This window comes from Vombatus ursinus, unplaced genomic scaffold (assembly GCF_900497805.2).
Source record: "Vombatus ursinus unplaced genomic scaffold, bare-nosed wombat genome assembly UNPS02014772.1, whole genome shotgun sequence".
NCBI lineage: Eukaryota > Metazoa > Chordata > Mammalia > Diprotodontia > Vombatidae > Vombatus > Vombatus ursinus.
Window position 1 is genome coordinate 20,000,234 of NW_020954550.1, and position 144,179 is coordinate 20,144,412.

Below are 144,179 nucleotides of genomic sequence, written 5' to 3' on the forward strand. Positions count from 1 at the left end.
AGGTCATGAAGAATTAGACACAAGTGAAACGACTGAACAACAATGTGCCAGGCACTGTGCTAAGCTCTGGGGATATAAAGAATGGTAAAAGACAATCCCTACCCTAAAGGAATTCACAGTCTATTGGAGGAGACAACAGGCAAACAACTGTATAAAATCAAGTTATAAAATGCAGCATAAATTGGGGGTAGTCTCAGAGGGAAGGCACTTTAGGATTATCTCCTTTGATCTTCACAACAACCCTGAAAGGTAGGCGCTATTATTATCCCCATTTTACAGATGAGAAAACTGAGATAAACAGAGGTTAAGTGACCTCCCCAGGGTCACACAGCTAGGAAGTGAGCTGAAAAGTACCTTAGAGATCATCTAATGCACTGCCACCCCCATTACATTAAACAGATGAGAAAACTATGGCCCAGAAGAGTGAGGCAGTTTGTCTTAAATCATAAAGAGATATAACTTGGACTAGAACCCCATGTCTCCCAACTATCAGCTAAATGCTCTTCCACTTCACTAAATGTCCTCCTTTTGTTATCTTTTTATTGATAAAGCAAGCACATACTAAGGTTTTAACCCACAGAATCCTCTCAGTGACTCTGGGCAAGTTTTAAAAGTTCCTTTCCTTTTTTAGACCAGAGGGGATCTTCTTGGTTTTCTGGAAATAAATTCTAGAGATCTTTGGCAATGAAGAATCAGATGATGTGTCTATTACAAAATTTTGCTAGGAACACAAAATGCTTTCAACAGCTTTCTCTATGGAGATTTTCCTTTTTTCAGGATTTCAATTATTTTGATTGTATGGGAGTGGTAGGAATAAAATCTTCAGTCAATCAGTCACTTAGCATTTATTAAGTGCCTCCTATGTGCCATGCACTGTGTTAAAGGCACAAAATTAAAACAAAATACAGTCCCTGCTTTCAAGGAACTCACAATCTAATGGAGGAGATAATTAACAGAGGGACAGGACGAGCATTAAGGAGGATTTGGGTGAGGCTTGTTGCAGCAGGTGGATTTTAGGGGAACCTTGGAGGAAGCCAGGAGGTGGGAATGAGGCGGGAGAGTTCCCTGACTCCTAAATGTGAGGCCAGTTTTTCCTTAAAAGGTATTGAGACCATGCTCAAGCTCTGATTGGCTCAGGGGGCCAGGCTGTTGACATCACTTCCTGGTCTCCCGAGTATAAAGCAGCCACAAGTTGCTGTGGCAGCATCACTGATGCTTAGAGGCGCATCAGGATGGGTGACTCTGGCAAAGGGATCTCTATCAGCCAAGTCAGCTCCTCGGAGCATCCTTGAACATCCATCTTTCTCCTGCCATGGCCAAGTAAATTTTCTTTTTTAAACTGCTGAATGACTTAGAAGTATCACATTTTGGTCCGACATTGAACCCAAACTACCAGGGGCTTAGAACAGTGGAAGAAAGCTTGTATGGTCCTGGCTCTAGCACCCTGTAATTGTTATTTCTCTAACGAAGGGTATGGGGACAGGACTCCCAAGCTTAGAGTCACAAGCCAAGATAAAGGGCAAAAGTGAGGTTACACAGGAGAGCATGAAGAAGGTGAATCCGCGATTGCTCAGTCAGGGGCACTGCAAATATTCAAAACCTCAGATTCTGAACTGACAGGTCATGTGTATTTTTTTCTCACCTTCAGCCTTTACAAACAGGATTTCATGAATATTAAGTTTTCTAAGCTTCTATTTTCAAACCCTAGTAAGAAATAGCTTCCAGCTCTTTCTACTCCTTCTCTAAATAACCTCTCACCCACACCACCTCCACAAAGTCAGGGTCCCTCTCCCACTCTTTGCAGCATCTTCTGTTCCCAATCGACCAGTCTGGGAAATCCCCAGTTAGGTCATTGTCAGACACTGCACTAAACCAAAGGCATCTATAAAGTCACTCACTGATCACAGCTGATAGATGATATGGCTGCTTCTGGGGTTTTGATGTCTTCAAACCCAAAGAAAGCATTAGATTCCTGCTTCCTTATGAGCAGTCTTTAAGATTTCACTTTGCCAACTTGAGAAAAACCTGGAAAGACTTGTATGGATTGATACTGAGTGAAGTGAGTAGAACCAGAATGTGTACACAGTTACAGCCACGTTGTTCAACGACTAACTTTGATAGACTTGGCTCTTCTCAGCAATGCAAGGATCTAAGACATCTCCAAAAGACTCAGGATGGAAAATGCTATCCACATCCAGAGAAAGAACTATGGAGTCTAAATGAAGATCGAAGCATACTATTTGTTCTTTTTTTTTCTTCTTCTGTTTTGTTTTGTTTCTTCTTTCTTCTGGTTCCTTCTATTGGTTCTAATTCTTCTTTACAACATGACTAATGTGAAAATATGTTTAAAGGAATATATATGTAGAGCCTATATTAGATTGAACGCCATCTTGGGGAGAGAGGCAGGGAGGGAGGGGGAGAAAATTTAAAACTCAAAAGCTTAAGGAAGAGAATGTTGCAAACCAAAAATAAATTAATTAATTAAAAAAAAAAAGATTTCACTTTGTCTGCTCATTCTTCCAGCCTACTTTCTGTCTTCAGGCTTGAAGGCAGTGCCAGGCTCTGTGCACTTCTGGTCCTGTTGCTGCTTTCTTGGAGTATTATCACAGGCTCTCAAGGATACCTCAGCTTCGGGACCTGCAGGTTTTCAGGACTCTCACAGTGATCTGATACAGGTCAAGGTCTGATTATTGCCCCTCTGGTCTGAGGTCTGCAAAGTCCTGATCTGGGTTTATGTCTGAGAAACAATAGGTTGTTGCTGGACTCTGCCACTGACAGCCCTCTGGGAAGTTCTACTGGTTCAGAGTTTTAGAATTGCAGGCTCCCTCATCTGGCATTCCTGCCCTGGTTATTTCTCTGCTTGGCTTTAGACAGGGATGGAGACAGGAACTGATACCCCACTCTGTTCCTGGGGTCTGAGCAAGCTGAGGCTTACTTCTGAACTTACTCCTTTCTTGATATACAGTCTGAAGGCTGAGATCGCTAGGGGGTGGGAAGGGTGAGGCTGGGAGAAAAGGTAACAGAGGCAGGTCCTCTCATCAATCTCCTCTGGATCTGTGACCCAGAACTGGGTAGTGGGCAACAAAGCTGCTGATTCATACCTGTCACTGTAGAGGTGCCTCACTGTATGTAGGTCTGGAGGTACGGATATGGGCCACCTTGCTCTGCTTCACATCTTCTCTCTGAGCATGGTGTGCTCCACACCAGGCCCCTTCTCCGATGTCTACAGATGTCTCTGTCTCTGTCTCTGTCTCTGTCTCTGCCTGTCTCTTTCTATACTGACCTGGGTTGGAAAAATGACTAACTGTGACTTCTTCTTGGATTTCCCAGTTAGGATTTGGTCTAATGCATTTTCTTTTTGGAGGATTTTTTTGGGGGGGAAGGGGGAAGCTCCTCACTGTACTGCTTCCTGCTACTTTGCCATCTTGGTTTCTCAGTCCAGATTAAACTTAAAAATGTGTTGTGAGTGTATATATTTTTTTTCTCTCCTGAGTCTTTACAAACAGGGTTTCATGAGCATTCTGATCTTTCTAAGCTTCTGCCTCCCTTTTTTTATTTTGGAGACCTGTTTGTTAAACAGCATGTTCCATCATTTCACATAACATGGCAATAATCCATTGCATTCAAATATCATAATTTGTTTAGTATTTTCAAGTTCATGAGGATAAGGAACATTATATAGAGAGAATTAACAAGGCTTAGTAATAGATTAGATATGAGAGGTGAGGGAGGCAGAGGAGTCCAAGATATCAACAAACTTTTGAACATAGAAGACTGGGTGAATGGTGATGATAATAATCTAAACAGGTCAAGAGAATAACACAGATTTTAGAAGGAAGATAATAAGCTTGGGTTTGAATATAATGGGCTAGAAGTATCACTGAGACATACAAGTAGAGACTAGAAAAACCCAATCATATCAATCATGACATCCTCACATCATAAATAAAGCCAAAAGACAAAAGGGAGTTGTAGTCATAAATGGGAGGATTTTCCTTGGAGAGGCAAATAAAGAAATGGGTAGAGTTGGTTTGGTCAAGAATCCAGAGGCAACAAGAAACGTCAACACATGAGACATTTGGACATCTTGTCCTCCTGAAATGGTCATGACAAGTATTTGCAAGACCACCATGAAAAAGCTGCAACTGATGCCTCAACCTCTGTTTCAAGGAAGAAAGAGTATGGGCACAACTCTGCATAAGTCAACAGAGGCATTAGTAATAAAACAATGCTCAGTCACTTCAATGCAAAAGTGAGCTTAAAGGAGAATAGAGAAAAACATGGTGAAAAATATGTTTCAGAAGTTAGAAATGAGAGCATAGATTTATGGACTCTATAGTATCCTTGTACCTACCTAAGATGAACATTTCTTCAAGAAGAGAATCAATAGGTGCTAAACATGGTGAACACCAAATAATGTTACCAAAAATACAATTGTTTGTATTTTAACAAATAGTAGATAACAGCTGTTTACTGTTGTGGAAGTCATTTTCCAATCATCTGCCCATTTACATTCAGAACACTGGCTTGTTAGAGCAAACATTAAAGTACATACCAAATTAGAAGAAAGAATAAAAATGAGAAGATACTATAAACAATTGAAGCAATTACAACCATACCTGTTTTTAAAGCTGTTAATGCTATGAAATGGAAAAAAAAATACTGAGATAACATCACTTTCATAGCTTGTCAAAAACTAGGAGGTTTGTTGTCTGTCACACATACAAATAAATCAGAATGTGATCCAGGAGGAGCACAATGACTTTGTCCTCCTAGGTTAACTTTTGTGCTTACTTGGATTTCTTTTCATGGCATGACCTAAACTCCCTAAGGGCAGGACCTATTTTTGCCTTTCTTTGTATGCCTAGCAGTTAATACAAAGTCTGGCATATAGTAAGTGCTTAGTAAATGTTTTTTGACTTTACTTGACTTGACTATGTAGCAAAGTAGAAAACATTCCTCAGATCTGGATAGCCCTTTGTGGTTTATTAGAAAACAGCACCTGAAATAATTTGAGTGAGGTGCAGGAATTGATAGTAATTATAGGGGACTTTCTAACTCTAAGTTAGATAGAGGCCTAAGACAGAGATGTTATCCCAACCAGCAAGAAATTTAAAGAAACGTTAAATGTATAGGGGCTCTTATTAGCTGGCTCACTGCTCTGTCTTCAAAAAGGGCATGGTTCTGGAAGCTAAGCCTTTAGGAGCTGATAGACCTCTCTCACTTATGAAAGAAAGACACTTATGTCAGAAAGAAGGAACAACAAAGACAGTGAGACATAGTGGCAGCAGGGAGTAAGCTTCACAGAATAAAACCCAGTAAGAAGAAGGCACATAAAGAGTAGCACAACGGTCTCATCCAAAGATGTTTTTTTAGTAGGAAAGCTAGGAGTTGCTGTATCATGCATGTACCCTAACCACATATCTTCCCTTCTATGCATATTCCCTAGGTATATCCATTCTATCCAGTCTACATTCTGATGATGTATGTAGATGTGAAAGAATGTACTCCAGGCTTATGGGGCTTTCAGTGGTAGCTTTTTCTGGGAGGCCCACAGACTACACTAAGAATATTTAAGCAGTGAAAATCAATTGTCACAATGGTAAGATACAAAGAACCTAAAAATCTCATAGGCCAACAAACACTTAAGATCCTTGCCAAGAAGAAAAATATGGCAGCCAAGCACAGTAGTGATTTAGAATATAAACTTATTTTTAATATCTAACAAAGTGAGCTAGTGGAACATTATTAGGCTTATAAAAACCATGATAAGTAAAGGAAGGTTAAAAACAAGATTAAAGAAAGATTGGAGGCCAACTAAGACCCAGCTAAACCAGATCATCCCCAGGGCATTTAGAGATAATAATAGCTTACATTTACATTGCTCTCTACAATTTGCAAAATGCTTTGCAAACGTTGCCTAATTTGAGCCTGGGAGATAGGTGCTAATATTATTTAACAGATTTTACATTTTATAAATGGGAAATCTACTCAGAGATGGAAAATGACCCGTGAACCCAAGTCTTCCTGACTCCAAGTCCAACTCTATATCTACTCTGCTTCTCTGGAAGGAGAAAAATGAGCAGACAAAAAATGGAAAAGATCTGTAAAGATTTCTATAACAGCTGTTGTTTCTACACTAATGAGCCTCCATATTTGTATTACAATCAAAACAGCCCCCAAAGGGCTACACAACGAAATTGAAATGGCACTGAAAAAACAAAGTTTGGAAAAGTAATTGAATTCAGCTAAGTTATGTATAGAAGAAATCCACTCAAGAGGTAACACAATTTTAAGGGTCTTTCCCATTAGGCTGTGATCTCCTTTAAAGCAGGAGCTGTCTTTTGCCTTTCTTTGTAACTTCAGTGTTTAGCATAGTACCTGACACGTGTGGTAGGTGCTTAATATTTATTCAACTGACTGACTATAAGGGTATGATTCTCAAAATATCTCAAAGATTTTCTTGCAAATGCTTGGGGGAAAAAAACCAAAGGGTCTTACTACCCCAAAAATGAAATTGAGAAACTATTGATTGCTACTGACACATATGCCTCCTTTCCCATCTCTACACAATGTTTATGGGAATAATCTACACATTATAACAACTATCCATGATTCCAAGGAACTGATGATGATGGATGCTACCCACTTCCTGACAGAAAGGTGATGGATTTAAGATTCAGAATGAGAAATACACATGGCCCATGTGGAAGTTTGTTTTGCTTGACTATTCATATTTATTACAAGGGTTTGGTTTTTTTTTTCTTTTTCAGTTAGGGAGGCAGTGGGAAGGAGAGAAAATAAATGTTCATTGATTTTAAAAATGAGATTTTAAAAAGTGAATGATCTGCAATGGGGACACTCTTGATGAAATGACGAAACAGGCTTTTGTCAATTATACTAGGTGTTCTGAAAGTCTTCATGCAGTTCTCAGCTGTAAGTTTTCAGCTGTAAGCTTAAAACTGCATGAAGATTTTTGAAACACCCTGTATTCAACAGAAGACTGCAACTTTACAATAACACAATTGGCTAAAAGGCATAGAAAATGTAAGAACCCACTATTCATACTGTTTTCTGGCTATAGAAAAGTATTTGATTCAGCAGAGCAAAACACAGTTCTTTCTGAAAACTGTGTCTCCTCTGTATGTATCAAAACCATACAAGAGTCCTTGAAAGATGTAACTACAGATAACTTTGTTCAATGACTCTCTCTCTGCTATGTTGGTATGGAGGAATAGACAATAAAAAGTATCTGTGCCTGCTTTACAGCTGTTGCCACCATGTGCTGTCCTGGTAACAGGGTTGACAAGGTAGAGAAGGAATCCAGAAGCTTGTCCTTGATGTAACCCCCACTGCATGCTCCCTAGGTACTTTGGGTGGACAGGGACAGAGTGGGAGCTTGAGCTCCATGCTGCTTTCATGTGCTTTACAGAGACCACAACAGAAAACAGTCAGCCTGATACTTGCTTCTGAGAGGGATAATTAAACAGGTTGATTGACAGAGCCAGGGTCCAAAAAGATCTGATCTGGCTAGAATATGGGGATGAATCTGGTAAGATGAAATGCAATAGGGATAAATACAATGTTTTATACTTGGGTTTTTTAAAAAAAAAAAGTGAGTACTAAATAGGAGAGGCATGGCCACCCAGTGAGTTGTCTGAAAAGATCTGGGCATTTTAATGAACTTTAAGCTCCATATGAATCAGTGGTGTGAGATGTAGCTGTCCAAAGAGCATATGCAGTCTTGGACAACATGTCAGGTGCTAAGTTTACTAAGTGCCGGGGATAGAAAGACAAAGATGAAACAGTCCCTGGCCTCAATGAGCATACGTTCTGTGGGAGTTGGAGGTGGGGGTGGGAGAGACAACATGTACCTAGAAAATTAAATACAAAACATATGCCAAGTAACCTCTAAGGAAAGGGTACTAACAACAGGAGTGGAGTACTAGCAATGGGGAACAGGATGTAAGTAAAACTTGAAGGAAGCTTCACTTTGAAGGAAGCTATGGACTCTATTAGGCAGAGATAAAGGGGGAATGCATTCTGGGAATGGGGGACAGCCTGTGCAAAGATATGGGGATAGAAGCTGGGATGCCATGGATAGGCAACAACATCAAAACGATTTAGCTAGAATGTATAATGTGTAAAAGAAGAAAAATATTCAATGACCCTGGAAATAGCAATCAGTCTGGAGGCAGACCATGAAGGCTTTTAAAAGCCAGACAAAGATGTTTGTAGTTTATTCTAGAAGCAAGAGAATGCCAGTGGACTATACTAAGCAGGGAAATGGTATGACTGGGCATGTACTTTAGGAATTAAACCCATTTGGTAGCTGTGTCTAGGATGAATTGGAGAAGGGAAAGATGAGGCAGGAAGACCAATTAGGAAGTTATTGCAATAGTTCAGGTAAGAAGTGAGGAGGGTATGAACTACGTCAGTGGCCAGGTGAGTGAAAAGAGAGGAAAAGACTTAAGATATATTCTGGAGGTAGAATCTCCAAGAATTGGCATTTGATTAGATGCGAGGGAAAAGGAGACAGTGGAGGATGGTGCTAATGTTGCAAACCTAGCTAACTGGAAAGAGACTGCTGTTCTTAATAGAGAAACCCTGTTTGGGCAAAGAGGGGGTGGATAGAGGGGAGAAATAATGAGCTCTATCTTGGGCACATTGAATTTGGGAGATGTCTAGTAGGCACTTAGGGATTCAGGAGAGAGGCTGGGGCTGGGTGTAGAGATTTGAGAGCCAACTGTAGAAAGGAGATAGTTGAACCCATAGGAGCTGATGAGATCACCAAGAAAATGAAAAATGAGAAAGAGGAGGTCCCAGGTGAGAGCCCAGGGATATATCCACATATAGGGGATAGACAAGGATGATAATCCTGCAAAAGGGCCCATGAAGGTGATAGTTCCATCTTCCTCTCCCTTCGTCAGACCACACCTGGAATATTGTGTTCATTTCTGGAACCACATTTTAGGAAGTACATTGATCATCTAGAGGTTGTCTGAAGAAAGGCAGCTAGGATAGTGTAGGTCCACATTAGGATTTATTGAAGGAATTGGGACTATTTAGCCTGGAGAAGAAAGGAGTAAGGAGCACATGATAAACACTTTTTTTTAGCATTTGAATAACTATCATATGCAAAAACGATTAGTCTTTTTCTGACTCTGCCCACTGAGCAGATTAAGAGCTATTGGTAGAAATTGCAAAGAAGCAAATTTATGCTTGTTTTAAGTCAAGTAAAGGCAATTCAAGCATTTATTGAGTGCCTGCTATGTGCCAGGCTCTGTGCTAAGCTGAGAATACAAAGAAAGAAAGAAAAAACAGTACCTACTCTCAAGGGGTTCACCAAGGGGGAGACAACATGCAAACAATATGTAGAAAACAAGCTATAGACAAGATAAATTAGAGACAATCTTAGCAGGAAGGCACTAGTATTAAGCAGGACAAAGAAAGGCTTCTTGAAGAAGGGGGGATTTGAGCTGGGACTTGAAGGAAGCCAGGAGATGAAGATGAGGAGGGAGAGCATTCCAGGCATGGAAGACAAATAAAAACCAAAAATATGTCCAAAGATGGAGTGTTTTGTACAAGGAACAGCAAGGAGGCTAATGTCACAGAATCAGAGTATGTGAAGGGAATTAACTAGAAAGAGGTTAAGTTACAAAGAGCTTTAAGAGTCAAACAAAGGATTTTATAGTTGATCCTGGATGTAATAGGGAGCCACTGGAGTTTGCTGAAATAGAGAGGTGGCATGGTCAGACTAGTCAGCTGTACGAAGATCATTTTGACAGTTCTATGGAGGATGGACTAAAGTGGGGAAACACCTGGGAGGGAGATTAACCAAAGGGCTACTACAGCAAGGTGATGACAAGTATTATGTAGGTAGCATTGATAGGACTCAGCAATTGATTGAATGGAATGGGGAGGGGTACATAGCGAGGAAGGTAAATAAAAATGTCTTAACCATTATAGCAGAATGGTCTGGTAATCGGTTTCCCCTGATTGGAAGTCTTCAAGCAAATCTGTATATTACTCATGCATATGTCGTAGAGGGAATTCTCATTCAAAGTATCATAGATTTAGAGTTGAAAGGCGGCTTCAAAGTCATCTTGTCCAATTCCTTTATTTTACAGATGAGGAATTTGAGGCTTAGAGAGGTGGTTTGATTTGCCCAATATCAGACAGGTCATAGAGCTGCCTGGCATCTATATAGAAGAGAGACAACTTGGTGTAATGAATAGAGAGCTGACCTCAGAACCAGGAAGATCTCGGTCCAAGCCCTGACTCATACTAGTTGTGTGATCCTGGACAAGTCACTAAATCAGGGTTCTAGGTACTGTTCTAAGACTATAAGTTTCAGATAAGGTGCTAACCTACATCAGCAAGAGGGAGTTTCCCCACCCAGGAAGGAATCACAAAACCATGTTGACTGGGTCCACTAAAAATTTATGTAATGTAATCTCAATTGGGCACTCAATGAAGCAAGGCAATCCTTTCACATTTCCCTAATTAATTCATTATCAGTTTCACCACGTAGGCTTTTCATACATCCAGAAAACTTTCATGGTATCCCATTTCCCTCAGCTCAGAACTCTGCTTCCTATTTCATTGAAAAAATGGGGCCATTCACCAAGAGTCCTCTATTACCCCCTCCTCATTTTGCATCACTCAGATGCCTTTCCCCACTATTTCCTCCTTCAACGCTGTCTCAAATAAGAAGTGTTCATTCTCCTTGTCAAGGCAAACCCCTTTACATATCCAAATAACCCCATTCCATTGCATCTTCCCCAGCAGATTCTTCCCTCCATCATCCCTACTTTCTCATTAATTTTCAGTCTCCCTAGCTACTAGCTGCTTTCCTACTGACTACAAACACACTCATGTCTTTCCCATCCTCAAAAAAAAAATCCTCATTTGCACTGTCCATCCCTGCCAGCTATCACCCGATATCCCTCCTCTAATTTGTGGCTAAACTCCTTAAGAAAGTTATCTATATTCAGGTTTCCGCTTTTGCTCTCAGTCTCTTTTTAACTCTATGCAATCTGCTTTCTGACCTCATTATTTAATGGAAATTGCTCTCTCCAAAGTTACCAATAATAATCCCTTAACAGCTGGGTCTAATGGCTTATTCTCAATCCTCAGCCTTCTTGACCTCTCTGCAGCCTTTAATCCTGTTGACCATTCTCTTCTCCTTGATCCTCTCTTCTGTCTGGGTCAGCCCCCTGCCTGCACCTGTGATGACTTTGTCTCTTGCTTCTCCTCCTACCTGTCTGACTGCTTCTTCTCAGTCCCCTCTGCTAGAGTTTCTTCCAGATCACTCCTGCTAGTTGTGAGTTTCTTCCAAGGCTCTCTTGGGTCCTCTTCTCTCTGTGTAATGAGATCATTTGGTGATCTCATCAACTCCCATGGATTTAAGTATCATCTCCATACATACAATTCTCAGATCTATTTATCCAGCCCTAACTTTGCTCCTGACCTCCAGTCCTACATCTCCAACTGCCTACTGCACATCTTTTTTTTGGGGGGGGGGTAAGGCAGTTGGGGTTAAGTGACTTGCCCAAGGTCACACAGCTAGTATGTGTCAAGTGTTTGGTCTGAGGTCAGATTTGAACTCAGGTCCTCCTGACTTCAGGGCTGATGCTGTATCCACTGCACCACCTAGCTGCCCCCCTACTGCACATCTTGAGCAAGATATCCCATATGTATCTTAAACTCAACATATCTAAAACTGAATTCATCTTTCCTCACCAAGCTTTCCCCTTTTCCTAACTTTCTTATTATTGTCAAGGGTACCATTATCCTCCCAGTCACCCAGGCTCCCAACCTAGGTGTTATCCTTGACTCCTCATTCTCACCCTTAATATCCAACCAGTTGCCAAATTGACTTTCATAACATCTCTGGTATATACCCCCTTCTCTCTTCTGACACTGCCACTACCTTGGTGGAGGCTGCTGTCGCCTCAGGTCTAGACTATGTAATATCCTGATGATTGGTCTGCTTGACACAAGTCTCTCCCCCTTCTAACCCATCCTCCACCCAGCTCTCAAAATGATCTTCCTGAAAAGTAGGTCTGACTATATCACTCCTTTATTCAATAAATTACAGTGGTTCCCTATTTACCTCTGGGATCAAATATAAAATCCTTTGTTGGACTCTTAATACTCTTCATAACCTGGTTCCTTCCTATCTTTGCAGCCTTCTTATATCTTGTACCCCTTCACTTACTCTGTGATTCTGTGATGCTGGCCTCCTTGCTGTTCCTTGCACAAAACACTGCATTTTCACTGACTGTTCCCCATGGCTGAAATGCTCTCTTCATCTCCTGGCTTCCTTCAAGTCCCAGCTCAAGCCCCACCTTCTGCAAGAAGCCTTTCCTGGTCCTGCTTAATGCTGGTGCCATTCCTCTAGTGATTACTCCCAATTTATCCTGTGTATACATTGATTATACGTAGTTGTTTGCATGTTTTCTGCCTCAATAGATTGTGAGCTCCTTAAGGACAGAGACTGTTGGTTTTATTGGTTTTTGCCTTTCTTTGTATTCCCAGTTTAGCACAATACCTGGAAAATAGTAAGTGCTTAATAAATTCTTGTTGACTTGACTTGTTTTGAATGACATTAGGGGCCTAGTTCCTATCCCTATTTACATAGCTTTAAAGTTTGTGAAGTACTTTATGTAGATTATCTCATTTGACTATGGCCATGCCTGTAGAGGAGTGGTCAGATAGAAGGTGGACCAAATGCCCTTTGGAATCTTGTCCAATACAGATTCTATGATTCTGAGAGATAAGACATGTACACACATACATTTGATGCCAATTAAAATATTGCAAGTACATATGAAAGGTACAAAGTACTTTAAGAGATATGAAGAGGGAGTGACCACTTCTAGAAATAAGAATCAGCAAAAGCTTCATGGAGGAAGTGACACCTGAGCTAGAAAGATTTCTACGGTATAGATGGAAGACATGAGATGGAAGTCATTCCAGGTGTGAAGCTCCTTTCCCAAGACTACCTGTGGGACAAGCTCTTTGGGTTTCAGTTTCCTCATATATAAAAGAGGGAGTAGGGGGTTGGACCAGATAACCTTCAAAATCCTTTCTAGCTCTAATTCTATAGCCCTATGATAGCTCAATGAGGTATCAGGGCCAAAGGTCAGTTGTTCTGTTTTTCTTTTAAGACAGGAGAGCATGTCTGTAGTAGAGAAAGAGCCAACAGAGATACAAAAGATATCAGAGATGCATAAAAGTGGTGGAGGGTTTCAGAGGGGATGAATCAAAGGTATATGGAGAGCATTTCTTAATAGTATTTTTTTCCCAATTACATGTCAAGATAATTTTTAGCATTCATTTTTGCAAGATTTTTAAAATATTTATTTTTGGTTTTCAACTTTTGCTTCCACAAGATTTTGAGTTCCAAATTTTCTCCCCCTCCCTCCCCTCCCCCCACCCCAAGATGGTTGTGCAATCTGATACAGGCGCTACATACACATTCATATTAAACATATTTTCACCATTTTTGCAAGATTTTGAGTTCCAAATTTTTCTTCTTCCTTCCCTTCTCTTCCCTCCCCTCCCCTCTTCCTAAAATGGTAGGCAGTTTGATGTAGTTTATGCATGTGCTATCATGTAAAACATATTTCCATATTAGTCACAGTTGTGAAAGAAGAAACAGATCAAAAGGGAAAAACTACAAAAAAGAATAAAGTGGAAAAAAGTATGCTTTGATCTATATTCTGAGTCCATTAGTTCTTTATCTGGATTGGACAGCATTTTCTTTTGTGAGTCCTTTGTACTTGTCTTAGATCAATGTGTTGATGAGAAGAGCTGAGTCATTAATAGTTGATCATCACACAATGTTGTTGATAATGTATACAATGCTTTCTCGGTTCTGCTAATTTCACTTTGCATCAATGCACCGAAGTCTTTCCAGGTTTCTCTGAAATCTGCCTGTTTATCATTTCTTATTGCACAATAGCATTGAATTCCATTCATATACCACAACTTGTTCAGCCATTCCCCAATTGATGGGCATCCCCTCAATTTCCAATATCTTGCCACCACAAAAAGGGCTGCTATAAATATTTTTGCACCTGTAGGTCTTTCCCCCTTTTTGTGCTCTCTTTGGGATACAGACTTAGTAGTAGTATTGCTGGATCAAAGAGTACAGTTTGGTTGCCCTTTGGGTATAGTTCCAAATTACTCTCCAGAGTGGTTGGATCAATTCACAACTCCACCAACACTGCATTAGTGTCAAAATTTTCCCACATCCTTTCCAACATTTATCATTTTCCTTTTTTTTAATCATATTAATCAATCTGTTAGGTATAAGGTAGTACCTCAGAGTTGTTCTAATTTGCATTTCTCTAATTAAAAGTGATTTAGAGTACTTCTATATATTCTTTTAATGTATTCTATATTAAAGCACTATCTTCTATAGGCTTATAGATAGCTTTGATTTCTTCATCTGAAAACTGCCTGTTCCTATCCTTTGACCATTTATCAATTGGAGAATGGCTTGTATTCTTATAAAATTGACTCAGTTCTCTATATATTTGAGAAATGAGACCTTTATCAGAGACACTTGCTGTAAAGATTGTTTCCCATCTTCCTTTTAATCTTGGTTGGATTAGTTTTGTTTCTGCAAAAGCTTTTTAATTTAATATAATCAAACTTATCTATTTTATATTTTGTAATGCTCTCTATCTCTTGTTTGGTCATGAAACTGTAACAGCTTTTTTTTTAAGAATTTGGATGCTATATCATTTGTTGCATATGTTTAGTATTAAGATGACTTCATTGTCTATGGTACCTTTTAGTAAGATGTAGTTTTCTTCTTTATCTCTTTTAATTAGGTATATTTTTGCTTTTGACTTGCCTGAGATCGGGATTGCTACCCCTGCTTTTTTTTTTTTTTTTTTACTTCAGCTGATGCATAATAGATTCTGCTTCAGCCCCTTACCTTTACTCTGTGTATGTCTCTCTGCTTCAAATGTGTTTCTTATAAACAACACATTGTAGGATTTTGGTTTTTGATTCACTCTGCTATCTGCTTCTTTTTATATGAGAGTTTTGATCCCATTAACATTCACAGTTATTACTGCTTCTGTATTTTTTTCCATCCTATTTTTCCTCCTGTTTGTCCTCTCTGTCCTTTCAGCCTTTCCCTCCTCACCAGGGTTTTGCTTCTGTTTACCATTTCCCCAGTCTGCCATCTCTTCTGTCAGTTCCCCTCCTCTCCTTCCCCCCACCTTTACTTAATCTCCTCCTTTCCTATTTTCCTTTTCAGTAAGATCAATTTCCATATTCAACTGATTGTTTATATTGTTCCCTCTTTGAGCCAATACTGATGAGAGTAAGGTTCAAGGTATGCCAATTGACCACCCTCCCATCTTCCTCTCCACTTTAATAGGCCTCTTCACATGAAATAATTTACCCCATTCTACTTCTCCCTTCCCTCTGCATTCAGTGTACTCTTTCTCATCCCTTATTATTTTTTAATGTTATTCCTTCAGATTTACCTTATACCTGTACCCTCTGTCTATATATATTCCTTCTAGCTGTACTATTAGTGGTACAATTTTTAAAAATTACAAGTATCATTTTCCCATGAAGGGATATAAACAGTTTAGCTCAATTGAATCCCATATGTTTTCTTTTCCCTTTTTACCTTCTTAGGCTTCTCTTGGGTCTTGATATTGGAGATAAAATTTTTGTTCAATTCTGGTCTTCTCCTTATGAAAGCTTGAAATCCTTCTATTTCATTGAATGACTATTTTTTTTCCCCTTGGAGTATTTTGCTGGGTGAGTGATTCTTGGTTGTAGTCCTAGCTCCTTTACCTTCCAGGATATCATGTTCCATGACCTCTGATTGTTTAATGTTGCAGCCGCCCAAGTCCTGTGTAATCTTGATTGTGGCTCCCTGATATTTGAATTGTTTCTTTCTGGCCACTTGCAGTATTTTTTCCTTGACCTGATAGTTCTGTAATTTGGTTATTATGCTCCTTAGAGTTTTTTGGGGGGACCTCTTTCCTGAGATTATTGGTGGATTCTTTCAATGCCTATTTTGCCCTCTGGTTCCAGGACATGAGGGCATTTTTTCCTTGATAATTTCTTGAAAGATGTCCAGGTTCTCCTTTTGATTATGGCTTTCAGGTAGTCCAATGATTCTGATATTGGCTCTCCTGGATCTATTTTCCAGGTCAATTTTTTTTCACATGAAGTATTTTACATTTTCTTCCATTTTTTCATTCTTTTGCATTTATTTGACTGATTCTTGATGTCTCATGGAGTCATTAGCTTCCATCTGCCCAATTTGGTGAGGCAATTAGGATCAAGTGATTTGCCCAGAGTCATACAGCTAGTGAGCGTGTTGTGTGTCCAAGGTCGAATTTGAACTCAGGTCCTCCTGACTCCAGGTCCAGGACTGGTGCTCTAACCACTGCACCACTAACTGCCCCATTTAGTCATTGTTGTTGTTTTGTTTTGGTTTGGTTTTTTGCTAGGCAATGGGGTTAAATGGGCCCAGGGTCACATAGCTAATAAGTGTCAAATGTCTGAGGCTGGACCTAAACTCATGTCCTCCTGACTCCGGAGCCAGTGCTGTATTTACTGCATCACCTAGCTGCCCCCCCAATTCTAACTTTTAAAAAGTTGCTTTCCCCAGTTAGCTTTTGTACTTCCTTTTCCATTTGGCCAATTGTACTTTTTGGGGAGTTGTTTACTTCAGTGGATTTTTGTATTGCCTTTTCCATTTAGCCAATTCTACTTTTTAAGCAGTTGTTTTCTTTTTCCAAGCTGTTGACTCTTTTTTCATAACTCCCTTACATCACTCATTTCTTTTCCCAATTTTACTTCTATCTCTCTTACAAGATTTTTAAAATTCCTTTTTGAGCTCTTCCATGAGTTCTTTCTGGGCTTGAGAACACTTCCCATTTTTTTTGTGGGGGGAGGGGTTGCCCATAGGTGTTTTGACATCATTGTGTTCTTCTGAGTTTGTATCTTGCCCTATCACTATAATGACTTTCTATGGTCATTTTCATTTTTTTTTGGTTTTTTTTTTGCTCATCTTTTTTTGGTCCTTTTTCCTTTCTTTTAAATTTGAGCTCTACTCTCAAGGTGGAAGGAGCACTGTCTTAGACTTCTGTGCCAGTTGCTGCAGGCTCTGGCTGTTTACCTGGTGTTGTGTTGATATTGCCCTGTGTCTTTTGAGGGGCCTCTTGTCTAGTGTTGTATTGGGGTGAGGGGTGGGGAGTGACTGGCACTGCTAGAAGCCATAGGGGTCTGGCAGCTTACCTGGTGCTGAGCTGGGATCCTACTTGTGGTGTCTGGCGTGTGCTGAGTCTGGCAGGATGTTTCTGTATTTACTCATGGCTACATTGAAGCACATAGAGGTTCTCAGAGCTGGAGTCTGCTGGTTCCCCTGGCTATACTGAGGCATGTGGCAGGTCCTGGTGTTGGCATTAGCCTACTCCACCACACAGGGACTGGTTTGCTGAGGTAGGGCTTGCTGCTGGCTTGTTGCGACACTTCCTGTCCTGGACTGCACTCTCCCTTTACCCAAGTGAGACAGACCTTTCTTGCCAGTCTTCCAAGTTTCTTGTGCTAATTGTTTCACCTTGTCTTTTTGCTGGTTCTGCTGTTCCAGGATTTGTTTTGGAGTGCTACTTTATGGTTGTTTGGAGATGAATATGGGAGAAGTACAGCAATTTACTGCTTACTCCACCATCTTGGCTCCTAGAAGTCTCTAAAGCATTTATTTTTGAAAAGGAGAATGGATCCCTCATAGTCTGAAACCACAAAGATGACTGATGTCCCAGAGAGGTTTTTAAATGTAGGATTCACATTAACATCTCATATTTACATAGTATTCTAAAGTTTGGGCAGTTAGGTGATGTAATGGATAGAGTGTCAGGCCTGGAGTCAGGTAGATGAATTTTCCCAAGTTCAAATGTGGCTTCAGATACTTACTAGCTGTGTGACCCTGGGTAAGTCACTTAACCATGTTTGCCTCAGTTTCCCCATCTGTCAAATGAGCTGGAGAAGGAAATGGCAAACCCCTTCAGTATCTTTGCCAAGAAAACCTCATATAGGGTCACAAGGAGTCAAACATGACTGAAAACAACTCAATAACAACAAAAATTATGAGATTTACAGAGCACTTCCCTCACATCAACTCTGCGAGGAAAAATGGTACAAGTGTTATTAACCTCATTTAAAGATGAAGAGACTGAGGCTCAGAGATATTTGCTCAAGGCCCCAGGGCTAGTTAAGTGTCTGAGCTAGGATTGAAACCCAGTCTCTTGAATCCAAGTCCAGTATCATTTTCACTTTACCAGCTGCCTCCTGTGTAGGGTAATTCATGTTCTGTGCCCTCCATCTTAATCAAATAAAAGACAAGGTTGCCTCCTGAGGGTGCAGGGATGGGGGTAGGGGGTTTGGAAGTAGATACAGTGACTTGAGGAGGCTACAAAAAGTTTTGGAACAGCTACTGTTGGGAATGTAATTATTAGTCAATACATAACGAATAAAATGATTGCAATTGTGAAGTCACTCCTGAAGTTAGCAAAGATTTAGAGTGGATCCAATAATTTCAGTTTTATGGCTTATTCCAGCAGTGTTCAATGGTTTGGTTATGAGTTAAGAAAGTAGATGGTGGGGATTACCCAGACTTTCAGGTTAGGAGACCAGTCTAGAGTGAAAAGAGATTCAAGGATAGAAGAGGTACATCATCAAAATGACTGAGCATAGGGTGAAGAGTAAGTATGGAGGGAAGTGAAACAGAACAAGGCAGGTAAAGGGGGGGTGGAAGAGGGGAAGGATTTCCCTAGACAGAATGATCCAAAGATCCAAGGGCTTGATATAAGCAGGCAATGACAGCTTCAGGGAGAGAGACTATGGGAAATAGAAGGTTGTGGTTGGAGACTGAAATTTCAGAATTAAGGTACATTAAGGTGCAGAATTAAGATAAGTTATTTTGGATGGTGGTTAGAGGTCTAAGGTATGATCAGTATCATGGAATATTTGAAATAATTTGTTCTTTCTCTCTACATTCCCAAATCCATTGTTTTCCCAACCATCCAATATATTATTGGAATGCCTACAGACAATTAAAAGAGATCATTCTTCACACCTGTATGTTATGTTAAAAAATTCCTGAATTCCTGGACAATAATCCCACTTGACTTGACTTCAGGATTTCCTGGAAAACTGAGTCATCCTATTATTTAAACCTTCTGTGGAAGGCACTAACTTCTCTTAGTAACCTGCTCCAGAATTAGTTACCGTCACATTTTTCTTTTCATTTTCCCTAAATCTCTCCTTGTGCTTTAAAAACTCAGTTCTACTTACCCTATCATCAGGAAATAGATGGTCACTATCCTCCATATTACAGTAAATTCTGCTTATTCAGTATGGTAGAATAGGGGACCTGCCAGAAGGATTTCCAGAAGACTTAATATAATGATACAGACACCATAGTAAAACCATACTGAACATAATTTAATTTTTCCTTGATGATAAATGTTTTCCTTATGTTCCTACTAGTGGAATATAAATTCCTTGAAGGCAGGAAAAGTCCATTTTGTCTTTTTATTCCAGGTACTTAGCACTGCTCCAGGCATAGAGTAAGTGCTTAATAAATGCTTATTAAATTCAATTGAATTCTCAGTTAACATCAATTATCTTGGTATAGAACTGTAGTCTTAGAAAGCACGGGGGGATTTGAACAAACCTATTCTAACTGTAACAAATTCTGAAAGTAGCCCTATTGAGGAAGCCATGTTATCAGTTTGTTTATCATTCCTATTTCGAACAAAAGCAGACAGCATTGCAGTGGATAAAGTGTCTTTGAATCTAGGTAACTGGTGGTCCAGTGGATAGAGTACTGGGCCAAGAGTCAGGAAGACCTGAATTCAAATCCTCCACCAGATACTTACTAGCTAAGTGACCCTGGGTAAATTACTTAAGCTCTGCCTCAATTTCTTCAACTGATGGGGATAATAACAGCACCTACCTCCCAGGGTTGATGTAAGGATCAAATGAGACAACGTTTGTAAAACACTTGGCGCTGTATCTGGCACATAGCAGGCATTATATCAATGCTAGCTATTATTATCTAGGACAATTCAGGTTCAAGTCTCACTTCGGACACATTTTGCTCCCAGTGCATTCTGCAGTTCTGTAAGTCCCAGAATAGGTGTTGAATTCTGTTGGTAAAAGGAGCTTGTTCTTGGGGGAATTCCCTATATGGATGAAATGACAGTTCCAGTCTCAATCTAGACTAAAGATCTAGAATAAGGTGGAAAAATCTAGTGATTTGAACTTCCTTCTGACTAAATGAAAGTGTACTATATACACTTCCATGTTTTGAACTGTCAATGTTTTGCCTCTTATTTAGGATAAGTAATTTTGCTTCCTTGATTATTTCTTCATAGATCCTATTTTCCATCTTTTTTTTAAAAAATTCTTTGTATTTACTCCTCTATAGTCAAAGTTTCCATAATTCTCTTTAAAAAATATGGACCCCAGGATTGTGGCCTGTATACTGCTAAAATGTATGCTGATATGACTAATGTGTCACAACTATGGGGAATCGAAAGTTGACATTCTTTTCATGGAAGCCCTGGACTGATGATTCATTTCTGGCTTACAGTCCACTGCAATCTCAATCAACAAATATTTACAAGCACCTGTTATATGCCAGATGCTGTATTAGATGCTGAGAACACAAAGACAAAAATGAACCAACCAGTCCGTGTTGACAGGAATTTACATTCTAGGGGTAGGGGAGGAGGGGCAGACAGAAAAAATCAAGGAAATTGCCTTTAAAATACAGGAGTGTTTGGTGGATCCCCGACCCAGGTTATTGTAAGGGTAAAGGACTTGTTTAGCTAGTGGAGGAGGGACCCTTCATCTAGAATATTTGAGTAGGGGGATAATACCCAGGAGCAGAAGTTATAATGACTAAACGATCCTTGTGGAAGTCTAAGGGCAAACAGGATGTGGTAGGAAAGATTACAAGGTGGCTACAGAAAGAACCCACGAAAAATGAAGGATGAAGGATGAGTTAAGAGAAGACATAGTAAAACTACAGAGAGAATGAAATATGAAAGATCTGAAACTGTACTTGAAGGAAAAGTAAGGTAGGAAGAGAAGGGATAAAACAATAAAAGCCACAGATATGGGAATAAAGGTGAGGATGGGGTGGGAGGCTGGAATCCAGAGTTTGGCTGTAAATGGAGAAATCTCCTACTTCCACCCTCATGTCCTAATTCATCATAAATCAACTTTGACTATTAGAAATACATATCTAACAAGGATGGCAGGCAAAACATTTTGCTAGGGCAAAAGTCACACCCTTTCTCATGCAGACACACACATCACCACTCACAGAGTCATAAACACACCTACACAAGTGCTCCAGGTGTATTAGCCAATTGAATGCAACAAACATGTATTAAGCACTGGGAAAACAAAGACAAAAACAAAAGAGTCTCTGCCCTCAAGTGGCTTACATTCTGAAAGGAGGATATGCCAGATATACAGATAAGTAAGATAATTAGAGGCAACATACACAAGTATGCAAGGTAATTTGAGGAAGTTGGGCGTAGAGACAACTATGGGATCAGGGAAAGCTTCAGAGGAGGTGGTGCCTATGATGAAACTAGGAGCTCAGGTGAGAAGGGAGTGCATACCTGGCATAGAGACCAGCCCATGTGAAGGCCTGGAGATTGGAAATAGGGTGTTAAGTTTGGATAACAAGCACTCTAGATTTTCTGGAATACAAAGTGCATGAAGGAGAGAATGTGAAATAAGTCTGAAAAGTAAGGTAAAAGCCAGCTGGTGGAAGGTTTTATTTGCCAGACTGAGAAATGAGTATTTTATCTTAATGGCAATAGGGAGCCAGCCACAGGCTGAAAAAGAATATGGACACAGGTTTGAGTAGATTGGAGAATTCATTATTTTCTATTGTTTCTGTTGTTTCTCTCTTATATGGCTGTGGTAACCATAAATCTGTTGAGCTGAATGTAGTGATCATTTTGAAACTCCCAGGAGTAAAGGACCTCAGTTGGTCTTTCTTAAGATGCAAGAATCACAACACAGTATTCCAAGTGCCAATGCACCACAGTTTTATATGAGGATACAATAATGTTTTCTATTCCATTTCTATCTAGTTCCAATCACTTCTACATTGCCCACTACATTCCCGAATACCCATCCATCAGCCCCTTCTGTGCCCATCTATTGTGCCCCCTGAGTCCCCTGTTCTATTGTGAGCAAATCCCATTTAGCCACAGGGTTTCCTTCCAGCCTGTTCTTTGTTATCCAAGTCACTATGAGATCATTCTGCTATCATCACTCAACATCTTTTTTAAGTCCATGGCATTTGCTGATACAATTCTTCTCATCTTGGTCATGTGATCTCCTGACCTCCCAGGCATGTTTTCATCTGGTTTACAGTCTTTTCCCTACCTTCTTCTTAAAAGATATGACATTCTTTAGTGACTCTCACATGCCACTTTAATGAACCATGTGACAACCTGGCCTTACAGTTCCTCAATCTCCCTAACTCTAATGACCCTTATCTACCCTCTTCAGCTACCCACTGGCATGACCCCAAGTGGATGTCATCATTGACCTGATCCTCATCCACTATAGGATATTAAACTCTGACCACAACCTCCTTACTACCTGCTTCTCCCATTTCCCCTGAACCTATTTTTGTCTTCACTATCACCTCTATGTTCTCGAAACCTCTCTATCCTCCTAGACTAGAGCATCAGCTCTATTCTGGATGCACTGGCCTTCCTACCTAAGCTATATCCAGAACTGTGGCTGAGAATAAGCAAGGTAGGGAGTTACTACAGGCACGCCACAGAGACATGGATACATTTTAACATTACTTTTTATAAATGAATAATTTTAATGCCAGAAAATTCTCTCAATGGCAAGTATGTTTTGTTTGTTTGTTAATCTAGTTATTCAGTTCATTAGTGTAGGGATTTCCCAGTGCATGAAAGGAAATTCCCTCTACTGGTGCTCATCACTTACTCCTGTGTAACTTAGTCTTAGAGAGTTTGAAGGTGCTTAGAGGTTAACTGACTTACCAGTGTTCATATAACTTAAGTGTAGCAGATGTATAATTTGAACCCAGGTGTTACTGACTCCAAAGTCAGTACTCATCCACTACACCACATTGCCTCTCTTTGTAGGTACACATTTATTTTGTGACAGATCAAGGCACACGTATAACAGTAAAGGTAGAACCTTCTGGTGGATGGTTATACACAAATATACACAAAGGGTACAATTTTTAAGCCTTTTCTGTGGTGCAGGGCTTTACCCTGACTATCTAGTGTCCATGGTCAGTTATTTCAACAATGGCTCTATTTATACCCCAGGATGTCTCCCCCTCATGTGTCTGCCATGTTAGCCATGCCAATCCCTAACCCTGTGTCATCCTACTGTCTACTCATGGGGTTCTGAGTTTTGCTAGAGAAAGCTGTTAAACCAAAGAATTGCAGACGATTAACAGACATATGAAAAATTGCTCAAGTCACTAACACTGAAAAAAAATCCAAAAAATCTCCTCACTTCTAGAAAAAGTAGCTGCAATGACAAAAAATTGAAATAATCAGTATTCAGAAGACTGTAGAAAGATAGTCACATCAATATACTTCTGCTGTAATTGTAAATTGGTCCACTTCTGGAAAGCAATTTATTTCCTCTGGAAAGGAATTATTAATAACAACAACAATAATAGCTAGTATTTATATAACTCCTTAAGGCTTGCAAAGTGCTTTATCAAAATCTCATTTTACCCTCATAACAACCACAGGAAGTAGGTGATAAATAATACCAAAAGATGTGTCTAAAACTACCCTTTGATCCCACTACAAGATATACCTCAGTGAGATAAAAAAGAAACAAACAAACAAAAGGTGCTACATATACTAAACCATTAACAGCAGCACTTTTTGTGGTCTCAAAGAACTGAAGAAAAAAAATGTTCATCAATTAAGTAATAGCTAAACAAATTGTGGTACAAGAAAGTAATGGAATATCACCATACAATAAGAAGTAATGAATAGGAAGAATTCAGAGAAGCAGGGAAGATGTGTCTGAACTGAGTAAAGTAAGGAGAACTAGGAAAATTACACACACAGTGGCTACTACAATGTGAATAGAAAGAACACCAATCTCAACAAAACTGAAACTGAATATTCTAGAATCATAATGTCTTAGCTTGAAATTGGAGAAGAGTTGAGAAAATTCTGTCCCTCTTTTCTATGCAGAGGTAGAGAACTAGGGGTAGTTAGATAGATAGATAGATAGATATACATACAGATATACATAGATAGATACATATATATATGCATATACATGTACACACACATATGATACTGTCAGGCAGGGTTTGTGTGTTAGTTGGTTTGGTCAAGTTGCTTTTTTTTCTTATTCTCTATAAATCTTTGTTACAAGGGAGGGCTCTCTGGGTAGTAGAGATGGGAGGGATCTATTCAGAAATGAAGGTGATATAAAAATAAAAGCTACCATAAAATTTTAGAAATAAAGTCATTAAACAGTGCTGATTGGATCCAGTACAGATTAATGCTAGCCAAGCCTAATCAGGCCTTCACTGCTGTCACACAATCCATTTAATGCATCTCTTAGTGGCTGCCTATCTTGCCTTATAATAGCAATTCCATATCAGTTTCATTCTCCTGAAGTCCTATTTCTCTCACTCTCAGAATACTAGCTTGCCAGAGAAATTGTGGGAAGATGGTGGAACAAGGCAGGAAATTACCTGGCTTTCCCAAATCCCCGCCTACCCCAATAACTTAAAATAACTTCCCAAAGTGAATTTAGAGGGGCAGAAATAATTAAAATTTGGGGGAAAGCAATTGCCCAGTCTAAGACAACTTGAGAGGATATTAGGTAAGATCTGCTGCTGTGGGGGTCAGGTGGCTGATCAGGGATGACTGGGGGGGGGAGAGGAATCTCTGCTGAACCAGGCCCAGGCACATTGACAAAATGAAGTCCCAGGCTGCTGCGGTGAGGAGGAAGAAGCACACATTAAGGGGTGGGGGCCATACTGATTGTGATCATTTGCAGGAGAAAGAGTCCCTAGTTTTGGTTTTAAGGCAGCTGCTGGAGGGACCACAGGGAGCAAGACCTTTTGCAGTGGCAGCAGTACTGGGGACTCTGGTCTTAGCTTAGGGGCAGAGAGAAGTACCTGAGATTACTCATAGACCAACATGTGAGCCAGAGGAGCACTAACCACACATGGCTTTGAATTATAGAACATTGGGAAAACCAAAAAGTCAAAGATCCCCAGACAGAGCTCAGAAAACAACAAAAGGAAAACCTGAAGTCTGAGACATTATCCTCCACATCTTAGGAGCAGAGCCCAACCCTAACATAGAGTTAATAGCCAAGAAATAGGCTGTTGAAAAAAAAGTAAACAAATAAGAAGGAACCCAATCGTAGATAGGTGCTTTGATGATAGAGAAGATCAGAGTTCAAACTCAGAAGAAGACAATGAAGTCAAAACAACTACTCATAAAGTTATATATATATATACACATACATACATACATACATACATACATATATATACACACACATACACATATACATATATACACACACATATATAAATATATATATGTATGTATATATGTCACAAGACCAAAAAGAATTCTTGGAAGAGCTTAAAGAGGACTTTAAAAATCAAATAAGAGAGGTTAAGAAAAAATTGGGAAAAGAAATGAGTAATGCAAGAAAATTTTTTAAAATTATGAAAGAAAGTCAACCAATTGGAAAAAGATCCAAAAACTTATGGAAGAAAATAACTCCTTAAAGATTGGAATTGAGCAAGGGGAAGCTAATGATTTCATAAGAATCAAGAAATTAAAAAAAAATCCAAAGAATAAAAAAAAGAAGAGAATGTGAAATATCTCATTAGAAAAATAACTGACCTGGAAAACAGATCAAGGGAAAATTACATAAAAATTGTAGGACTACCTGAAAGTTATGATCAAAAAATGAATTTAAACACTACACTTCAAGAAATTATTAAGGAAGATTGCCCTGAAGTTTTAGAATTAAAGGGTAAAATAGAAATTGAAAATAATCCACCAATCACTGCCTGAAAGAGATCCCAAAATGAAGACTCACAGGAACATTATAGTTAAATTTCAAAGCTCCCAGGTCAAAGAGAAAATATTTTAAGGACTAGAAACAAACATTTTAAATATTGTGGAGCTACAGTCAGGATAACACAAGATTTTGCAGCTTCCCCATTAAAAGACTGAAGGATATGGAATATGATATTCTGAAGAATGAAGGAGCTGAGTTTGCAACCATGAATAATCTACCCAGCAAAGCTGAATGTAATCCTGCTCAGAAAAAAAATGGATATTTAATGAATTAAAAGACTCTCAGGTATTCTTCAGGAAAAGACCTCTTTGACTTAAAAGAATCAGGAGAAACATAAGAAGGTAAATATGAAAGACTAAGTATAAGTGATTTAATAGGGTTAAACTGTTTACTTCTTATATGAAAGAATAATATTTGTAACTCTTAAGAATGTTATCATTATTAGAGTAGTTTGAAAGAGTATGAATAGATAAGATGTTTGGGGTTGAGTTGATTATGATGGGATGATCCTAAAAAAATAAAACTGGATAGAGAAAGGTAAAATTGAACAAATTATTTCATACAAAAAGGTGTAACTGGAAAAACTGTGACAGTGGAGGGGGAAATAGGGTGGTGAATGGGTAGTGTGAGAACTTTATTTTCATTAGAACTGGGTTGAAGAGAGAATAATATGTACACCTAGTAAGGTATAAAAGCCTTCTTAACTAAAGGGAAATAGGAGGGCAAGGGGATAGGATAACAGAGGGACTAATAGCAGGGTATGCAGGTTAGGGAGCAGTAGTCAGAAGTAAATTAGACTTCTGAGGAGAGGTAGAGTAAAAAGAGAGAGAGAAGGATAAATATTGAATAAAAGTAGGATGGAGGGAAATACACGACTATTACAACTTTGAATGTGAATAGGATGAACTCACCCATAAAATGGAAATGGATAGCCGAATGAATCAAAAACCAGAATCCAACAATATGTTGTTTATAAGAAACCCATTAAAATTAAAGACATACATAGAGTAAAAACAAAGAGCTGGAGTAGAATTTATTATGCTTCAACTGATGTAAAAAAGAGCAGGGGAAGCAATTAAAATCTCAGACAAAGTTAAAGCTAGAATAGGTTTAATTAAGAGAGATGAACAGGAGAACTATTTTATGTTAAAAGGATAATGAAGTAATATCAATAGTAAATATCAATACTAACCACATATGCACCAAATGCTGTAGCATCCAAATTTTTAAAGGAAAAGGTAAATGAATTACAGGTGGAAAGAGGTAGCAAAACTATAATAATGTGAGACTTCAACCTTTCTCTCTCACAACTAGATAAATCTAACAAAAAAATAAAAAAGAAGGCAAGGAGATGAATAGAATCTTAGATAAGCTATATATGACAGACATCTGGAGAGAACTGAGTGGAAATAGAAAGGATATACCTTTTTCTCAGTGGTACATGACACCTTTATAAAAATTAACCATATAATAGGACATAAAAAATTTAGAGTTAATGCAGAAAAGCAGAAATATTAAACAAATTTTTATATCATAATATAATAAAAATTGCATATAATAAAGGACCATGGAAACTGATTAAAAATTAATTACAGACTGGATAACCTAATCTTAAAGAATGAGTAAATTGAAGAACAAGACATAGGAACAATAAATAATTTCACTAAAGAGAGTGATAATAATGACACAACATGCCAAAACTTATAAGATGCTGCAAAAGCAGTAATCAGGGGAAAATTTATTTCTAAATGCTTGCATCAGTAAAATAAAGAGCAGATCAATGAATTGGCTGTGCATTTTAAAAAACTCGCAGAAGAACAAACTAAAAATCCCCAATTAAATACTAAATTGGAAATCCTAAAAATTAAAGATGAGATTGATAAATTGATTGTAATAAAACCATTGAATTAACAAATAAAATTAGGAGTTGGTTTCATGAAAAAAATAAAATGATAAAGCATTAGCTAATATAATTCTTAAGAAAAAGAGAAAAAACTGAAATCACTAGTATCAAAAATGCAAAGGGTGAATACACCACAAATGAAGATAAAATGAAAGCAATCATTAAGAGTCTAATCATGTGCCAATAAATTTAACAATTTAAGTGAAATAGAAGAACATTTACAAAAACATAAAATACCCAGATTAACAGAAAATAAAATAGAATATCTAAATAAACCTATTTTGGAAAAAGAAATTGAACAGGCCATAAATGAACTTCCTAAGGAAAAAGCATCAGGAACAGATGGATTTACAAGTGAATTCTACCAAATATTTAAAGATCAGCTAATTCCAATATTAAATAAAGCATTTGAAATAATACACAAAGAAGAAGTTCTATCCAACTCCTTCATGGAAACAAATATGGTACTGGTACCTAAACCAGGAAGAGCAAAAAAAGAGAAAGAAAATTATAGACCAATTTCATTAATATGGATGCAAAAATCTTCAATAAAATACTAGCGAGGATACTACAACATATCACATTGTAACCAAATGGGATTTATACCAGGAATGCAGAGATGATTTGACATAAGGAAAACTATTAACATAATTGATTATATAAATAACAAAAGTAACAAAAATCATATGATTGCATCAACAGATGTAGAAGAAGTTTTTGATCAAATACAATACTTATTCCTATTAAAAGACAGCTGAAAGCACAGGTATAAAAAGATTTTTTTCTTTAAAATAATAAAAGGTATCTATCTAAAAACATCAATAAGCATTATCTATAACGGGGATAAGGTAGAAGTCTTCCTAATAAGATCAGATGTGAACCATTATCACCAATATTATTCAATATTGTACTAGAAATACTAGTAGTAGCAATAAGGGAAGAAAAAGAAATAGAAGGAAACAGAATGGACAATGAGGTAATACAATTATCTCTTTTTTGCACACAATATGATGGTAAACTTGTAAAATCCTAGAGATTCAACTAAAAAGTTAATTGAAACAAGAATTTTAGCAAAGTAGCAGGATATAAAATAAACCCACATAAATCATCATCATTTCTATATCAACAACAAAACTTGCAACAAGAGGTTATATGAGATATTTTATTTAAAATAACTGTAGACAATATAAAATACTGGAGAGTATACCTGCCAAGATAAACCCAGGAACTATATGAACATAATTATAAAACACTTTTTATACAAATAAAGTGAGATTTAAATAATTGGAGAAATATTCATTGTTCATGGGTGGCCAGAGCCAATATAATAAAAATGACAATTCTACTTAAACTAATTTACTTATTCAGTGCCATCGTGATTATATTACATAAAAAAAATTATTGAGCTAGAAAAAATAACAAAATTCATTTGGAAGAACAAAAGGGCAAGAATATCAAAGAAATTAATGGAAAAAATGTAAAGGAAGAAAGTTGACTAGTATCAGATCTTAAACTTTATTATAAGGCAGTAATTATCAAAATTATCTGGTACTGGCTAAGAAATAGAATGATAGATCAGTGGAATACAGTAGATATACAATATACAGTATCAAATGAGCATAGTAAGCTTGTGTCTGATTAATGTAAAGATTTAAGCTTTGAGGATAAGAATTCACTATTGGGTTAAAGTTGTTGGGAAAACTGGAAAGCAGTCTGGCAGAAACTAGGTATAGACCAATGTCTTACACCATTTACCAGGATAAGGTCAAAATGGATACATGACCGTGACATAAAGAGAGATATCATAAGTAAATTAGAAGAACATGGAACATATTACTTATCAGATTTACGGACAGGAGAAGAATTTATGAATAAACAGGAAATACAGAGCATTGTGAGATATAAAATGAGTAATTTCAATTTCATTAAATTAAAAAAGTTTTGTACAGATAAAACTAATGTAGCCAAGATTAGAAGGAAAGCAGAAAATTGAGGGGGGTGAAATTTATAGCCAGTTTCTTAGATAAAGGTCTCATATCTCAAATATATAGAGAACTTTGTCAAATTTATAAGAATATGAGTCATTCCCCAGTTGATAAATGGTCAAAGAATATGAACAGGCAAGTTTTGGGTGAAGTAATTAAAACTATATATAGTCATATGAAAAAATGTTCTAAATCATTATTGATCAGAGAAATACAAATCTAAAAAACTTTGAGATACCACCTCACACCCATCACATTGGCTAAAATGATATAAGGGGAAAGTGACAAATGTTGGAGGGGATGTGGAAAAGTTGGGGCACTAATACACTGTTGGTGGAACTGTGAAATGATCAAACCATTCTGGAAAGCGATCTGGAATTATACCCAAAGAGTTATAAAACTGTGCATACCCTTTGACCCCGCAATATTACTATTAGGTCTGTTTCCCAACATGATCAGGGGAAAAAGGAGAAGAACCTACATAACCTAAAAATATTTATAACAGCTCTCTTTATGGTGGCAAAGAAGTAGAAACTGAAGAGATGCCCATCAATTGGGGAATTGTTGAATAAGTTGTGGTATATGAATGTGATGGAATACTACTGTGCTATAAGAAATAATGAGCAAGTTGACTTTAGAAAAATATGGAAAGACCTGCATGAAATAACAAGAAGTGCAATGAACAGAACCAAGAGAGCACTGTATACAGTAACAGCAATTGTTCAAAGAATAATAGTGAGTAACTAAACTATTCTGAGTAATATTAATATTCAAATCAACTATAGAGGACCTATGAAGGAAAAGGCTATCCACCTGCAGAGAAGAAACTCGCTTATGTAAGTACGCACTATATAGTTTCATATATATACATAAATATATACATACATATATATAATATATATGTATCTGTGTCACATGGTGGCCTTCTCTAATATGGGGTTGGGAGAGAGGGAGGGAGACAGCTCAGAACTCAAAATATAAGAAAAATAATAAATAAGTGAATGAATGAATAAACAAAGGAAAAGAAAAAAGAAAACTACCTTGTCTTCTAATGTACTGAGATTCTTTTCACATGAGATCTGTCAATTTCTCTCTTCCTCATCTCAAATCTTAAAATGTCAAATACTTCTGAGAGATCATTCTTTCTGCTTTCTGTGAAATGACACCATTCTAGTTCTCCTACAGACTCCCTGACTTCCTTTTCAATTTTTTTCACTAGCTTCCTGCCCCCAAAATGTAGGCATCCCCTTCCCCAAGGGTCTTCTCCCTCTCTTGCCTCATTGACCTCATATGCTTCCATGACTTCAATGACCATCTCTAAGTGGACAATTTTCATATCTATATTTCTATTCTCTAATTCTTTCCTGAGCTCAAGTACCACTTGGAATGGGTGGAAGTTTAAAGGGGACAAATTTGGACTGTGTCAGGAAAATTTTCCCAAAAATTAGAAAAAAAAAATCCCTAACAATTCTAGAAGGGCTGCCTCAAGAAATGATGGATTATCCATCTTTGGAGATCTTCAAGTGGAGGTTAGGTAAGTCAGGTATATTATAGTGGGGGTTACTTTAGTCAGCAATTCTGAAAATGTTTGAGGTTTTTAGTGATCTGCAAACTCAATATAACTTAGCAATGTAATATGGCAACTAGAGGTATGGGGGCAGGGGAAGAATGCCAGCTTGGGCTACACTGAGAGAGATGTAATAACACATAGTGTTCAAAATTGGCATCACATTTCAGAAAGGGCATTGATAAACCAGAGAGTGTCCAGCAAGACCTTGAGTACATGCTTCATGGGGATCAGTTGAAGGAATTAGGAAAGAACCTGGAAAGAAAAGGCTGAGGGGGTACATGAGAACTGTCTTCAAGTACTTAAAAAGGTGTCACATAGCCAAGAGATTAGACTTGTTTTGGTTGGTGGTAAACCACAGAGTTAGAAACAACGGATAGAAGCATCAGAGACAATTTTAGGTTTGCTACGAGGGGAGATTTCCTAACAACAGAGCTCTACAAAAGCAGAATGACCTGACTGAGGACATAATGGGTTTCTCCTCCTGGGAGACCTTCAAGAAAGGGCTAAATGACCACCAGTCTTGGATGTTGTTGAAATTCTGTTTGGGGCATAGATTGGACTGCTGAGGTTCCTTTTGACTCTGGCATTTTGTGATTCTTAAAGTGTGTCCAGGACTCAGGAGGTGAGTGTTGTCCTCTGCCCTGATGAGACTCTAAGTGCAATCCTGTGTTCAGTATTAGATGACACATTCTAGGAGAGATGGAAAATATCTGGAGGACAACCAGGATGGTGAAGGACCATGGCATATGAGGATCAAGTTCTTCAAAGTACAGTTCAAATGCCACCTCCTCCAAGAGGCTTTTCCTGATTTTCTCCATTTGATAGAACTCTTCTCTCCCTGTCTCTTTATGTTACTTCATATATACTTTGTATTTACTTATCTGTATATATGGGGTCTCTGGCCAATAGAATGCAAACCCCTTAACTGTTTTCATTTTTTTGTCTTCATATTCTCGGTGCCTAGCACAGTGTCTTGCACATAGTAGGCACATTCAACAGATGTTTATTGAAATTAATTGAATAGGTTGAATAATTGAAACTGGAGCTATTAGCTTGGTGAAGAGAAGAGATTGAGGGGGTGGGTCTTTAAGTATTTGAAAGACTGCCACATGAAAAATAGTGTAATAGTGCGCTAGGCAGTGGGGAACTGGTACACTTGGCATCCACCTGTGCGAGAGTCACTTCTGGTTTCTGAGGGGGAAAAAAATGGCAGCAGATTATGGAGGAGCAACTCAGTGGGGTTTTGAAGGGAATCCAGTAGCAGGCAGTTGTTGCCTTTTCCTTTGGGGAAGTCCTTTATTTTAGGCCTCAAAGATCGTTGTTGTTACACAGATATAGGGAGGGGATGGACACAAGGTGACAAAGTGGAGACTTGATTTCCAGAACCTTATGTGATGTTGTTTGACCTAGCTGCACCGCCTCCCTCCAGAGACTCCCTGAATGCTATGAGTTTCTTGCATTACATGATCAGCAATAACACACCTGTTTCAAAAGAGCAAGGATTTAAAACAAAAACAAAGAAAACTTGTTAGACTTAGTCTCCAGGGGGCAGAACTGAGCGCTTTGAGTAGAATTACGTGAAAACTTCCTAACAAGAAGAACGATCTAAAAGTGGAAGGATAACCACTTAGGTGTGTTGTATATAGGGTTCTCGGCTACCTATGGGTTGGACTAGATAGCCTCAGGGGTCCCTTCCAACACTGAGGCTCTGATATGCCTTGCCAGAACTAAAACTCAGAAAACTTAAAACTAAATCCATCATTTCCCTCTGAAAACTGAATTCTTCTGACTCTGTTACTTCTGTTTATGTATCATCATCTTTCTGGAACCCTGGCTAGAGGTCTCTCTATCATCTTTGACACCACCCTGTCTCTGGCCCCTTTCAAACCTATTAGTCAATTCATCCTAACATTTTTTCCTTTAAAACATGTCATATAAATCCTTTTCTCTTCATTCCCACTGTTGCTATGTTTGTTCAGGTACCTATTATCTTTTTGTTGTTGTTCAGTCATGTCTGACTCTTCATGACTTCATTTGAATTTTCTTGGCAAAGATACTGAAGTGGTTTGCCATTTCCTTCTCCAGATCATTTTACAGATGAGGAAACTGAGGCAAACAGGGTTAAGTGACTTGCCCAGGGTCATACAGCTAGTGTCTGGGGCAGGATTTGAATTTGGGTCTTCCTGACTCTGGGGCTGGCACTTTATCCACTGTGCCACCTAGCTGCCCTTTATTATATCCAGTCTGGACAATTGCAATAGCCTACAAATTGCTATCTCTGGCTACTGTATCTTACTTATCCAATCCTTCTTATTTACCAGATAAATTTTCCTAAAGCAAAATTTAGACCCTATTATTCTCCTACTGAAAAACTTTTATTGGCTTTCCCAATACATACTAAATATATCTCCTTATTTTAGCATTCAAAGTCCTTCATGATTGAGAGGATGGCCCAGAACTCTATTTCTGGCCGTATCCCCCACTATTATCCCACTCTGTACTCCCTCCAAAATGAGCTATTTAATGTTCTTCAAACATTCCTTCATTCTTTCCCTCGCTGCTGCAGAGCAATCCTCATATTTAAACTTTGTTTCACCTTGTACTAGTTCACTATCACATTTCCCACAGCTACTATTTCAAATCTTCTTCCCTCCTCTAAACCCCAAACCCATACAACAATGCACACTCAGCAGTTATTATAGGGTCTTGGACTCAAAGTCACCTTAGAGCCCATCTTGTCCAAATTCCTCCTTTTACAGACAATGAAATTGAGGCCCAGAGAGAGGAGAAAGGACTCTTCCGAAAACACAAAAGTGCAAAGTAGTAACAGGGCTGAGATTTGACATTGTTTGCTACTTTATCGAGACAAAGGAGCCAGGACACAATGCAGTACAGTGTCAAGACCACTAGATTAGAGTCAAAAGACCTGGGATTCACATCCCAGTTCAGCTACTTACTACCTTTGTGATGTGGCCCTCCATCACACTTCATCTGGTGATTTAGATGCTTCATCTATAACATGAGGGGATTAGACTAGGTGCCCTATAAGATCTCTTCCAGCTCTAAATCTTAGATCCCATGGAGCCTAGTTGCCAGTCTCTCCTTCATTTCTATATAACAAAACTTCTCTTTGTCTTTATTCATCCTTTCTTCTTCTTACCAAACTTCTTGAAAGGTTGCTGGTTTTAGAATGGGGAGCTGGAGCTGAATCTGAATCCTGATTCTACCATGTCACTTAACTTTCCCAGGACTCAATTTCCTCATCTGAAAAATGAGGGAATTGGAAGATAATGGCCTTCACATCCTGAATCTATGGATCCCATAATATACTAGTGATTCTGTCCTTGAGGCTCTTTTCTTTTCTATTTTCTCTCTCCCTTGCAGATCTCAATCCCTCCCATGGCTTCAGCTGCCACTTCTATGCAGATGATTCTTATCCCTAGCCCTGATCTCCATGCTAAGCACCAGGTGTCTAATCACCTATTTTTGTTAATCAAACAAGCATTTATTAAACACCTCTTAAGTGCTGGGGACACCGAGAAAGGCAAGACAGTCCCTGCTCTCAAGGAGTCTAATAGGGCAAACAACACGAAAACAACTTGGTACAAATAAGTTATATGCAGGATAAATTGGAGATAATTAATAGAGGGAAAGCATTAGCATTAAGAGGCATCAGGAAAGGCTTCTAGTAGAAGGTAGATTTCAGCTGGGACTTGAAGGGAGCCAGAGAAGCCAGCAGGCAGAGTTGAGGAGAGAGTTCCAGGCAAGGGGAGCAGCCAGTGAAAATGCCCCAAGCAGAGAGATGGAGTGCAAGGAGGCCAATGTCACCGGATCATGTAGGGTTGAGTAAGGGGTAAGAAGACTAGACAGGTAGGAGGGCCTCCACATGATTTCCCAACATAGGAACATAGGATCATAAATCATATATTTCAGACTTCAAGGGATTCTTTTATTTCGTAGATAAAGAATTTCAGGCCTAGAAATAAACAAAATTGTGTAAAGTCACACAGGTAGATGTGGCAGAGGAGGACTGAAGGAGAGAGAACAAATTCAGTGCTACAGACCACTCAAGGTATCTGTTTGCGCTCCCTCTTTGTAACTTCCACAAGGGTAGAGGCAGTGGTTTTTTCTAATCTTTATTTCCTTCCCCCCCCCTAGCAACTTTCACAGTGTTTTGTACACATTAAGTGCTGAATAAATGTTTGTTGAAAGAATTGCGGATTATGTGTGATAAATGACTGGTCCTGGGCAGGTTTTCTCTCTTGTTACAAAATCATAGAATCTCTGAGTTGGGAGGAACATGATTCACTATCATGTTATTTTCTTTTCCTTAAAACCTGTTCTCCTTATTTCTTTTAATAATATCACCATTTATTCAGTCACTCTGATTTAAACCTCAGACTCATCTCTGCCTCCTTCCTTTCCCTCACCCTCCCACATCCCATTAGCTTCCAGTTCCAGCCTGTTCTGCCTCTTCATTATCTCCTGAATCTGTCCCTCCTTTCCATTCTCACTGTAGCCTCTTCACCTCTCTCCTAGGCCACTGAAATATCTGCCTGACCATTCTCTGAGACTAGGGTTGAGGAACCTGTGGTGTGGCCTTTTGACTAAGTCTAAATTTTACAGAACAAATCCTTTTATTAAGGACCTAGACTCTAGAGGTTGGTGGGTTTACACATCATTTTCATTATAGAAGTCAATGTAATTCACTCAATATTTATTAAAAGCCTGCTATGTGCAAGAAACTAAGCTAGGCTTTGGAGATACAGATAACAAATAACCCCTGCCCTCAAACTGTTCATATTCTACTGCAAGGATATACCATACACACAGATAAGAACAAGGGAAATTAAGGAAATAAAAAGCATTAATAATCGAGAGGCTAAACAAATTGTGGTATATAAATGAAATGGACTACTATGTGCCATAAGAAATGATAAATGGTATGGTTTGAGAGAAACCTGGTTAGACATGCACATTGATACAGAGTGAACAGAACCAGGAAAACAACTTAGTAACAATAACAATGTAGACAAGCTTTGAAAGGTCTGAGAACTCTGATCAATGCAATGACCTACCACAATACCCGAGATCAGTGACAAAGCATGGTATGCATATCCTGACAGAAATGATGGATTCAGGGTACAGAATAAGACATATGTTTTTTGTACATGACCACTTTGGGAATTTGTTTTGTTTGACTGTGCAATCAATTACAAGGGTTTTGCTTTTATTTCTTTTTTCCTGTGTCCCCTCCCAAAAAAAAGGGAAGGGAAAGATGAAAGAGAAATTTTTTTTGTTTACTGAAAAATTAAATTTTAATTTAAAAAATGGTGAAGATTGGGAAGCCTTAGCTGAGGAGGTAACATCTAAGCAAAGTCTCAAAGGAAGATAACGATTCTGACAGGTGGAATTGAGGAGAGAGTACAGTCCAGAAATGGACAGGCTATACAAATACTTGAAGGTAAGAGATAAAATATCATCTTCAAGGAATAAGTGGTAGTCCAGTTTTTTGCTGAAAAGTATGTGCATAAAGAGGAATAGTGTGAGATTAGATAAATCAGAGTCAGATAGTGAAGAATCTTAAACATGAGGCTCAGGAGTTTGTATTTTGCCCTAGAATCAATTGAGGCTTAAAGTTTTTGAGCTAGAGAGTGACATGGTCTGACCTGTACCTTAAGAAAATTATTTTGGATGATCAGTTGGAGAGGAAAGAGACAAGAAGCTGAAAGACCAATGAGGAGTCTGTTACAATAGTTTTAAGCAAGATAGCATGAACTAGGGTGTTGGTAAGTTTCAATGAAGAGAAGGTGACAAATGTGAGAGATCAGAGGCAAAATCAACAAGACTTGGGAACTCACTGAATATACTGATTAAAGGAGAGTGAAAAGTCAAGAATGACTCAAAGGTTTTGAGCTTAGGGTGAGTTGGAGGGTGGTAGAACAATTAATAAAAATAGAGTCCTCTGGAGGATTAATAAGGAAATTTGATGAGGTTTTTTGTTTGTTTGTTTGCTTGTTTACATATTGAGCTTGAGATGCTGTCAGGACATCCAAGTGGAGATGTCCACTAAGAAATTGATGATGTGGGAATGGCATTAAGGAGAAAGGTGAAGGTTGCATTTATAGGTGTTGGGAAACATTACTTATCAAAATTGTGGATAGGTGAACAATTTACAAATAAACAAGAGATAGAGAGCAAAGTTAGGTATAAAACAGTGTTAGAGTCATGTTATAGAAATGATCATTGAACCTATGGGAACAAAGACATCACCAAAGGAGAGAGTACAAAGTGAGAAGAAAAGGAGGTCTAAGACAGAGCCTTGAGGGGTATTCATGCTGAAACACGGATAATAACACCTCAAAGGAGATTGAAAAAGAATGACCCTAGAAGAAGAGTCAAGAGAGACCAAGGACATGGAAGCCAAAAGAGGAGTTTCCAGGAGGAGGGATAGTCAACAGGGTCAAAAGTTGTAGAGAAGTCAAAGAGAAAAAGGGCTAAGGAGAGACCATTGGTTTCACCAGTTAAGAGATTTTTGGCAGCTTTGAGCCAATTCTGATGAGAGTGAGGTTCATTCACTCCCCCTTACCTCTCCCTTTCACTGTAAAAGCTTTTTATTGCCTCTTTTATGTGAGTTAATTTACCCCATTCTACCTCTCCTTTTCTCTTTCTTCCAGTACATTTCTCTCTCACCCCTTAATTTTATTTTTTAGATATCATCCCTTCATATTCAACTCACCCTGTGCCCTCTGTCTATATATACTCCTTCTAACTACTCTAATAATGATAAAGGTCTTATGAGTTACAAATATCATCTTTCCATGTAGCAATGTAAACAGTTTAATAAATCCTTTATTATTTCTCTTCCCTGTTTACCTTTTCATGCTTCTCTTGAGTCATATTTGAAAGTCAAATTTTCTGTTTAGTTCTGGTCTTTTCTCAAGACTGCTTGAAATTCCTCTATCTCATTGAATGTCTATTTTTCCTCTCATGGATTATACTCAGTTTTGTTGGGTAGGTGATTCTTGGTTGTAATACTAGCTCCTTTGCCTTCTAGAATATCATATTCCAAGCCCTCTGATCCTTTAATGTAGAAGCTGCTAAATCTTGTGTTTTTCTGACTGTGGCTCCACCATACTTGAATTGTTTCTTTCTGGATGCTGGCAATATTTTCTCCTTGACTGGGAACTCTGGAATTTGGCTATAATATTCCTGGAAGTTTTCATTTTTGGATCTCTTTCAGGAGGTGAGTGGTAGATTCTTTCAATTTCTTTTTTACCTTCTGGTTCCAGAATATCAGGGCAGATTTCCTTGACTGGCCTTTTTTTTTTTATCATGGCTTTCAGGTAGTCCAATAATTTTAAAATTATCTCTCCTGGATCTATTTTCCAGGTCAGTTGTTTTTCCAATGGGATATTTCACATTATCTTCTATTTTTTCATTCTTGTGGTTTTGTTTTAGAATGTCTTGATTTCTCATAAAGTCATTAGCCTCCATTTGCTTCACTCTAATTTTTAAGGAATTATTTTCTTCAGTGAGCTTTTGGACTTCCTTTTCCATTTGGCCAATTCTACTTTTTAAGGGATTCTTCTCCTCATTGGTTTTTTTGGATCTCTTTTACCATTTGACCTAGTCTGTTTTTTAAGGTGTTATTTTCTTTTTCTTTTCTTTTTTTTTGTGTTATGTCCTTGGAAATTAATTTATTTTGAATTATCAACAATCACTTCCATAAACCCTTGAGTTTTAAATTTCTCACCCCCTCCCTCCCCATGATGGTGCACAATCTGATATAGGCTATACATATACATTCCTACTAAACATATCTTCACATTAGTGATGTTGTATGCAGGAATCAGAACCAATAGGAGGAACCACCAGAAAGAGGAAACAAAACACAACAGAAGAAAAAAATAGCAAATAGTATACTTCTATCTGCATTCAAACTCCATAGTTCTTTCTTTGGATGTGGAAAGCATTTTCCATCATAAGGCCTTTGGAAACATCTTAGATCCTTGTATTGCTGAGAAGGGTTAAGTCTATCAATATTAGTCATTGCACAACATGGCTGTTACTGTGTACAACATTCTCCTGGTTCTGCTCACCTCACTCAGCATCAGACCATACAAGTCTTTCCAGGTTTTTCTGAAGTCTGCCTGCTCATCAAATCTTATAGCACAATAGTATTCCATTACATTCATATACCACAACTTGTTCAGTCATTCCCTGATTGATGGGCATCCTCTCAATTTTCAATTCTTTGCCAACACAAAAAGAGCTGCTATAAGTATTTTTGTACATGTGGGTCCTTTTCCCATTTGTATGATCTCTTTGGGGTATAGCCCTAGAAGTGCTATTGCTGGGTCAAAGGGTATGCACATTTTTATAGCCCTTTGGGCATAGTTCCAAATTGCTCTCCAAAATAGTTGGATCACCTCACAACTCCATAAGGTGTTATTTTCTTCAGCATTTTTTGTGTCTCCCTTACCAAGCTGTTGACTCATTTTTCATAATTTTCTTGCATCAGTCTCATTTCTCTTCTCAATTTTTCCTCTACGTCTCTTACTTAATTTTCAAAATCCTTTTTGAGCTCTTCCATGGCCTCAGATCAATTCATAGTTTTCTTAGAAGCTTTAGATGTAGGAGCTTTGACTTTGTTGTCTTCTTCTGAGTGTGTGTTTTGATCTTCCTTGTCATCAAAGTAAATTTCTATAGTCAGAGGTTTTTTTTTTTCTTTTGTTTGCTCATTTCCCCAGCCTATTACTTGACTTTTAACTTTTGTTAAAGAAGGGCTCTGCTTCCAGGGTGGAAAGCACACTGTCCCAAGCTTCAGGGTTTTATGCAGCTGTTTTCAGAGATACTTCTAGGGATTATAAGTTTTCAGTTCTTCCAAGGTGCTATGAGCTAAAGAGAGGGGTTTACTATTCTCCTAGCCTGTGCTCTTGTCTGTGAGCAACCACAGGGCACCATTTTCTGCCCTGGAACTATAAGGAGGGTCCCCTCTCCTCTGCTGCCACAAACTCTGCTATGCTAGTGTTCCTCACCCTGAGACTTCCACTTAGGGTTAACTAAATTGAATAGGGTGAACTAAATTGAACTTTTACTTTCTATGTATATACCTTATTCACCTAATGTTCTATAGTAATTTTTTTTTTCCATTGAGAAGTTAGTAACAGCAGCAATATTTCTGTTAAAGCCACTTAGGACTGTTAGGCTTTCTATCTCCACCTAACTCCAAGAAATTTTGCTCTTAAGAAGAGATGTAAAACTGTACTTTCTCCTCCCAGACTTTATGCACTTTAATCAGAAAAGGAATGTCATGTAAGACTAGATAGTAAAATGTTCCTGTCTTCAGTGATCCCATATAAACTACTTACTGCCACGTCATCCTGGATAAATCATTTAACCTCTTAGTCCCCCAGTTTCCTCATCTATAAAATGAGAGGAATGGACAAGGTGATTTCCAACGACTTCTCATTCTCCTATATGACCATGTGATTGCTGCAGGCGACAAGAAATCAAAAAGTATCTCCCCCTCCTCCCACCTTTATACCAACTAATATTGCTACATTTAGCTTCCTGTGAACTTTTATGCAACACCCAGCAAATATATATCATTAAGATATGCATAATAATGGACAGCAACATAAGCGGTCAAAATCATAAATAGGCATACTAATCCCTTCACAACCTAGTAGAAAGAATGAGCAGAGGTATACCAAGTACATCTTGCTGTGGAACTCTGGATAAGTCATTTAGCCCGAGTCTTAGAGAGGTTCATCTGTAAAATGGGGTTCATAGCACTTGCCTCACAGTATTGTTGTGAACAACCAATGAGATCTTGTACGGAAAGTCTTTTTCAAATCTGACAGTGCCCTATCAATGCCAACTATTCTTCATATAGCCAAGATTTTATGCATTTCCTCAAACATGGCTAAGGTGACTGATGTGAATTCTAAGGAATATTCAGATGTTGAGTTGACAAAGTATTGGTATGGAGGAAACATTTTTTCCTTGTGAAAATTATGAGCCAGACTGTTGAAGATATTTTTGTCGCTCCCTTTCAGCTCTAGAGCTACAAAACTGTGATCTTACTTTGAGCCTCAGGGTTCCCCCTGTGTGGTCATGCTTCCCCACGTACACTTTTAATGGCACTGTCCACGGTGCATGCCCAAGGCCACGTTTTCTAAAGCTAATCCCTTGCACTTAATTTCAAACCATTTTTTACTTTGAAAAGTCTGAATGTTTTCATTAAGGACTGCACATGTAGTACGTGCCAAGACTGGAGTTTCAAAGTTCAGCTGTTTTTGAGTTATTTGACCGGACAAAAGGTTGCAAGATATCTTTCACAGCAGGGAAAGTGTTTTTTTCCACGTTTATAGGGTTTTGAAATGGCCAAAGTAATTTTCCTTAAAATTTCCATTAAAAAATAACTTTCACCCATGGTATGAGTTGTAAAGATTAGCCAGCATAGTGCAGCAGAGAGAACACTGGATGTGGAGTCAGGAGGTCTGCGTGTGAGTCCAGGCTCTTGACAGTCGCTAGTTACATGACTTTGGGCAAGTCACATGGCCTCTAAGCCTCAGTTTCCTTATCTGTAAAAAGTAGTGCAACATATTTGTCTTACCTATCTCATGAAGTAGTTGGAAGAAAAACATTTTGTAACTCTTAAAGTGCCATGTAAATGTAGGTTATAAATTTCAGGCCCTCAAGTAAAACTTTTGTCACTGTCAAAGACATTTTCAATACATCCTGGGGTGAAAAGGTCCCCTTTTGTGAGGCTGCTAGTACTCTATTGTTAAGCCTATAAATTCCACCTTTGAACTAAAAGGAAGGTTTCACCTCTAGAGATTAATTTAGTGAGATTATGATGATAATCTCAGCTCTAACACCTAGAAGCTTGATCATTTTCCCCAAGGATTTAATGTATGAGCCCTTCTTCCTTAGGCCCCCAGAGTTTGCCTCTGCCTTCCCAGGAGGTTGCCTGTCTATATAAGCTATCTGATTGTTTCACCCTTTCGTGATGCCATCCTAATATGCCTTCTTTCTTGTACCCCTGTCTGAAAATAATAGTTTTCCCAAATCCTTTTCAGGATGACTGTCTCAGCTCTAGCAAAGTGCAACTGTGTGCAAGTCCCTTAACCTTCCTAAGCCTCAGTTTCCCCAACAGTAAAATGAAGAGGTTGTACTAGAGGGCCTCTGAAGTCTCCTGCAGCTCTAAGTCTGATACTAAGGTGGTTTGGAGCGTAGGATCTTTGCCTTGCCAGAACTACTATTCCTGAGGGGAGGAGAGGAGTGGCATGATAGAGGAGCTGGAAGAAGCCTCGGTGTATGTGACTTAGTGTAAGTCTCTTGGTATATGTGACTTTCCAAGTTGCTCGATTCATCCTCCGTGGCTAGGGCTAGACTGCCTCCACAAAGGACAGGGAAATTTCCATGGTATAAGGAGGACTAGGCAGTTTTCTGGATCAACAGGTCATCGTTGCTTCTCTCTTCTTTTTCCCACCTCTCCCTCCCCCTGTGCAAAATGTACAGGTTAAGCTTTAAAACTACCAGGAAAATGCACCATCCCTAGCACTGTGCCTCTGTCTGGATCCACAGGTATAATCTGCTCACCTTCTCAACAGGTCTTTTAGTTTGCCTCGTCTCACCCCCTACAGTTCTGATGCCTGGCTAGCCCTATCACGCCCAACCCCTGGTTTCATTCCTTCTGTTTTTAAAAACGGATGTCCAGCTTCACCCATATGACTAACCTTCCTCTCTTTCCCTGAAACTATGCCAGCATCGTTCTCCCCAAACTTGCATGTTGGCATAGGTCTGGTATGGGCATCCCTTCTCCCTGCTTCTCTGTTCATTCCTCTCCTTGGCACTGCCCCCTCCCTGCCCGCCTGTCTGGCATCAGCCCGTGTCCACTCTGCCCTGCAACATCCAGTGGCCATCCTGTCCTGCCCTTCCTGCTCTTCTAGGGCTCTCCAGCCCCCGGCCCGCCCCGGCCAAACCCACTTGTAACTGGCCCAGGTGTGCCCGTCCGTCTGTCAGTCCATCCTCGCACGCTCGGAAGCCTGGGCTCCCGAGGTCTCTCCCCTCCTCCCTCTCCCCCGGCTCAGGGGATCTGGGGGGTCTGTCAGCCCGCCCCACCTCTCCGCCCAGAGGGGTCTCTCCCTCCGCGGTCCTCTCCTCCCCCATCCCCCCACGCCCGGGGCCGCGCAGTCCCAAGTCTCCTCCCCCAGAGCAGGAACTGTCCCGCCCGCTCGGAGCCCGCAGACCCCTGCCACCGCCTGGAGGGATCTGGGTGGGGAGCCTCTGCCGTCCCGGCGCGGTCCTCCAGCGCCCCGGGGCTGCGGCGGCCTGGGAGAGCTTGCGTGCGCCCCGCGCCTCGACCCTAGGCTCCTGCGCCTCCGGGACCTCCCGGGACCGTCCGGTGGCCGCTCGCGTCCCCCCCCGAGAGGCTGCGGGAACTTTGCCGAAGCCCGAAGCCCGGGGGGTGAGTGGGGGGCCCGGGCAGGGCGGCGGGGGGCTGGGGGCTCCGCGGGGCAGGAGGGGGCGGCTGGGGCGGGGTGGGTGTGCTCGGCCGGGCTGGGGGTGTCGCCCTGCCCCGCTCCCTGCCCTATGGGGGCCGAGCCGCCTCCGCCGCCGGGCGGGTGCGCCGGGCCGACCGCGGCGGCGGCGGCTGCGATTGGCTCAGCGGCCCCATCCGGGGACTGGGCGCAGCGCTGCTCGTTCGCCCTAAAGGTACCAATATGGCGGAGGTGAGCAGGGAAACCGGGCAGGAGCGGCGGGGCTGGACCGGGCGCCTGCCGGGCTCGGGAAGCTGCCCGGCCGGCCCGGGGGACCCTGGCCTCCCTCTGCGGCCTTCACTTGGGCCGGGTGGTCGGCGCCGGGGCCCTCCGGGAGGCGACCGGGCCGGTGGAGGGGCTGGCTGGGGGGGCGGGAGTGGGCTCGGGCTCCTCCGGGACTAGGCCGCGGCGACGGCGGCGGCAGCGGCCGCTCCGGCTCGGCGCCGGCCCCAGCCCGGCCGGGGGATGGAGAGGGGACCGAGGCGCCCGGCCAGGGCCAGGCTCGGCCCGGCGATGGTCGCAGAGCCCGGCTCCAGGGATCCCGCCCGCCAGGGGTGACGCGGAGAACTGGCGGTACCCGCTCCGTGCTCTGGGCTGGAGGTAGGTGGGTGGAAACCGGCGGAGCCTCCTTCGACCACCCCCCCCCCCCAACCTCCCGGGGCCGGATTGCGAGGCGGGATGCTGGCTGCGCCACGGCCACCGCTCCGGGCCGGGGAGGCGGAGGGAGCGGAGGCTGCCCCTTCACCCCGCGGAGCAAGCGGGCGCTGGGGGACCTCCGGCCCAGAGCTGGGGCTGCGCAGCCCCGGGGCTTGGGACGGCACTTTCCTCTGAGCGGCGGGATGCGCCCTTTCTTCTGCGGGAGACGTGCGGGCGGAGCTGGGGGAGGCTGCGGTCGCAGGGCGCCCCAAGGGAGCAGGTTAGGACCCTCCCCCACTTTGTCCCGCACCCCGAGCTGCACCCCCAGCTCCCCGGCCCACTTTGAAGCGTTTGGACGCGGGGCTGGGGGGGGCGCTGCCCGGGTTCCCCCGGGATGATGGCCCGCGGCGAGGGGACGGAGCTGTCCCTGCGCGGAGTTGGCGATGGAGAGGGCAGCCCCCCCACCCCGGTCCGGAGCTCACCCGCAGGCCCGGGAGGGGGAGCGGACTTGTGCGGCGCCGGAGCGGGGGGAGCGGAGCGGGACGGGCCGACGGAGGGAGGGGCGGGCGGCGGGCGGGAGGGCTCGCAGGCCGGGAAGGAGTCGCGGTGGGAGCCGCGCTCCGCCTGGGGCAGCCCCGGGGGAAGCGAGCGTCAGCATCCCCGGGACGGAGCCGAGGCAGGGAGCGGGAGCGGCTGCATCCCGGGGCTGGGACGGGGTGCAGGCGGCTGCGCTTCGGGGGGACGGGCAGGCTGCGCCGCGGGCCCGGCCTCCCGCGCCCGCCCGGGGGCTGGCTGGAGGGAGCGCGGCGGGCCGGGCCGGGAGGGCAGGGAGAGGTGTGGCGTCGTTACAATGAGGGGTCAGTAGGCTCGCTCCCGCGGCGGCGGCGGGGCTGGGGCGAGGCGGGGATGGCGGGGAGCGGCGGCGCTACCAGCCCTTTGCGCCGGTTTCGCTTCTCCGAAGCTTGGTAACTTCCTGAGCGAAAAGGGCGGCTGGAAGTTGCCGGTTCGCGCCGGGCTCCTTCCCCCCCGGGCCCGCGGAGAGTCTGGGGCGCGGGGGACCCGGGGAGGAAGAGGCGGCGGCCGGGGCGGGGGGAGCGAGCCGGGCTGCGGCTTCGGTGCGGGCAGCGACCGGCGCCGCCGCCGCGGGGCTGCTGCAGCCCCGCCTCCCGGCCGTCCCGGAGCCCGCCGCGCGCCGCGCCGCTCCTCTCGGGGCTCGGCGCCGTCTGCCCGGGCCGGGCCGCCCTAACCCCCTTCTCTTCTTCTTCTCTCCCTCCTCTCTAGGCTTCCTTTGGAAGTTCGAGCCCAGGTTTGTCCCGTTTCCTTCCCCCTTCCGTGGTCCCAGCGGGCGGCGAGTGGTAACGGGGCCGGAGCAGCCCTGGCCCGAGGCAGGCCCCCCAACCGCAAACTCTAGATGCTCTCAGCGCTCCCTCCGGTTCATTCTGTATCCTATGAGTTAATTGTTCGAGGAACAAAACAGTCGTAGTCTTTTTCATATGACTTTTTTTTTTTTTTAACGGGACCAGTTGGGAAAATTCACCTTTAGTTCCACTGAAGTTAAGCGTATAGGTAACAAAAATGAATGTTTGCTTTTTAAATAGTATGTGTCTTGACTCTTAGCCATCAAATATGGGGCAGACCTGGAAAACACTCCTTTAGAAAGTTTTTCTTGGAATACTGTTCAGTCTACTAACTTCAGATTTTGCTTTGAGATTTAAAGAGATTGACTCCACTTAAATTTTGACAGTTACTTGTTCATTCTGGACGGGGAAACACATAATATTTCCCTGCACCCCAATTTGCTTTGACTTTTACATAGATTAAATTTTTTGCAGATTTTGTGTTGGAAACCCAAGTCGGCTGTTGTCTTAATTATCATCTATATAATGAGAAGGTTAGGTTAGAAGATCTCTAAAGTCCCTTCCAGTTCTGTTTATGACTGTGATCATAAAGGAAAAGTCTAATAATAAAGGAAAAATTAAGAGTGAACAGGGAAGGTGACTCTTTAAGATGCTCTCAGTAGAATCAGAAACTATTGTCATTTAACTGAGTATCATCCTCTAAACAGACTTCTTTAAATAGCATTAAGTAACTTATCACCAAATTACTTAATATTTGAGGTTAGTAGAATCAATATCATTACTCTTAAGTAAGTCAGTTTTAGTATGATATAAAGGGATTTAAAAATAATTGTCAACTAGAATACATTCTGGAAAATGTTTTTAAAACTTAATCCAGCAGAGGGTAATTCCTTCTCATAGACTAATTTTTTTTTTTTTAGCATTAATTGATAAAAACAAAGCAGCAGCAGTCAGTACATTCCCATTCACCTGGAATTGAGACACAGAATTCTAGAGTTAAGTCTAAAAATTTTTTAAAAGGCATCTAAAGTGAGCTATGAGCAAACCAGTAAAAGCTATCATTTCATGAACCTAGAAAAGTTATTTATTAAAGAGCAAGATTCTCCAGGTTGACAAATTTTTCTTATAAGTGTTTTTTTTAAATATCCTAATTGTGAATTAAAATATTACTATCCCAGTCTGTGCTTTATACATTTCTCTGTAACAATTTGTGTTCAGGAAAAGAAAGCAAAACTAAGACCACTGTCATAATTCCAGCCACTTTAGATGATGATGAAGTTGTTTTGGATTTTTTTTTTTTACTCAGTACCTGCTATTGTATAGATATACCTAAGTGAAAAGAAAAGTGAATTTTATGACAAGACATTGTCTTGGTAACCAAATAGAATACATCTTGTTTTAAATTAATCAACTAATATATATTGCAGGCACATTTTACCAGATTGTGGGGCTACCAGAGACCTTTAGGATCATAGTATCATATAATTTTGCAATTAAAAGGACATATAGAATCTACGCCCTTAAAGTAACATGGAATCTGGTTGGCAAGACACAATGTAATTAAACCTCAGAACCCTGGAATATGGGAGATGGTCCCAGCAGTTACTCAAAAAAAAACAGTTTAGTGGCATATATTTTGGTTTAGAGCCTTCAAATTCATACTTCTCTCTGGCAAAAATAGTCACTTTATGATTCCCAAAACTTTAATGTCCTGGTAGGTATAGCCATCTCATCAGGCAGCCTTTTGTTCATTTATTTATTTAGTTAGTTAGTTTATCATTACAGAAATACACTTAGAAGAATTACATTCTATAGCAGTTGTATTAGCTTTTAGGAATATTGGTTGAGGTTTTGTTAAGTCAGAAGAAGCACTGAAGTGGTTCTGGGATTTTTCAATAGTAAAAAATAAGTGGTCTAGTTGAATGAAATACCGGTGTGAAACAAATGGAGGAAAGCCATAGGGCTCCTGGGATTTTGTCACCAGTTTTCCTTTTTTTCCTTCTGTTTTGTTTTCTTGTTGAAGAATACTATTGCCTCTGAGTTTAATTTTGACGTAGAAAGAGATATGAGCAAACCAGTGAGAGCTAAAGAATACAGTATTATACGTGAAAATGCTGTGAAAATGTTTTAATAACATGTCTTTCCTCCAAATAATCCTTAAGAACTTTAAAATTTTTTATCATTTAACTTTAAAATATAATACAAGATAAGCTGTATAATAACAGTTTTATTTTACCATAACAATGAGGCATTATGGAAATGAAAAAGTGATAACCTTTCAAAGAAAGAATTGATTTGGCAATAACTGTTTTGAAGAAAATATACAGATAGGCAGTAAATAACCAGGTGTTAAGAAATTGTTTTTTTTCCTGTTTGAGAAATGTTTTCTTCCTGTATGAACTAAATCACCTTTAAAAGGCAGTGGAATCTAATGATGCATCTTGGTTCATCTGTTAAACACCTATTTTAAATACAAAGAAATGTGGGAAGATACAGTGATAATAAGGACTCAACTTCTGCCCTCTTGAAAGTTAGAATCTGTCAGCAGAAGAAACTAAATCTTTTTGCCTTTAGACAGTATTCTGATTTTGCTTTTATTTGTTCAGACTTTTAAGTAAGTTTGACTTTGTCAAGTCAAAAAGAAAATCACCTACTTGCGTACCAGGATCCTAGCTCCAGAGCAGGCCTGCACAACCTGCAGTGGGCAGGCTGCTTAAGGTACTTTCGGCCCCTCAAAGGATTTCGGTTGGCCTTAGAAAAATGTAGAGGAAAATGTAGAGGAAATCCTTTGGTGGGCTGAAGGTTGTGCAGGCCTGCTCTGGAGCTAGCTTCAGGGGGCCTTTGGAAGCCAAGTAGTCCAACCTGATGACAGAGAAGAGGAAGCCAAGTTCCAGAAAGTTTAAATGACTTGCCTAAGGCCCTACAGATGGTAAAGTCTGTGTCAGAGCCAGGTCCACCAACTCTTAGAGAGTGAAGTGTTCTTTAAGGCCTTTGCACTATGCATCATGCTTCTGAACCATGTCTAAACCAGCTTCTTTGAAGAAGCTGAAGAGGTAGTATGCCTTTTCTCTAGATGGTAAGGCTAAAGTAGTATTAATGGAATCTTGTGTTAATTTGCTTTATTGTATAGGCTACAAGTAAACGAATTTAATGAAACACATAGACCTATAGTTTAGAGAACGCAGTTTTACTTTGTATTTTGTGGATATATCAGGTGATTTGGATTATTTTTATTCTAGTTGGGTCTTTGTCTTCTGAGGATCATGATTTTGACCCCACTGCTGAAATGTTGGTACATGACTATGATGATGAAAGAACTCTTGAAGAAGAAGAAATGATGGATGAGGGCAAAAACTTCAGTTCTGAAATAGAAGATTTGGAAAAGGTAGGAAAGATTATCTTATGGTACCTTTCAACATAACAAGGTTAACAATGTTAAAAAAGCTTAATATGGAGAGATATGAAGGATTTTTGCCCAATGGTTGAACATATTCCAATAGCCTGATAGTCTGTTGTAGTACTTGACATTTTTAGAACACAGCTAATAATTTCTACTCTGTTAATTCATCTTATCCTCACACTACCTCTCTGAGGTAAGTATGGTGACTACTATTATAGCCATTTTACAGTTGAAGAAACCGAAGCACAATCATGTAGTGACTTATCTAAGGTCATAAATTAGTTATTTGCAGATCAAATTAGAATGTAGGTCTCTTGAATCCCAGCCCAGCATTCTCTCTAGAAGACCACACAGCATTGCCAGTTTAGTCCTAAATTTATGCCAAATAGGGAATACTTCTAAAATATTTAAAGAGGATACATTGTATTTCACTTTTAAATGTTGATCAGTAAAACACTTCCTAAAATCATCTTTTAAAAATCAAACATAATCAGATGCCCTATTTTCCATGTCTCTTTCAAAATCAAAAGATATTTGCCATAAAAAGAAACTTTTAAACATAACTAGTTTTGAAACAGAACTAGATAGGAGAGGTATTCCTAGGGTGTTAGGTTCTGGGGCCTAGCCACATTACTGAAAAAGTTTTATCAAGTATTAGAAATGAGTGGTGTTCAATAAAGAACTGAATTACATATGTTATATAACCGTTACTCTTATGTCTAAATTAATAAGAGAAAAATGTGTAAATGGGTAGGGAACTTTAAAGGATATTTTCTTTTTGAAAGTTCTGTTTTACTTCACTTCTTTCTTTAATGCATCTTAGTATATTTGGGTGTGTATGTATGTATATATGTATTATGAGGATGGGGAGGAGAGAAGGTAGGACTATAATTTAGTTTTTCCTTCTGATTGTAAGCACCTGGTTAACATGTCCCTTACCCACTTTTTTGTATCTCAGGGTCATGTTTAAATGTCTAGTAATTATTAAAACTTGGGTCTACACTGATCACATAAAGCTTTATCTATCTAAAACTAGCCTCCTTATTTGTATATTTTTACCCAGACTAGAGTGAAGGTTATTTTCTTAGTAACATCCCTTACTTATAGTAATAATAATACTCAGGATTTATATAACACCTTTCTCCTGGAGAATTCAAAGGACTTTGTATCCTCAAATCAGCCCGGTGGCCTGAGAAGGTGGTATTATTACCCTCATGTCATCGGTAGAGAAACATCAAGATCTCTTAATCTGTCTGAGGTCATTTGTGGAGCAGAGACTAGAACCTCAGATTCTGCCTCCTGCTGTTCAGTATTCATCGCTTCCTTCTTCTGTCCTGCACAGATGCAGTTAGATATATTTATTTTCTATATTTTATTGACAATCTGAAGTTTGAGCAGATATTCGAAGATAGATACTCTGTGCTCATTTCCTGAAATGAGCAATTTAGGGATATAACTATTAGGAAATTCTCTGATATGAGAAGAAGAAAATTATCCCTTATTTACTTTGTATTGGGAGATGGAAGAGTGACCACAAAATTTATTTGGTGATTAAGTTGACAAAAGCAAATGCTAGACTACCTGTTGAACCTCTTTATTGCAATTCAACTTTGGACCTTGCGTAGGCTAGCTTTTCTCCATGTTCAAAAGTATGTCCTTTCTACCTTTAAGTGCAGAAGATTTTGTGAGCCAGGTTTATTAGGTAGCTTTGACCCATAGTAGCAGAACTATAGCATAGAGTTGAAAAGTCAGGCCACCAGGGTAGCGGTTTAACTTTCAGACATTACTCAAGAGTTAGAAAGCAGCGTGCTTTCCCTGATAAGTAAGGAACAGAGGTCGGAGGGAGAAGGAAAAATGTAAATCTCCCCTTCTCCTGTTCAGTCAGGCATTACTCTCCCAAATTAGAGAGTTTGATTTGTGATCTTTTGAGTTCTGTCTTGAATGTACTTGTGGACAATCCATTCCTCCCAGACAGAAGAGAATGGAAGCAAATTTCTTATATTTGAGTTTTAAATCTCAAAATAGTATGGAATAATTGAAATTTGATTGGAATTCTTTTCTGTGACTTTGAGTGTTTTTTTTTAACAATGGCTCATTCTCATTTTTCAGTGTTGTATTACATAAATTTAATTTATTATCATGCTCATCATGCATCTTTTCTTTAGAGGATTATGTTGGAATTGGGGGGATTGTTTTGTTTTATCTAAAAACTTATATGTAACGGGGCAGCCAGGTGGCACAGTGGACACAGTGCCGGCCCTGAAGTCAGGAGGACCTGAGTTCAAATGTGACCTCAGACACACGATACTTACTAACTGTGTGACCACAGGCAAGTCACTTAACCCTGATTGCCTCACCAAAATAAATAAAAAATAAAAACTTAAGTATAAGCTGATATAAGATTTTGTAATGCTTAATTAAGGAAGGTGGTTAATACCCACAATATAGAAGCCCACAAATTTTTTTTTAACCAGTTTGACCATCTTTCTATAGATTACACATGTGTCATGAGGTAGTGGATAATGCATTGACCTTGGAGTCAGGAAGACTGGAGTTTAAATCCCATCTCTGTCTATGAGCAATTTTCTTTACCTCTCTGAGCATCAGAAAACATCTCAAACTCTGTCTGGGATGGCTTTGTTGGCTCTGTGTTGTTGTAGGGAGTTGCCACACCATCTTATTTCACATTCATAGGTGGGAAGGTAGGGAAGACATCTTTTTTCTGGAATCCACTTTAACAGCTGGTTTGACCTATGTTTTAATGAACTTTTTACAAAATTAAAGAAAAAAAAATTTATTTCAAGAGTTAAAGGAAAAAATTATTACCAATAACAAGCATTTATTGAGTTCTCAGTATGTGCTAGACTGGAGTTCCAAAGAGGTATAGGATATAATCTCTGACCTCAAATAGTGCGCAGTCTAACTGCTCTATTTTCATTTACCTATTCACAGAGCAAAATATGATGTTGTAGCTATGATTTTCATTTTATTTGGAAATTCCCACTAATAAATTATCCACTATTTGTTGATATGCACCATGAGCTTTGTAGATCAAAAAACCCCAAACTGTAAGCCCACAGAGATACTTATCTTTCTACGCCCAATTGGTTTTGCTTTTAACCTTTAAAAAGCATTTTAAAGCTTTACCTTCATTTTCTTATTGTCTTCTCTCTACTGGAAATTGGTGGTAGCAGAAAGCAGATAGAAAGATTTATTGGCTAGAGCTAAGGTAGATACACAGTGCCAGATCAGCAGGACTTTCTTAAGCTCAGGTATTTTTTAAGGATATTTGATTATTTTCTAAAGAATTAATGGGTTTTTATCCACAATATTAAATAAAGATAAGCAGAGTAACTAATTCAAGAATCTTTCATTTCACTGGTGAGGGTACTACCTCCATTAACACAGATTGCAATGCCTTTATAACTAAGTAGATGGTCTTTAGAGTTGCTGTGGATTAAAAAAAATCACCCTGCTGCCAGTCTGGTGGTAAAGTTTTGAATTTAGGTAGACCAGACCTTTGAACACAGACAATAGCCAGTCAGCAGGACAGTATTTAATGCCTTCTCCTCCCACCCCTACCCCTCCACCTTGGGCTGGACCTTCCAGAATTTAAGCTGTGTTAGGCACTTCCAAGTCATGATGAGGCATTGCAGTAGGATTTTAGTGGGAGAAATAGAGTAGGAGAGATAGAACCATAAAAATGATTGGAAAGCACCGTATTTATACTTTGTTCAGTGGCTCTAGAGACATGACACTTTTATGAGTTTGTCCTTACTATGTTTTTAAACATGAACATTTTTATAACAGTAGTAAGTTTAATACATATTTGATCATTCATGGATTTGTAATTACTACTTGTCACATTATTTGATCGAAGCATCATTTTTAGTGTTCCCAGTAGATAACAAGAAGCTAGGAAGAAGTTTTCTTATCAAGAGCACTAACAGTTAAACCTCTTAATGGCTCTTGTAAAGGTTTGGTGAGAGCGAAGTTTAAACTAACTAAACTAATGTGTGTTACTTCAATGTTGTCCTGTTCTTTTGATAAGTCTTTCATTTTAAAGCATGAATTTAAAATGTTCTTAATTTCTACCATTAAAGTCTTTAGGAGAGGTTTTAATTTTTAAAAATCTGTACTGCTATACTGTACTGTACTGTTGAATTTCAGCAGACACATATCTGTTGAGGAAAAAATCTCCAAGCCTTTTAAAAAGATCAGTGAAATTCAGTAAATTATATAATTAAGAAATGGGATACTTAAAATTAAATTAGAATTAATAAAATGCCTACAAAAAGGCATTTGAGTCCCTGGAATAGGACACTGTATTAAAAATCCTTGGTTCTACTGCTGCTTCACTGTGGATAAACTCATTCATTTTTTAAGAATTTGATTGCTTTAGCTCTAGACTGTTTTTTAAAATTTATATATGGAGTACTCTACCTCTGATCCTTGGTCAGATTAAAGCAGCTTTTCTGTCTCTGACTTCTGTAGTGCTTAGTAAGTTTTTAAGAGTACAAGACTGTGTTTACATTTTTAGCAATGCCCCATTCTGGATACTTTTAATATGTTCACTAGTCTGAAATCATTTCTCCTTTCAAACTGCATCATGATTCATTCTTAAAATGGAATGTATTCTTTAGATCTGTACATACAAATGTACATAAGGCAATAAGTCAGCTTTTCAAAATCACATAATAAATTTTGATGCACCATAGACATTTGTTTGGAATTTGGTAAGATGAATTGCCAAAAATTACAAATAAATTGGTTAATAGAGGATCATCAGTTTAGAACTAGGAGGGACTTTGGAGGCAATCTAGTCCATCTTCCTCAATTTGCAGATGAGGGAACTAAGAGTCAGCGAGGAAGTGACTTGCTCAGAGTCACACAGGCATAAACAGCAGCAGCAAGATTTAGAACCAGGTCTTTTGACTCCAAAGTGGGAGTTTTTTCCACTATATCTATCCTAACCCATGGACCTTCTCTCTGTCTCTCTCTCTCTCTGTCTCTCTATTCACATTATATATATATATATATATATATATATATATATATATATATATATGTTTGAATTGAAATAGTTATTAAGGGAATATAACAAATGTAAGTTCAGTTGGGTATGCATTTAAACTTTAATAAAGAAAACAATCTATGATAGTTTCAAAATTATTTCTATCTACAATAAAATATGACAATTTCAAAATAATTTATACAGAGAGACTGTGACTTAGTGACTGAGGAATAGCAGTGACTGAGATTCAGAGTATCAAAATCAAAGCTGATTTATGACTTCAGACAAGTGACTTCCCTTTTCTGTACTGAAATGCTGTCATCTTTAAATGATCGTAGTAAATTCATTGCAGTTCAGGTGTTGGCTAAGCACCTCCTACTGTAGGGCTCAACATTAAAGATACAAAGAAGGTAGATCTTCTTTAAGAAGCTGACGATCTGGCAGGGAAGGGAGAGACAAAGAACAGATACTAGTTAGAGTAAAATGAATGCATAGGGAGGGAGGAGAGATATGGGGAGGAAGGGGTGATCATTGCCTTTGGGGGTTGTCTGGGAAGGCTTCACAAAGGAGAGGTGGCACTTACGTTAGGCCTTGGGACAGAAAAGTCTAGGAAACTAGTTTTCCAAGCACAGGAGACAGACTGTTCAAACACACGAGAGGCAGAGAGCACAGCGTGAGGTTGAGGAACAGTGAGTATGCCAGTTGTTTACGTTGTGAGCTTGGAAAGGAGAATGATATGACATAAGGCTGGGAAATAGTTTGTGGCCAGATGATGGGGGCCTTTGAATGGCAGGAGAAGAAGTTTGTATTTTAGCCTGGAGACAGTGAGGAGACACTTAACAGTTTTTGAGCCAAGTAGTATTGTGATCAGATCATTGTATTAGTAAGATGACTTTGGAATGAGTGTGAAGGTTGCACTGGGGAGGGGAGGATCCTCCAAAGAATTCTGTTACAATTATTGAGGCAGAAGTAATGAAAACCTGAAGTGGGATGTTGGTACAGTGGGTAGAATGGAGGAGACAAAGAGATATTTGCAGATATAAGATTAAAGGGACTTAGAAACTGGTTAGATGGGCTTGGGGAGAGAAAAGGTGGCAGGGTTAGGGAGAAGGACAGGTCAAAAGCGATTGGTAGGAAGCAGGTCCAGCTGAGAGCAACAAGATGACATAAGGAGAAGCAAGTTTGCAGAAACAAAGTATGCGTAAAGTGTTATGTATTATATGAGGCTTGAGTTTTTAAAGCATGGACTGTTATATATGCTTTTGATTACATTTTAATTTGTGATCAAAAGATTAAAAAATTAACATAGAAGCTCAGTAAAATTGTACAGTCACAAATGGCATGCAGTAATCATGAATTCAACAAATAATACTTGTCATGTAATCAAACACATATGACAACATTTAGATCAGAACTCAAGTCTCATGTAATACATAACACAATAGATTTTGTGCCATACCTATTAATGTTGTTTAAGAGCCATATTTGCTTGTTGGCTGATACATTGGAATCTCAAATGATGGAAAAGATATAGCTATTTGGGGGCCTATGGGTGAGACTCACTTCTTGAATGCACCTCACATGCACATGTCCATCTCTACCGCATTCATAACAAAATACAGCTGTGCTTCACAGTCTTTGCTCTCTTGGTGGTAAGATTAGCATCTAGCTGCCTTGATCACTGTTCCCACAGTCCTTTGTCTTTCAGGGTAGAGCAGTGCTGATCAATGCTCCATTTCTCATCAGACTTCCTATGAGCTTCATCCTTCAAGTTTGGTCAACCAGGAGGTCTCTCACCTTGCTTCCATAGCCCCGTACGTGAGAAGGTGGTTTGGAAGGCATTTTTCTCTGTCACAGACCTTTCTCTCCGCAGTCAAGTCTTTCCTCAAATAGTTTCACTGTCTGCAGCAACTCTTTATATCCAGTTCACCCTTTCCCTCTTTCCAGTTGACTTCAAGTTTTTGAACCTCAGTGACTAGGAGTGTAAGTTAGGAGAGGGAAGATTTTGGAAGAAGATTATGAGTTAAGTTTCGAACATGTTGAGTTTAAGGTGTGGTGGTATGTACAAGTGGAGGGTCCAGCAAACAGCTGAAAATGAGGGAATAGAACCCTGGGGAGACAGTAGTACCAATGTCTAGACATTTAAGAGTCTTCTACATGGTGATAATAATTTAAGCCACAAAGATAGTTGAGATAGTTAAGGGAGGGAGAATGGAAAGGGCTGAGGACAGCCTTGAGGGACTTTAATGCAGGTGTGACAGAAGAGAAATAAGCAAAGAAGACGAAGAAGGAACAATCGGAGAGGTGAGAGGAGAATTAGGAGAGAAAGAGACTTAAGAGGGCGGAGTCAATAGCATCAACTGCTATAGATGGCCAGGGAGAAATCAGTATCACACAACTGTAGCTTCACATCAGTAACATGAAAATATTATTGTTATATAATAGCCAAGGCCAGATATATTAGTAAATTTCAGCAGCAATTCCCAGCTGCACATTTTCTAATTAGAGTGAAGGATAAACTGGTGGATAAAGAAAAGCTTCATTCTTTCTGGGGGTATAGGGACATATCACTTAACATAATGCCAGTAAATTCTCTCTTGTAGTGAGAAACTTGGAGAAATTCAAAAGCAGCCTGAGTCAGCAACACCTAAAGCACCAGGTTCAGTGGAAGCTTTAACAAGAGTCATCTTTGAACTGAGACAGAAAATAAAAAGCATCTGCACAAAAAACAACTATTTGGGGACTTTCAATTTATTGTGATCTTCTCTGTAGTAGTATATTGAACTCATCAACTAAAAAAAATCTAGTTTTATTGAAGTTGTGATGTTTCCACTTCAACTCTAGTTGATTACCTTGTTCTTTTGAAGCACTCTAAATAGTTTAGTTTCTTTGTATGCTTTTTAGAATGTGCTAAATAAATCATAAAGATATTTTGTTTACTTGTAATTCAGTAATGGGCCATCTTTGCAGAGTACATATATGTTGTTTATATTTTTGTTTGACAAGGAAGGAAATATGCCTTTGGAAGATTTGCTGGCATTCTATGGCTATGAATCAACAATTCCAGGAATAGCAGGTTCCAGTGCAAATAGCTCCCCAAGTGAACTTGCAGATGAATTACCAGATATGACACTGGACAAGGTAAGTCGGCATTAATTGTGTTAATCATCATTTAAACTTTTTTTAAAAATTATCTTCTTTGGCTGTTGGCTGTTTTTTATTTTTATGGATGTGCTCTGTTGTTCAGTTCAGTTACTAGGTACTGAGTTAGACTCTGAGGCTATATAAAGGAAAAGTGAAGCGGCCCTTATCCTCAAGGAGCTTACATTCTAGTCTTGCCTTTCATGTTTTTCCCTTGCCCTTTTCTTCATCTTAAGTAAGAATGTAAGCTCCTAGCTTCTAGAGGGTAGGGACTGTTTCATCTTTGTGTTCCTTAATTCCTGACACAATGCCTGCAACATAGTTGGCACTTGTCGATTGGTGGGTTTGCCTTTTTGGGTTTTTTTTTTGTCACAAATAATTTATAAGCAATAATTATTTGTAATTCTATGTGAGCTTATGAATTCACCCTTGGCTTTGGTCTTTATTTTGTTGGATACAATTTACCTAAACTTAGATACATCTGTAATTCATGATCCTGAAGAAACATTAAGTATAGTGATACCTAAATTAACATGTCCTTTAGGAATGGAACTCCTTTTAGCCAAGTTGGAGGGGTTTGGGCAAGCTTAAGATCCAGTATATTCTTGGATAAGTGGCATCATAGGCCCAGAAGTGGGAGATTTTGATGTTCTCTCAAATTCTGGTCGCTCTTAGGAGTTGTCAGCGCGCCCAGTTGACTTACTAGCCACTGGCCTGAAATTTTCTTGATCTAGTTGCCTGGGAGTAGGTGAGATGCTACCCTAGTGCACAAGGGACATTCTAAAGAGAGACAGAAATCACACCCACCCCATTCCCCCTTCTCAGTTTACCAGAATACAAGAATACAGAATACAAAAATTTTAATCTGTCCAGGGAAAAAGAAACAGAATTGTGAAGAGAATTCACATCCCAAGTCTCTTGGGTTATTTCTGCTTTATTAATGAAGCTTCTAACACTAATGTTCATCATCTGAATATATCCTATCCATTAGTAAGGTTATTACTTCATAATCCTATGTTTTTTAGAGGTAAAGATTATTTGTGTTGTGCTTATAAAGAAGTGAAATGTCATATGTGGTGACATATTGAAATGTTTAATTAAATACAGTTAAAGGTAATTGATAGGAATTAATCAGGTTTTTAATGTCCAAAGGGATTGAGATTGGGCCTCAGATAGATAGGATTTGCTAGGTACTTTTCTGTAGTCTGATAAAATTTCAAACCACAGAACATGGCATAAGACATGTCATAAGTTTGAAGAATAATTATAACTACTGTATTTCATGTTTTTTAAAAATATATAGCACAGGACTTTTTTCCAGTACTTTATCATCTTTTGGTGGTTTTTGGCAAGGTTTGTTTGTGTATGAGATGTTGTTTCTTTTGAAAGTCTATCTTAAAAATTGGTTTACTGCTTCAGGCATACCTTCTGTGTTTTCACAGATTAAGTAGAGTAAGAGTGTTATTGTTCAGAGTTTTCAAGAATTAGAGATTAATATAGTAGTTGGTAAAATATAGCCAAGCTCCAATTGAGATCATATTTATAATTCTTGGACCAAGATTACAGGAGAATTTATAATCCACTTCTTTCAAAGCCTAGGTAGTTTCAGGCAATTTTTAATTTGTTCAGAATATGATATGGTATAAAGAATGATTTTTTAAAATTCTATTGAAATTTGCTCACCTCTAACTATAGCTTCCCTTCTTTCTCATGTAGGAGGAAATAGCAAAAGACCTCTTGTCAGGTGATGATGAAGAAACACAGTCTTCTGCTGATGATCTCACACCATCAGTGACTTCACATGAAGCTACAGATTTCTTCCCTCGACCCTTAAGATGTAGGAAAACTAATAATTATTGGCTAATAATAGTTTTATTGCTGTAGGTTGATGACATTTTCTTGGGTTTAATAGCTTTAAATTCAGAATATTTTTAAATGACTACCCAAATTCCATCCAAATGCTAGTATAATTAAAATCCATTACCTTTTGTCAGAGCATAGGAAAAATGTAATGCCTTTTTAAATAAATAAATTAACCTAGGCTTGCTGAATTATCTCTGTTTTCTGTCATCAGACTCATCTGTTGCTATGGTAACTAATCTTAGTTCAGTCATGAAATTTCACAGAAGTTTTTTGTTGGTACAGAAAGGTCCTCTTGCTACCTTGGTTTTGAAAATCCATCAGTATTGAAAAAGAGATTTTTATCATTGTTGGTGTTTCATTTGACTCTCTTTTCTCCTTCAGTCCTGGGAGTATACCAATTGGAGTATATCAAAGCTCAAAATCATTGAATAAGCTATGGAATAGAAATATCACCTTTACATCTTTCCTCATATACAGTGCAAAACTATCTGGCTTGCCTTCTATCCAAGTATAAAAAATAATTTGAGTTATCCAACTATTTTTGTAAAGAGTTATAGATAACATTATTTTGATGGACCTAAGGGTGGCTCTAATATGTGTGTCAGTTTCTGGGTTACAGTAACCAGAATTTATAGTACTTTAAATTTTAAATAAACATTGTTATGCAGACTTGCTAGGTTTTATTTTACAAATAAAAATGTATATGGTTGCGCACCATTTACATTTATGTTATTGTAAGAATATAATATGTATCCTGTTTTGGCTAATGTATAAAGACATACTTTTAGTCTGCTAGATTCAGAACATTTTGTGCTTTTATGTTATTGTCCGTAAGCTCCTAAACAGATAAATTAACTTTTTTCCCTCTTTTTTTGGGATATGTGTAAAGCTAACACTACTTATGATGGAGATAAGGAATCAGAGGGTGAAGATGTTGAAGCAGATACTGGTAATTCATCTGAAGATTTAAGGAAGGTAAATGGAATAACTAATAATCCCCTCAGACCATTTGATCCAGAGTATCTTTTTTAACTAATTCTAAATCAAAAAAGAAATTCTTTTTTTTTAACTGTGTGAAATCGTCTTTCTTAAATTACTCAGTAATGTATATTTGCTTTCAGCATAACCCTAAGCTCTTTTTTCCTCCTAAACTTTCTTTTAGGAAATAATGGTGGGTCTACAATATCAAGCTGAAATTCCACCCTATCTTGGAAAGTACAGTGGTAACGAGAAGGGTAAGATTCTAAATTTTGAAGGCTTTTGCTTGATTAATTCACCCTTGTAAAGCCCTATAATAAAAAATGGCCAACTGTCCCAGAATTATTAAAACAGGTGCCAGATAACCAGGTCAGTGGTATTAGGCTGTGTCAAGGTAGTCAGAGAATCGAGAGATAGCAGACCTCACAGGCCATCAAGCCTGACTTACCTGCCAAGAATTCCCTCTACATCATTTTCACAAATAGCCTTTGCTTGCTGATTTCCAGAGATGGGGAACTCATTACATCTTGAAGTAGTCCCATTTCACTTTTGGAAAGCTCTAATTATTAGGAAGTTTTTCTTTGTACCAGGCCTAGATTTGTCCGGACATTATGAGAAGTGTCCAAACTGAACTTTTTTTTTTTAACTCAAAAAACTGATTATCTGCGTGCTACCTCTCTGCAGGTCTGCTGTTGCACCCTGACAGCCCCATAAATAGCAGATCAGTGCAACAGAAGCTTCTCCACAGCAGCACTCAAATAGAAAATGGCAGATTTGGATCATCTTTAAGGTCATGAGAATGTCATAGCTATGACCTTTTCAGAGGATTCTGAGTATTTACCAAGGAAAAAACACTTGCAGAAGAAAGAATAGGGAAAATCGACTTGCCCCATAGCAGAGCAGGGAAGCTGTGCAAGCAGGTGCTTGGGGTTCAGAGTTTGATGACTCTTCAGGAATAACATTGATAAGTTGGAGTGTGTCCAGATGAGGGAAAGGGCTTCAAAACCAAGCCATACAAAGATCACTTGAAGGAATCAGGAAAGATTTCATCTGGAGAGGAGAAGGCTTGGGGGATGACAAGTGGGGCAGCAAGAAATTGAATTGTTGCTTTCAGCTGTTTGAAGAATTATCATGTGAAAGAATTAGACATCCTTTCCTTGGCCACAGGAGATAGAACTAAGAACATTGAATGTGTGGAAATTTCTGAAAGGCAGATTTCTGCCCAAGAGTAAGAAAAATCTTCTAACTGGGAGAATTGTTCAAGAGTGGAAGGGCCTGCCTTGGAACGTAGGGGCCATGTGCATTCCGGTTGAGAGAGTGGCAGGAGAGATGCCCGCTTAGGTATAGGTTGGACTTGATGACCTTGGTTGCTTGTATATTTGAGGTCCTCTGATTCTGATTGCGACAGTTAAGCCTGTTACTCAGATTTATTGACTGAGCTGAGCACTGTTTGCACACAGCCATGCTGTCTCTCAAGCACAGATACTGTAGTTGTTTCTTTTCCTTTCCCTTGGAAGCACAGCAGCTACAACCAGACCAGATGTCAGTGCTAATCAGTACGGAAGCTTTAATTTCCATTTTTCTGAGCGGGATGGGTTGATCCCTTCTCAGGCAGCATAGCGCCCCTCCTGTCAGGGAGACTTACCACATGAGTGAAGACACCCAGTTGGCTTTAGCCCTCGTGCAGCACAGAGCTCCCAGACTCAAACAATCCACCGACCTCAGGGGTCTCCTAGGTGTAGGAATTACAGATGTGTGATCTGCACACACTTGGCTAATCAACTCCTACACTCCTTAAGGAAAGGGAAGATGAGCATCTTCCCTAGATTCATCTCTCATCCGGTTCCCAATGAAGTGGAAGCCTTTTGATGGCATAGGCTGCTTCCATCTTTGGAAGCCCCTATTTTGGAAGTACCCTAACATAATACTGTAATAAATGCTCATTTCATTTAGTTTAATTTAATTCAGTCTGTCACTGTATTTCAAGATTGGGGGAGTGTTCTTTTTCTATATTTCCCCACTCAGCTTGAAATTATTCTACTCTCTATCTGTTCACATCAGAATAGCTACACATTGCAAGCTTGTTTTAAAAGTGTCAGGACAATGCATGGGAGGGATGAGTGATTTTAATTTGAGTGTGAGATAGTGGGAAATAAAGATGTATTTCCATATTTTATTTAGTACTTATTTCATCAGCTTGATTTATTTTTCCCCTTTGAACTTAGGAAAACAAAAATAACATACACCACTGAGCACAGAAGTTGGGAGGATGGGGAAGAAGAGGAAAAACTTCCTTCTTTGTCCTTCCTGCCAGACCCTACTCTAAGATCAAAGGAAGCGTGGCTATCTTAGAACCAGAATCTTTAGCAACAGCCACCTCTGACATGCTTTTCTTCTCTTGCTTTGAGGTGGTTGAGGAAAGCTGCCTTGACAGAAGTTGTAATGTGGCTTTTGTTTCAGATTCCAGATGTCTTCTCTAGGATCACTGTAGAGTGATTTTTTTGTCCAAAAGCCTTATGTGGCAATCTTCCTACTTTCTTTGAATTCATGGAATGTTTTACCTTTGTTACTATTTATTAATTATACATGAAAACTCTGTGAGGCATTCTACAAGCTACACATGAAAATCAGTCAACTTACTTTATTCCCTGGTCATTTTTTTAACCTTACTATCCTGAGACTTCTATCATAGCTACATTTTGAAATTACTGTGTACTTTTTAAAAGTCTTATCATTGATGCCTGAAGGGAAGCTGGATAGTCTTCCTACAAATAGAGTGTAGTTCTTGTATAATGCAGAACACTAGTTGATAACTTTCCAGAGCAGGGTCAACTGCATATGAGCCAATGGACAGTGATAGTTTTTAGATTCATGACCTGTACCTGAAGAATTATATGCTAATATTTCCTTTTTCTAAAGTACTCTCTTGCAAGTGCAATGATTAGTATCTCTTATAGTTGTGATCTGACATTTTGTCAGTTCATTGCACTAACTTTTGTTTGGGAGGCCTAAGAAAAGTAATACCTAATCATATCTACGTTTCAAAGACATTTTTGGGTCTTTTGGGGAAAACTCAGTGATGGAGAAATATACTTTCTTGGGTATTTAAACACTGATAGATTTATTAGCATCTCTGGTCATGATGATTAATTCTCATTTTCCCAGTGATTTTACAAGACAGAAATTTCTAGGTAATTCAGCATAGAGTTCCAGTGGGGTGAAATTTTCATAGCTTAATTTGATTACATCATCGTCATTATAAAGATCCTGCATTGAGATTTTCATAAAGTCTGTCAGGTATTCCACTCCCTCTTGTGAATAGGATAAGAAACCTCTTCTTCCTGATATCTCTCCACACCTCCCCATTCTTTGCCCCCCTCAAAAAAAAAAAAACCAACACCCTATCCTGGTTAGCCATTGGCAATCCTAGCCTCATAATGAGTAAAACTTTCCAATGAGAGAGAGGCTCTGCAGTGAGCACACCAACTTACTGGCATCAGAAATCCATCTGTTTCCTATTAAATAAGTCAAAGAATAGTTTGCAAGTTTCATAAGTGGATCCATTGCTTTTATAAATCGATGGAACTTTCTTTACCAGCATATGAAAATGAAGACCAGTTACTGTGGAGTCCTGATGTGGTTCTGGAGAGCAAAGTTAAAGAGTACCTTGTGGAGACCTCTTTAAGAACTGGAAATGAAAAAACGATGGCTAAGACTTGTGAGGAAACACACACAAGGGATAATGAACAGGTATGTGTTTGGTCATTTTCTGTTGAAACAGATCATCTCCAAATAAATTTCTTTAAAGAATTTTTGAGTAGTGACTATGCTCTCAGTTTTCTTAGGGTTAGCAACAAAATATTTGTCTCATGGTCTTTATAATAAATTGTATGATAGGAGATATTTGTTCTTAATTAGGCTTTTTTGAACGTTGTTTTACATCGTCTGCAAGTTCAATATACAATAGTTCTGAATAACTTTTGAGTTCCCACAGCACACTGAACACTATATAGTGCTGAAGGCCTCTTCCTTTTAAACCACCTTTGCAGTCATACCCACCACTTATTTTTACTTCTGTGTCATCAGCTAGAGGGAACATAAAGAGATGTCTTTAGACAGATTCACATATAAATTTCCAGCAGTAAACATGAAAATTTTCACAACTGGTACATGACACATTTATTTAGTTAAGTAGTTGGTGTTACCTGAGACCTCAGCCAGTGATGTCTTTGGGAGCTAATCTGCAGTTCAGTCCTGCTTATTATTTCCTCCTAGGGCTGGGGTATAAGTAAAGACAGGGAGGTGGTAGCCACGAGCTAGTTATCACCTTCCCTCACTCTGCAGAGACTGGCACCATCACAGCTCCCACTTTGACCTAGTATTCATCTCTCAGAAGAGGTAGCTCTGAAGGAGCCACTGAGAGGAGCCCAGGGATGCTCTTCCCAGAATGGCAGTGGAAGGGGGCAAGAGTAGCTTAGAAGCTTCAGCCAACACTGGCTCCCTGCACTTGGGTGAGCAAGGTCTCAGCTGGCTCCACTTGCCTTCTCAAGCTGCAAAACACAGGAAAGAGATGAAAGGTTAGGGCAAAGTATGACAGAACAGCTACAGTAAAGAAATACAAAGTTCAATTCTTCAGCCTAATTTTCTAAAATTTGGTTTAAACATATGCTCATTTTATTAATTGGCAGAATTAAGTATAAACTTTAGATGACTGACTTCAGTATTTATTTCTCTCTATTGCTTAGGCACTATATGAACTTCTCAAATGTAATCACAATGTAAAGGAAGCAATTGAAAGATACTGCAGCAATGGGAAAGCATCTCAAGGTAAGAAGCCCTGGAAAAGAGGGTGACGGAAGGAGAGACCCATCTTAAGAATTCTTTGTATGTTCTTGATCTAGCTAAACAATGTAGCTCTGATCCACCAAAATGTTTTAATGGTTGATCCTCATATTGTTACTTTTTTACTTTTTAATTTTTATCTGTTCTCTGTTTTTATTCTCATCAGAAGTTTTCAAAAGAATTTTTTTTGTCCCTGTCACTACAGCTTTCTTAAAGAATCAGATATAGAATAAAGCAGATGTCAGAAATGACAGTTTTTCAAAAGTATTTAAAAGAGTAATTAAAAAAATTTCTTTTGCCAGATTGAGAACCAAAAAAAGCTAAATCATAGCACTGTGATAAAATGACCATTATTGCTTAGTTTTGTTTTGTATGTACTTAGAAAATGGCTTTACGTTGCATGTTTTAAATTGTTTCAGAATTTGCTTCCATTTTATAAATGGAATGCATGTGCCTTCAGTGACATTGGAAATATGCAACATCACAGTAATGCTAAGCAATACATCATGTTTGGGGAAAATATAAAAACCAGCTATTAAAACTCTAGCTGTTAAGGATAGTCCATTGAATTGTTTAACCTGTAACAAACTGTCTCTGAAAGAGCTTCAAATAATTTTTGACTCACAAAATCAGCCATCAGTTGCTAGGTTTATTATTGCTCATCTTCTAAACCTAGGTAGAGCAGCATGTACTGGTTTTAGTTGCTGGTCCCAGGGGTGGAAGTGATGCCTGGGGGAGCTAGTGAATTGCCTTTGCTACTTGATTTTTTTTCATTTTGGACAAGGACTATGTCTTATTTAAACTTTCTATCTTCCACAGAACAGTGCACTTAAGCACCTAATGAGTGTGAGTGTGAATCAAATCATGTTGTCCCTGTGACAATACTAACTAAAATTCAAGGGAAAGATGTTAGGCAGTAGATAGGAAAGTGAGTATATTCTGTCTCCCAGACAGAATAGAGAATTTAATTCAACAAGCATATATTAAGCTTTCTATATACAAGGCATCATTCTATGTACTATTCACACAAAGACAAACCAAAAAACAGCCCTTCTCTGAACAAGCTTAGTCTGAAACACTGTCCTTGTGCCCCCACTCACATTTTTTAATCTGTCATCATAAATAGCCATGGGAAAGTAGAACTTAATTTAGTCAGTATTTCTACATGATTGTTTTTTTCTGTCTTCCTGACCTGCCAAATCTCTTTCTCTCAATCTCTCTTTCTCTTTGTATCTGTGTTATGTGCTATGTATTTTTATGTGATTACGAGATTCATTCCTCAGGTCTCATTTCTTTTTTCTGCTTTTTTTTTTTCTTTAGTTCTTAATACAATGCCTGGCACTTAGAAGGCACTTAATAAATGTTTAATTGATTGATTGATAAGATCACAAATCTGTGAGGACATAAATGTGGAGTTTAGGAGATTATTGATTCTGTAACTGCCTCTCACATTTTGTGTTCAAGCCTTTTATTACCTAATATTGTAAACTTGGTGACCACCTTGTGTGGATGGTGTTCTGACTTCTGTAACTACTAGTGTTTCAAGTCCTTTGGGGTCAGGAACCATGTTTTTAAACTTCAGTCTTACCATGGTTTCTCACTTACAGTAGGTGTCCATTACATTTGATGTTGATGATTATATTTTATTCAGTATAGATAGAGATGACATAGAATCCCTAATCAGAACCTTACCATTTGTAGCAGACCAATAAGACAGGCCATCCCCCCATCTCACCCACATACACACACTTGAATTGTTGTAATGTTTGTTCGTTGATTGAAATCCACAAGTGAGAGTTATAGAAATAAATGAAAGTAAAATTTGGCAAAATAATTTGGTTTACTGAGCTATAATAATTCTATCCTACTTTCAGTTAGCTTTACATAAGGAAATAATGGCAAGTGTATATGCCCAGAATTTAACATTAACATATTTCATGACTTTGTCAGCTATAAAGATTTTCAATTAAAATATGCTAAAAGATAGGATTTCTCTCTTGGGAACTTGGATCTTATAACTTTTTATAGGAAAAATATTCTGAGAATCAGTAATTCACACAAAATAATTTGTTATAAATAATTTTTTTGTCTTTTGATCATTCTCCAGAAGAGATGACAGCATGGACAGAAGAAGAATGCAGAAATTTCGAGCATGCCCTTCTGATTTATGGGAAAGATTTTCATCTTATACAGAAGAATAAGGTAAATATTATGCAAATTGAACCAGAGAGGGAGTTTAGTAATATAAAATCTATGCAAGCAACTCATTTATCAAGACAGTGCCAAGAACAGAAAAAAAGGAACAACTGATTATTGTTTCCTTATCATTTACATTCTGATTTTTCTTTAAACCCCTCCAAGAGAACTCACTTGTAGGTGTCACAACCTATTCACCCTTAAAGTCATCAAAAGCACAGATATTGTTTTCACATATATTTCCATGTTTGCATTTATAGTAAAATAAGCTTTAATATTCAGAACTTATTTTGTATTTCCAGGAGGTATACCTGATTTTTAGTCCTTGTTTCCTTAATCAGCCAAGGACTTTTGGCCATGTATAAATCTCAGATGATCTTCAACAGTGAGCTTTTTATTTCCTGAAGGACTGATAATTAAACTTGCCTGCACCATATCCTAGTATTTGGGGGTTTATTTCATTTTATTTTCAGTTCTAAATTCTCTCCTTCCCTCTGCCATCTCCCCTACTCATTGAGAAGGCAAGAAATATGATAATACATATTAAATCATATAAAACATATTTCTGCATTAGCCATGTTCTAAGAAAAGAAAGCAGAAAAATAAAGAAAGGGAAAAAATATGTTTCAGTCTGCATGTAGTTCCTATATTCTCTGTCTGGAGGGAGATAGCATTTTATATCATGAGTCATTTGGAGTTGTGGTGGATTATTGTATTGATCAGAGTTCCTAAGTTTTTGACAGTTGATTATCTTTACATTGTTGCTATTATGATGTAGCTCGTTCTCCTGGTTCTGCTCACTTCACTCTGCAGCAGTTGATGCAAGTCTTTCCAGGTCTGTCTGAAACCATCCCCTTCATCATTTCCTATAACACAACAGTGTTCCGTCACATCATTCCCCAGTTGATGGGCATTCATCCCCTCAGTTTCCAATTCTTTGCCACTACAAAAGGCCACTATAAATATTTTTGTATATGTTATCTTAGTGATTTGTAAAGGAAATACCACATATAGTAAAACCTAATTTGTATTTAAGTCTTCCCCTCTTAGTTAGTAGAATTACAGAAAAGACGTTTGCCAACCAGATTGTGAAGAATTTAGTTTAACTTGGTCGCTTTGTGCTTTCTGTGGGAAGGACAGGCTTCTAAAATACTTTGATAGGCAGGTTTTATACTTGAATAGTTTTGAACTTGATTGTTGACTTAAAGAATCTAATATTGAATTTCCAACAAGATGGCTACATGAAAAAGTGTGCCTAAGCAGCTTCCTTACATTGTCTCAGAATAGTGAAAAATGTGCTAAAAAGAGCAAATAACGAACAACAAAGGAGGAAATGGGGAGAACTCATCTAGGAAAGGTATCTCTGAAAAACCTGTAGAGAGACTCAAAAAAATAGGAAGATCAGGTCATCTGTCAGTATGTGTGTGTATCTGTAGTATCTGTATCTAGACAAATACATACATAAATATACACGTACCCAATCTTGAACACTGCAGATTGATTATAAGTTGGGTCCAGAATGGGACAGACAGACTTTGGGAAATTGTATCATGCATTTAATTACCTCAAGCTTCTCTGAAACAGAGGCCCATCTTTTAACACTAATGTTGTTCTAGTGATGTTTAATGGCTAGTTGTGGAATACCATGACTTTTATAGAATTGAAGGTCCCAGATCCAAAGGGCAATGGAGGGGAGTATGGTAGTAGTGAATACACAGTAGTACATTACAGATAAAGAATTGCATAGAAGAAAGTTCACATAAAAGAAGTTATCAGAGAAATAGATAAGCATTAGTTGGTCACATAATGTAATTGAGAAATAAATAATAGATATTTCTAATGCCCCATTGGTAGTCATACAATTCAAGAAAAAAGGTTGTAACTCACTGGATACATGCCTCGTCAGATTTATCGGAGAATTTGGACAAGGGTACCACAGAATGGGTATGTATAAATGGTTTGTAGGCTACATTGTTGGAGGGAGTACCCATGTCTATGAGAGCACAGATCATTAACAGATACATTGGGAAATCATACCACAAAATTGACCACGAATGTTGAAGCATTGAAAACAGGACAAAGTATAGAATGATAGCATCTATAAGACATCAAGAGAAAGAAAAACTAAATTTCTTTCATTACATTTAGTCCTTCGCGACTTCAAAGAAAGGAAACCTAAGAAAGGTTATGTAGTAAAAATAACAAGAAAATATTCAAAAGTGAAATTAATGTTTATATATATGCTCGTTAAGTACAGGACCTGTCCTTTGCCTTTCTTTGTATCCCCAACACATCGGCTGGTACATAGAAGGTGTTTAACAACTGCTTGTTGCCTTCACTTTTCATGATTTACATAAGGTCCTGATGCCCAGTGTAAGAAGGGATAAAACAGAAAGAGAAATGTAGACCAATACCACAAATTAATATTGACAGTAACATTTTAGCCAAAAAGTTGTAGCAATATACCCAAAAAAATTATTCATTATAATCAAATTGGATTTATATTAGGAATGAAAAGATGGTTCAACATTAGGAAAATATTTAAGAAGCTGGCATGATTCAGTGGAAAGAACGCTGGATTTGGAGTCGGGATCTGGGTTTGAATCCCAACTCTGCCACTTACAAACTATGTGACCTTGGACAAATCATTAAAACTTTATGGACCTCAGTTTTCCTAAATAAAATGAGAATGCTGGGCCAGATTACTCCTAAGGTCTCTTATAGCTCTAAATCTATGATCCCATGATCCAAATTAGCTTAATGGATCATATAAATAAAACCCATATAACTATGCCAATAGATTTAGAAAAAGCCTTCAGCAGAATCCAGCACTCATTTATGTTAAAAACTCTAACAAGCATAGACATGAAAGGGCCCTTTAATACAAAAACATATACTGAAAGCCAAGATCTAGTATTATTTGCAATGAAGAAACACTGGAAGCTTTCCTAGAAGGTTTATGACAAAAGCAAAAATGTCCCTTTCTCCACTATCATTTGACATAGTATTAGAAAAGCTAGCTTTAACAAGATAAAGAAATTAAAGAAATAAACATTAGCAAAGAGGAGAGAAAATTAACTCTATCTGCAGACAGTATGATTTTTACTTATAAAATGCTAAAGATATCCACAAAACAACTAACAGAGATGGTTAATAGCTCCGATAAAATTAGGGTAATAAGCAAGTCTGCAAATCATCACTATTTTCATATAGTACTAACAAAACCAAGAAAAAACTGATACTGAAATTGCATGAAAAATAAGTACAAAATGCATCGAACATCTGGAAATTAATATAGTCAGATACCTAGGGCATATATAAATAGAACTACAAAATGCTTTAGAAATAAGGGAATACCTAAATAATTGGAAACCATATTCAGTATTCATAGCTAGGTCCTGCCAACATATTAAAAAAATGATATCTAAGCTAATCCACAGATGTAATGTTATTCCAAGTTGATGATTTCTAGAAGTTGACAAAATTACAATAGCGAGGTTGATAAATGAAAAGTTAATAAATTCAAGGAAAATAAGGGATATGGGGAGGGAAGAGAATGGAGCATTCACATTACCAGATCTCAAATTATAGAACAGTAATTATCAAAAATATATGTTACTAGTTAGTTAAAGAGTAGAAAAGTAGATCACTGGAACAGACCAGATAAGAAGACCTAGAAGCAGAATACAGCAGCCTCTTATACCGTAAACCTAAGAGAACAAACCATTTGGAGGGTAGGGTAGGTCTCCTGGGAACTGCTGGGAAAACTAGAAAGCAGTTTGACAGAAAGAGTAGGTTTAGCTGGTACCGTTTGCCATATATCACAATGGATGTGACTTAAATCTAAAATTTAAATCTTAAAAAAAAAAAACTAGAGGAGAACAGAGGAAGATGCCTATTATAATGGTGAGATTGGGAGAGAATTCTTCATCAGACAAGTGAAGGAGGTGATTACAAAAGACAAAATAGAGAATGTTGACTATGCTTTATAAAAAAAAACTTTTCCATGAGTAGAATCAGTACAGCTAAAATGGAGAAGCCATTATAAGTCTGATATCCAAAATATATAGGGATTTGACACGAATATATTAGGCAGTGGGGCCAGCCATTTTAAAAAAAGGTGATACCAACTATCAGCAACCATGCACAGTCCTTCTGGGACAGGAGATAGAGCTGGCCTTGAATCCAGGAAAAAAGTGGGTTTGAGCCCTTCCTCTGTTTGACATCTACCTGTTTTGTGACCCTGGGCAGATCACTTAGCTCTAGTTGCTCTAGGCAACTTTCTAAGCCTGTAGGTTGCACCAAAGGTACTAACCTGCATTGGTGAATGGTTTCCTCACCTGGGAGTTCTCTACATGTTTGAAATCACAGGTGTCCAGTCTAACAGCTAACAGCTAACTGTATTTCTAAATGCTCCGAATTGGTAATAAGAGAAATGAGTTCTTTGTAGTTTGAAGTCTAAACATTTAAAGATAAAGTTATTGGGTAGGAACTGGAAAATGTGTGATGTCATTCTTTTAGGAAACACCTAGGTGAGGAAACTCCCTTGACCAAAGCATGTTAACATGCAAATATTAAATAGCCATTAGTACAGAAACATGTTTGCATTGGCAATATAAAAACAAGCCCTCTAACCGAAATTCTGTTTCAAAATCTTAATTGATGACTTGGTTAAAGATAAAGATAGCAGGCTTATTAAGTTTTTGGATAATGTAGAGCTGGGAGGGTCAATCAGCATGTTGGATGACTAAATGAACGATCTCAGCAGGCTGGAATAATGGACCAAATTCAGCACGGTAAAGTGTAATAGGGATAAATATAAAATCCTACAAGTAGGTTCAGAAGATCAAGGACACTAGTAGGGAATGTGTTTTGGTTGACCATATGAGTATATCTAGAAGAAGACAATCAGAGCAATGAAGGGATTGTTAGTCAGGGGGGAGGCGGGGTGGCTAAAGTCCTGTAAGTCACATTCTAGCTAATTTCAAATATTCCAGGAGCTCTTCTGGGGGAAGAAGATTAGATTTGCTCTGGGTAGCCCTGGAAGGGAGAGCTTAGGCCAGTGCATGGAAGTTACGGGGAAGCAGTTTTCAGTTTTTACCTAAGGAAGAACTTGTCGTGAGAGCTGCTGAGGGCACTGTTCCATGTCACTGTAAGGGATTCAAACGGAGGCTTAGCACATATTTGTTGGGGATGATCTAGAAGGGATTCCTTCCTTTTTTCAAGGAGAGAGTTGGACTGCAGAATTTCCAATCCTGACATTTGAGGGAATTTCTGGTTAAGGTAGAAAGGTTCCCAAAGATTGACATTTTCGAATGCACTTTTCTTAGGTGAGAACTAGAACCGTTGCTGAATGTGTAGCATTCTACTATATGTGGAAGAAATCAGAACGTTATGATTATTTTGCTCAACAAACAAGATTTGGGAAAAAACGATATAACCATCATCCTGGAGTCACGTAAGTATTTGAGATGCGCAGTTCTTATTCATCCCGATGTAGCTGTACCTTATCTGTGTAAATGTATGTAATTTCATGTTTTAATTCTACCATGCATTCGTGATCAGTAATGAAATATGAATGTGCATTTCTAGGGACTATATGGATCGCTTGGTAGATGAAACAGAAGCTCTTGGGGGAGCAGTAAATTCTTCAGCCTTAACGTCTAACCGGACCGAGCCTCTTCCTGACCAGCAATTAAGCATTCTGAATTCCTTCACTGCCAGCGACTTGACAGGTACAGTCAGCGTTTGAATTTTGGATACACATTTAGATAATCAAAATTTTGTGATACTTCTTTTCTGAGAAAGATGAAATAGAATCATTTCTCTCCATCTCTCTTTCAGCACTGACCAATAGTGTCGCTACAGTCTGCAACTCTCCAGACGTGAATTGCCTCGATGACAGCTTTCCTCCACTGGGCAATTTGCCCCGGGGACAAGTAAATCATGTGCCTGTTGTAACGGAAGAGTTACTTAACCTGCCTAGCAATGGTGAAAGTGATTGTTTTAATTTATTTGAGACTGGATTTTATCACTCAGAGCTAAACCCTATGAACATCTGCGGTGAAGAGTCAGAAAGACCAGCGAAGAGATTAAAAATGGGCATTTCTGTCCCTGAATCTTTTATAAATGATGTTTCTGTAAATAATCTGGGTGTGGACTTTGAAAATCACACACATCATATCACCAGTGCCAAAATGGCTGTCTCAGTGGCTGACTTCAGCAGTCTCTCTGCAAATGAGACAAATGGTTTCATCAGCTCCCACACTCTGCATCAGCACACTGCCCTTCACTCAGAGTGATTCCAATGGCAAACTCCAAAAACAGTGGGTCTGCAGTCCAGTAAACTTGATGGGAGCTATCAGGTTTGCTTAGTCTTTCACTGGAAGTCTGAACCTTTTTCACTATGACATCAGTGATGTCTTTGTATGTATAGAACTATATCTTGATTTATCAAGAGTAATTTCATTTTTCAATCCATAAATGTGGAAATGAACTATGATGTTCAGCAGAGTTTGGGACTAAGAATGAACTCTGTGGCGCAGCTTTAAGCTCTGCTTTTCTCTCTCTTTTTTTTTTCTTTTTGTGTTTTGTTTTGTTTTGTGTTTTCTTTTAAAGCCTGTAGACAGGGGCCACCATCTCAAAACCAGCACCGAAGTTCTGAGCTGAATGGGGTGGCTTCTTTCAGAGTCAATTCCTTTTGCTATAATAGATGCAGTGGAATAACAATGTTTACAGGTACCAATCCTGATCCCTGTGCGATGTAGCATTTTTTTTTTCGTTTTGTTTTGTTTTATTGTTTTATTTTTTAATTAAATAAAAGCAGGGGCAGGTTTCTTTAATTTAAACTGCACAAACATGCAAGGATGTTTTTTAAATGGAAACTTCTCTCATGTGATACTAAACTAGAGCACTTCGGTTTACAAAACAGCAAGTCCATCTTAATGGAAGCCAGCACAAGGGGCTGTGTGTGAGACGTATGAAGACCCCTGCTCGGATGAGACTGTGAAGTTCTAGGCCCTGGCTACCTTACACACAACGAGTCATGCCAGGAGGTTTTGTGTACTTAACTTCAGGCTAAAATTTGAAACTTCATGATAATTGTGTTTGATGATGTTTTATCCAAAATTTCCAAAATTGTAATATAACAGATTACACAGGTTATTGTGTAACTTAAACTGTCCTAAGGCAGTTGACATACAAAGGCACAGTGTGCAGAGCCTAGGATATTGCTCAGACATGGTTTACATTTAAGGACACCTCATAGGTTATTTGGAGTACTGCAGTTCAAAGTGTTACATTTAGGAGGGACCGTCTAGATTTTACACATAATGCAGTAGAACCTTGAAGTATATTTAAGCTTTTCAGGGGCTTAAATTACATCTGGAAAATGAAATAAGAGTTACTATCTCAAATCTGGTACTTTGCCACTTTAATTATTGGGAAATGATAGATGTCCAAATGCATCTTAGAGTCAATTTTACCTTTATTTTATTCCAAATGCATTGTAAGTGAAAAGTCATCTTCAGAAACTTTGTGTTTGGTGATTTTGTTTTTTATTACATGGATACCCATTAAATTACAGGGCAGATGAAAACAATGTGTAGTACAATATTAGTACGTAATAAACATCACGACTTTCACACATTAGACAAAAATTTCTTTAGTTGAAATGCAGTAGAATTCCTTCATTTTTTTCTTTGCACTGTCTTAGTAACACCGTTTTTGATTGCCACTAGTTGTGTTGCTTATAAAACCTTAAAAGTTTGGCTGCATTAGTGATATTTATAAGTATAGAGCGCTTCAAGGTTGTGCTGAGTTAGTAGGATTTAGTGACCTTATACAATAGTGTTGCAAAGGGAGGGTATTTATTATACAAACTGTAAACTGCATTGACATCCTTAATTTTGGATGAAGCACAGTCCTGTTTTTCTTTACAGCATTTGAAATGAAGATTGCTTTTTGAAGTGCTTACGCAGTAGTAGCACATCTACCATAAGCAGCATTAGTTTAGCACAGTGGACAAAAGTAGTTAAAATGGTAACTTCTTTAAAATCAGTTCACTAACATACATCTGAAATATATAATAATTCTTGTAAGTACACAGTAATAACGGGTAGCCTGGGCCCTGTGTTGTACTCTGTGACATTTTTAGCCAAGTTGTCTGTCAGCTTCTTGTTGCTGTGTTTTTGTGCTAAACTTTGTACCTTGTTTCTTTTGTTAAAAATCAAAACATTTTATGTGATTTAGTAGAATACTGGCCATAATCTTCCATTGTTATGCATTTGAGTTTAACTCTGGGTTTACAGTGGCTGGTCTGTGTAAAATCATTTACACAAAGATGACTGAATGCTAATACCAGTTGCACTTAAATGAACATGCCCATTCTCAGTAGCTGATGCAGTAATATATTCAGTTTATCTATGCATTGCTGGGATCTTGATGTAGATGGAGACGGTCTAGTTTCTTATCTAAAGTTTGGATTGTCAGCAAGTTGAATGGACACTTTAGTTATTTAATAAAGATTTTTGACCAAAATCCAGAAAATGGTATGAGAGAAAAATGAATTCCGGCTAGTATAATAGATTTTTAAATGCCAATCTGATTTTAGCCTCTTGGGGAGTGCTAGCTAGCTGGTAACGTTTACTTTTAATTCCTTGTTAAAATGAGGCAATAATTTGCAAGATTTTGTATATACATGTAAATTCTGCATATCTTTTTAGATATCTAATTCAATATTTTCTGACTACTTCTGCCATGTATAGTACCATTTTTGTGCATGCTTGATGTGACATTCATAAATTGTACCACTATGACTTTATTCATGTAAAATAGCTATTTATTGAATTTTCCTTTTAAAGCTGGACTTATCTATTTTTCTCTCGTTTTTAAGCATCTTAATGGAGAATTTGTTACTGTTTATTAAAAGAATTGCGTTTAAGAGTTAGCATGAAGAAAACTGAGCTGCAATCATATGAAGAAACTCTATTGCCTTTATTCTTACTTGTTGAAGCACAATTCTTATAACAAACTGTGATGAATTCTTTTTTTCTTTGCCGCATTTTTTTTTTCATATGAACAAACCAAAAATCCATGATGAGCAATTGCAGTGTTGGTGGATATCTTTGTGTACAGGGAATCTGACGAGGACAGCTGATTCATTTAGAAGTGTAACTGGTGCTGTGATGATAGCAATACTTTTCTTTTGTTAGTCATATTTCATCTTTCCATGCTAGCTTTTTAAATGTTTAGTTTTCCTCTTGTCATGGTCAACTGCTGAATTTACTTGAAGGATGTACAATACTGTTTGCTGAAGAATACAGAAGTGTGTACAATTAGGTCAAAGAATTGTGCAATTATTTCCTTTTTTTTTTTTTAAATTGAGGGTCATAAATGTGTGAGAACTTCAAATCTAGTAGAGCATAGTGATACTATTTAATTTAACCAAAGTCTCTAGTAAATATCTCAACTTTGAATGTAAACTAATGAATAAGCCTGACCAACAAGGAGATTGTTTGCCCAGAGTTACAAGCACATTGTCTACAAATGGGAATTGAAAATAATTTATAAAAATATTGACATGGTTACTATGTTTTTTAAAAAGTTCCTAATTTTTCACTAAAAGGAAACTCTTAGCAGTTATATTGTTAAAATATGGTAGGTATTAATATTCCTTTTAGACGACCAGTGATTCCAATTGTCCCAGTTTGAAATAAGTACCCTGTGAGTATGAGATAAATTAGTGACAATCAGAACAGGTTTTAGTATCAGATGTTCAAGAGGAAGTCGCTATTGTTGCATTGACTTTAATATTTGTACATAAACACTGATTTTTTTGAGCATTATTTTGTATTTGTTGTACTTTAATACCTGGTGTACAGTTCCAGAAATAAATGTCTGGAAATCTTTTTTTCCTTGGTTCGTCTGTGTATTTGCAGTGGGTGACTTTTCAGTTAAAGGGGCCAGAAATCCTTAACATGCCAGTAGATTAAGTTAATGCTCTTTGAATTTTATAGCAGCCTCAGAAATAATCATTTTTTTAGACTAAATGAGATTTAGGGTAAATGAGTAATGTTTTTGGTTTTAAAATGTTTAAAGAGGGTTTTCTTTGGGTGGGGTATAGAGGGTGGGCTATGATTTCATTGGTGTGGGGAATTCCCAGTGTGGCCTCCCCTTCCATCTGTGGAGATGGGTAACTCCTCTGGAATTTAGCATCTTAGAGAATTACCTGAGGGACTGAGAGGTTAACTAGCTTGCCTGTGGCCACACAGCCAGTCTGTGTCAAGAGGCAGGACTCGAATCCAGGTCTGACCAACTCCAAAGCTAGCCCTCTTGCCACTATGCCAGGCTGCCACACCTTAGGTTTTTAAATCATTTAAAAACTCCTCAAGATACTCTAAACAATTGTTTCAGTCTAAAAATGTAAAGATATCACAGAATAAAGCTTTATGTATATGTATATATTTTGTTTAAAGTTTTGAGTTCCAAATTCTGTCCCTCCCTCCCTCCTCTCTTCTCTCTTTGAGATGGTAATCAATCAGATATAGGTTATACTTGTGCAATTATGTAAAACATTTCCATATTAGTCATTTTGTATGAGAAGACTCAAAAGAAAAAAAAATGAAAGGAAGTGAAAAATAGTATGCTTCAGTCTGTATTCACTCTATGAGTTCTTTCTCTAGAGGCGGATAGCATGCTTCATCATTAGTCCTTCGGGACTGTCTTGGATCCTTGTATTGCTGAGAACAGCTAAGTCATTCACAGTTCTTCATCTAACTATTTTGCTTTTATCATGTACAATGTTCTTCTGGTTCTGTTCACTATGCATCAGTTCATGTAAGACCAGCTTTTTCTGAATCATCCTGCTTGTTATTACTTATAGCACAATAATATTCCATTACAATCATATACTACACACAGCTTGTTTAGCCATTCCCGGATTGATGGACATCCCTTTGATTTCCAATACAGAATAGAGCTCATTACCTTTTTGAGATAATGTATAGAATATTCAAAGTGAGTAAGTAAGTCTGTTTACTTTCTCAAGAATATTCATGGTGTTATTTAATTAATGAATTCTGTACTTTTTCTAGTTTGAGTTGTAGGAGCCAGAACTCTATGATATATTATATCCCATGTCCTGTATATACCGCAGTGCCTACCGTCTTCTCCAGCAGATTGCCCCCTCTAGCATCCCTGTGCTCTCTCTCATCTTCAGTTTTCCCCCATCAGCTGGCTCCTGCCCCGACACCTGCAAACATCCTTAAAAAACCCTCACTCGGTCTGACCATCCCAGCTGGTGATCAGTCTTAGCTCTCTTCCCCCTTCTCTGCTAAATGAGAAAGTCTACACTCAGTGCCTCCATTTCCTCCCTCTACTTAAGTCTTCTACAACTTGAATCTGGTTTCCAACCTTGCCTTTCAACGGAAACTGCTCCCTCCAAAGTCACCAGGCTTTCCAAATCTAATGGCCTTCCCTCAGTCTCTGTTCTTCACCTGTCTGCATCCTTTGACAATGCTAATCGCTCTCCCTTTACATCTAGACGCTACCAGTCTGATTGTTCCTCTGCTGCCTCTTCACATCCAGTTCACTGTGCACTGTAGTGTCCCCTGAAGGATCTACCCCAGGCCGTCCTTTCCCTTTACACTCTGCTCCATGGGTTCAGTTATCAGGATTCTCAGAACATTTCAGCCCTGCATTTTTCAGTTCTCCAGTCTTCCATCACCCGTCTTGAACTAAATGCCCCATAGGCATCCCAAACTCAACATAGCCACGATAGAACTCATCTTTCCCCCCAAAAAACTTCCTCTCTATCCAACTTTCCTATTACTCTTGAGGGCACCACCCAGGCTTGTAACCCCTATATCATCCTCTAGTCACACGCCCCATACAGCCAATCTGTTGTCAAGTCCACAAACATTTATTAAGCACAGTGCCAGGCTCGAGGGGGACAAAGATTGTCCAAAAGGCCCTGCTCCCGAGGAGCTCACCGTGTAATGAGGGAGACAACTATGTGCAAACAAAGACATACAAGCTATATATACAGAAAATCAACCTACACGACACTAAGGATTAAGGGGAATTGGAAAAGTCTTCTTGTAGAAGGTGGGATTTTAGTCAGGACTTAGTAAGCCAGGAGACTGAGATGAGAAGGGAGAGAAGTTGACAGCCAGTGAGAAGGCCTGGACTGAGGAGGGGTAGTTCTCTTGTGTGAGGAACAGCGGGGACGGGGACGCCAGAGCCACTGGATCTCACGCGGAGGGAGCAAGATGGGAGAAGGTGTGAGGGGAGGAAGGGCTGTGAGCAGCGGAGAAAGGGCTGTGAGCAGCGGAGAGTCTTCTGTTTGATTGTATTTGGAGCCACGGGAATTATTGTCGAGTCTTGCTGTTTCTACGTTTGCATCATCTTCCTCTGTGCCCCCTTCTCTTCTCTGACACAGCCGTCAGCCTGATAGAAACCCTCATCACCTCGTACCTAGACTATTGCAATAGCCTTCTGGTCATTCTCCCTCCTCAACTCTCTCTTCACTCCGATCCACCCTCCACTCAGCTGCCAAAGTGATTTTCCTAAAGCACAGGTCTCTTCATGTCATCCCCATATTCAGTAAATTCCGGGAGACTCCATATTACTTTCAAGGTAAAATATAAAATGTTCTGTTTGACACTGAAACTCGCAGAGGCAGCTGGTAGCACAGGGGATAGAATGCTGGGCTTGGAGTCAAGAAGACAAGTTCAAATGTGATCTCACGCTTACTAGCTGAGAGCCCCTGAGCAAGTCACTTAACCTCTGTCTGCCTCAGTTTCCTCACTGTAAAAATGGGGATCGTAATAGCACCTATGTCCCAGGGTTGTGATGAGGATCAAATGAAATCATATTTATAAAGCACTTAGCACAGTACTTGGCACATAATAGATGCTTAATAAATGCTAGTTTCCTTCCTTCCTTCCTTCACAACCTAGTCCCTTCCTGTTCTCGGCTTCTTATACTTCCCTCCATGTACACCAGGATCCAGCTACACTGACCTGCTTTGCTGTTCCTAACACATACCCCTCAATCTCCAAACTCCTTGCCTTTTTTTTCTTTTTGAATTAAATTTTATTTTTTTCAATCAGCAAAAATCTGCCTTCTCTCCTTCCTTCACTTTACCACCACCACTACCATCTCCATTGAGAAAGAAAGAAAAACAAAACCCCCGTCATGAACTTGTATAGGCAAGCAGAACAAATTTCCATATTGGTTATGTCAAAAAAAAATATGTTTCATTCTGCAACTCTAAGTGTTTCGCTTCTCTTTTTCATCATGAGTCCTGTAGAATTGCGGTTGGTCAGTACGTTGGTTAGAGTTCCTCTGGCTTTCAGAGTTGTTTGTCTTTACCATGTTGTTGTCATTGTATAAATGATTCTCCTAGTTCTGCTCTCTTCACTCTGCATCAGTTCGTGTAAGTCTTCCCAGGTTTCTCTGAAACCACCCACTTCATCATTTCTTACAGCATAATAGCATTCCATCACATCTATATACCTATAACTTGTTCAGGCATGGGCACCCCTTCAGTTTCCAATTCTCTGTGACCCCAAAAAGAGCCATAAATACTGTCATACATCCTTAGAGTTTGTTTTACTTAGGCTTAATCCCTCCCTTAATCTATCTTCCCTGTCCTCCTTATTTCCCTGTTGAATGAAATGTATTTCTGTGACCATGTGTGTGCGTTCCTCCCTCCTTTGCTCAGTTCAGATGGTGATGAGCTTTGTGTCAGCCTCACCCTTTACCTCTTCCTCCTTGTTTGTAAGGCATTTGAGATAATTTTCCCTAACTTTCATCTTCTCCTCCAGTGTATATTCCTTTCTCCCTCTGTCTTCACTCTTCTTTTAAGACGACGAAGTTATAACAGAACCATGCCCAGTCCTTCTGTGTAATTAGCTTCCCTCTGTGAAGATGATGATGATAGGGTTCAGAAAGCTCATTTCCCTGTTTAGAATACAAGCAGTTTATCCTTGTTTAGTCCTTTCTCATTTTTTCATTCGTGTTTACCTTTTATGCTTCTTTTCATCCCTGTGTCTGAACTTCAAAGCTTCTAGGAGGTTTCAGTCTTTTCATCAGGAATGCTTAGAGGTCCTCTACTGCATTAAAAATTCATTTTTCCCCCTGTAGGATTAAACTCAGTTTTTCTGGCTAAATTATTCTTGGTTGTAAGCCCTTGACATATTTCAAGCTCTCCACTCTTTGACAGTAGTAGTTGCTAAATTGTGTGTGAGTAACTATAGGTTCTTGGTACTTGAATTCTTTCTCTCTGCTCCCAGTATTTTTTCTTTGACCTGGAAACTCTGGATTTTAGTTATGATGTTCCTGAGAGTTTTCATTTTCGGTTTCCTTTCAGGAAGTGAACAGTGGATTCTTTCTATTCCTATTTTGTCTTCTGGTTCTAAGAAACCTATGCAATTTTCTTTAATGATTTCTTTATTTAAAAAAAATAGTATTTTATTTTTTCCAATTATATATAAAAACAATTTTTAACATTCATTTTTACATAATTTTGAATTCCATGTTTTTCTCCCTCCTCCCCCCACCTTCCTGAAATGGTAAGCAATTTGATATGTTATATATGTGCAATCATGTAAAATATATTTCCATATTAGTCATGTTGCAAAAGAAGAAATAGACCAAAAGGAAAACAAATTACAAAAAAAAAATAAAGAAAGTGAAAATAGTATGCTTTGATCTGCATTCAGAGTCCATCAGTTCTTTCTCTGGATGTGGATGACATTTTCCATCATGAGTCCTTTGTAATTGTCTTGAATAAATGAATTCTTGAAATAGGACGTTTAGGCTTTTATTTTTCTTTGTCATGGTTTTTAGGTAATCTGATGATTCTTAAATTTTGTTCTCCTTTATCTGTTTTCCAGGACAATTGTTTTAGCTATGAGATACCTTATATTTTCTTCTATTTTCTTTTTTTAGTCTTTTGACTTTGTGTTATTATTCCTTTGTCATCAGTTTCTCTTTGGCCCATTTTAATTTTCATGGAGTTTGTTGCTTGGGCAAGGTTTTGTACCTTTTGTGGCAAGCTGTTCATTCCCTTTCCAATTCTTTCTTCTATGTCTCTCATTCCTGTCCTGGTTATTCCCCTACAAGCCTCAGACCAGGCTAGAAGCTGGAACTGAGACTCAGTACCAGCTCTGAGGGTCAGGATGCACACCTGCTGCTTGCTTCTGAATTTGTTCCTTGCTTGTCACACATTCTAGAGCCCATCACCACCCCTCACACTAGAACACCACAGGAGCTCACTGTACTTTGTCTGGCTACCCTGCCATTTTGGTTGTACCAACTCTGTGCCTTTTCAATGGCTACCTCCCATGCCTGGAATGGTCTCCCTCCTCACCTCTGCCTCCAATCTTCCCTGGCCTCCTTCAAGATTTAGCTCAAGATTTCTGGGAGCCAAGATGGTGGAGTAAGCAGTAAATTGCTGTAATTCTCCCACGTTCACCCCTAAATGACCATAAAATAGTGCCTCAAAATAAATCCTGGAACAGTAGAACCAGCAAAAAGATGGCATGAAACAATCTTTCAGCCCAAGAAACTTAGAAGGTTGGCAAAAAAGGTTCAGTTCACTCAGGTAAAAAGGGAGCGTATTCCAGGATAGGAAGCAATCCAAGAAGCCAGCAGCAAGCCCCATCTCTGCAAACCAGCAGGAGATCCTGAGCCTCAGTGTGGTGGACCAGGCAAATGCCGATACCAGGACCCCTCGCAAGCCTCAGCATAGCCAGGGGAACCAGCGGACTCCAACTCCAGACTCCAGAACCACCACATGCTTCAGTGTAGCCACAGACAAACAGGCATCCTCTAGCATGACAAAAAAGTAGTCCAGATCTCCATGTGCTTCAGCATAGCCCCAGGGAAATACAGAAATACCCCACCAGCCTCAACACAGGTCAGACACCACCACTAGGACCCCAGCTTAGCACCAGATAAGCTTGCCAGACCCCTATGGCCTCCAGCAGCACCAGTCACATCCTATCAATACCTACTCAGCACAGCACCAATACGAGGGTCCCTCCCGGGCCTCCGGGCAACATCAGCACATCACCAGGTAAATAGGCATGGTCTGCAGCCACTGGTACAAGAAGCCTGAGACAGTACGCCTTCTACCCTGGAAGCAGAGCTCAAATGTAAAAGAAAGGAAGAAGGCTGGGGGAAAAAAAGATGTGTAAACAAACAAACAAACAAAAAAGAACAATAACAGAAAAAAGAAGAAGAAGAAGAAGAATCTGACCATAGAAAGTTATTATGGTGACAGGGAGAACCAAGACACAAACTCAGAAGAGGACAACAATTTCAAAATACCTATGGGTAAAACCCCAAAGAAAAACAGGAAGTGATCTCAAGCCCAGAAAGAACCCATGGAAGAGCTCAAAAAGGAGCTTAAAAATCATATATGAGAGTTAGAAGAAAAAAATGGTAAAAGAAATTAAAGTGATGCAAGAGAATTATGAAAAAAAAGTGTCAACAGCTTGGAAAACTGCTTAAAAAGTAGAGCTGGCTAAATGGAAAAGGAGATACAAAAATCTACTGAAGAAAACAATTCCTTAAAGACTACAGTTGGCCAAATGGAAAAGAAAGTACAAAAGCTAATAGAGGAAAACAATATCTTAAAAGTTAGAATTGGACAAGTGTAAGCTAATGACTCTAGGAGACATCAAGAATAAAACAAATCCAAAAGATTAAAAAATGGAAGAAAAATGTAAAATGCCTCATAGAAGAAACAACTGACCTGGAAAATAGATCGAGGAGAGACAATATCAGAATCACTACCTGAAAGCCATAATCAAAAGGAGAAACCTGGACAGCATCTTTCAAGAAATTATTGAGGAAAACTGCCCTGATGTCCTGGAATCAGAGGGCAAAACAGGCATTGAAAGAATCCACCAGTCAACCTCAGGAAGGAGATCCCAAAATAAAAACTCCAAGAGACATTATAGCCAAATTTCAGAACTATCAGGTCAAGGAAAAAATACTACAAGTGGCCAGAAAGAAACAATTCAAATATCAAGGAGTCACCATCAGGATTACACAGGACTTGGAAGCTGCAACATTAAAAGATCATAGGTCATGGAACATGATATTCCAGGGGGCAAAGGAGCTAGGACTACAACCAAGAATCACTTAGCTGGCAAAAATTAATTATAATACTCCAAGGGAAAAAATGGTTGTTCAATGAAATAGAAAGATTTCAAGTTTTCATAAGTAGAAGACCAGAACTAAACCAAAAATTGGACCTCCAATATCAAAACCCAAGAGAAGCATAAACAGGTAAAAAGGAAAGAGAAAACATAAGGGATTCAATAGAGCTAAATTATTTACATCCCTACATGGGAAGATGATACTTGTAATTCCTGAAAATTGTATCACTAATAGTACAGCTAGAAGGAATATACATATATATAAGGTGAATTTGAGAGAATGACATAAAAAAATAAGGGATGAGAAAGAAGAGTACAATGGGTGCAGAAGGAAGGGAGAAATAGAGTGGGGTAAATTATTTCAAAGGAAGAGGCACAAAAGACCTGTTACAATGGAGGGGAAGATGGGAGGATAGGCAGCAAGAATCACTTGAACCTTACTCTCATCAGTTTTAACTCAAAGAGGGAATCATATACACAACCAGTTGAATATAGAAATCTATCTTACCTGACAGGGAAGTAAGGTGGATGGAGATCAACTAAAGGTGCAGTGGGGACTGACAGAAGAGAAGGCAGATCAGGGAGGTGGTAGACAGAAACAAAACATTGGTGAGAAGGAAAAGAGTGAAAGGATAGAGAGGACAGACAAGAGAAGAATAGGATGGAGAGAAATACACGGGTAGCAATCATAACCATAATGTGAATGGGATGAACTCTCTCATAAAATGGAAGCAGACAGCAGAATGGATCAAAAACCAGAATCCCACAATGTGGTTGTTTACAAGAAACACACTTGAAGCAGAGAGACACACTCAGAGTAAAGATAAGGGACTAGAGCAGAATCTATTATGCTTTAGCTGAAGCAAATGAAGCAGGGTAGCAATCCTGATCTTAGACAAAGTAAAAGTGAAAATGGACCTAATTAAAAGATATAAGAAAGGAAACTACATCTTGCTAAAAAGGTACCATAGATAATGAAACAATATCAATACTAAACATATTCACCAAGTGGTATAGTATCCAAATTCTTAAAGGAAAAGTTAAGTGAGTTACAGGAAGAAACAGATAGCAAAATTATACTAGTGGGGGACCTCAACTGTCCCCTCTCAGAACTCAATAAATTCAACCAAAAAATAAACAAGAAAGAAACTAAGGAGGTAAATAGAATATTGAAAAGTTAGGTATGACAGACCTTTGACATGATTTAGGCATAAAGGGTGACACCATAAGCAAATCAGAAGAGCAAGGAACAGTCTACCTGTCAGATCTAAGAAGAGGGGAAGAATTCATGACCAAACAAGAGATAGAGAGCATTACAAAATGTAAAATAGATCATTTTGAGTCAAATTTACAAGAATACAAGCCATTCCCCAATTGATAAATGGTCAAAGGATATGAACAGGCAGTTTTCAGATGAAGAAATCAACACTATCTATAGGCATATGAAGAAATGCTCTAAATCACTTTTGATTAGAGAAATGCAAATTATAAGAACTCTGAGATACCACCACTATCAAATTGGTTAATTGACAGAAAAGGGAAATGATAAATGCTGGAAAAGATGTGAGAAAATTAGGACACTAATGCACTGTTGGTGGAGTTGTGAACTGATTCAATCATTCTGGAGAACAATTTGGAACTATGGCCAAAGGGCAACCAAACTATGCATATCCTTTGATCCAGCAATACCACTACTAGGTCTATAGCCCAAAGAGATAATAAAAAAGGGGAAAGGACCCACAGGTGCAAAAATATTTATAGCAGACTTTTTGTTGTGGCAAAATATTGGAAATTGAAGAGATGCCCATCAATTGGGGAATAGCTGAACAAGCTGTGGTATATGAATATAATGGAATACTATTTTGGTATAAGAAATGATGAACAGGCAGATTCCAGAGAAACCTGGAAAGACTTGTACAAACTGATGCAAAGTGAAATGAACATAACCAGGAAGACATTTTACATAGTATCAGCAACACTGTGTGATGATCAATTACTAATAACTTGGCTATGCTGTCCACATCCACCTAAAGAACTGATGGTCTGAATGCAGATCAAAGCATATTTTTTTTCACTTATTTTATTCTTGCTCACAGTTTTTTTTTTACTTTTGATATATTTCTTCTTTCACAACTGTGACTAATATGGGAATATTTTTACATGATAGTACATGTATAAACTATATCAAACTACCTACCATTTTAGGAAGGAGGGAGGGGAGGGAGGGAGAAAAATTTGGGACTCAAAATCTTGTAAAAATTAATGTAAAATTTTTTCCTTGGTTAACAGGGAAAAAATTTATGTCTAAATCTAAAATACAATTTCATAAATTGTTCTTATAGGCTCTTCCCATTGACTTGGATTTTCAGTACTTCTGTCTAACACTGATCCCTGGGGAACCCTACCATATATCTTTCGCTACTCAGAGAAGGACCTACCCTTTATGACTCTATTTGTGACAAAAGTCTTCTGTTTCCAATCCCATGGTAACTCAATTTTTCAAATAGCCTTTGGTGCACAATCTTACTAATGACTTTCTGCCTATCTAAATGGATTACTTTCCCTGATTCTCTTTTTTTTTTTTTTTTAAGGCAATTGGGGTTAAGTGACTTGCCCAGGGTCACACAGCTAGTAAATGTCAAGTGTTTGGTCTGAGGCCGGGTTTGAACTCAGGTCCTCCTGACTTCAGGGCCAGCCCTCCTGATTCTCTTTCAACCCACATTACCTTCTGGGAAAACTAACAAATTAGTCAGGCACTCTTTCCCCTCCTATAAACAATGCTATTATTCCCTCCGTGGCTTGACTGTCAAGTGATGCTAGTCATTATTGATTCCACCAACTTGCCTGGCACAGAGGTAAGATTCAATGGTCAATAGATCCCAGCATCCTCTCTGGAACCCTTTTTATGAATGGGGGCTAACTACAGAAGCTATTAACCAGTCTCCTAGCAGAGAGAAAGTCTAACCATAGGTTATGTGTTCTGTCTAAAGTTTCATGTCTTCCCTCTTGTTCCTATGAAACTTCCAAGGTGTACTTGGTTATTTGATGTATCAGCATCTATTTTATTGACCAGATCTAGAACAAACTGCATTATTTGATCTAATATTTATTCATTGTAAAGGAGTTCAGAGATAACCTGGTCTAATTTCGCCATTTTAAAATATAGACACTGAGGCCCAAGGAGTTGGTGACTTGCCTGTGGTCATACAACTCATTAGTAGTACAAGTGGCACTAGAGCCCAGGTCTCCTGACTCTCAGAACAGTGTTTTTTTCCACTGGATAGATTATATTGCTTGTACTTCAACATGTTTGATTAAAGGTTCAACATGGACATGGCAATCTCCTTTCCTAATTTAATTCAACAAATATTTATTAGATGCCTATTATATATTGGGCACTGTTTCAGGTCCTGAGGAGAGGAAGACAAAAAACAACAACCACCCCAATCCTTACCTTTAAAGAGTTTAAATTCTATTTGGGGAAGGTAACATGTAAAAAGTAAGTATAAGAATTTGAGGGAAAAAAAAACACATTAAAGTATGGGAATCAAAGAATGTGATACAGGAAGTGGTCTTTGAACCAAGCCTTGAAGGAAAATACACATTCTATGAAGTGACAGTAATGAGGCAGCGCGTTATAAGCGTCAAAGGCCCAAAGACAACTGAAGACAATATCAGTTTGGGGAAGAGCAGGTGGGACAATTTTGGTGGAATTTGAGAGTGAGGGAAGGGGAGATATATGAAATAAAACTGATAAAAAGTAGGCTGCAGCCAGGTTGTAAATGGCTTTAATATTGATTTGAAATTTTTGTATTTTACCCAAAAGGCAACAGGGAGCCACCACAGATGTCTGAGCAGAGGAGTTATATTAACGAAAAAGATTATTTTGCTAGATGTGTGGAGAAAGAATGAAAGCAAATGGAAGTTGAAGGCACACAGAGCAATTAGAAGGATGTGCAATAGCCCAGGTGAGTGGTCATAAGGAGACTAGGGTGGTGACAATATGAATAGAGAGAAGGGGACAAAATTAAGAGATGCTGTGGAAGTACAATCACCAGGAGTTAGAGAAAGGGGATAAGCATTTAGAGAGCACCCACTGTGTACCAGACACTGTACAAATATTGTCTCATTTGATCCTCATGACAACCCTTTAAGGTAGGTGATATTGTTATCCTCATTTAAAGTTGGGAAACTGAGGCAAAAAGATTAAGTGACTTGCCCAGGTTCACACAGCTAGTAAGTATCTGAAGCTGGATTTGAACTCAGATTTCCCTGAGTCTGAGCCCAGCACTCTCTCCACTGCACCACCAGCTGTCTCTGGAGATGTAGGAAATGACAGAGATGGAAGACACAAGGAGGACTCCCAAGTTGCCGGTCTGGGTGACTAGAAGGACGATGGTATCCTCAAAAGCAAGAGGTAAGTTTTAAGGATGGAACAGATAGCTAGCGTCACATTGTACAAGATGCATTTGAGATGCCTACAGAACATCCAGATAGAAGTCTGTAGCAGGCAGTTAGTGATAGGGCTTGAGCTCAAAAGATTAGTGTTGGATGGATATTTGGGGGTCATTTTTGAAGAAATGGTGATTGAACTCATGGGAGTTGAGGAGATCACTAAGAAAGGAATAACTAATAATCAATGACAACCAAAAAACTAGCAAGCTAGTAAATTTTGGTAAAAAAAAAAAGTTTTTGTCTAGCATTTATGTAATATTTTTTGATTTGCTAAGCATTATACAAACATTTATCCCCATCAAAACCCTGGGAGGTAAGTGCTATTGTTAACCCCATTTCACAGATGAGGAAACTGAGGCAGGCAGAGGTTAAGTGACTTGCCTAAGGTCGAACTGCTAGTAAGTGTCTGAGGCAGGATTTGAACTCGGGTCTTCAAACTACAGATCCAGTGCTCTGTCCACTATACCCCCAGGTGCCTGTGATCCGTCACTGTAAGAATCCAGGGCCAGTTATTTTACAATTATGTGCCATATTAAGAAGAAGGAAGTAGACCAGTGTCCTCCCCTTCCCCCTTCCCCCAGTAGACAAGACAGTATCATCGCTTTCTCTCCCCTCAGGGAGACTGAGGAAAGGTAGGGTTGCTGTGAAAAATCAGAGGAGATGATGTATACAAAGCATTTTGTTGTTATTGTTGTTTTAATGTTTATTTTCAGTTTCAAATTGTCTTTCTCCCTCCACCCCTCCTCCACTCATTGAGACATAAAGCATTTTGTAAACTTGCAAGTGAGAATTCTGTAATCTACTGCCATCGTTAAAGCAAAGGCATTAAGAAGTCAATAGTTAAGGGCTTTGTAGCAACCCTTCTCAGTCTAGAATTCGATGGGCCAAGTCAGAGGTAGCTTGGTGGCGCAGGGGAAAGAGCACTAGGCCTGGGGTCCCAAAGATGACAGCCTGCCCCCACCAGTTCGGATCCAGCCTCAGATACTTACTAGCTCTACAACACTGGGCAAGTCGCTTAAACTCCTTTTGCCTGAGTTTTCTCAACTGCCAAATAATAGCACCTACCTTTTCCAGGCCTATTGTGAGGATCAAATGAGACACTATTTGTTAAGCATTTAGCACAGTGCCCAGCACATAGTAGGTGTTTAAAAAATGCTTATTCCCTTCGCCTAGGCTCCTATGGGCCAAGTGAGAAGAAACTCTTTTAATTTCACACCTAATGTGACCTAATGACAGCCATAGCAATCCCATTCCCAATCCCATCCTTCCTTGAAAGGGAGGATGAGATTCTTAATAAGTCTGGAACACATCGAAGCTACAAAAAGAATGAACAATGTTGTTCCAACACCAAATGAGGTCCGTTAATGCTTTGCCTGTTAATGCTACAGAATCAGAACTCCATCTTGGGGATATGCAAGTAAACAAAAGAGACAATGAAAGGATATGTTCAGGAAGCTGATTTTAATTTAATAAGTTATCACGCATTTAGGTGAAAAACAATTTAACTTGAAATAGCAAGACAAATTTTAAAAGTCACTGAAGCAAACAGCTTCCAACACTGCATCAAAATATAAAAGCAATATTTACATGAAGGCGAAAATCCCCAGTCTAATTAGATCTCAAAGGGCAAATCTCCACCACACATAACCCAGAGAAATTCACTAAGAAAAGCTCTCTTGAGCCAAATGAATAGTTAAGTAGAAAAACCAATTCTGTCAAGTTAGTTGATAATTGTGTAGTAGTTGGAGAAAAGCTCTTCTCCTTGCTGGATGTCCCTGAGTGCCACGAGAACTACACATCGCAACGGGCTGTTAGAAACAAAGGGGAAAATAGATATTTGATTAATTAACTCTGATCAACTTGGTACATTAAGAGTAACTGGGGTTCACATCTTTAAATACAAATGTAGCTGAGATAAAAATTATGTTGGAATGTTCCTTCTCTTCTGATTCTTCCTTAACATCTTAATTTTTTAATTTAATTTTATAATTAACTCACAAGGGAATAGAAGCTTTTTTTCTTTCTTCACCGACACATAACAAAGCAGGGCCCCAGTAATGCAGAAACAAAGCAAGCATCATTCTAAAGAGAAGACTTATCTTCCCGAATCTTTCAAATCTGGCCTCAGACATTTCCTAGCTGTGTGGCCCTGGGCAAGTCGCTTCACCCTGTTTGCCTCAGTTTCCTCATCTATAAAATGAGCTGGAGAAGGAAATGGCAAATCACTCCAGTATCTTTGCCAAGAAAACCCTAAATGGGATCACAGAGCGTCAGACACGACTGAAATGACTGAATAACAACACAAAATAAAACTTAGTAAATATTTGCTCATTGATAGGCTGAGATGAAATGTCAGTCTCATAGTTTGTATATACTAGAGCCGAAAGGGACCCAGTCCAACACCCTCATTTTACAAATAAGGAAACTGAGGCCCAAGGAGGCTAGGCAACTTGTCCAAAGTAAAACAGCTGCTAAATAACAGAGCCAAGATTTGAACCCAGCTCCTTTGACTCCAGGGCCAGGGTTCTCTCCACCATACTATGCTGCCTCCCCAACTGAGTGAATCAAAACCACAAAATGCAGCCAGCACCCTCAGAGCAAGCCATGTAGAAGCTCTCTCTCCTCTTTCTAGGATGTGTTGAGAGCTTCCCAAGTCTGCATTGGAATCTAGGACCTCCTCTGAAAGTGTTGGGTTTCATCTTCTGGCCACCAAAATTAATTTTAAGTATCAAAAGTGTATCATTTCTACACAAGGACCTCCAGCTAGAAAAGCAACAATTTAAAGCTCACTTCAGATAAGGATAAAATCTATTTCTGGACACAATTCAGGTGATATTGCATGTAAACTCTTTCAAGTTTCTTACATGTCCAACACTTTCTACTCTTCTATTCAATATATAAGAACATCAATATTTATTTGTTTGTTTGTTCATTCATTTATGCATTTGTTCAACAAATATTTACCAAGTGCCTACTGTATACCAGACACAGTGTTTAGTCTGCTAGTCGCTGGAGATAGGAAGTAAAACACTGAAACATATCCTGTCTTCTAAGAGCTTTCATTCATTTTATTTGCAAGGAAACTATAGGGACATACATACAAAGAAAATGCCAAGACATTCTTTTTAGTGGAGAGAGAGCACCTTTTTACTGCGGGGGATCAGGAAAGACCTTGTATTGGAGTAGAACTTACAGGGACAGGTTGAAAGCAAATTAGTCACAAAAATGGATCTATACCCAGCTTCTGACTGATGAGAATAGTTCACATTTTACATTGAAGAACAGAAAGTTCATTTTCTAAAACCGATCAATGAGATCTTCACAAGACCAAAGAACACTTACAAACAACTGTTAAGTGTAGCAATGGATACCACTAGGTGGTGAAGTGAGTGGGCAGACCATCAGGCCTGGAGTCAGGAAGACCTGAGTTCAAGTTCAGCCTCAGATACTTACTAGTTGAGTGACCCTGGGCAAGTCACTTAACCCATCTGCCTCAGTCTCTTCAACTGTAAAATGGGGATAACAATAGCACCTACCTCCCAGGGTTATTGTGAGGATTAAATGAGATAACATTTGTAAATCACTTAGCACAGTGCCTGGCACATAGTAGGTGCTACAGAAATGCTTTTCCGAAACTTTCCTTCCCAATGTCATAAGTTTACTCTTAAGGAAGTTGATTCTCTGTGAGCTTACTCACTTTACTGGGCCTTCAAAATGTTATTTATGCAGACTCAGCATGGATAGAAAATGTTTGTTCCATTTCAAACTATAGCATATCTTCTGGTTTTCATCCTTTCCATCTGCACCATACTTTTAACAGCCACTTAAACAGGCAAAAAAGAAACTATTCATAATTAGTGTTAAGTTGGTCCCTGTCCTCAATCCAGGGCTCCCATGTGTGGGTTTACGAACCCAGGGGAAATCGGGAACAAGGTACTTTAAATTGATTACAGCAAAACCTCATTTGAAGAAGTTTAAGGGTGGGAGAATTAGAGAATACTTTGAAAGAAATGTCTTTTTTTAGTGCCAACTAAAAAGTAAAAATAAAGTTAATTTTAAAATTACAATTTCTAGTAAGCTCACATTGTACCAATAATGCATCATAAGACTCCGAAATTATATATCTTAGAAATTCTTTTATTAAAAAAGAATCACATCTCTAATAAATTATGCCTCAGAAATTCCTTTATTCAAAAAGAAGCCCATCTTTGAGATAGGAATTATGACAAATTTCCAGTTAGTGGTGGCTAACTCTGATATCTGACAGAATTGAAAGGAATGAACCTGAGTTACAAAGATATTCTTTTCACTCACTGCTTATAAATTTTATCTATCACCAATAAAATGTCTCTGGAGATATCTTTCAAACAGTTGAAACCACCATCCTGATTTGCAGCCTTTTCTAATGCCCCCAACATCTCATTAGATGCTTATTTCACCCCCAATGTGGTCCTGCTTTCCTGTACCCATCTCTAAACATGTTTTGGAGGTTAAAATAGAAATGACAAGAGAGGAAATCTGACAACAGAGATTTTTGTGTTCCTTTTTCAGGTAGCATTTTTCATTTCAAAGAACCATGTGTTTATACCACACTAGGGGGAAGCAGGATAACTGTTTTTAAAACATCATCTCACAGGAATCTGTACTTGGACAAATAGGGCCATTCAGTATCATTAAGGTTAATTAATTACCTACATTCTGGTCCTAGTTTTCATTTAATGCTAATTTGTCCCAGAGGATAGAAATATTGCTCTGGCTAAATTATTCTATCTTTGGACCAAATGCTTCAAGTCTTTCCTAAAATATGTGCTATAGGATCCTGGTGTTCTGTTCAGTAGAAGCAGAGAAAGGGATTGCACCTGTGATTTCACTGGTACAGAAAAATTCCAGGTGAAAAAACACCTTTGACCAATGCAGGCTGGCACTTTTGCTGAAATGTATGGTCTTAAGAGAGCTGTCTAGAACAGAGAGGTTAAGTAACTGGCCCAGGGTCATACAGCCAATATGGATTAGAGGTGGGCCTTGAATCCATGTTTTCCTGACTCCAAGGAGAGCTCTCTATTACATCAGGCTGCCTCTTGTTCTGTTCAATATGAAAGAAAATTCCATAGTAAAATGTCAATGCTACCACTATATCCTGCTAAAAAATACTATGAAATCATGTATATATGTATTATGTAACAATTTGGGGAGTAAGAAAATAGGTTTAATTTCATTTGTTTGTTAGAAGATACCCCCAACGTCTCCTTTTAAGAGGGATTAGCATATAATCCCGGGTAAGTCTTCCTGGGATTTAGCACCTACCTCCCAGGGTTATTGTGAGGATTAAATGAGATAATATTTGTAAATCACTTATCACAGTGCCTGGCACATGGTAGGTGCTACATAAATGCTTTTCCAAGCATGTTTATGTCTCCCCTCCCACCTTTCCACCAAATCAGCATTTATGGATTCCATCAATAAATTTCAGACCCCAAAAATGTTTTGGGACCATATCAATTTGGGAAATGCTGTTCTACACAGCTTTTTCCTCAGAAAAATGGCCAATAAAATATGAGGCAAGAGATAGATACAAACCACTGTTCTGAGAGATGCTGACCTTTGTGTGTCATGACTGTACATGATGTTCGGAAGATACTGCTTAAATTCTAATGGGAAAAGTTCAGGCACATCAAATTCCTGATAGCAGACATTAGCTTCTTTGTCTAGAGGAAAAAGAGAGAGACAGAGTGTGAAAGAAAGAAACAGAGAGAGAGAGAGAGAGGAGAGAGAAAGAGAGAGAGAGAGAAAGAGAGAGAAAAGGAAGGAGAGAGAGAGAAAGAGAGAGAGGAGAGAGAGAGAGAAAGAGAGAGAAATGGAAGGAGAGAGAGAGAGAAAAAATGCAAGAGAGAGAAAAAAAGTAGGGAGAGAGGGGGTAGGAGGGAGAAAGGGGAAGAGAGAGGGAGAGGAAAAAGAGAAGGAGAGAGAGCAAGAGACAGAGAGATAGGGACAGAGAGGGAAAGAAGGAGGGAGACAGAAACAGGAGAGAGAGGATAGAAAGAAAGAGGAGGGAGGGAGGAAGAGAGGGAGAGAGAGAGAGAGAATAAAAGAGACAGAAAGAGAGAATAAAAAGAGAACAAATGAAAGAGAGAAAGAGAGAGATAGAGGGAGAGGGACCAAAAAAGGGAGAGAATGGAGGGAGGGGGAGAGAGACAGAGACAGAGACAGAGAGACACAGAGAGAGAGACAGAGACAGAGACAGAGATATTTTGCAAGTTAGTAATGAATTTTTTTCTCTGAACTTAACCAAATAAGATGAACATTTCCACATACAAGGCACAAAGGAAAAAGAGGATTGCAACAAAGCCACAAACCAGCATCATGAACAGCCTGCTTCTCCCTCCAAGTTTACAAGAAATTAAACATGTTATTTTCAAACCTGTCATGCTTGTCTGTATTTTCTACTGACCTTGAATGAATTTTTTTTAAAAACCAGGTATCTAGCATTTCCTGTAATTTCTGTAATATTTTGTATAGTAATAAGCCCCCCATAAAGTAAGCGGCCATCTAGACTTATCCTCTTCTCTACACCTGGTCTGCAGGTCACAGAGAAGGTAAATGACAGGATCAAAGCCACACAGGAAGCTAAAGTCAGACTGAACAACACAGTAGAGACACAACTCCAGCGTGATCTGCTCAATATGACCATGTGAAGTCAGGAAAAAATAACCCGCAGATGATTATGAAGCAAGGGGAAATGTCAAAATATCATGGTCAATAAGGACAAGAGAGATGTTCACTTCCCAATGATAAAACAAAAATTACAAAAATAGGGTTCTTGTGGAGCTGACCTTAATACAGCTGCTGAAAAGAACACCCAAAATGTCACACTCTTAACAGAGTCATCATCAGTGGTTTGCGAGACTGACCACAAGGCAATCCTGCCTTAAAGGAAAAGCCATCACATGTTTTTTCTACACACACAATTTACCTCCCACGTTACCTCCGTGCTTCCTATCAGAGCCATTGGCCCATTTTGTGGTCCTGAAACCAGACTCTTTTGAAAGCCAGTCATTTTCAAATTCTTGAAACAAAAATTTGCTGCAAGTATTTTGTTAAGGGGAAAGGTGCCGACATCAATTCGGGAACTGAAAACTAAGTAAAAACTAAGTAAAAAGGTCAGCCTTGTTTTCAAAAATTCCACTAATTCACAATTTAAGTGAAATGGAAGAATATTAACAAAAATATAAACTGCTGATATTAACAGAGGAGAAAATAGAATTTCTTAATAAATCTATTTTAGAAAAAAGAACTGAACAGGACATAAATGAGCTTCCTAAGGAAAAAATATCAGGACCAGATGGATCTACAAGTGAATTCTACCAAAAATTTAAAGATCAACTAATTTCAATATTAAATAAATGATTTGGAATAATAGGCAAAGGAGTCCTACTAAACTGTTTTTATGAAATAAATATGGTAATGATATTTAAACCAGGAAGAGCAAAAACAGAAAGAAAATTACAGACTAATTTCATTAACAAATATGGATGCAAAAATTTTAAATAAAATACTCAGAGGCTTTGTTTGTAAATGTTTGGGGATGCTTCTCTTCTCCATTTGTGTTCTAGGCGTCCCTGCCACTACAATAGCTCTGTACGATGGTCATCTTCATCCATTCTTCCAGCCTACTTCCTCACTTCGGACTTGATCTCAGGGCTGGGCTCTGGGACACTTCTGGAGTGATGTTCTGGGCTGGTTCTCTTGCTGCTTTCGGTTTGGAGCACTGTTATTTCAGGATCTCAAGGACAGGCTAGGGATGTGTAAGCTTTCAGTACTCTCAAAAAAAGCGAAGTTTGACTGCTATACCCTAGTTTTGCAAGTTCCTGACCGGGTATGGGTCTGAGCAAGAGTAGATGTGGCTGGACTCAGACCCTATCAGCATGTGGAAAACTCTGGTGGTTCAGAGCAGTAGAATTGTGGGCTCCCCTTCAGTCTAGGATTCCAGACCTCATCACTCTTTCTGTTGGCTAGGCTGGAGGTTGGAAGTGAAATCTTGCTTTGCACCTTAAGTTTGTACCACACAACTGGTGCAGCTGCAGCTGCTGCTGTTTGCCTCCGAACATCCTCCTTTCTCTGTACTCAGCCCTGGGTTTCCCTACCCAGGAACACCACTGCCAGGTAGGGGTCCCCTTCTCAGTCTGCCCTAGATTTGCAACCTGGGACTGGGTAGTGGGCAATGGTGCTGGCAGTTGGCACCTGCCCCCATCCCAGTGCTGGTGAAGGTCGGGACATCCTCTGCTCTGGGCACACCCCCTCTCCCTGAGTGTGGCCAGGCTCCTCAGTGCTCCTGGCTGAGCTGACGTCAATCTACAGACCTCCCTGTCTGTCTCCCAATGCTGAGCTGCCCTGGACAAATGACTCCCTGTGACTTCTTCTGGATTTCCCCATCAGGATTTAGTCTGGTACATTTTCTAGATCTGTTAGGAGGAGTTTGTGGAGAAGAGCTCACCATCACTCTGTGATCTTGGCTCCCCCCACCCCCACTTTAAGGTGTGCAAAGCTACTTTACAAATATCCTCTCTTTGCCCACAGTCACACAGCAAGTAACTGTCTGAAGCAGGATTTGAATTCAGGTCTTCCTGATTCCACTGTCCCACCTACCGGCCAAATAATTGCCAGTGTTTATGTAGCACTTTAAGGTTTCCAAAGCACTTTACAAATATCAGCTTATTTTAGCCTCACAACAAAAACAACCACCCTGAAAAGTAGGTGCTATTTTAACCCTATTTTACAAATGAGGATACCAAGGCAGAGAGAGGTTATTAAGTGATTGACTTAGGGTCACTCACACGGCTAGTAAATGTCTGAGGCCAGATTTGAATTTAGGTCCTCTTACTCCAGATCAGTGCTCTCTATGTACTGTACCATACAGTACACAGAGCTTCCATCTACCTTCCTAAGAAAATCTAGCTTCCATGCTAGCTTCCTAAGAAATACAAAGGAGAGATTCAAGATGCTGGGAAGGAGAAATCAATAAAGGCTTCGTAGAAGAGCTGGTGGCTGGAGTGGGCCTGAAAGAACAATAGGGATTTCATAAAGGGAAGAGATCATCTAATCAAAAGCTTAGAAACAGGAGAGGGCGTGACAAGCACAGGCGATGGCCTCAGTTTAGCTGGAATATAGATTATGTGAAGAGGAGTTATTGTTTGTCTTTCATTCCTGAAGAGAACCATGTCATCAGGACGGTGATGTCATGACCTGTAAGTGAATTGGATTTAAGTGAGGGAGGGCTGTGCAAAGTCACCAGCCTCACTTTCTCCTCTGGAGCCATCTGGGTCCAGAGGCAAGATGTAGATCAGGACGACTGGAGACGGCCCCCATGAAAGGAGTAATATTAAGCTGAAGACCTGCATGCATGTGAAGTGCTTCCACCCTCCTTGGTAGGCAATGGTCAGACACTGAATCGTTCTGACATCAAAGAGTGATATGATGAGAGGAGTGCATGGGAAAGCTTCTTCAGGAAGCATGAATGATAGACTGCAGATGGGAGAACACAGAACAAGGAAAAAAAAACCAGTGAGGAGGCTGTCCAAATTGTCTGGCTAAGGGGTAACATAATCCTGAACAAGGTGCAATGGGAGTGGAAAAGAGAGAGAGTAATATTGCAAAGTTTGAATCAAGAGGACCTGGAGACTGACTAACTGTGGGTGAGAATGAGATGAAGAGGGAGAAATCAAGAAAGGGGCAGAGGTTTCCAGCCTGTGACTGAGAGGATCATAGTGGTACCAATTACGATAGTAGTGATTGATGTTAGATTATGAGGAAGGGATGGATAGAAAAATTCTAGATAATAGAGATAGGAATAGATAGAGGGTAGAGATAAAATAGACAGATAGATGATAGATAAGAGACAGAGACAGATAGAGATAAGTGATAGAGATAGAGGAAGAGATAGATATTGATAGAAAGAGATAGATGGAGAATAGCTAGAGAGATAGAGGATATACACAACCTAGAAAAATAAAGATAGATTACAAACAGAAAGAGATAGAGATAAAAAGAGATGGAGATAGATGATATTGGTAGATGATAGATAAGAGAGACAGACATAGATACATAGAGATAGATGAGAGAGATAGAGAGGAAGAGATAGATGTTCAAATCTGGCCTCAGATACTTACTAGCTGGGTGACCCTGGGCAAGGCACTTAACCCTGTTTGCCTCAGCTTCCTCACCTGTAAAATGAGCTGGAGAAGGAAATGGCAAACCACTCTTGTATCTTTGCCAAGAAAACCCCAAATAGGGTCGTGAAGAGTTGGACATGACTGAAAAATGACTGAACAACAAGAGATAGAAAGATGACTCAGAAAACAGATATAGAGTTAGAAAGATATGGATAGATTATAGGGTTATAAAGAGATACAGATGGAGATGGATAGCTAGCTAGAGGATATGATACAGAAATCTAAGAGAGATAGCTATAGACAGATGATAGAAATAGAGAAGAGAAAAATATTGGTAGAGAGAGAAGATTGATAGATAACAGCTAGAGATAGATAATTCAGACAATAGAGAGATATAGATTAACATAGATAGATGGAAATTGATGAGCTATAGACAGAATATCTATTTATTGAGGTATGGGAGGGCAATCAGGGTGAAGTAACTTGCCCAGGGTCACACAATTAGTAAGTGTCTGAGGCTGAATTTGAACTCAGGTCCTCCTGACTCCTGGGCCAGTGCTCTATCCACTGCGCCACTTAGCTGCCCCAATAGAGTATTTAACATTTGTTACGTACCAGATATTGTGCTACATGCTAGTGATACAAATATAAGAAAACAAGACAATCCTTACCCTCAACTCCAAATGAGAGAAGACAACATGTAAAGTGGAGCTGGAAAGCATGGAGAGGGAAAAGCAGTTGGGGTGATGGCTAGGAAGTGGTGTGGAGACCCCTTCCCAGCCCAAAAAGGCGAAAGCTTACCTGCCAGTACTGAGGGACCCAGAGATGAAGTCCCTGTTTTAGGGTATAGCAGATGCTGTAGGAAGCACGGTGAGGAGATAGCCAGGAAGTGATGAGCTCAGCTTTGGACAAGAGGAATTTAAGGGGTCAGTGGGCATTCCTACAGAGACAGCTAACAAGCAGCTGGAAATGTGGGACTGCAGAGGTCAGAAGCAGGGGTGCAGATAAGGGAATCATCTTCACAGGGATGAAAACTGAAGCCATGGGAGTAGATAAGAAGGCTAAAGAACATAGTACAGACAAAGAAGAGTCCTGAAGCCTGAGGGAAAACAGGGCAGAAAAGAAGAAAAAGAAATTGTCAGGGAGGGAAGAGCATCCACAGATCAAAATGTTGAGGAAAAGGTTATCAAGAACATGGCAGCCCCAACCCCTTCCCTATCAGCTAAAAACCTGGCCTTATGCTTAACTGAAAAAAATTGAGGCAATTTACCAAGAGCTCCTCCCCTCCTCCCTATCTGACATCATTCAGATGACTTCCCCCATTAACTCCTTTACTTCTGTATCACATGAACATGTGGTCCCTTTCCACATCAAGTTAAAACCCCTCCACATGAGCCCTTCTCCAGCAAACTGCCCCTACTCTCATCCCCAGGTTCTAATAAAGCTACAATCTCTCTCTGTTTTCTGACCAGGATGAAGTGTTTATTCTCTATTTCCTAAGACAAGTCCATCTCTCCCCCATCCTTACAAAACCACCTCACCTGATCATCTGCATCCTTATCATCTTATCTCTCTCCCCTCTTCTTAGAAAACTCCTTGAAGGGCAATTAGGTAGTGGAGTGGATAGAGTACCAGCCCTGGATTCAGGAAGACCTGAGTTCAAATCCGGCCTCAGACATGTAACACTTACTAGCTGTGTGACCCTGGGCAAGTCACTTAACCCCACTGCCTAGCCAAAAAACAAAAACAAACAACAAGAAAACTCCTTGAGAAGGCTTTCTATACATGGTGGCACTGACCCTCTAATTCTTTTCTAAACCCTCTACAATGTGGTCCAACATCATCATTTAACTAAAATTGCTCTCTCCCAAGTTACCAGTGGTCTCTTAACTGCCAGTCTAATGTCCTTTTCTCTTGCCTCACCCTCCTTGACCTCTCTTCAATCTCTGACACTCAATCACCACCTTCTTCTGGATACTCTCTCTTCTCTAGGTTTTCATGACGCTGGACTCCTTTTTCCTCCTTTCTGACCCTCTCCTCAGTCTTCTTTGCTGGATCTTTATCCAGGCCATGCCCACTAAGTTCGGGTGTCTCCCAAGGCTCTGCCCTGGGTCCTTTTCTACCTCTATGCTACCTCACTTGGTGATCTCATCAGCTCCCATTGGCTCAATTACTATTTCTAATACAGATGATTCCCAGATCATATACATCCTGCCCTAACCTCCTGGACACCCAGATTTAGTCCATAATCAAAACCTCGGCCTCTTCCCTCATATCTAGGAATGATCATCCCTTGACCTCACGATTGCTTGTAACTGCTTGGCGTCTATGATTCAAAACTCTGAAATTTCTTTGTCAGACCATAAGCACATCTCTCCTCTTCACTTTTCCTATACCTAGTCTTTGCCTTCATCAGGACCCCAGTCCCTAAATCCCTTTACTTTACCAGTTCATCAACCCATTTTCTAGATTTAGGCAGTCAACTAGCACTAATTAAGAGTATACTATATGCCAGGCACTGAGCTAAGGGTTAGGAATACAAACAAAGGTAACATATAGTCCCTGCTCTAAAGGAGACCACAGTCTAATGGAGGCGACAACACGCAAAATTATGTACAAATAAGAGAGATGGTATAAACTGGGGAGTCTCGGGGGGATGGCACTAAGATCAAGGAGGACAGGGAAAGGCTTCTTACAGAAGGTGGGACTTTAGCTGAGGCTTGAAAGAAGTCAGGGAATCGAGCAGGTGGAGATGAGGAAGGGGAACATTCCAGACCCGGGAGTCAGCAAGAGAAAATACTCGGAGCTGGAGAATTGAATGTCACATCTGAAGAAGAGCAAAATGGCCAGTGTCGATCATCCGAGTAAGTGGGAGTAAGGTGTAAGAAGACTGGAAAGGGAGGTGGGGCCAGGTTAGGAAGGGCTTTGAAAACCAAACAGAGGATTTGATATTGGATCCTGGAGATAATGGACATTGTTGGACTTTACTGAATAGAATGATATGGAGAGGCTTGTGTTTTAGGAAAATCAATTTAACAGCTGATTGGAGACCTTTCTTTTCTCCCTTCACAATTCTGACTCTCTGGCAAACCAGTTCAATGTTCTGCTGGCCTTTACCTTGAATCTCTTGCCCCCAACACCACTAATCTCTTTCCCAATTCCAGTCTTGGGTTACTTCTCACTTCTATGCAAGGCCCACAACCATTCTGACCAGCCCGCCCACAGATCTGTTATCTAATTTCAAGTAGGCACTCATGGCTTCAGAAATACCATCCTTGTATTTACATAGTTGTTTGCATGCTGTCTCCTCTATGAGAATGTGAGTTTTGGAGGGCAGGGACTGTGTTATTGCCTTTCTTTGTATTTCTAGCACTTAGCCCAGTGCCTGGCACATAGAAGGCACTTAACAAATGCTTACTGACTGACTGAATGAGCCTCTATCCCCTACTACATTTAGGTTCCAAATCTCTTCTTAAGTTACCCACATTCAGCTCTGTGGAGAAAGGATCTCACCTCACACCTTACTGAGAAAATAGTGACCTTTCTTCAGTCTTCGTCCTTCTTGACCTCTCTGCAGCCTCAGACACTGCTGACTACCTCCGTCTAGATACTCTCTCCTCCCTAGGTTTCCATGACACTGCTCTCTCCTGGTTCTCTTCCTGTCTCACTGTTCCTTCTCCATCTCTTTTATTAGGTTATCATCAAGGTCATGGCCACTTTGTGTGACTGCTTCCCAAGGCTCTGGCCACAGGCCTCTTTTCTTCTTGGTGATCTCATCAGTTCCCATGGGTTGGATTTTTGTGCAGATGACAACATGTCCAGCCTTCATCTCTCTCCTAAGCTTTAATCCCACACCTTCAACTGCCTGCTGAATGTTCCCTCCTGGATGTCTCATAAGCATCTCAAATTCAACATGCTCAAAATCTGACATTATCTTTCTCCTTAAACCAACCCCTCCTCCTAACTTCCCTGTTTCTGTCGAGGGCACCGCCATCTTTCCAGTCTCCCAATATTGTAGCACCAGACTCTTCTTCTCCCTTACTTCCCTCCTATCTCTCCCTCCTCCACTCAATGAGTTGCCAGTCATTCTAATTTTACCTTCACAACACCTCTTGTATCAATCACCCGCTCTCCACTCACTCTTATCCCCTTTTACCTGGACTAAGTGTTTAAGGCCAGATTTGTTATCCAGTATTTGTTAACCCAGCATGTTATCCAACTTCACCTTAAAAAATAGGCTTATTTTCTTTTATCCTATCACAGCCCTCTTATACTCCTGTTTTTATATCCACCTAACCAATTTCCCTGCATCCAGTCTTTTTCTTCTCCAGGCTGATATTTTTAAAGTACAGGTCTGATCAGGTCACTCCCCTTTTAAATAACCTTCTGTGACTCCTCTGGGAGAAAATACAAACACCTCCATTTGTCACTTGGAACCTTCCCAATCTATCTCTAACTCACTTTTCCAGTTTGATTTCCCATTTATTGTCCTGATGAAGTCAACATTCCAAACTTGACTCCTCTCTATTTCCCTTATACAACATCAACAATGATAACTAACACTTACAGAGCACCTACTATGTGCCAGCTATTGTGTTAAGCCCTTTAAAGTTACTACCTCAGAGGGGCACAGCCAAGATGGTGGAGGGAAAGCAGTGACTTGCTTGAGCTCTCCCCCAAACCCCTCCAAATATCTGTAAAAAATGGCTCTAAACAAATTCTAAAGCAGCAGAACCCACAAAAAGACGGAGTGAAACAAATTTCCAGCCCAACATAACCTGGATGATTAATCAGAAAGGTATATCGCGCTGGGTGGGGAGAGGAGCGCAGTTCGGCGTGGGCGCATAGGCTGCAGTGAACTTGGAGCAGGCCTCAGAGAACTGAATCTCGGGCAGCTGTGGCAGTTTCCAGACTTCTCAACCCATGAACGCCAAAGACAACGTGGAAGGTCAGTGGGAAAAGTCTGTGACTGCGGTGAGAGAGAGAAGCTAGGGCTCAGTCGCAAGTCCCGAGCTTGGCACAGAGTGGTGGCTGCCTCCTGAGCTTCTGGCCCACAGACTGAGGGGGAATCGAGTGGCTGATCAGAGGGGGATTGCAGGGATCTCTTTGCCAGTGCTGAGGCAGGAATCTTTTGCTTTGCCCATGCTTGGATCTGGGTCACAGTTCTAAGTGGTGGTCCTGGGGTGAGGAGGAGTGCTGGCGTGGTGGAGCTTGCTGTGGCGGTGAAAAGGAAACTCCTCAAGCCTTATCATACCACCTTGGAAGAACTGAAAATTTACAGGTTCCTAGAAGTAGCTCTGAAAACAGCTGCACAAAACCCCTGAAGCTTGGGACAGTACATTCTCCACAATGGAAGCAGACTCTTACCTTAACAAAGAGTTTAAAACTCAAGTAATTTGTTGGGATCATAAGCAAGCAGCGCAAAAAGAGTCAGACTATATTATCTTACTTTGGAGACAAAGAAGATCAAAATATACAACCAGAAGAAGACAACAAAGCCAAAGCTCCTACATCCAAAGCCTCCAAGAAAAATATGAATCAGTCCCAGGCCTTGGAAGAGCTCAAAATTTTGAGAAGCAAGTAAGAGAAGTAGAGGAAAAACTGGGAAGAGAAATGAGAGTGATGCAAGAAAATAATGAAAAACAAGTCAACAGCTTGCTAAAGGAGACCCAAAACAATACTGAACAAAATAATACCTTAAAAAATAGCCTAACCCAAAAGGCAAAAGAGGTCCAAAAAGCCAGTGAGGAGAAGAATGCCCTAAAAAGCAAAATTGGCCAAATGGAAAAGGGAGTCCAAAAGATTACTGAAGAAAATACTTCCTTAAAAATTAGAATAGAGCAATTGGAAGCTAGTGACTTTATGAGAAATCAAGACACTGTAAAACAAATCCAAAAGAATGAAAAATTAGAAAACAATGTGAAATATCTCATTGGAAAAACAACTGACCTGGAAAACAGATCCAGGAGAGAGAATTTAAAAATTATTGGACTATCTGAAAGCCATGATCAAAAAAAGAACCTAGACATCATCTTTCAAGAAATGATCAAGGAAAACTGTCCTGATATTTTAGAACCAGAGGGAAAAATAGAAATTGAAAGAATCCACCGATCTCCTTCTGAAAGAGATCCCCAAAGGAAAACTCCTAGGAATATTGTAGCCAAATTTCACAGTTCCCAGGTCAAGGAGAAAATATTACAAGCAGCCAGAAAGAAATAATTCAAATATTGTGGAAACACAATCAGGATAACACAAGATTTAGCTGTTTCTACATTAAGGGACCGCAGGGCATGGAATATAATATTCTGGAGGGCAAAGGAGATAGGATTACAACCAAGAATCACCTACCCAGCAAAACTGAGTATAATCCTTCAGGGGAAAAAATGGTCATTCAGTGAAATAGAAGACTTTTAAGCATTCTTGATGAAAAGACCAGAGCTGAATAGAAAATTTGACTTTCAAATACAAGACTCAAGTGGAACATGAAGAGGTAAACAAGAAAGAGAAATCATAAGAAACTTATTAAGGTTGAACTGTTTACATTCCTGCATTGAAAGATGATATTTGTAACTCATGAGACCTTTATCAGTATTAGGATAGCTGGAAGGAAAAAATTATATGTATGTATAGATATAGATAGATAGATAGATAGATAGATAGATAGATAGATAGATAGATAGATGATAGATAGATATATGATAGAGGGTACAGGGTGAATTGAAGATGAAGGGGTCATACCTGGAGAATAAAATTAAGGGGTGAGAGAGGATTATACTAGGAGAAGGAGAAAGGGAAAGGTAGAACGGGGTAAACAATCTCACAAAAAAAAAAAACCCAGAAAAGAAAAGGCTCTTACAGTGGAGGGGAAATGGGGAAGGTGAGAAGGAATGAGTGAATCTTATTCTCATAGGATTTGACTTAAGGAGGCAATAACATACACACTCAATTGGGTATGGAAATCTGTCTTACCCTACAGGAAAATGGCGGGGGGGAAGGGGACAAGAGAATAGGAGTATGATAGAGAAGGGCAGATTGGGAAAGGGGGTAATCAGAAGCAAATACTTCTGAGGAGGGACAGGGTCAAAAGAAAGAATAGAATAAATGGGGGGGCAGGATAGGATTAAGGGAAATAGAGTTAGTTTTTCATAGCATATCTACTATGGAAGTGTTTTGCATAACTGCACATGTATAACTTATATTGAATTGTTTGCCTTTTCAATGAGGGTGGATGGGGAGGGAGGAAGGGAGAAAATTTGGAACCCAAAGTTTTAAAAACACATGTTTAAAAAAATATTTTCACATGCAACTGGGAAATAAGAAATACAGGAAATGGGGTATCCTGCCCTACAGGAAAATAGAAGGGGAAGGGGTTAAGAGAAGGGGGAGAGAGATAGAAGGGAAGGCAGACTAGGGGAAGGGGTATTCAGAATGCAGGCCATCTTGGAGTGGGGGGAGGGGTGAGATGGGGTGAAAATTTGGAACTCAAAATCTTGTGGAAATAAATGTTGAAAACTAAAAAAGAATAAAATAAAATAATAAAATTACTACCTCATTTGAGGCTCACAACAACCCTGTAAGGTAGGTGCTATTATTATTATTCCCTTTTTATAGAGGAAGAAACGGAGGCAGACAGAAATTAAGTGACTTGCCCAGGGTCACACAGCTAGGAAGCATCTGAGGCTGAATTTGAATTCAAGTCTTCCTGATTCTAGGCCCAGCACCCTATGCACTGTGCCACGTAGCTGTCCAAATACAAAGTAACTCTGTAGTATACAAAAATACATACATAAACACATGTATGTACACACACACACCCACACCTATACACACACACACACACACACATATATACACAGTATTTCATTATCTGTACATATGCTGTCTTTCAACACCTCCCTCTTACTTCCCTAAGTAGAATGCAAATTCTTGCAGTCAGGGATTATTTTTTTTTGGTCTCTGTATATCTAGCATTTAGCACATGGGAGGAATTTGATACATGCTGGCTGAATTGAACTGAATATGATCCTGCTAGCCATTACAGTGGATACAGCACCATGCCTGGAGTCAGGAAAACTCATCTTCCTGAGTTCAAATGTGGTCTCAGACAATTACTAGCTATGTGACCCTGGGCAAGTCACTTAACCCTATTTGCCTCAGTTTCCTCATCTGTCAAATGAGCTGGAGAAAGAAATGGCAAACCATTCTAGTACCTTTGCCGAGAGAAGTCCAAATAGGATCACAGAGAATAGGACATGATGGAACCACTACCACATTATAAGTTCCGCATTATAAGGGAATAGAAATACGTCTTAGATAAGCTTTGTGCATGCAAGAATGTAAACTTCTCAAAGTTAGGGATAGGGTTTTGTTTTTGTATCTCCAGGGCTTAGCACGGTGCCTCCAATAGAGCTAAATAAATGTTTGCTTAATTGAAATTAATTGCATCTCATCAAGCTCCTAGCAGTGTTTTGTACACAGTGGGCACTTGTACAATTGAACGTTGAATCAAATTCATCAGCACAATCTGTTAAACATAATTGAATCTTTCTTTGATGGCTCAGGATCTTGCCGGGCCTACTCAAGAGCAACATTACGAACGTCAATCATCACTGTGCCTTAGCTACAAAAGATGGAGGACTCACAGGGGGTCAGCGCCAGTGGGGAACCAAGGGATCGTTCAGTCGGCTTCCCTCATTTTAGAGGACCACAGAGATTCAGTGGTTTACCGAAGGTCACCCAGCTAGGAAGTGGCAAAGACTTTGAACTCCCAAACCCCAGCCCCTTCCTAGACTGGTCTCAGTGCGTACTGGTCACAGGGTCCGTTCCTGAAGTTTTAATAATAGTTAACAATAATAACAGCTAACATTTATATAGCACTTACTATGTGCCAGACACTGTGCTAAGTACTTTACAATTATTATCTCATTTGGTCCTCAAAACAATTCTAGGAGGGTTAATATACTATTATTATCCCCATTTTGCAGATGAAGAAATTGAGGAAAACAGATGTTATGTGACTTGCCCAGGGTCACACAGCTAATAAGTGCCTGAGGCTGGATTTGAACTCACGTCTTCCTGACTCTAGACTCAGCATGTTATTCACTTCACCAAAAAAAAATTGCTTATTTTCTTTTACCCGGTTATAGCCCTCTTATACTCCTGCTTCTCTATTGCTTAAAAAAAAAAAAAAGCCACAGTATAGGATTTACCCTGTTATCATAGTTTTCAGGACAGAACACCTAGCCCTATCCTGTGCTTCATGGACCGTGACTGTGTAGAAAATACAGAGCTGGATTTCCCTCTGTGCTCTGCCCTCTTTCCAGCTTGGCTCCCCATCACCACCTCCAAAACTGCCCCAGTCTCTCTCTCAACACTCCAGCCCTCTGGGCTTTTCGGGGCTACGCCCATGTTTGCCACAACTTCCCTCTTCTGTGCATCCCGGAAACCTGCCTCTTCACACTTGCTTTCTTCCTTCTGTCTCTCTAGTCATCTCAACTTCTGTTTTCTTCACTCCTGCACTTGTAGGATTGGGATCTTAGTGATTTGCCAGCCATGTATGGCCCGCCTAACCCTTAGAAATGCTCAGTCAGCACAAGGACCAGTCATCGAAATCATGGAAATGAATCTAGTTTCCCTTTCAATTCTCCGGGCAGCCTCTGTCACCCATGATTTATTTTTTCCAAAAAAAAAAAAAAAAGTATTCAAAGTTCCAGTGAGCCAATTTAAGCTACATTATTAGATAAACAGTCTTGGGAAGCTCTCATAAAATAAAGGATAAGAACCACTATTTAAAGAAAACCTTGGTTCCCAGTTTACTAGCCATATGACCCTGGACAAGTCACATTTTTTGATTCTACTTTTTCATCTGTAGTAAAGAGGTGATAACACACCATCAGCCTCATGGGGCTGTGGTAAGGCCCAAATGGACTAATAAAGGTGCTGACGGCATGCTTCTCGTATTTGCAGATGGACAAAGCTAGGGAAGGACAGATAACATTTTGGATGAAAGACTGAGATCTCAAAAGACCTGGGCAGGTTACAACTATGTAAAATGAAGGGTCTGGACTTTGATAGTTCTGAGGCCCCATCCAGCTCTAAACCTACAATGCTTAAGGCAGTGGACCACATCTAACAAGGTGAAATTTAACTTCAACAGTACTAGGTGGGGGGAGCAGGAGGCATGGCTAGACAGCTGTTCACTTCTAATAGATCCAGGGGGTTTAGGGGATTGTAGGCCCAACTGAAGGCAACAATGTGATAGTGGAGCCAGAAAAAGCTCATAGTAGCTTAGGTTACATTAAGAGGCTAGAGAAGTAAGTCTCTCTATATCCAGAGTACTGAGTTCAGTTCTTGGTACCATATTTTAAGAAGAACTTTAGGGGCAACTAGGTGGCGCAGTGGATAGAGCACCGGCCCTGAAGTCAGGAGGACCTGAGTTCAAATCTGCTCTCAGACCAGACACTTGACACTTACTAGCTGTGTGACCCTGGGCAAGTCACTTAACCCCAATTGCCTCGCAAAGAAAAAAAAAGTAAGCTAGAAGCCTAGAACTGGAAGGGTCCTCAGTGATCACCTAGCCTGATTCCTTCATTTTATAGACAGCTAGAATTTACATAGCACTTCAAGATTTGCAAAGCACTTTAACAAGTATTGTCTCATTTGATCCTTGAAACAAACCTGGGGGGTAGGTGCTATTATGATCCCCATTTTACAGATGAGGAAACTGAGGCAGACAAAAACCAAGAGAATTGTCCAAGGTCACAGAGATAGTGTCTGAATGAATTCTGGTCTTGTTGACTTCTAAGTGCTATAAGCTGGGACAGCTGGGTGGCACAGTAGATAGAGTGACAGGCCTGGAGCTAGGAAGACTCATCTTCTTGAGTTCAAATCTGGCCATCTACGAGCTGTATGACCTTGGGCAAGTCATTTAACTCTATCTCAGTTTTCTTATCTGTAAAATGAACTGGAGAAGGAAATGGCAAACCACTCCAGTATCTGTGCCAAGAAAACCCCAAAATGGGGTCACGAAGAGTAGGACAGGACTGAAAAACAACTGAATAAGTGCTATGTATCCATGGCGCCACCTAGCTGCCATGACAGTGACACCCAATGAAATTAAGTGACTTACTGAAGGTTATACAGTTAGTAAACAACACAGCAGGATTTGAACCCAGATCTTCTAACTCCAGAGCCAGTGCTGATACCACTATACCATGCTGGCTCCTACTGAAGGGCAACCAGAATGCTCAAAGACCTCAAGATCAGGCTGGGTGAGGACCAGATGAAGGAACCAGGGATGCTTAGTATATAGAAGAGAATACTTGGATGGTATGGTCCATGATTGCTGTCTTCAAGTAACTGAAAGACTGACCCATAAAAAGTCAATGAGACTTGTTCTGTTTTACTCCAGAAGGCAGAATCAGGAATAAGATGCAGAAACTGAAGAGACAAATTTAGGCCTAACATAAGAAAAATTTCCCTAATAATTATAGCTATCTCAAGATGGAATGGATTGACTTAGGAGGAAGTGGGTTCCCCAATCTCCCTGCCCTTACTAGAGGTCTTCAAAGAAAGACTAGACTTTTTAAAGCCTTAATCACTGAATGGGTGCTGCCGCCTCAGTCAAACAGATCTGTTAAAGACCTTAGCTTGAAAAGGCCAAGGACCTCCACTGCATCCTGGGTCATCTCCAATTGTCCTGATCCATATCTGGCCACTGGACCCAGATGGCTCTGGAGGAGAAAGTGAGGCTGGTGACTTTGCAGAGCCCTGACTCACTTAAATCCAATTCGTTTGCTTGTCACGGCATCATCTCCCTGATGTCATGGTCCTCTTCGAGAACAAAGGACAAACAGTAAGACTAGGACCACTTTGGCAATGTTGTAGAAGGGGGTCTTCTTCATATATGGGCCAAGCAACACAGCCTTGAGATCCTTCCCAACCCTAAGATTTGATCATGCTTCAGGATAATGTATGCAGAGCACTTGAGAAGGTGCTAGACAAACACATACTACAGTGGCAAAAGCATTCATTACACATTCAGTCATCCCAACACGAACCAGATACTCCAACAAAGCTCATGATGGCTTACCATTGGAGCAATTGTTAACATACTGTCCCACAGCCAGTGGATTTTGTACCTCCGACGTCAGCCATGTACTGTCACTCATTTTAAAAGGGCCAAGTTGGTCTCTCCCACTGCATGACCTAAAACAGGTAAAAACATTAGCTCAACGATTGATCTCATCTAACTCAAAAACAGAATTTGAAAACATTATTAACACTAGGATTCTAATTAAAATATTTTTTCCATTTTTCTACTACTCAAAAACCTCAAAAAATCAGATTCCACACCACAGTGCCATTCACCAAATATTACTTATCTATTTCATACGGCAATTAATACACAGGAGCTTTTTAACTGGATTTTTTTCTTTTTCTTATTAATTTATTTTTAGTTTTCAACAATAACATCTATATACTTTTGAGTTTTAAATTTTTCTCCCTATCCCTCTCCCTCTCCCCTCCCCAAGATGGTGTGCAATCTGATATAGGCTCTACATATACATTCCTCTTAAACATATTTTCACATCAGTCTTGTTGTAAGTAACTGGATTTTTAATCCCAGTACAAGGTGTAGTGGAAAGAATATTCAATTTAGGGTCAGAAGATGTGTGTTAAAATCCTGGCTCTACTACTTACTGGCTGGGCTGCCTTGGATGGGTCATTTAACCTTTTCCAGGCCTCAGTATCCCCAGATACAAAATGAGAAGGTTTTACTAGATGATTCCTAGGGTCCATTCCAGACCAGAATCCTACATCAGGAAATAAATATTTATTAAGCACTTATTTTGTGCCAGGTACAGTACTCAATGCTGGGGCTACAGAGAAAGGCAAAAACATTGTGCCTACTGTCAAACAACTCACATTCTAATTGGAGGGACTATAAGCAACAATTATGCACATAGAATATACGGGGAGTGAGACTGGGAAGTAATCAGAGAGAGGGAGCATTAGTAGTTAAAGGTACCAGGAAAAGGACTCCTGAAGAAGGCAAGATTTGAGGTTACTTGGGAAGGAAACCAGGGGGCAGAGGTGAGGAGGGGGAACATTCCAGTCATGGAGGACATCCAGTAAAATGGCACCATATCAACTACTCTGGAGAATAATTTGGAACTATGCCCAAAGGGCTATACAATTGTACATACCCTTTGACCCAGCAATACCACTACCAGGTCTGTATTCCAAAGAGATCAAAGAAAAGGCATAAGGACCTATTTGTACAAGAATATTTATAATCACCATTTTTGCGGTGGCCAAGAATTGGAAATTGAGGGGATGCCCATCAGTTGTAGGAATGGCAGGATAAGTTGTGGTATATGGTTGTGATGGAATACTGTTGTGCTAATGGAAATGATGAGCAGTATTGTTTCAGAAAAAACTGGGAAGGCTTATATGAATTGATGCAAAGCAAAGTGAGCAGAACCAGAAGAACATTGTATATAGTAACAGCATTATTGTAACAAAGCTCAGCTGTGAAAGATTTAGCTATTCTGATCAAGACAGTGGTCTAAGACAATTCCAAAGGACCCATGAGGAAAATTGTTACCTACCTCCAGAGACAGAACTGACAAACTCTGAGTACAGATTTAAGCATACTTTTTTTACTTTATTTTTCTTGGGGTTGTGTGTGTGTGTGTTTTCTTTTGCAACATGGCTAATATGGAAATGTTTTATATGACTATATATATATATATACACATACATATATATATATACACATAATCAATATCATATTACTGCCTTCTCAAGGGGTGGAGGAGTGGGAGGAAGAGAATTTGGAACTCATTTTTTTTCAATAGTCTTATTTCCCCCCAGTTACATGTAAAAACACTTTTTAACATTCATTGTGGTTTTTTTTTTTAAGTTTTAAGTTCCAAATTCTATCCCTGACTCCTTTTCCTCCCCCCTCCTTGAGAAAGGAAGCAATCTGATATAGGTTATACCTGGTCAATCATGTAAAACATTTCCATATTAGTCATTTTGTACAAGAAAACAAACAAAAAAAGGAAAAAAGTGAAAAATAGTATGCCTCAGTCTGTATTCAGATGATGTCAGTTCTTTCTTTGGAGGTAGATAGCATTTTTCATCATGGGTCCTTTGGAATTGTGTTGAATCACTGTCTTGATCAGAGTAGCTAAATCTTTTACAGCTGAGTTTTGTTACATTACCATTACCAACTTACCTGTATACAATTTTTGATATTCCTTTATCATTTCCATCAATAAGCATCCCATCTAGGCACCTAAAAATGAATGGATTTCCAATGGACTGGAAAAAAATTGGCTCATGCTTCTGATATACTGTACCTATTAACACAAGACAATATAAACTTGTATATATTATAAACACAAACATCTGGGCAGCTTTGTTGCGAGGAAAAACTCAAGATTATTTCGTTTTCCTAACATACTGTATTCTATTCTTTTGCAAAATATCTGAAGGAACTTAGAATGCCTAAGATGTATGCTTCTAATCTTTGTTGGTAGGATTTCAGATTAACTTTTCTACCTCAAACAAACAAAATTGTTAGAACATAAACTTTATCCTCTCTGACTTCTAGACAGATCTTTGTGAGATGTTAAAGTGTCTCATCACACAGCAGTGAAACCTGCAAATCCAACAATACAAAACAATTATCTTAGCAACTGACAACTTAACTTCCGATTTGGGGGTCTTCTTACCCATCTAATTTTTAAGAGGTAAGTATTTAGTTTCTATCAGGAAGCCTTCGAAAAATGAGATCAGTTCATTTGAAGGAAGAAAGGAAGCAGTTCCTGCTGTTCAATCATGTCTGACTCTCCATGACCCCATTTGGGTTTTCTTGGCAAAGATACTGGAGAGGTTTGCTATTTTCTTCACCAGCTCATTTTACATATGAGGATCTGAGGCAAACAGGGTTAAGTGACTTGCCCAGGGTCACATAGCTAGTAAGTGTTTGAGGCCAGATTTGAAGTCTGGTCCTCCTGACTCCAGGCCTGCTATTGTATCCACTGCACCATGTAGCTGCCCTCCAAAAAAGCAATATGATGTAGAAAAAAAAAAAAAAGCCTTACTTTTGGAGGCAGCAGTGGACTTAAGTTCAAATCCTGCCCCAGACTCTTGCTAACTCTATAACCATAGGCTAGTTACTTAACTCTCTAAGCCTTGGTTTTCTCATCTCTGTAATGCAAAGAATATCTGCAGCATAGACTTCAAGGCTTTTGTGAGTATCAAATGAGATGTCTATGAGTCCTTACAAATTTTAAAAGCACTAGATCAGGCACCATTTTCAATAAGAGAATATAAACAAAAATCAACATAAATTTTCTGACTGTTCCAACTTTGGGAAAGTTTATCGTTTACAAAAACACTGAAGTATTTTTTTTCAATAATTGAAAATCCCATAGGTAAACATATTCTGTAGTCACTGTACAGTATGGAAACTTCCTCCAAGTGATACAGATAAGACAATTTGCAACTTAGAGTCTTGAGAGCCTTGTTTGTCGCACTCAGAAGTTAAACTACTTGTCCTGGGTCACACGGCTAGCATGGGTCAGAGGCAGCACTCAGATTCAGGTCTCCCTGCCCTAGAGGTTAGGTCTCTATCCTCTATGTCCATAGCCTTTCGCTGGAACTGATCATTTTAAAAAGTAAAATGCTTCATTTTCTAATTGCAAAAAGAATGTGAAAGTTCTATTAACTCACCCTTGAGGTGTTAATTCTATTTTCCGCACTGTTATCTATACTTGTAGTTTTCTAAACTTATGTGGCTTTTTCTCCTATGTCTGCCAAATCCTCACTCACACAAATGTGTCAGTGCAGAAATTAGAACATTCTCCTGAGTCTCTGTACATTTAATCAAAATAAAAACATTTATTGTAGTAAACACTCCAAAATATTATTTATGAGTAACTTCAGTTCTACATCAATATAGCATCAAGCTTGAGTTTTATGTTAATATGTAAAAGATGTGTCTGTCATCTTGTTAGCCTGGGAAAGTCCCAGTGTTAGAACTCTCTCTATCATAACCGTTCACAATTTTTCTGTGATTTAGTAGACATGCTCTAGGGAGCTGCCTGAGATACAGATAGTTGTCCAAAAGCATTCAGCTAGTAGGTATCAGAAGCAGGTGTCAGAATCTAGGTTTGCAAGCCCAGTGCATCTGTACCAGATAAAAAACATACAGGGGCAGGGGGGAGGGAGAGGGAGGATGATGAGGTGGCAGCTAGGTGGCACAGTGGATAGAGTACCAGTCCTGGAGTCAGGAGGTCCTGAGTTCAAATCCGGCCTCAGACACTTGACACTTCCTAGCTGTGTGACCCTAGGCAAGTCACTTAACCCCAATTGCTTCACAAAAAAAGAAAAAAAAACCCAAAACATAAAACAAAAAAAAACATACCAGGGAAATGTTTAATGCAATAATTAAAAGTATAGTACAACATAGATAACGTGAGTTTGTGGTTTTCTAAGTCAATTTGGGGCAGCTAGGTGGCGCAGCAGATAGAGTCCTGGCTTTGGATCAGTAAGACTCATCTTCCTTAGTTCAAATCTGGCCTCAGATACTCAGAAGCTGTGTGACCCTCGGCAAATCATTTGTTTGCTTCAGTTTCTTCATCTGTAAAATGAACTGGAGAAGGAAATGGTAAAACACTTTTGTATCTTTGTCAAGAAATCCCTAAATGGTGTCGTAGAGAGTCAAACACAACTGAAAAAAGACTGAACAACAAAAAAGTCAACATGTAGCATGCAGGGATTTCTTTCTATTTGAGTTTGACACCACTACATACACCATTGTCTCTATTAATACACAGTAAATTTCCAAACCAAGATGATGATCTATAGGAAATAGAAGGCCAGGCAATGCTCTCAGGACAGGTGTTAGTCACTTTTACTGAATCTATTTTCATTTAATTCATTCAATAAGCATTTACTAAGCATCTACTATGTATTGAGAATGTATTGGTAAGTCATTGAACATATCAGTACCAGGATACATAGACACAACTGTTCCTTTTGGCACAAATCCTTTGGTAACAAAGACTCCTTTTCCAGCAGAAATCAATGAACTAGTTTCTCGGGAAATACTGAAGCCCAATGTATTAAAGAGAATTTCTCCCGGCTTGTAGATCTTTTGCTGCTGAGTGTTGTATCTGGGCTGTTCCGTCCTTTGATGAGTGACCAACAAATCCCGATATTTTGATTTAATGGCTTCTGGAAGCAAGACAAGGATGTCTGTTTGTCTACTGAAATTACTTATGAACAGAGCCTGAAAAACTTTCAGTAATATTCCTAGGACATCTTCGTCTGGAATAATTTTGTCTTTGGAGTCCTCTGGAACATATCTCAAGGTCCTGAAAAATGGGAAAAAAGACTGTTCACCATTCTCTGCCAGGAACCAAGGGGAAATCATTGCCTTCATCTGATAAAAAGCTTGACTTTCTCAATGGATTTAAGGTTATTGGTCCCAACTGGGAACTGGGATAACAAATGCTCAAGGCTATAACATTCAGAACTATTTGGAATAGCCTGACTCTGCAGCTAGATTGAACAGTACCCCTTGGTCTAAAAATAAGACTTCCTACTTTCCACTTGGGGTTCTCACATCTTAATAGGTCTTTCTATAAACATGTTGTAATCTCAGCACAGGGAAGAGATGTCACATTTATGAATAAACTCATAGGATCATAGAACTAGAGCCTGAAAGGAACTCAGAGACCTATGATATCTCCTTGTGGCATACAGATGACCCTTAGTCCATTGTATTTGGAGCTGGAAGAGAACTCAGGGATCAGGTTACATCATTATATAAACAGGTAAATTGAGGCTCAAAAAAAAAAAAAAGGCAAAATGATTTGCCCAAGACTGCACAGGCAGTAAGGAGCAGAGCCAGAATTTTAACCCAGATTCTCTGACTCTTGAGACTTGTTTCCTTTCCATGACTCTGTACCTCCTCTTCTGGAAGTCCTGAAAGGTCCTACACAGAGCTGGAAAACCATTGGGGACAAGTTTGACAGTAGACTGTATGGTATATGTCTTCTGAAGACCTGTTTAACTGGGCATGGAGATACTCATGACCAGATGCTTGGTCCCAAAGCAATGAAATTTTCCACCACAAACCGTGAAGTCTTGATGATAGCACATTTTGTGTTGGTAGAATGAGTGCCCAATGAAATCACAGACTTTTTCCAAGTACTGAAGTATGCCAGCCAAACAATTTCACTCTATTCTTTCCCACTTCTATCTGCTCGACTTTTGGGAGGTTAAATTAGTTTCTAGATTTTGTCTTTCCTTTCTGCAAGGCAGGTAAATAATTCCTGCCTAAGACTTCAAGCGTATAAATTCATTAAATTCATCATTTGATTTCTGAGGCAAAACAAAAACACCACTGGATTTGTAAAAGACAAAAGTTAAACACTATCTGTGGGTTGTTATTGTTCAGTTGTTTCAGTTATGTCCAACTTGGGACTGTCTTGGCAAAGATACTGGAGTGGTTTGCTATTTCCTTCTCCAGGTCATTTGACAGATGAGGAAACTGAGGCAAACAGGGTTATGTGACTTGTCCAGGGTCACACAGCCAGTAAGTGCCTGGGGTCAGATAACTTGGGAAGATGAGTCTTCCTGACTCCGAGCCTGGTGCTCTATCCACTGCACCTCCTAGCTGCCCTGCAGGTTGCTAGACCATAAACACCTAGTTTAACAGTTCTCTCACACTGTGGGTGCTTACTCAACGTTAATTGATTGATTTCATTGTTTTTCAGTCATATTCAATTCTTCATGGCCCCATTTGTGATTTTCTTGGCAAAGATACTGGAGTGGTTTGCCATTTCCTTCTCCAGCTCATTTTACAGATGAGGCCAACAGGGTAACTTGCCCAGGGTTACTTGCCAGTGTCTGAGGCCAGATATGAACTAAGGAAGATGAATCTTCCTGACTCCAGGCCCAGCATTCTATCCACTGTGCCATCTAGATGCCCAATTTGATTTCATTTTCATTCAGCTTATTTTTTCGGTTTGACTAACAAATTATTCAATAAAATCTACCATAGCACTAATTCCAATCTTTTATCACTAGTTAGAAATGTTTCTATTTCTTGTTACTATAGATGGCTTTAATTTCTTCATCTGAACACTGCCTGTTCACATCCTTTGATCATTTATCAATTGGGGAATGACTTGTATTCCAATAGATTTGACTTAATTCTCTATATATTTTAGAAATGAGGCCGTTATCAGAGAGACAGGTTGTAAGAATTCTTTCCCTATTTTCTACTTTCCTTCTAATCTTGCTTGCACTGGCTTTGTGCAATAACTCTTCAATTTAATGTAATCAAAGTTATCCATTTTGCTTTTCATAATGTTCTCTATCTCCTGTTTGGTCATGAATTCTTTTGTTCCCCATAAATCTGATTGGTAAACTACTCCTTGCTCTCCCAGTTTGCTCATAGTATCAGCCTTTATATCTAAATCATGAACCCATTTTGACTTTATTTTGGTATATGGTGTGAGATTTTAGTCTATGTCTAGTTTCTGCCATACTCTTTTACAGTTTTCCCAGCAGTTTTTGTCAGAGTGAAGAAATGTTTCTATTTCTCCAAATAGCTTGTTTAATTTGCCTTTATGGATTTATGTCTCTAGTACAAGAGTTATACAATTCCAATGCTGATTTTAGGGTAGGTGATGGGCTTGTGAATTTCAGCAAGTTCATTAATCTCTCTAGACCTCAGCTTTGTCATATGTAAAATGGGAAGAAAGAGTTGCAGTAAATAAATGAACTTTAAAGTCCTTCACAACTCTATCCTATGATCATATTTTAAATAGGTTTTTCTCAGATATGAGCTTATGTGTATAGCTTACTTCCTTTTTTGTTGTGTCTCCCTATTAGACTGTAAACTCCCAGAGGGCAGGTACTTTTTAATTAATTGTATTTCTGTTGATTAGCATGCTTAATAAACATTTACTGGATTGGATTTTTAAAAATACAGCCTCGAATCTGTACAAATGCCAAATTTATTATTTAAGCTAGCTGTTATTTTTCTACTTGTAGAAGAGAGCAGTGCCTTCTTTTGAGGAAGAAATTCCAAAATTGTGATTCTGACTTTGATGGTCACTGGCAGAGCCCAAGACTCTTCAGATTTGGTTTCCTGTTCACTGAAATGCAATTCTCCCTCCCCCACCCTGAAGTTCTTTTGAAGATGGGGAAAAGTTCCGGTGGGGATGAAGAAGGATGACTAGGGTAAAACAACCAAAGACAACAGCAATAAAATGTAACATCGATCTTCTCCCCTCCCCCCCCCAAAAGATTCAATATAGTGCCGGGAGAGACCAGGTCTGACTTCAAGACCTGATATTTACTGTGTGATGTACAAGTTACTTAAGTTCTCAGTCTCAGGTTCCCCTAATAATTGCACCGTCTGCCTGCTTCACTGGGTTCTTGTGAGTACAAATGAGACTAAACCACCCTACACACCTTAAGGTGAGTTGTTACTGGAAATGGGAAAATAACTCCACCTTCCTAAGCCTCCTTCCCCGCTATTTGTAAAACAGGGACAGTAGTTTTCTAGCCTGTTTTGAGGAAGTGCTTTGCATATCGAGATACAAGCTTGGCGGTTTAATGCAATTATTATCCTCCCAAACCAAGGCGGAAAGGGATGGTATTTCAGTCTTCTAGCTGGAAGCTCGCTGTTCAAAACCTTTCATGTAACACATCTGGCTGAGGCTAGAGGAGGCATCGGAGCAGTACAAAAACACAGAACTCATACAGGTTCTAATCCGGACTCTGCCACTTCATTCGCCAGACCTCCCGTCAAGTCACTTAGCGTCCCTGGGCCTCAGCTTCCTCATCTGTAAAATGACGGCGTTGGATTTAGAGGTCTCTTTCAGCTCCAAAGCTTTTCTTAAAACACATTTTTATTTTTAAAAAACTTAAAGTCAAGGTTTTATTTTCAAAATCTTTAAAATAAAATTTAAAGTCAAAGTTTTATTTTCAAACTATTTAAAATAAATTTAAAAAGTTATTTTCAAAGTCTTTTAAAATACATTTCATTTTATTTAATCTTCTAACACATTTTATTGTTATGTTTTTACATCCCCTACATCTTCCATTGTGTCTTTCCCCCTTATCCCTCCCAAAAAGTGATTCTTTATACTAAATAATTAAAATTAAAAAACAAAAACAAACAGTTCTAAATGCAGGATCTTAAGTGCAGCAAAGAAAGCGCAGCCAGGAAGTCGCGGACTCCGGGAGCTCACAGGGAGACCCCGCCCCGCCCCGCCCTCCAGACCGCGCCAGCCCCGCCCACATCCCCCTCCCCCCCCCCCTCCCCCTCCCCCTCCCCTCTCTCCTAATCCCCGGGGGCTCAGAGTCGGGTCCCGTCCGCCGGCAGGAGCTCTCAGCACGCGCGGGTGCCCAGCAGGGCCAGAGCCGAGCAGCGCGGGGGAGGCGCACAGCAGGAGCAGGGCTCTGCCGGGCCGGCCCGAGGGTGGGGGCCCTGCTGGAGGAGCACCGTCCTCACCTCCGGTTCTGGCTCACGTTGAGTGCGATCCAGGGCACGAAGCGGTATTTGTAGCGGTGCCACCGCTGCCGCAGGACCCGGAGCAGCGTGCGGAACAACATGGAGCACCCGCGAGGCCCCTCCTCCCTCCGTCTCCCGGGCTCCTCCTCCTCCTCTCCTCCCCCTAGGACTGTCTCTGGCTCCGGCTCCTCCTCCGGCTCCTCCTCCTCCTCCTCCTCCTATTCCCTCCTCCCTTTTTTCTCCCTCCTCCCTTTAGAACTATCTCTGGCTCCTCCCCCTAGGACTGTCTCTGGCTTCTCCTCCTCCCCTTTTCCTCCTCTCTCTAGAACTATCCCTGGCTCCTCCTCCGAGGACAGTCTCTGGCTTCTCTTCTTCCTCCTCCATTAGGATTATCCCTACCTCTTCCTCCTCCTCCTCCTAGGACTATCCCTGGCTCCTCCTCCCCACCCCCAGTACCATCCTCAGCTTCTCCCCCTCCCCGCCCTAAGCTCCTTAACAGTTTGTACAGCAATCTCTTTTTCCCCCTTACACTTCCCATCAGTCTTCTTTCCCTTACTACGGTCCCTAAGTCAAACCACTTCCACAGTCTTTTTTAATATTATTTCCCTTCCCAATATCTCCGTCTTGGTGAAAAGGCCTGCTAGCTCTGGTTCACCACCCTCTAACCCACCCATCTCACAATACAGCATATTCCACCTCCCTCCTCCGAACCTCTAAACAAGTGCCGCGTACTGGTCAGTCTTCCTCTCTGCCTGCTAAAATTCCTAGCTTCCTTCAAAGAATCAATTTGGTGCCACCCAGTATCGAAAACGAGTTTTTTCCTTTTCCTTTCATTTATCAACACTTTGTATTACATTGTATATCGTTTATGTTTACTTGTGATCACGTCTTTATATCTCGAGGTTAGTAGGGTGTTGGGATTTTGGTTTTTGCACATAAATGTAGAATTGAATTCCTACCTTTCATTTTCTCTTCTGTATTTGTTCATTCATTCTTTTATTCAGCAAGTATTTATTCAGGACCTAGTATACATAGGAATTTCGATTTAGAGCTGAAAGGGATTTTAGGAATCGTCTAATCCAACCGCCCCCCTCTCTCATTTTATAGTCTTAAAGAGAGGAAAGGATCTGTCCCAAAGTAGCAAATAGCAGAGCTAGAACTGGAACTCAGATCTTCTAAAATCCAAATCCCGCCCTCTTTATACCAAGCAAGGCTCTCAGCCAGCTGTGGGAGGAGATACAAAGATAAATTCAAATTCAACAGCTAACACTTAGTCTCTTGCCCTTAAGGAATGCCCCAATTCAACCCTACAAGTATTATATGTAATAGAATGTTAGATTAGGAAGGGACCTTAGAGACCGTTTAAGTCCAGTCCTCTCCTTTTACAGTGGAAGAAACGGAAGCCCAGAAAGGAAAGTGACTTGCACGGGATATAAGAGCTAATTTCTGGCAAAATCCATCAACCTCTCTAGATTACAATTTCCTCAACTATAAAATGAGAGTATGGGACAAAATGACCCCTAAGGTCCTTCCTAGATCTAAAATTTTAACTTGCCTTAAGACCACTGTTATTTAACAACAGATGTGACTTTATTGCTTAGATTTCCTGTTTGCACAATGCAAAACCCTTAACATTAAAATATAATTGAGAGGGAGAAGTGCATGATTTCTGAATTGAAGTTATCTGTCCTGACCTTTTAAAAGAACCCTCCTTGGATTGAGTGAAATAATTGTAAAGGTAAGAATTCTCCGATAAAAATCTGAGACTATCTGTTCAGCTGATCTTAATTTCCTCTTTAATTTATTATCCTTTTTTTGTCTTCTTTCCCTACACCTGAGCCCCCCCATAAAAGAAGTTGTAAGAGCTTCATTTCTTAGACTGACAGACTTCAAGCCCTTCATTTTAACAATAATTAAGTAGGATAAGTAAGTACTATGCAAGGAATTGTCCTAGGTGAATTACCAAGACAAAAATGAAAACAAGTCCCTGACGTCCAGAAACTTACATTCCACTACGGAGATAGGGCATGTACAGGCATATATAAATGAAGGTAATTTGATGGAGTGGATGAGGGAAGAGTTAGGGAGGAATTTAGTGGGGCGGTGGCAGCTGAGCTGAGCCTTGAAAGAAGACAAGAATTTTGAAAGACAAAGTTGAGAAGAGAGTGGGGATCCAAGTCTAGCAATTTGATTGATATTCCTAAGGTACAAACCTGACTGTGTCAACCCCACCTGAAGAACTTTTAATGACACCTTGTAGTCTTCACTTCCCACCTGGGTGCTCTACTGTCTTTAGAAATTCATCTTTCTGAAAGATCAAATGGTCTCTGAAACTCAACCATGTTCAGTACCCTCTGCCCCTTGGGCCCCTATAAGAACTCCTCCAAGATCCTCTATTTAAGGAGGAGACCCAAGGCAGGCACCTCATCATTTCCCATCCAGTTGCAGGACTTCATCATGCCCTTGTCCCTTTCAGCCACTATGCTCCCTCTCATCCCTCCCCACTCACCCTTTCAGTTTCTTTTCTTTTCTTTTTCTTTTTCTTCTTGTTTTTTTGGCAAGGCAATGAGGGCTAAGTGATTTGCCTAGGATCACACAGCTAGTTAGTATCAAATGTCTGAATCTGGATTTGAACTCTGGGCCAGTGCTCCACTGCACCACCTAGCTACCCCACCTCCTTTTAGTTTCTTTTAATGTATTTCGTGAGTCTCTGAGGCAGGGACTGTCTGTATCCCCAGAGCTTAGCTCAGTGTCTGCCACATAATAGGTGCTGAATAAGTGTTTATTGACTGACTGGTTGACTATCTGTAGAATAAAATAAAATAAATAAATAAATAAATAAATGAAATACTGTCTGAGGTTTAAAGCTTCCCAAACCCTCCTACTTCCAAATTTTCCTATTATGTACTATGTAGGGCACAGCTATTGGTCCAGTCACTTAGACTCCCCACCTTGGTGTCATCTTTGACCCCTCACTCTCACCCGGCTTGTCCAGTCTGTTGTCATATCTTGTCATTTCTAACTTTACAACATCTCTTGTGTTGTACACAGTTCCATAGCTACCACCCTAATGTAGGCTCTCATTACCTCACCTGGATGGGTCCTTAACCTTTTTTTAATGCCATGGACCCCTTTTGTCGGTCTGGTGAAAACTATGGACATTTTTTCAGAATTTTATTTTTAAATGCATGAAGTCCATAGGATTACAAAAGAAAGCAATTATACCAAAATGCAGTTAGCAAATTAAAAAAAAAAATCATAGATCCTAGGTTAAGAACCTTGATTCTAGTTAATTTCTTCCCAATTTAATTCATTTCCCACAGTGCTTTTCCTAAAGCAAAGGCCTGCCTATGTCATTCCCCTACTCAATAAACTCCATTGTTACAATGAACTTGAATAGGTTCCCAAAGTGGGCGATACTGCTCCCTGGGGGGTGTTGGAATGAGGGGGTGGTAGACTCAGGTGCAATTGGGGGGCAGTGAATAGAAGTAAGGAGGCAATGGAAGCATAAGGAGAGAAGAGAAGAAAATTTTGAAAAACCATTCATACATGTTTCATCTGTTGTGTAACAGAGTTAAAGTTGTAGTGATTGCATTATTTTTCAAATAAACACACAAGATGCAAGTTATAACCCATCAGTGGTCAAATTAGCTAATAGGTTTTAACAAACAAGTGTTGGCCAAGTGAGCTTGTCGTGCATTGTTGGGAAGTCCAGCATGCATGTGCAGGAATACGTGCATGTAATGACTTGTTTATGATACAATATTAAGTTGTTACATGATGAAATATTGCATCATTAAAATTTCAATGCAGAAAAAAACAAATTTACAATAAATTATTAAATTTGTGTCATTTAAAAATAAATATTTTATATTCTTTTGAAGTGACACAAATTTTAAAAAAAGTTAAAGGGTTAAAGAAAGTAGATTTCCAGGGGGGCACTGAGTAAATTTTTTTTGAAAAGGGGGTGGTAGGCCAAATAAGTTTGGGAACCTCTGAACTACAGCGTCAAACATAAAGTAGTCTGTGTGGGGGGAAAGAATAAGCATTTATTAAGCACCTACTATGTGTCAGGCATTATGCTAAGCACTACAAATGTCTCATTTGATCCTCACAACAACCTTATGACCTCCTTTTTGCAGTTAAGGAAACTGAGGCAGACAGAGATTAAGTGACTAGCCCAGGGTTACACCGCTAGCTAGTATGTGTCTGAGGCCAGATCTGAATTCAAATCTTCATGTCACAAAACAGGGTGGATAGAGTGTAAATATCCACCCTGTTTTACAAAAGAGTTCTAAGAGCAATTAAAGCTCTTCACAACTTGGCTCCTTCCTTTCCAACCTTTCTAGACTTCTTACGCTTTATTCCCTACACTCTGTGATCCAGCAATTCATTTACTACTCCTCAAACATTATTTCCTGTCTCTGCGCCTTTCACTGGATGTTCTCTGTGCCTGGAATGCTCTGTCTCAGTTTCCCTGGCTTTCTTCAACACTCACCTCAGATTCCATCTATTGCAGGAGACCTGTCTAGATCCCCTAGCAGCTAATGATTTTCCCTTTGAGATTATCTTCCTTTGGCATGGATATATCTTGTATATATAATGGGGGACTGGCCAATGTAAGTCTATTCCTCAGATCATATGCAATATTCCCTGCCTGGTTTGTTTCAGTCCAACCCACGGAGGCTTAGTGAGCCTACTTACAGCCACAGGTGAGCAAAGGGCTTGCAATGTGTGGTGATGAGGAGTTTTCTAATTTTTTTTTGCAGCTAGGACTAATGATGGAACCAGAACTGAGTTCACATAAAAAAAAAATTGAGCCACCCCTTTATGATTGATAGGCTCCTTTTTGGGTTTCTCTGGTATTTAAAAAAAATTTTTAAAATTTAATAAATAATAATTATTATTTAATTTGAAAAAAATTAAGCATTGCTATGAGCCTGTGGATGACGTAAGAGGCAGTGGATCCTATCTTCCTTTGTTTATTTTACCTATGTTTTTATTTTGATAGAATAGAATTATGACCCTTTGAGCTCTGAAAGAGTCCGCTGGAGCTGGTAGCAGAATTAGCTGAGTCCAGTGAGGTCCTAGCCTGAGGAATAGTCTGCTTAACAGAGACTGGAACCAATTACAGTGTCTGCACAAGCCCCGAAGCTCTACAAGCCACTTTCATTGCAGAGTCACCCACTTTTCTGGAAGCAGGCTCCCCAGCCTCTTCCACATGAAGGATCGCATCAGCACTTGCTATGGAGTAAGAGACAAGGATATGAGGGTATGCAGAGGTTTTGAGGTTTGGGAGAGCTGAGATGAGGGTACTCTCAACACTTAGAACACATGGCCTTAAACATCCCTACTAAGTAAGAGGTGAAATCTCCTCAAGGGGAGAATGAAAACAGGGAGTTTGAAAAGAAAGATCTCAATTGCTAGGAAGAGTCCGTCAGAGATTAATTAAAGGAGTATTCTGCCTCACCAAGAGATCAGCAGAATTTTTGTTGTTGCTGTCAAGTGTTTTTTTTTTTTCATTCGTGTCTGACTCTTCATGACCCCATTTGAGGTTTTCTTGGCAAAGAAACTGCAGTGGTTTGCCATTTGCTTCTCCAGCTCATTTTACAGATGAGGAAATTGAGGCAAATAGAGTTTAAGTGACTTGCCTAGGGTCACACAGTGTTGGAAATAGAGCGCCTTAGACCTCCTCAGCAGGTTTGGGAATTTAGCCCGGGAGAGCTGCTGCAGCCCGTTGCTTTCCCAGTTACAATGCCGAGTGGAGTCTTACTCTCAATGACGAAACTAATTCTGGAGTGAAGGAAGAATCATTTATTATGGTTTTCGCAAGAATTGAGTGTGCCCCCTGAAGGGAGAGGCATACCATACAGAAGTGAGAGCCAGCTTTTATGCTATTAGTAAGATCCTGCTCGTCCCATCAGAGCTAGGATTGGTTCTAGGCCTTCGGGGTTACAATCTTCTTTGCATGCCCATCCCATGTTGCTCCTTGACATGTCACCCCACCTGGATCATGCGTCCCATGTTCAAAAATGGCAGCTATCTCCACCCTTGGGGTGTGTCAGTTAATATTCAATAAGCTTATTAAGCAAGCATAGTGGAGAAAAGTCTTTGCTTTGTCCTTGACCCCAACCGATTACAACCGGTTTAGCCTCCAGGGCTCTTTCTTAAGAAACTAGTTGTTTTGCAAAATGTTTGGGGCCCTTGCCTAACCTCTAACCCTTTCCCACACACAGCTAGTGTCTGAAGCCAGATTTGAACTCAGGAAAATGAGTCTTTCTGACTCCAGGGATGATCAAATGTTGGGGATTGATAAAGTGGGAACAACAGATGGACACAGGGGCAAGATATTGACTGGTGGTGGATAATCCCTCGTTGAAAAGGCTAAGTATTGAGCCAAGACAGAAGTGAGGGAAGTAAAGCTACAATAGGGGACAAATGGTGTGGGAGAGATTTATGGCCCTTTCATCTTGATGAGGATAAAGATCATAGAATCAGATTTAGAGCTGTAAGGGATCTCAGATATATTCAATGAAAGAGGAGGAAACTCCGACCCAAAGAAATTAAAGGAATGCTTTCTGGAGAAGCAAGGCAGTGGCAAAGGTGAGAGATTGTGATCTGCAATGGGATAAATAATCTATATGAGTAGATTCTCTGGAGTCATTAAAATACTTCCTAGGCTGAAGTTTGCCCTGAGAACTTGTGATAACTAGCAACCCTAAATCACTTGTTTATAGCAGTAGAGAAATGCTAATATCCAGGCTTTCAAAGTTGTACTTTTCAAGAGCTGTGTGCCCATTGAAAGGACTCTTTTGGGGGGAACATCAGCTTTGCTCATTTGCACAAGCCCCCTCTCTGTCAACCTGAATTAAAGAAGACTGACAAAACAACAAAAACCAGGGTCTTTTAACTGAGGCAAGGAAATTGCAATCCAGGGCCATCACACAGCACCAGGGCGCAGGAATGCCCAAGAAGGGCAGAGAGGGGCAGGGTTAAATACATTTCAACAGGAAGGGAATCTCATGGGAGGCACAGCCTCAAGAAGCTGTTATGTAAGTTGTTTTGTATAACAACCAAAAGTCCATAGCAAAGGTTGGGGGAGGCTGGTAGGGAAGGGTGGTATCTGGTCAGAACAATAGGCTTGGGCTCCAGGTGCAGCAATGGGGAAACCAGTTTGGATCTGCTCCAACTATGGGATCAGTTGGGATCAAAATCAGGTAGCCCCTTCTGATGTCTGCATTCAACACCCTTCACTCTGGAAGCCAGAAGAGAGAAAAGGCAATTAGAAATTGCACACCCTGGTCCTTAGCTCTCCCTATTCCACAGTTTAGGGGTTCTTTGAATAGGTATGGCATCTGGACCTGGATACTGTCATACATGTGTTTGACATTTAGTTCCACAAACATTAATCACATACCTACTCTATGTAAATCCATGAGCCATAGGTTTATAATCCAAGCTTTGCTACTTAGGACCTATATTACCCCAGGCAAGTAAATCATTTGTAGAGTGAGGGGATTGGACGTCTGTAGTCCCTTTCTGTCCTTTCTAAATCTATGATCATATAAAAATCTTGCCATCTAATAAAAAAAAACAGAATCAGGACTAAAAACTAGAAAAAAATGAAAAAAAAATGCTGACTTTGGTATTGGGGGGCCTGGCTTCAAATACTAGTCCTACCTATAAAACCTTGGATGTGTCATTTTATTTCATTGAACCTCACTTTCCTTGTCTGTAAAATAAGGCAGTTGGTCTTAAAGATCTGTCATATTCCTTCTAGCTCTGAGTAGTTTTGTCAAAAAAAAAAAAAAAGGTGAATTAGTCTCCCTGTCACCTCCAGGCTTTCTGAACCCTAGTCTATCCTCTAACACATCTGCCAAAGTAATTTCCTTAAACTCTAATCTGATGATCACAGCACTCCCCCGATCAATTCCAGTGGCTTCCTACTTATTGCCTCAAGGAGAAAAAAATTAACTCCTCTGTTTATCTTTTCAAGCCTTTCATGACCTGGCCCCAACCCATCTTTCCAAGCTCGTTATGCATGTTTCTCCTGCCTGGACTCCTCTTTCCAGCCAAACTGGCCTCTCTGTTCCCCACCCATGACACTCCTTCTCCTATCCCCACGCTTTTGCACTGGTTATCCTTCATGCCTGGAGCATCCTCCCATGCCCGCTGGAATCCTCTTTTCCTTCCAGAAGCACATCAGACATCACATTCTTTAAAAATTCTTTTCTTCTCTACACCCCCCACACCCAATAGCTGGTGCCCTCCCACCCTACCTGTATTTTTATAGAACTACTTTATATTTTTACTTACAACTGCACGTTGTCTCTCCTGATAGAATGTTAACTCCTTGAAAACAGGGATTGCTTCTTGTTTTGTCTTTTTATCTCCAATACAATACCTGGTACATAATGGCTGCTTAATAAATACTTGTTGCTTAATTGATTTTATTTGGAGTAAGGAGACTTGGGTTTGAACAGATTCTGCCATCTACTACCCTTATCATTCTAGACAAGTTACTGGGTATCTCTGAGTCTCAGTTCCTCTATATGTAAAAAAATTGGGAGGCGGGGTTTGGACTATATAATTTTTACCTCTTCTAGCACAAAACCTAAGATCCTAGTACTGTGGTTATATTGTGGAAACAATTTACTCTGCTGCCATCTCCTGGACATCACATTTTATTACACAACAGCCACAAAAAGTATGGTCCGATTGAACGAGAAGTCCACAGAAAAGGCATTCAGCCAAAGCAAGAAGGAACAGGGCTATCTTTACCAGACCCTAACGTGAGTGATGGAGGCAGGCTGACAGAGAGACCTAGACCAGGAGGCATGAGGTTAGTGGACAAAAAAGCAAGTTGGGGAAACCAGTACTCTTTGTCTTGGGGGACTTAGGCCCTATGCACCTGGTAATGTTGTTGCTATGGACATTTGACCAACACTTTTCTGGGAGTTATGTGTTGTGATGTGGCTGCAACAGCTGAGACTAGCACTTGCACTCTAAAGAGACAGATACAGGAAAGAAGCAATCATTTTGGGAATGGATACAAGAATACTTGATTTTACATTGTTTACTTTCCCGTTTTGTTTTGTTTTTAGTATGCTATCTGCTTTGGTTGGGGTGGGGGGAGAGAAGAAACAAGGCTGTAAGAATTTTTCAGAATTAGGAAGTGCTAACCACTCTAATTATCACACCTCTTCAAGCCAATGTTGCTTTTTGCTAAGTATCACTGCCAGGTGGCACCGTATGAGAGAAGGGCTGAGGGATAGCTGCCTGGACAGCTACCAAACAGAAAGCTCCCCAGAAGCTGTCACCTCTTGCTTGGGTAACTTTCCTCTGGTGGGACCACCTGAAATATCACATATTTGCTTAATTTTGCCCACTGGAAAATTCTTATTTCTTTCTTGAAAATGCAACTGATCAAAGTGAATAGAATCAAGAGAACAATTTAGACTGACAACAAAATGGTAAAGACGAACAACTTTGAAAGAATTAGAAACTCTGTTCAATATAATCACCAACCATGATTCCCAAGGACTCTTGATGATACATGCTACATACCTCTTGATAGAAGTGAAGGCCTTAGAGCACAGAAAGGGAATATCTATCTAACTATCTATCTATCTATGTATTTATCTACTCATACACATATGTATATATACACATGCACACATATATACATGTATATACACACACATACACACACACATATATATGTAAAATTTTTGGACATAGACAATAGGTCAATTACTTGACTATATATATTTATAGCAAGGGTTTTGTTTGTCTTTCATTTGCTGGGAGAGGTTTAGAATGGGAAAGAGAAAGAGAAGTTATAATCTTGCTGATTTTAAAAAATAAAATATAATAAAAAAGAAAAAAATGTAGCACATCTCTTAATTGGACAAAATATACATATATGTGTGAGAATTCATACATGTTATTTCCCTTAATATAATGTAAACACCTTGAAAGGAAGTAATGTTTCATTTTTGTCTTTGTAACCCCAACACCTAGCATAGAACATAAGAGTATTTAATAAATCCTTGTGGATTGAATGATTGAGAATAAAGTCAGATTTTGCTAGAAGGCTAGGGCTAGTACTGATCCAGAGGACATTTGTGTAAAGGAGAATCTACCTCAAGAAACAATGAGTCTCAGGGCAGCTAGGTGACGCAATGGATAGAGCACCAGGCCTGGAGTCAGGAGGACCTGAGTTCAAATCCAGTCTTCTACCAGACACTTGACACTTACTAGCTGTGTAACCCTGGGCAAGTCACTTAATTCCAACTGCCTCACCAAATTTAAAAAAAAAAAAAAGAAACAATTAGTCTCTCCTTAAATTATTAAGACAATTCCTAGTTCTATCATTGCTGGAATAACTGGGTGGGTGGAGCTATGTCATTTACAAAAAAACTTCATATTCTATCCTTGACCCAGCTAGACTATAAATGTTCCTTTAAAACAAAACACCTATGAACTCAATCAATTGATTCTTTTCTTTAATTTTTATTGATATTTTTTGCTTTTATATCACCTTCATGTTCAAATGTATCCCTCCCTTACCCAAAGGGCCACCCCTTGTAACAAAGAATTAAAAAGAAATAGAAAAAAATCAATTCATCAGAACTAATTTTTTTAAAAAAACTGAGTCTAACAGCATATGTATTATTCCATGCCCTTAGTCCCCCACTTCTTAAATGAAGGGAGGGAAGTGAATCTTCTCACCTCTCATCCAGAACCCAGCTTGATTATTGTAATTAGACTCAGTTGCTTTTTTGATTGTTTGTTTCCCATTTACATTGTTGTATTTTTTGTATATATTGTTTTCCTGTCACTTATTTTACTCTGCACCAGTTCATGCCTTCCCATATTTCTCTGTACACATCATATTCATTGTCTCATTACTTTTAGGTACCACAATTTGTTTAACCATTCTTCTATGGATGGTATTTACTTTGTTCCCAGTTCCTTGCTGATATATATATGAGAGAGAGAGAGAGACAGACAGACAGAGACAGAGGCAGAGGCAGAGGCAGAGGCAGAGAGGGTATCCTATGAAAATATCGGTCTATTTCTTTCTTTGTCAATTGCTCTTTTACAGCAAGAGCAGCAGCAGGGGGCGCTAGCTCCCTGCTGGGTAGTCTACTTAGGAGGGCTATGAGATCCCATGTTTTCAGCTTCTATTGTCTCTTCTGCACATCTAACTCACCTACACCTCGGCATCCTTCTAATAAAAACGTCCACTTGCTTTCAACCTTGTCTATTACTTTTTTCCCCCTCCTCTTGTAAAACAAATGATCTGCCTGAAAAGAAGGGGCAACACAGTGGTCTTCCTCTACCTGTCTGGTCCATCACATAATGGAGTTGTCAGTCATGCTAGTGATAGAATATCTGTTCAGAGTTGCGGCACGATGGATGGAGCACTGGGTTTGGAGTCTGGATGACCTGAGTTCAAATCTAGCCTCGGATACTTACTAGCTGTGTGACCCTGGGCCTGTTACTTAACCTTGTTTACCTCAGTTTCCCCAACTGTAAAATTAAGGTCACAATAGCACCTACCTCCCAGGCTTGTTGTGAGGATCAAATGAGATAATACTTATAAAGCACTTAGCACAGTTCCTGGTGGGTGATTAATAAATGCTTGTTCCCCGCCTCTCTCCTTGTTTTAAGTCCCCTTCTCCCTTCATTTTCTTCACTAACTTATCTTGTGGGAAACCTTTTTGGATTTATATCAAAGTTTTAATTAACTCAACGAAGACAGGAACTACAATAGACGATGAAATGCGGTGGAAAGAGCATAGGACTTGTATTAGAGATCTTGGGCTTCCAATCTGGCACCTGGATGACCTGGCAAGTCATTTTTCACCAAGTCTCAATTTGATACAACAAACCCAGCCCCTCTCCAGAAGAAGCCAGACCTGTGATAGCTCCTGAGAACTATGGAAAACTGAAGATTAGCTGTATTAATCCTTCACAGAACCCTCTAGACTGGGTGCTCATAATCTTTTGTGTGTGTGTCATGGACCTCTTTGGCATTCTGGTGAAATCTATGGATTGTTTCTTAGAGTAATGTTTTCAATGCATAAAATAAAATGCATAGAGTTAGAAATAAAGTAATTATATTGAAATACAATTATCAAAAAATTGTTTTAAGTTCATAGACCCCATGTTAAATACTTTTCTCCCTAGAGCAATCCAACAACTTATTTCTAGATATGCCACTCAAATAGAAGAAAAAATTTGAAAGGGATAGTGGAAGTCATTTGTTCCCAATCAATTTTGTTTATTTATTTATTTTTGGGTGAGGCAGTTGGGGTTAAGTGGCTTGCCCAGAGTCACACTGCTAGTAAGTATTATGTGTTTGAGGTGGGATTTGAACTCCCAGGTCCTCCTGACTCCAGGTCTAGTACTCTAGCCACTGTACTACCTACCTGCCACCTACCTGCTCCCTCCCTCATCACTCTTTTGAAATAGATTAAGGAATGGAACAAGCATACCTTTTTGTAGGGAAGACTGGGACTTGGGCTGGGCCATTTGCCCATTCTTTTGCCAAAAACTTTTTTTTTTTTTAGGCAATCTGGGTTAAGTGCTAAGTGCTTTTTATGAATAGGATCTCATTTGATCCTCACAACAATGTTGAGAGGTAGGTGCTATTGTTATCCCCCTTTTACAATTGAGAAAACAGGTAAACAAGTTTGTGACTTGCCCAAAGTCACACAGCTAGTAAGTGTCTGAGGCTAGATTTGAACTCAGGTCCTCCACATCCAGGACCAGTGCTCAAAGACAGTTTTCCATATTAGAATTGCTTTTGTTTGTTTCCCAACTTGAAATAGTATGTGTGCCCAAACTTTGCCCTATTGTTTCTTCCTAGGTTAAACCCTGAGCACCAGGGCATTTGATTCTCTTGCCATGGTGGGTTAATCTTGGGCTACTCTGTGGTTCTATAAATGGATCGATAGATTTCTGAAGCTCGTGTTATAAAATGAGAGGGACTTCTGCTAATGAGATCAGAGGGAGGGGGACCGAAGGATATGGGGCTCAGAGCAAGCTCTTAGTCCCGGTCTGGATATCATTCAATCAATATATATTTATTAATGTCGGCTATGTGCCAGGCACTGTGATGAGTGCTAATGATAGAGAAATGGAAAATCTTTCTCCCTGGGACATGGGCTTATTCTCCCAGACCTTGATCTCTATGGTTCCTAAGAGGAATTGTGGGAGGTGGGTGCAGATGCAGGGAGGTTAGACCCAGTCCTGGCAAAGGTTGAGAGGCCTAAGGCATCTTGGGGAATTGCTGGAGAGTGGGCATTGCTTTGGCAGGTCTTTGAACTCTGCTTATATGACAGGGGTAAGAACAGATCATGGAGTGCGAGGTTTGGGGCAAGGGTGCTGGTCAATGTGGAAGGGGCTCCCTCCCTTTGGGGCATGAGACTCTTGCCCTCAGCCCTTGCTGGGGTAGAAGGGATTGGAAGAAGTGGAGGTGCAGCCCTCCTCAATGGTTCATGGCTAGGGCATTTCCTGATGCAGAGGAGAATTGGCTAGGGGCAAGAGGGATTCCCGTGGGGTGGGTTGGGAGGGGACTCTGGCAGTAATACAAAATGAACCACAGAGGCAAGATAGAGTTGAGTGTATTCAGCTCATATTCACAGCCAAGACGGGCACTTTGAGGCAAGGAACATCAGGTAAAAAGGAGTGAACGGGCACCAGGTGGAAAGTGGTTATGAAGCAGTTAAGGCTTGGGGCTTTTCCTGCTAAATATTGGCCATTCCTAGATGGCATGTGCCCACTATGAGTCAGGCACTGTGCTAAGTACTGGCATAAGCTGGTGGTTTTTCAGGAAAGAGAGCTGTTGGGACCCTGGGGGTTATTGATAAGGCTAGCAAAGCCTGGGCTTCAGCATGCTAATTAGGCAACTGTAAGGCAGCAAAGAGAGATTCTGATAGTCCCAGGGCTGAGTCTTGGCCACCTGCCAGGCACCTCAGGGTAAGCACATCAGAGGCCACTGCAGAGTAGTAGCATGGAACACAGGATAGAAGACTTCAAAGCCAGGGAGATCTGGGTTCAAGTTTGGCCTCTGATACTAAATGACTTAAACTCTCAGTGCCTCAGACTCAATGATACTCTCCATTACAAAAAAGTAGATGATTTGTGTCAGTGGACAGAATTCCCATATTTGGAGTTCCCTATGCCAGTGAACTCACAGGACCCATAAAAAACCTTGTCTAAGAAGTCTGCACCCAGTGTGTTTCGCTTATGTTGCCTGAGTTAGGGCAGGTAGCTCCAAATTGTGCCCATGTGTCTCCTGACTGACAAATGCTCTAATATCTGTGTTGCTGCATGTTGTGTCCCCTAGGATTCAGGCAGCCTGTGGCCTTGGAGTGACTGTGTGGAAGAAATAGCACATGTTTCTGGGTACATTATTTGCCTAAATGAACAGCCTGTTGTGATTTATAGCAGTGAGTGGGACAACATATTTCCTGGCTCACTTTTGCTCCCCCAGGGCATATTAACCATCTCCCCCATACCACACTACATTATCCCATTCAAAGGAAATTCAAAAATTCAGAAGGATTTCTGTGAAAATAAGAGGAACTTCTCAAATACAGTATTGTTGGTACTATTATTGGAAAAATTGATCACAAGATCTATTTCCTAATTTTTCTCCATATAGCAAGATTTTTAAAGATGCCCATCATTTTTTGAAGCATCGATGCTTTGTTTTGAAAAGAACAAAGGAAAAGAAAGAAAATTATAACAACATAAATATCAATCATATAGAAGCACAGATTTAGAACAGGGCTTTTTAACCTGTGGTCTATGAACTTGTTTTGTCTTTTAAAAGAACATTTTGATACCTGCATTTCAATAATAAGTTTTTTTTTATAATTTTGTGTATTTTTATTTTATACATTAAGAAAACATTATCTTGGGACGGGGTCTATAGATTTTATCAGATTGTTCAAGGGGTTGATGACACACAAAAAAGTTAAGGAAGTTAAAGGCCATCTAGTCATTTTACAGATGGGGAAAATGGGGCTCAGTGAGGTCTTGGGATCATAGAATTAGAGCTGGAAAGATTGACTGGCCCAAAGTCACCCACGGAGTAGCAGAGGGAGGTGGATCTGGGTGTCTCACGAAGACAAATTGCATCAGGCCCACTAGGTGGCGCCATAGTGCACACAGTGCCAGGCTTGGAGTCAGCAAGACTCGTCCTCCTGAGTTGGAATGTGACCTTAGATATTTAATAGCTGTGCCACCTTGGGCAAGTCACTTAACCCTGTTTGCCTCAGTTTCCTCATCCATAAAATGAGCTGGAGAAGGGAATGGCAAACCCCTCCAGTATCTTTGCCAATGGGGTCCCGAAGAGTTGGACGTAACTGAAATGACTGAATAACAAAATATGCAAAGTGAAGTGAGCAGAACCAGGAGAACAATTTACACAATAATAATACTATAAAGACAGCTTTAAAAGACTTAGGAACTATGATCAACACAATGAACAACCACAATTCCAGAGGACTTATGACGAAACATACTTCCTGTAGACTACCATATGTAATATACACACATATGATATGATATATAGACACACATACATATATAAAAATTATACATACAACTGTGTGTATGTGTGTATGTATGTACACATGTATGTACTTATGTATGTAACATGGCCCACATAGGCATTCATTTTGCCTTGGCTATTCATGATTTTAATGGGTTCTATTTTTCTTGCTTTTTTTATTGGGAAGAGTAGAGAGGGGAGCCCAAGAAGGAGAGAATGTGGGCCTAAAAGTGAGATAGAATTTTTAAAAATTGCATCAGGTATATCCTTAGATTTAATGAAAACAAAAAATAATAAACTAAGCTCAACTGATATTTGCCATCTTGTTTGATGAGGGGAGAAGTCTGCCTTTTTCATTATTTCCACCTTCTAAAACAATGTAATGGATGCTAAAACATTTAATAAGTACTTATTATGTACTAGGCACTGGGAGTACACATTTAAGCAAGGCAGTCCGATCTCAAGGAACTTATGTTCTAATGTCTAATTTTAAGTCTAATTCCAACACATAAAAGGGACTCCTGGAAGTGTAATGAGAGATGGCCCTGATTTGCGAACAGCTCTGAAGTGCCATGAAGGTCTGGTTCTGGAAGACTGAGGGCAAAATCTCACCTATTAGAGCCTAGAATCCCCCAGGCTTTGTAATCTTGAAGGACTGCTGGACACTTGCTTCTTTCTCACCTTCTATAATCCTGTCAGTTGTCAAGTTCTCTCAAGAATATGTATATACAGATAAGTAAACTTTTAAAGAAATATGCAAAATAGGAAGCTACTGATAGCACACTGTTTTTGTTTTGTTTTTTTTAGCAAGAATTAGGGAATATATATTTTTGTATCCTTGTCATATCAATTTTTGTTTTAAAAAATTCCTAAAAGAAGTGTTCCATCACAATTTTGCAATCTCTGGTGCACTTTATATTTACTTATTCATCCCCTAGCTACACTTAAGTGTGCAACTTTTAAGTTCCATGAAGGTAAGTAGGGCATGTGTCTTAGTAAATTTATATTTCCACTTCTTCCCCTCCTCCCAGCACAGTGTTCTTTTTTTTTTTTCCCCTTTTCTTTTTAGTGAGGCAATTGTGCCCAGGGTCACACAGCTAGTGTCAAGTGTCTGAGGCCAGATTTGAACTCAGGTCCTCCTGACTCCAAGGCCAGAGCTCTATCCACTGTGCTACCTAGCTGCCCCTCAGCACAATGTTCTAAAGATAGAAGGTAAATAGAAAAAATAATAGCTAGTATATATGTAATAGGTTAAGTTCGTGAAGTGCTTTACATATTTTGTCATTTGATCCTCAAAACAACCCCGTCAGGTGGGTGCTATTATTATCCCTACTTTACAGATGAGGAAACTGAGGGCTGAGAAACTTGTTAAGTGACTTCCCCAGGGTCACACAGCTAATAAGTATATGAGGCAGGATTCAAGCTCAGGTCTTCCTAATTCCAACACTCTATTCTCTCTGCCACCTAATTGTCACATAAATAGTAAGATTTGTGAAGATTTGACTACACTCTTCAACTCTGCCTATACTCACACTTCGTTGCTTGTTCATGCAATGTGATTCTCTATGCACAACCAAGAAAATTAGAGGGAAAATGGTTCACAAGCTATCAACTTAATGGGTAAATTGATAGATGGATGGGTAGTTTGGCTCACAGATTTGCTTCCTTTGGCCTAGTATAAGATATGACAATCCTCATCCTCCCCTGGGTCTAAAAATATTTCTCAACTTTGTCTTTCATGCAACAGTGCTCTTCCGTTTTTGCTCTTCTGTTTATAGTTATTTATTCCATGCACCTATTACTTCAGAAGAACAAACAAATTAACCCAAAATTTCCTCTTTGTTCCATTTTACATTGAAACTAATCCTGTATACCAGTAAAAATACAGCAGCATTGTTTTTTGTGGCAAAGAAATGGAAGGAAAAGGAGTGTCCATCAACTGGGGAATTACTGAATAAACTGTGATGTAAGAATAATGGAACGTTGTGGTGACACAAGAAATCTCTGAAGCATTCATTGGGAGAAACTTGGTAAGACATGTAAGAATTGATGAAGAGGTAAAAGAGCAAAGCCAGAACCATTTACACAATTACTACAATGGTGAAAAGGAAAACAGCTTTATTTTTGTAACATTTTTTTCCAATTACATGCAAAATTTTTTAACATTTGCTTTTAAAAATTTTGAGTTCTAAGTTCTCTCCCACCCTCCCCTTTCTCCCTCATTGAGAAGGCAAGGAATTTGATATAGATTATATATGCGCAGTCATGCAAAACATATTTCTATATTAGTCATGTTGTGATGAAAACACAAGCCAAATAAAAGACCCCCCAAATTAAGTTTTTTTAAAAAAAACCCAACCCAAACCAATATGCTTCGATCTGCGTTCAGACTCCATTGTTCTTTCTCTGGAGGTGGATAGCGTTTTTCATCATAGGTCCTTCAAAATTGTCTTGGATCACTGCATTGCTGAGAATAGCTAAGTCATTCACAGTTGATTATTGTACAATATTTGCGGTTACTGTGTATACTGTTCTCCTGGTTCTGTTTCACTTTGCCATCAGTTCATGTAAGTCCAGGTGTTTTTTTGAAAGCATCCTGCTTGTCATTTCTTATAGCATAATAGGAAGGAAAACAACTTTAAAAGACTTCAGAGAACTTGGACTGATGCAGTGACAAATCATGACTTCAGGGGAGAATGATGATTAAAGAATGTGTCCTGACTGTCCTGTCCTGGAAGAAAGGTGATGGGACTAGAGATGTGAAATGAAAAAGGTATTTTTAGCTATGTCCAATAGGTTGATGTTTCATTTAATAATGTGTTACAACTATTGCAAAAATAGCAGTGAGTTAGTGATGCAAAAAAAAAAAAGATTTTTAAAAAAGTCAAATAAAACATTAAAAGATACAAGGAAAAAATCCCTAAAACTTCAGGAGTCACAAACAGGGCAATTTTGTTACTTGTTAAATTTAATATTCACTTAAAGCACATGTAAGTTCATATATTCATAATTCTTTCCATATTGAAGTATTTGTTGATAATCAGGTTCAAAATAAAAATTTTAAAAGAAAATAAACATGAATATGGAAGACTTCAGAAGAAATAAAGTAGAAAATTTTTCAGTAAGTATAAAGTTGCAAATCTGTGGAAGTGCTACTTTTCTATTAGGGCTCTATTATTTTACTTTGATTTAAAAAGTGAACTTGTGCATGTTATATCCAAGTTCACTAGTGTTCATGACAGTATTATATCATGCATTATTAGTAGGGTAGTTTATTTTCTTCATATATGCAGCTAGTCTAAACTATTTTTTTGAGGAGGGGGGGAAGCAATCGGGGTTAAGTGATTTGCCCAGGATCACATGGCTAGTGTGTCTGCGGCCGGATTTGAACTCAGGTCCTCCTGACTCCAGGGCCAGTGTTCTATCCACAACACCACCTAGGTGCCCCCAGCCAATCTAAACTTGACACTTCAATAAAACCATTAATTTAACAATTTAATATATCTTTACCAATTCTTCAGAGGAAAAAAAAGTTATTTTGCTTTACTCTGAACTTAACTAAAAATCTTTTTGCAAAAACAAAGCACTCTCCTTCATTTCACTGGACTGAAAGTTTCCTGAGAGTTCTTTCTTTCTCAAAAGAGATGACTGGAGGATTCTATTTCTGTAGGAAGGCTAGGTGATGCAGTAGATGAAGTGCCAGGCCTAGAGTCAGAAAGCCATGAAGTTCAAATCTGGCCTTGGACACTTACTAGCTGTACGATCTTGGGCAAGTCACAAACTTGTTTACCTGTTTTCTCAATTGTAAAAGGGAGGTAACAATAACACCCACCTCTCAGCACTGTTGTGAGGATCAAATGAGATCTTATTTATAAAAAGCACTAAGCACAGTGCCTGGAACATAGTAGGTACTTTAAAATTGCTTATTCCCTTCCCTGTCTATTTCCACTTTGCCCTGCATTTAAGAGATCTGTGCAATTATTTTTTGTGATTTCCTGCAGGCTCTTTTTTTTGGTCATAGCTTTCAGATTGTCTGATGATTCTTAAATTTTTTAGGTCCGTTGCTTTACTATGAGAAATAACTTACATCTCCCCCCTCATTTTTTCAGTCTTTTGACTTTAATATTTCTTGCTGTTAATACAATGATCCAAGATAATTCTGAAGGACTTATGATGAAAGGCGCTGTCCATCTCCAGAGAAAGAACTGGTGGAGTCTGAGTACAGTTCGAAGCATACTTTTTCTTTAATTTATTCTTCTTGTGTTTTTTTTTTGTCTGTTTTCTTTCACAGCATGACTTACATGGAAATGTGTTTTGCATGACTACACATGTATAACCTATGTCAAATTGCCTGCCTTCTCAATGGGGGAAAGGGGAAGGATGGAGAGAATTTGGAACTCAAAATCTGAAAAAAGATTTTTAAATTGTTTTTACAGGTGATTTGGAAAAAATATTAAATTAAGTACTTAAAAATATTTCTTACTGTTTCATGGAGTCATTAGCTTCTGTTTGTTCAATCCTGATTTTCAGGAGGCTTGTTGTTTGGGCAAGGTTTGTAAACCTTTTATACTGAAGTATTAAATTCACTTTCCAATTCTATATTCCATAGCTCTCATTTCTTTTTCAATTTTTACCTCCAGGGCTCTTATTTATAAAAACACAACCCCCCCCCCCCCCAAAAAAAAACCCTTTTTGATCTCTTCCAGGAATTCTGGCTAAACTTGTACCCACGCTATTTTTCTTTGAGACTTTGCTTATAACTGTTTTTGGAGCCATTCTCTTCTTCTGGGTTTGTATCTTGAGTATCCATCATCATAATAGCTTTTAATAGTGGGATTTTTGTTTGTTTGCTCATTCTTCCAGCCTACTTCCTGCCTTTGGACTTTGTTTGGTAGGGCTGGGCTCTGGGCACTTCTGGAAGGAACGTCTGTGTTGGTACTCCTGTTGCTTTCTTGGGTAACAAGAATTGTGTGATTTCAGGTATCAGCAACAGCTCAAGCCAGTGGCCTATAAGCTTCTGCTGCTCCCAAAGATCTAGGGGAAAGTATTGTTGCCCTCTTGGTGTGAATTCTGCAAATTTCTGACCTAGGTCTGGGTCTGAGTAACAGGTTTGCAGCCTTCTCACACTTGTAGGTCCAATAGACTGCTGGTGGACCTAGGTATTATCAGTCAGCTGAAAAGCTCTGCTGGTTCAGGGTGACAGATCTGCAGATTTTACTTTAGTTTGGAAATTTCCTGCCCTTCTAATTCTTCTATAGGCTTTAGACTGGGTTGGAAGATGCTCCTGAGGTCTGAACCACACAGCTTCTTCTCGCTTCTGAACTTGCTCCTCACCCCGGAATTCGGGCCAGCTTCCTCCCCTCCAGGGGCCCAGGCCCCATTCCTCAGTCCATCCTGGATCTGTGACCCAGAACTGGGTAGAACAACAAAGCTGCCAGCTGGACTAGATGTCCCTTTCAACTATGTGAATTTGAGAAATGAGAATGTCTGTAAAACTATTCTGAAGAACAAGATGGTAAGATGTGAATCAGATAACTGTATAATTTGGTGAGTTTAGAACTGGTTTAAATGCTGGACTAAAAGGTGATGTCATTAATATTTTACCATTACCTCAGAAGGAAGTTTAGTTCTGTTTCTATACAGGGGATCTTGAACTCAAGTACAAGTTTGACTTAAATCACCTTTGAAGTCCCTTCCAATTCTTAAGAGTCTGTAATTCTAATTCTGAGTTATGAGATTTTACTATGAATCTATCCATTGAGATTTGTTAACTTTTGGAATTCATCTTTTGGATGAAAAAAACTAGACATTTTCAAGTCATGAATGGATTAGTAAATATAATCTATGTCCATCTGCCAAAAGGAATAACCTCAAGCAAAGGCTTGTAACATTTATTAATATCTAAGTATGAAATATTTCAAGAAGTGGTATTACTGTTGAGATAAAACAGAACTTATTTTAAAAACAAGTAAACTTTGTTCAAAAACTTTTATTTACTATAAAGACAAAACACCAAAATAGGTACAAATACTATAAAATTGGTTCAATGGGGTAAAAACTTTTAATTAAAATATCTCGATATATTTAAAATAACAAAAGGATACATTTAAGCCAAATTCTTAACCCAGAGATTTTTGTAACATTTGCTTGCACAGTAAGGTGCTAATAGAAGTTAGCCCTTAAGCCCTGGAAGTCTTAGGAATCATAGTCACATAGCAAATATAATTTCATTGTGAAAGTGAACTTTGGTAGAAGAAAATCTATAGGACACCTGAGGTAGTAGAAACTGGAATAAACAGCAGTAGACGCTATTTACAACTTAAGTACCAAATAACATTAAGAACACAAAATAATTACACAATACAATTTTCAGTCCAGCTTTGATCCAAAGAAAATAAGAATATTACATCACATCTGCATTTACACACACACACACACACACACACACACACAAACACCACAATTACCAGCAAGCTGAGGGAAATGCAAACAAACTCAAACAAAATGCATTTTGACATCTAGAGGCAGTTTGAGTTTGAAATGTGGTAGGCATGGTGATCTACAAAGTAATACTGATTAGCTGAGGTTCATCAGTTTATACAGTTTACATTTGTCAGAAAATCTTGATCTGACAACTGATCTTCCAGTATATAAAATGGCAAGAGTGCATCCTTTAAAGCTTGCACATGAGAGACTTGGAAACAATCTTATTAGAATTGTGAAAATTCTAAGTAGTCCAAAAAAGAAAAAAAGAAAGTCAAGTACATTACAGTCAAAGCTACCAAATTTCACATTTCAGTACTGCTGTTGTTTTTTTTTTTCTTTTAACTCTTCAAAGATTGCCAATCTTCCAAAACAAAGGAATGTAAAATTTCCCTAAGAAATACACATTCACAATTTCTTAAAAAATGGTACATATCCTGTAAACGTGTAACTTATTTTGCTTCCAATTAGTATTGTACATTTTTAATGTACTGTATAGCTTATTTAGTTTGTCCTGAGTCTTTGAGAATAACCAATTCTGTTTCATTCTGACAATTCAACTGGCTTCTGAAGAGTTAAAATTTACATTAAAAATGATATTAAATACTTAATCAGTACTTGATTGAAAAGACTCATCCATAAAAGCCCAAGAACAGCTGCCATGTTCCTTCAGGATCACATGCATCAGATTCAAAATCCTGCCTCTTAAAACCATTAGGAAATTGTGCAAAACCCAAGGAAATAGTCTAAGTGATATTCTTCACTCTTATATTTGAACGTTTTTTCAAGTTCAAGATAAATTTCTTAAAAACATCTTTATTTAGAAAAAAGTGAAAATAAGGTATAATTTCCATTCAATTATCCATTAGCCAGATCGACCGTGAATAAATGATATATGGCAGAAGGAAAAACAGCAGTTAAAATGTTATTATCAGTGGTGAGAGTGGATGAATTTTTATTATACTTAGAGTAAGACTTAATTTGGTGTGAAATTTTCTACACTTTGCCACAGGAAATTGATAAAAATGAAAAGGCTCAACAAATACCAGATAACCTGGATCTTGGTCATAAGCCAAGTTAAAGAGTTGATTTTCATTTTCTTTTTGTATAACCTCCACTAGCAAAACCTAGATCATTGACATGAATGAAGGTAGTAGCATTGTTATATTTCAATTTA

At 39.5% G+C, this 144,179-nt stretch overlaps 2 protein-coding genes across 9 annotated transcripts; one reads left to right on the top strand and one right to left on the bottom strand.

Annotated features, from left to right (window-relative positions):
* Positions 1 to 44,079: 44,079 nt before the first annotated feature.
* On the top strand, positions 44,080 to 77,508 carry MIER3 (MIER family member 3). 6 transcript variants are annotated; one of them, XM_027863413.1, is made up of 13 exons: positions 44,080 to 44,096; positions 46,087 to 46,111; positions 49,403 to 49,548; positions 57,584 to 57,718; positions 59,435 to 59,555; positions 60,471 to 60,556; positions 60,744 to 60,816; positions 64,158 to 64,309; positions 65,305 to 65,386; positions 67,509 to 67,603; positions 72,928 to 73,055; positions 73,190 to 73,332; positions 73,442 to 77,508. In XM_027863413.1, the coding sequence occupies exons 3-13, from the start codon at positions 49,450 to 49,452 to the stop codon at positions 73,897 to 73,899; spliced, it is 1,572 nt and encodes a 523-aa protein (XP_027719214.1). In that variant the 5' UTR covers positions 44,080 to 44,096; positions 46,087 to 46,111; positions 49,403 to 49,449; the 3' UTR covers positions 73,900 to 77,508. The 6 variants fall into 6 exon arrangements, with proteins under 6 accessions (XP_027719214.1, XP_027719211.1, XP_027719212.1 ...); XM_027863410.1 differs by lacking the exon at positions 44,080 to 44,096 and adding an exon at positions 44,338 to 44,361; XM_027863411.1 differs by lacking the exon at positions 44,080 to 44,096 and adding an exon at positions 44,338 to 44,361 and having other exon boundaries at positions 67,512 to 67,603.
* A 13,203-nt stretch (positions 77,509 to 90,711) lies between these two features.
* Positions 90,712 to 121,062, bottom strand: SETD9 (SET domain containing 9). 3 transcript variants are annotated; one of them, XM_027863417.1, is made up of 6 exons: positions 120,946 to 121,062; positions 116,421 to 116,785; positions 113,638 to 113,761; positions 111,484 to 111,599; positions 94,826 to 94,931; positions 90,712 to 91,034 (listed from the first exon to the last, which is right to left on the bottom strand). In XM_027863417.1, the coding sequence occupies exons 1-6, from the start codon at positions 121,044 to 121,046 to the stop codon at positions 90,947 to 90,949; spliced, it is 900 nt and encodes a 299-aa protein (XP_027719218.1). In that variant the 5' UTR covers positions 121,047 to 121,062; the 3' UTR covers positions 90,712 to 90,946. The 3 variants fall into 3 exon arrangements, with proteins under 3 accessions (XP_027719218.1, XP_027719220.1, XP_027719219.1); XM_027863419.1 differs by lacking the exon at positions 94,826 to 94,931; XM_027863418.1 differs by lacking the exons at positions 90,712 to 91,034; positions 94,826 to 94,931 and adding an exon at positions 108,832 to 108,905.
* Between the last annotated feature and the right edge of the window lie 23,117 nt (positions 121,063 to 144,179).

Bases quoted from the DNA above. Each gene is read 5' to 3' on its own strand.
- SETD9 (XM_027863417.1), bottom strand. From the start codon at position 121,046: ATGTTGTTCCGCACGCTGCTCCGGGTCCTGCGGCAGCGGTGGCACCGC. The intron at 116,786-120,945 runs GTGAGGACGGTG...CCCATTTTTCAG, and splicing joins AACGTGAGCCAGAACCGGAG to GACCTTGAGATATGTTCCAG. The intron at 111,600-113,637 runs GTAAGTTGGTAA...TACCTGTTTTAG, and splicing joins ATATCAAAAATTGTATACAG to GTCATGCAGTGGGAGAGACC.
- MIER3 (XM_027863410.1), top strand. The intron at 67,604-72,927 runs GTAAATATTATG...CACTTTTCTTAG, and splicing joins ATCTTATACAGAAGAATAAG to GTGAGAACTAGAACCGTTGC. The intron at 73,056-73,189 runs GTAAGTATTTGA...GTGCATTTCTAG, and splicing joins AACCATCATCCTGGAGTCAC to GGACTATATGGATCGCTTGG.